Source organism: Wyeomyia smithii, chromosome 3 (genome assembly GCF_029784165.1).
Source record: "Wyeomyia smithii strain HCP4-BCI-WySm-NY-G18 chromosome 3, ASM2978416v1, whole genome shotgun sequence".
NCBI classification, from domain to species: domain Eukaryota; kingdom Metazoa; phylum Arthropoda; class Insecta; order Diptera; family Culicidae; genus Wyeomyia; species Wyeomyia smithii.
In genome coordinates this window covers 236,878,252-237,008,960 of record NC_073696.1, presented here as the reverse complement: position 1 = coordinate 237,008,960, position 130,709 = coordinate 236,878,252, and the positions used below count along the sequence as shown (strand labels likewise).

General features: G+C 38.3%; 2 protein-coding genes across 2 annotated transcripts; one reads left to right on the top strand and one right to left on the bottom strand.

The window, feature by feature from the left end:
- Nucleotides 1–31,649: 31,649 nt before the first annotated feature.
- On the bottom strand, nucleotides 31,650–111,093 carry LOC129732010 (uncharacterized). Its single transcript, XM_055692459.1, has 8 exons — nucleotides 111,008–111,093; nucleotides 110,546–110,662; nucleotides 109,713–110,220; nucleotides 109,353–109,636; nucleotides 109,170–109,299; nucleotides 108,924–109,106; nucleotides 108,720–108,791; nucleotides 31,650–31,826 (listed from the first exon to the last, which is right to left on the bottom strand). The coding sequence occupies exons 3-8, from the start codon at nucleotides 110,124–110,126 to the stop codon at nucleotides 31,791–31,793; spliced, it is 1,119 nt and encodes a 372-aa protein (XP_055548434.1). The 5' UTR covers nucleotides 110,127–110,220; nucleotides 110,546–110,662; nucleotides 111,008–111,093; the 3' UTR covers nucleotides 31,650–31,790.
- LOC129732011 (putative gustatory receptor 28a) lies at nucleotides 69,191–72,221 on the top strand. The gene is made up of 7 exons (XM_055692460.1): nucleotides 69,191–69,577; nucleotides 69,632–69,876; nucleotides 69,938–70,079; nucleotides 70,137–70,316; nucleotides 70,373–70,441; nucleotides 71,314–71,400; nucleotides 72,162–72,221. Exons 1-7 carry the CDS (start codon nucleotides 69,191–69,193, stop codon nucleotides 72,219–72,221), a joined length of 1,170 nt encoding a protein of 389 aa, XP_055548435.1.
- Nucleotides 111,094–130,709: the final 19,616 nt, after the last annotated feature.

The window sequence follows — 130,709 nt, the reverse complement described above, 5'->3', positions numbered from 1 at the left end:
TGACTGCCTTCCATAGCTGAATTTTTCAAATTTCTAAAGTGGAAAACGCAAAAAATAATCACAACGGATTCGAAAAACATATAAAAAGTATCCGTTATATTGTGTTCCCAAAAAGAGTGATGGACTTTTTAGACTATTTCATGACATATCAATAGTTGTTGTTGTGCTCCTTTCAGTGGCTGAAAACATGAATTGAAATAGGTTATTATAAAAACACTGCCGCGCTGGCATAGACGTCTCGCTCTTTTCTACGACTATTCATCGCGTAAGATCATCTAAACAAATCATCCACACGTTCACGCATTTATCACAACCACGAACGTTGTCGGCAAAAAGTGGAAAAATTGGAGTACCGTGATGCGACGATTCACAGTTTGAGCGAAACCGAAACGACCTTACACGGCATTAGACTATTTTACGAGACGTTTCAGAACTTAATTCCTGAATAATATTTTCACAGAAAACATGGAACAGCAAACACCGTATATCCTACTCTAGCAGTTCGTAAAATGGTAAAATGGAATTGCCTAACACGCACGCGATAATATGAGTGAAAAATCACCTTTCCTCTAACTATCCCTTATACTATTTGCAAAGATCGAGGGTTTTTTTTTCAATTTTTTCCTTCATTTGACTAAAAAGCTAGTGTTCTGAATCCAATTGATTTCCTTCGAATAATCCAGTTGTTGAAAGTTTATTCATATCTCACCTTATGTACTCTATTAACACATAATATGTAATGCCACATTAAAGAAAAATAAATTAAATTAAATAAATTAAATTAAATTAAAAATGAGTGAAAAATATGCAGATCGCAACTTTTCTATTCGCTAACAGACGGCGCTGCGAGCGTACTTTATTCGTCGGTGTTTTTTGTGCGTCTCGAATAACCGACTCGAAAACAAACAACATATTTTCAAAATAAAATGTTACTTAGCTTGCTTAGAATGTCCTGGTGACTCCATTTTCCACTGTTCTGGTAACCAGCAGAGCTTAATTTGTAGAATTCACTGAATATACTAATATTATTTGGGGGAAAACAGCTTGAATTAGCTAAATTTCACGTAGAGATAAAACACGCACAACACTAAGCGGGCCTTGTTGCCAGTTCTCCCGAAGAAAAATCATGTGTCCTTTAGTCGAAAAAAAAAAAAAACAAACACCACTTGTATATTACGGCTTAATTTCTTTTTTTTTTCCTGTATGGACTTCCTCACTGCGACCAGAATCGTTGATCTATTGTGAGAATAGAGGCTTATCGTCTCATGCGATGAGTTAGAGTGTATCGTTTGGTTTGATTTTCATCTCAGTTTTAAAATATGTAGTTTGAATATTCCATTTACACATCGGTCGGTTTTAAACCGAAATTTTGTCAATTAAAAATTTCTGTTTTCTTTTTGCAGGATATTGTAGACTTTTTGTGCCAAAATTCGTCATTCGATTATTCTGTTTATCAATGTTACGCTTTAGATGAATATTATGGTTTTAGATTGTTGTCTTACGGTGACTTCGAAACCATCCATATAGTTCGTGAATCTACCAAATTCCAAATTGACTTGGTGGATTTACTACAATAACATCCTACTAGCACTGAAAACACGCAGAGTTTCTCGATCTTTAGCAGAAGTAATTATCATTTGTTATCGTTTGCTTCTGGTATTTCAAAATTTTGATTTTCATATTACAAAACCTTGGCATTTACAATCTTGTCATGTGATCAAAGCTCGAGTTACTCAATTAGCAGTTTGTTTTTTTAAATATTGCCTCTTCCCTCAATTTCACCAAATTCTGAAATATTGAGTAATTCTGGAGTACGTTGTGATAAGGTCATATGTCCAAACGTAAACAAAACGAGTGAATGTTATATCTCTTGTACTTCACGAAAACTACACAGTACCAAAAAATGAAATTTACAACTAATACAAATGAAAGTACATAACGATTTCTAGCACATAAAGTGAAAAACATATACAATTTGACACCGTTAATAATGTACAATACAGAATCGTTTAAAGCCATGTAAATTTGTACGTTAATTGATATAAACTTAAAGCTTCAAATATAAATATGCATGCAAATTCACAATATATTCATTTACTTTGCATGTGAATATAATGCCACACGGAATATTACGTGGTTTCCAATGCTCCATTTATGTGCATTTAAAGTAATGTAAATGTTTTTTACTGTGTAATTATCTCTAACTCGTTCTGTTTACATTCAGACAAATGATCTTATCACAAAGTACTCCAGAGTTATCAAAGGAGATCATTCGGAAAAACTTTCCTGATTACCTTAGTGTGAGTCTCTTCTCATTGTTATAACCGACGCGGACGCTCTGTCTAAGGTGGGTGCAAGGTGGGTCAGAGTACATTTGTCAACTGGTAGGCCTCGTGGGACAAAGGAGAACAGGAGAGGTTCTACACACACAGCATCATCCATAAGGTTTCCACCAAACCTAGGTTTAATGTAGGACAAGATTTCATTCGCGTGATGTCTCTTAGAAACCGTGGCGCCAGAACTCTACTGACTAGAACCTTTTGTGTTTTCGGCTAAATATGATCATCAACTAAGCAATGCCGTGAATGGCAAATACCAGTCAAATTGACCTGCAGATTTTAGACATCTAGTACTTAGGTTATAAGGAACTGTCACGTCACATTATTAAGAGCGCAGTATAACATACTGAATCCAGTGCTGTGTCTAAGATAAAAGAACAACAAAGTTTTCCCTCTATGCAACTAATCAGCATAGTGATCATCTCGTAAATTGCCGCCTTACGGAATCACAATTAATACTTGCTAAATAATGAACTTAATAAACTATCACCGGGCCGTGGAGTGCTAACAAATATCAAGGAGGAAACAGATAAAGTATTACTATTCATTACAATGCAATAGACACTAATAGCAGCGATTTATGACACCGTTGCCATTTGACGAAGTCACAAAGTAAACATCAGCCGGTGTGACACCTACCTAATCGGCTCCATAGTTCAGTGCAGCAAAAGCCGACGATTTATGCAGTTGGCTGGTGCTACCCGAGGCGTAGGACGGTTCGCTTGTTTTCCGATGCAAATTTGGGTTCGCCTCGACCGGACTCATGCCCTATTTTCCCTACCAGTCGCTACCGAGGTAACATATTTATATGACAATCGATATAATTTGCAAATTGCAAAACGGTAGTAAGTCGGAAGCGGCGCTGTTAATAGATGAATTTATCATCGAAATAAGTAAATTAGCGTCACTTGGCTTGGCTCTGTACAGATTCGGTATGTTAACGACGGTGGTGGCGGACGGCGGCGGCGGGTCGTTAATCGGCGGTCGAAGTGATCCCTACTGGAATGATAATAATTACCACTGACATCGGCAGCAGCTTTTTATCAGGCAATAAGTATAACCATAAAAAAAAAACAGATTCTTTGATGTCTGCGTCGATTGGGTGAGGCGCCACCGAACGTCATGAAGGGCGGTAACGCTTGGGTTGTAAGACCAGGTCATTCCGTGCTTGTGCTACACGCAATAAAAATCTTCGACATACTCGGCTCAGTTGAGTCGCCGTACCGTAACTGGGTGAGGGACGGGTGTGCATCCGACGTAAGAAGGCTGTGTACAAGGTAACAAGATAAGAAAGCATGTTGCTGGCGGTACAGTGCGGCACCTATTTTAATACCTGAGCACCAGGATGGGGCATCGGCATTCGAGTAATGACAGTTCAGTACGCACTTTAGCGCCTTCCCTAAGAAAACCTGTCTGAAGTCAAAATACTGAGCCAGGTCTGGAATTTTGTATGTCCGAGCAAAACTTTGTTACTAATGTTTTAACTGCTATTTACACAACACTGGCGTCGCCATGCACGGCTTGTACTCGAACGAGTAAACATATAAATCAAAACAAATTAGTTATTTTATGGGGGTTTGATTTAACTGCTACGACAGATGTGAGTTAACTTTATTGCTTATGTCGCATATAATTATAATTAAGTTAAAAAGTAAACAAAGGGGCCACCATCAATATGTCGAAGTTCCAAAGTTTCGGCTTTTTCAGTTACCATTCTCTTTTTGTCAACTGAGCGAGAGCATTGTCTCGGTGGAAGAGCACTCCTTTCGCCATATGCGGCCGTTTCACTTTGACTTCAATGTATAATCAATCCAATAAATAAATAGTTTGGAAAAATACTGCGAGTAAAAAAAAAAACACCGGCCTAAATTTGCTGCGTTTTTAAGGCATTTAGTACGACTCTCACCAAGTAAAAATCACTTTGCCGACTAAAGATTGAACTCTGGAGTGCAGTGGAAAAACGGGGAACTCCAAAGATTTTTAATTTGTAACGCCATCTTTGAGTCAGTCGAAAGACTTTTTAGCCCATCTAGTAAACGTGCAATTAACATATTTTTTCAACAGCATCCAACACTGTAATCTGAGCCCTTTTAAGGAAATGCTGTCTGGTAATGCGTAGCCCATAAGCAGCCCGCTGGACTGAGCGCAAAAATAATTAACCAAAGGAAAAAAACAGAAACAACCCCGTGGTACAGTGCACAACGGCAAGCCTCATTATTATGTTGGATGCATTTCACACATCGCCATCGTACACTCCAATAACAACAATAATGATAATAAAAATAATAATATCCACCTCAGCAGAGCAGCCAATTTGTGGCCGGCAGTTCTGCTGTCCCCCGTCTGCGGTGGGTTGGGTGGCGCCTGATTCTTTGTATTTCGCGCAGGTCGCACCGCTTGCTGGCGCCAGTCGGTAGCAGCGCGAGTGTCCATTAAACAACTGCACAACACGATGATGATAGTGAATGGAACAGTCACTCCGAGAATGGCGCTCGAAGTTCGTACCTAAATTGACTAATTGAAAATTGGCCCAAGCATGCACGGCTGACCTGCCCATGTTGGATGACCCCTATTCCGACTACTTCAGCGTGTTGTCTAGCGAAACGAACAATTAATCACGATCGGAATGGGTGACGAAAAAAAATCCACACTATTGGCAAAGTGAGGTCCAAGTGCTTGAAGTATTGTAGTTACTCTAGTGTTTGATGTTCGGACAGCACTTTAGTGGTCGTGAATGAACAATCATCGATCGTTTCTGAGCTCTTGCATTAGTCATAAAGTCAACCCGCTCTATCGCTAAGCCAGTGGTGTGCTGGAGAATCTGCTAGTAGAACTAGTTCGTAAATACGGCCTATTTTTGTCCGTCAACTTCGGCAACAGTCAGAACCACTGTATTTTGGACGGAAAAACGGAGACAAACCCACACACCACTTACGAGGCACAACAGCTCCGAAGTGGCCAGGCAAGCGCATGCATACGAATGTTTGCTTGCCGGATGGGGCGTGCTGCTTTGTTTTTGGTCAGTCAGTGGTCACCAGACCACAACCTCTTCAAAATGTCGGCTGGGGATGGGAGCCGGGCCGTGTTGTTGGTTTCCATGTCGAAAGCAGACCCACTGTTTGTGTGTGGTCGAGGTGTTCGAACGGTGCGTAGGAACGTAGGAATCGATTGTTTGTTTTGTCCAAAAACGTTTCGTTTCGACACCCGCGGGTGATGATGGTGATTTCGAGATGTTAGATTGGTGACTAATGCGGTCCACTTGTTTATTTATCCAACGTGGTTATCGGCTGGAGTCTTTGGAGACGATTGTCTGCCAACCAATGGGCTGCGCTCAAAAGGTATTCGATTTTAAGAGGTAATAATAAGATGAAGTTGAATAAATTAAACTTTAATGAACCGTTACAGTAAATTAATTGAACTAGCAAACTTTATTATTACTAGGTCTAGTTGTGCAGTTTTTTTTATTCTCGCTTATTTTCCGTCAGTCTAGTTCCGCTACTGTTGTGGCCAATCACCGACGCCCAGGGAGGCGACTCCACACCCAGGACCCTAACTCACGACCCGTTTATTAACGGACCGGCGGCTTTACTTCCTCATGCGATGGAAGGCGTGATCCCAGAGATTTTTCGCCTCAGAAAATCTCCCGGTGTCGGCTAGGATTGAATCTAGACCAGTTGGGTTGGTTGTGAGTGGATCACGCCACCTCACAACCATCGACACCTATGTCGGCGGTGGGTTTCGAACCCAGGCGTCGAGCGTGGTTGGCGGAGACGTTACCAACCACACTAGGTCCCCGCTCTAGTTGTGCAGTTATCAGTGAAATTTTCACTATATCGAATATGTTAAGTTATAGACTCGTGATATTTTCAAATATTTTAGAAATCTGTCTTGTAGCTCAAAACCCCTAATTGAACAGTAGTACCAGGAAAAAAAACTGCACCCAGAATATAGGGTAGGGAACATATTCTAAGCAGCTTTAGGAACCGCCTGTGTATTCAGACGAAATACTCGAAATGTGTTGGGTGAAATTCAAACCGAAGTATATCAATCTGTTTTCTATCTTATTCTCTGTCAGAACTTGTTTTCAGATTGTAAAACTAAGTTAGCAAACTTTAACAATCATCAATTAAAGTTACCAATCGAGGGACACTATTCCAATCACCCCGAACCAATTTTTAGCAGTTTCCATCTGTTTTGCAGGCGTTTTTTTGTAGCGCCCGAAGTGGCTCCTGAATGGCTGCAATATAGGTCGATTTGTTTCGAATGGTGATTTCTGTGTGATTTCTTTGCGATTAACGGTATTTCTTATGTTCATAAGACAGCTAGACAATCAAAGTTTTCGTTTCCATCATTAAAATTGTCAATATTGATCAAAATCCAGGAGTTTAAGGCCTACTTTTTCGGTTAACCTTTTTGACGTAGAACTATGTCTCACGGCAGCTTTAAATATGTACCCCTATTTAAAGCCCGAAAAGCGTCACGAAATTGTCCACTTTTGAAATGCTTATATAAAACTCAGTCCGTTTACAATTCTTACAGAAATTTATTGTAAAATTAGCTATGCGTCCATCGAAATGCGGTAAATTGTGATAATGTGACGCTAACTATTGTACTATTGAAAAGTGTATGAGTGTATTTGTATGTATCGACCAATCAGAGCTGAAAACAAGGTCGAATATGAAGCGAAATTGCCAGTGTCAGGGTAAATCGAACTAAACAACCAATTTCCACCCCTTTCTTTCCCTGCACTGTTTAAGCGGTTCATTGTTGTTGTTGTTGTTTTTCTTGCTCGAGCGCACAACGACACATTCCCCTGAATTATAACTCTCACGTATGAATGCTAGCATGCAGAATTTTATTCTTCATTGTATAACCGTTTGAGGATGAGGCATGAGGATGGTTCAGTCTTACTGGAAACTGGCTCGTTCGGCACTGCAGTAAGCGGCACATCACAGCTGAGCTGGTGACGATTGCAAAAATATTCTGCATGTGGTTTGTACCTACATAATTCAGGTAACATATGTCCAACCCAAGGGAAAAAGAGCGTTCCCTCCGCCTGGACTGAAGTAACTATCGGGGTATAACTCTTCTACTTCATCGGGGCACCCTGTTAAATCGACTGAGGCCGTTGCAGAAAACCTTTGTTGGCAAATACCAATGTGGTTTTAGAAGAGGGAAGCTACAACATGAATCAAATGTTTACCTTGAGACAACAATAAACAATATCGCACGCTTAGCCTTGGGGCTAATAGCGGTCTCGATTAACTAAATTAGTTGAGAGAATTCGTTATCGATATTGTTTTTGGCACATTTTGCTTGTGTAGGATAAGTACAACGATACACCGTGCCCCAGTGCTGAGTCGAGAAAATTTCCAGCTCGAAAAGTTCCTTGACTCGATCGGGAATCGAACCCGACCACAACCGTGTGGGAGAGCTAGCCGACCGACATCGCTAACCACAGAGCCACGGGGACCACACCACACCTTGAGACAAATCCACGATAAATTGCGAAAATGCAACTTGCAGACTCACCATTTGGGTCATTCCATACGAAGTGTCCACGGAAAAGAATAAACTTGGACACGACCATCACGGATTTGGCTCAAAGCTGGGGGAAACATTCATCTAGGTTCACTATGAAAAAATCCCAATTTTGGTGTCGTTTGGAATACCCCCCGCTCTGTGGGACCCCCCTCTTTGTGACAAAGTCAGGCAATTTTTGTTCAAAATTCCGTTTTTCTTTTTCTTACAATTCATAGATGTAGGACGTCCGCAAAATACTGATAGATGATTTTTAAAGGAAATAAACCAAGGAATCCAAAAAAAGCGGGGGCCTAGTGTGGTTGGTAACGTCTCCGCCAACCACGCTCGACGCCTGGGTTCGAATCCCACCGCCGACATAGGTGTCGATGGTTGTGAGGTGGCGTGATCCACTCACAACCAACCCAACTGGTCTAGATTCAATCCTAGCCGACACCGGGAGATTTTCTGAGGCGAAAAATCTCTGGGATCACGCCTTCCATCGCATGAGGAAGTAAAGCCGCCGGTCCGTTAATAACCGGGTCGTGAGTTAGGGTCCTGGGTGTGGAGTCGCCTCCCTGGGCGTCGGTGATTGGCCACAACAGTGGCGGAACTAGACCGACGGAAAACAAGCGAGAAAAAAAAAGGAATCCAAAAAAATATAATTTTTGACTGGAAGTGTTGCCAGCAAGCATGGTTAAAATCGTATCAGAGAATTATCATGAGAGAATCCTATTGGATTCTGATCACGCATAATACGCGGTGTTTTTGTCGTCTCTCGAGAAGAGAACTTGTGTGACAAATAAACTGCCGAAAGAATACTCCGTGAACTTTATAGCCTGTTAACTGTATGCGAGTTTATCGTCGCTTGTTCATACGCTTTCTCGATTCTCTCATCGGTTTCAATCGGTAATTCATTATCGTCTCCCGATCCGATCGAGCCAAGGAACGAAAATCTTTAGTTTGAATCACCTTGTGAGTGAGAGTGTCCCGATAATCGTAAAATTGTATCGCAAACCAAAAACTCAGAGAAAGAAAAAACTGCAAGCGTTAGACCAACTAAATGGCAGCACAAAACAGGGATACCAGATTTACAGAATTGTCTGTGAAATGCAGATTTTCACAGTCCGTGGCCGATTTTGTTTTTTCAAATGGCAAATATGTGTTGTTACTTTTTGCATACCTTGCAAACTTTTTTCGGATCTATTTATATTTGCGGAATTTTTCCAAAATGTGCTTGTTTAAAGAAAACTCCAATATCGGCCAACATACATCAGCGAACAAACCTTCGATGCAAATAAAACCGACGAACAAAGGAACATTGAGTTGACAATAACAACAGCAAGTAACATTTTGTTAAACGAAGAAAAACCTATTTTACTGTCAACACTTGCGACTCAGGAAGTAAGGGGGATAGTTGTTCAAGCGATCGCTTCTCTTTTCCGAAAATTATCGTCTCGCGATTCTTCTCTTTTGTTTCGACACTTGGATTCTATCAGCGAAGAGTGAATCATCGGTTTATAGAGCTATTGGAAATTCCATCTCTGAGAGAGAATGAATTATCTCAGCGACTCTCTGAATTGGTTCACTCGGACTGGCATATCGTACGATAAATGTTAGAACCGACTGAGCCAATCTCGAGATATAACATTTTTATGAAAATAGTTGTAAATTTCGTAATTAATTTATTTTATAGTTTATAGCCGTAAGACACCCGAAAAATAGTGATGAGTGAATTTTGAAGAAAATAAACCAAGGAATCCCGAAAAAATATTATTTTTGACCGGAAGTGTTGCCAGATAGATTATTTTTCTATTTTAAAACTAAATTTGCATATTTCGGCAAATGTAGCTGAGTTTATTTTTAAATTTGAAGGTTTCATCGTGTTTCTCGGAAAATTTTACATAAGAAACACTTATCACCCCGTGGTAATATGAGCCAATCTTGAGATATAGCATTTTTACAAAAATGGTTTTAAATTTCGTAACTAGTTTTTCGTAAAAATGCTAACCTGATTCCTTGGTTTATTTTCTTCAAAATTCACTCATCACTATTTTTCGGATGTCTTACAGCTATGAACTATAAAATAAATTAATTACGAAATTTACAACTATTTTCGTAAAAATGTTATATCTCAAGATTGGCTCATATTACCTCGGGATGATAGTTGTTTCTTACGTGAAATTTTCCAAGGAACACGATGAAATTATCAAATTTAAAATAAAAATGGCTGCATTTGCCGAAAAATGAAAATTTTGTTTTCAAATACAAAAATAATCTATCTGGCAACACTTCCAGTCAAAAATTATATATTTTTGGATTCCTTGGTTTATTTCCTTTAAAAATCATCTATCGGTATTTTGCGGACGTCCTACATCTATGAATTGTAAGAAAAAGAAAAACGGAATTTTGAACAAAAATTGCCTGACTTTGTCACAATGAGAGGGGTCCCACAGAGCGGGGGGTATTCCAATCGACACCAAAATTGGGATTTTTTCATAGTGAATTTAGATGAATAATTCCCCCAGCTTTGAGCCAAATCCGTGATGGTCGTGTCCAAGTGGCATGTACACTTCGTATGGAATTACCCATTTGTTTATAGACTTCAGGGCAGCGTGCGACTCAGTTAAGAGAAATGAGTTATGGCAGATAATGCGCGAGAATGATTTTCCAGCAAAACTAATTAGACTGATTCGTGCCACCTGCGATGGTTCCAGCGTCAGGGTAGTCGGTGAGATATAGGATGCTTTCGTGAAGTTAGATGTTTTGAAGCAGGGTGACAGGCTGCCAAACTTATTGTTAAGCATTACATTGGTACAGTGGGCTGGCGTGCAGAGGAGCGGCACCATCATGACGAAGTATCATCACATGCTCCTTGATTTGCCAACTTTGCCGAAACGAAGTACATGGTGGCTGGTTAAAGCGCCGTAGTCCGTCGGATGCTGGTGATGGTGATAAATGGAGAATCATTTGAAGTAGTCGACGAATTCATTTACCCGCATACATTGGTAACGTGCGGCAATGAGGTTAGCCGTCAGTTAAAGAGGCGAATACCGCCCGTAAACAGGGCCTTCTACGGCTTGCGTTACCAGCTGATTCACTGAGGTCCCGCAGCCTGCAAACCCATACAAAACTATCACTCTATAAAACTGGATTTTTCCGGTGGCCCTCCATGGCCATGAAGCAAGAACATTGAAAGCAGTTGATCGACGAGCTTTTGGTGCTTCTAAGCGTAGAATCTTGCGGTCAATCCTACAAACAGTGTGCAGCGCAGTTCGTCCCCTTCTTCGAATTCTTTCATTCTACCACCTACACCGCACCGCCTAGTTGTTGCGTAAGTTCTATTCGTAGGCATTTTAGACAAACACACGGGGTTTTCCATCGTCACAACGCTATTTTCTTCAGTTGAATTTGCAGATTACAATGCAAATCCATGTGGCAAGAAGGCAAAGTCAAGTAAAAACAAAGTCCCGTTCACCTCGTGCTGGGCTTCAATTCCCGGTAGGTCGAATTCAGCGTTTGCTGCGTAATGGTTTCTATTGCCCTGGGAGGTGTTTTTCCGAAACTCGAAGCTGTTCTACTCTCGAAGAAAACGGGAAAGAAGGCGTAACTTTATTAATTTTCAACTTTGTAAAAACTAAAACCAACCGTCCTTTTAAGGACGACCACATATTTATAATTGAAGTAGTAAAATGAGATTTCGTTTTGTCAACCTTTCGCCTTCAGTTGGAACTATATTACAACAACCTCTAACATTATTTTTGGATGGACTCAAGTTAGTTAAGCAACGCTTCTTTTCACGGTTACCAATCTTTTTTTAAAAAACTGTTATTTATTGCGCACCTAATATTCAAACATGATATTTAAAAACACATTTTCGATTAACAACGATTTGTTGAACCGTGTTTAATTGCAATTAATAATTGAATATTCGGGAAGGAGAAGACAAAATAAGATTTCAATATTTCGATTGTGACCAGACTTATAATGTATATTAAAAAAAAAAGGAAAAACGGTTTATCATAATATTGAAATGGAAAAAGTACAAAAGTGTTTTAGATGAAAAAAGTATAAAAGGAAAAACATATGAAATGTTGTTAAAATCCATTTTATTCCTATGATTTGTAAACTGCTTGAACAGGATTTTAATCCAGGAGAAGGAAACTGGCAACAAGGCCGATTGTTTGTGCGCATTTTTATCTCCACTTAATTTCTTCATTACAAGTGTGTTTTGCGCGAAAATAAATGGTGAAATCAACTAAAATTACTACTGTTGGTGTTCCATATAACAGAACTATCGGAATATGCAGCCTTAGGAGGATTTCGTGCAAGATAAGTGATATTATTTATTCAGAATTTTTTTGTTTGAGTTGTTTGCGTTGGCATACTATATGCTCAACTGCAATTGTTTTTTGACATGTAGGCGGCGTTGTATTGTTTTGCTTTGATCGTCGACGTGGAGAGGAAAATTCATTCAGATCTGTGTCGTATGTATTTTTGGTTGAGGGTAGAAGAAAAATAAACTAATTATTTATTAAAATGTTTGTGAATAAACAGAGGATGTATTGTTCATACGAATGCGTCACTTAGCACATATTTTTAGAGTTTCGGGCTTATGTTTCGGAGAACATTGGACTTTGTTCGCGTAGGTCTTATTTGACAATGTTCAACTAAGAGGTGAAGCCCCTTTAGGCTGGCCGACTAAAAACTGATTTGCTACTAATGAAAGTTACGTCAAACCGGTGGATAAAAAATAAGCGTATAACTAAACTATTAAGAGCCTAAACTCTACGTATTTATTCCACAAAAACATAACCACAAAACATAAAACAGTAAAATTGCTATATAAATAATTTAAAAATTCAACTGATAACATACAAATTAAACTAAAAAGTCGGTAAATCACAATAGCTTCAGCTCTTCGTAGCTTTTAAAATTCATACCTATAAAAAAATCAATTATCGACCCGCAACATCTAACAGATGTATCCTAGGGTCTCCCTTTTTTACTAAAATTTCCAATCTCACGTAACAGTTATGAGGGCTCGTAGAGCTCTCTGCGGTTCTCTTAAGTAAATGTTGAACTAACATTCCTTTTCCGTTCCCCAACAGTTGCAAGGCCGTGGTCAGAGCGGTAACAATTCTCTGGAGATCCTCTGGAGATTAGATCCCAAATTTCATGTTGCTGCTCACGAACGAGGGTAATTTGTTCTCGTAAACAGAGTATTGTTGCTGACACCACCTACGAAGTTGTGCAGCTGTTTATGTTATGCTATGCTATGCATTTTAATCCACAGACCTCTTGTTGTCAGAGATGCGAGATGTTTTAAAAAATGCGATGTAGAGTAGAGTAGAGTAGAGTAGAGTAGAGTAGAGTAGAGTAGAGTAGAGTAGAGTAGAGTAGAGTAGAGTAGAGTAGAGTAGAGTAGAGTAGAGTAGAGTAGAGTAGAGTAGAGTAGAGTAGAGCAGAGTAGAGTAGAGTAGAGTAGAGTAGAGTAGAGTAGAGTAGAGTAGAGTAGAGTAGAGTAGAGTAGAGTAGAGTAGAGTAGAGTAGAGTAGAGTAGAGTAGAGTAGAGTAGAGTAGAGTAGAGTAGAGTAGAGTAGAGTAGAGTAGAGTAGAGTAGAGTAGAGTAGAGTAGAGTAGAGTAGAGTAGAGTAGAGTAGAGTAGAGTAGAGTAGAGTAGAGTAGAGTAGAGTAGAGTAGAGTAGAGTAGAGTAGAGTAGAGTAGAGTAGAGTAGAGTAGAGTAGAGTAGAGTAGAGTAGAGTAGAGTAGAGTAGAGTAGAGTAGAGTAGAGTAGAGTAGAGTAGAGTAGAGTAGAGTAGAGTAGAGTAGAGTAGAGTAGAGTAGAGTAGAGTAGAGTAGAGTAGAGTAGAGTAGAGTAGAGTAGAGTAGAGTAGAGTAGAGTAGAGTAGAGTAGAGTAGAGTAGAGTAGAGTAGAGTAGAGTAGAGTAGAGTAGAGTAGAGTAGAGTAGAGTAGAGTAGAGTAGAGTAGAGTAGAGTAGAGTAGAGTAGAGTAGAGTAGAGTAGAGTAGAGTAGAGTAGAGTAGAGTAGAGTAGAGTAGAGTAGAGTAGAGTAGAGTAGAGTAGAGTAGAGTAGAGTAGAGTAGAGTAGAGTAGAGTAGAGTAGAGTAGAGTAGAGTAGAGTAGAGTAGAGTAGAGTAGAGTAGAGTAGAGTAGAGTAGAGTAGAGTAGAGTAGAGTAGAGTAGAGTAGAGTAGAGTAGAGTAGAGTAGAGTAGAGTAGAGTAGAGTAGAGTAGAGTAGAGTAGAGTAGAGTAGAGTAGAGTAGAGTAGAGTAGAGTAGAGTAGAGTAGAGTAGAGTAGAGTAGAGTAGAGTAGAGTAGAGTAGAGTAGAGTAGAGTAGAGTAGAGTAGAGTAGAGTAGAGTAGAGTAGAGTAGAGTAGAGTAGAGTAGAGTAGAGTAGAGTAGAGTAGAGTAGAGTAGAGTAGAGTAGAGTAGAGTAGAGTAGAGTAGAGTAGAGTAGAGTAGAGTAGAGTAGAGTAGAGTAGAGTAGAGTAGAGTAGAGTAGAGTAGAGTAGAGTAGAGTAGAGTAGAGTAGAGTAGAGTAGAGTAGAGTAGAGTAGAGTAGAGTAGAGTAGAGTAGAGTAGAGTAGAGTAGAGTAGAGTAGAGTAGAGTAGAGTAGAGTAGAGTAGAGTAGAGTAGAGTAGAGTAGAGTAGAGTAGAGTAGAGTAGAGTAGAGTAGAGTAGAGTAGAGTAGAGTAGAGTAGAGTAGAGTAGAGTAGAGTAGAGTAGAGTAGAGTAGAGTAGAGTAGAGTAGAGTAGAGTAGAGTAGAGTAGAGTAGAGTAGAGTAGAGTAGAGTAGAGTAGAGTAGAGTAGAGTAGAGTAGAGTAGAGTAGAGTAGAGTAGAGTAGAGTAGAGTAGAGTAGAGTAGAGTAGAGTAGAGTAGAGTAGAGTAGAGTAGAGTAGAGTAGAGTAGAGTAGAGTAGAGTAGAGTAGAGTAGAGTAGAGTAGAGTAGAGTAGAGTAGAGTAGAGTAGAGTAGAGTAGAGTAGAGTAGAGTAGAGTAGAGTAGAGTAGAGTAGAGTAGAGTAGAGTAGAGTAGAGTAGAGTAGAGTAGAGTAGAGTAGAGTAGAGTAGAGTAGAGTAGAGTAGAGTAGAGTAGAGTAGAGTAGAGTAGAGTAGAGTAGAGTAGAGTAGAGTAGAGTAGAGTAGAGTAGAGTAGAGTAGAGTAGAGTAGAGTAGAGTAGAGTAGAGTAGAGTAGAGTAGAGTAGAGTAGAGTAGAGTAGAGTAGAGTAGAGTAGAGTAGAGTAGAGTAGAGTAGAGTAGAGTAGAGTAGAGTAGAGTAGAGTAGAGTAGAGTAGAGTAGAGTAGAGTAGAGTAGAGTAGAGTAGAGTAGAGTAGAGTAGAGTAGAGTAGAGTAGAGTAGAGTAGAGTAGAGTAGAGTAGAGTAGAGTAGAGTAGAGTAGAGTAGAGTAGAGTAGAGTAGAGTAGAGTAGAGTAGAGTAGAGTAGAGTAGAGTAGAGTAGAGTAGAGTAGAGTAGAGTAGAGTAGAGTAGAGTAGAGTAGAGTAGAGTAGAGTAGAGTAGAGTAGAGTAGAGTAGAGTAGAGTAGAGTAGAGTAGAGTAGAGTAGAGTAGAGTAGAGTAGAGTAGAGTAGAGTAGAGTAGAGTAGAGTAGAGTAGAGTAGAGTAGAGTAGAGTAGAGTAGAGTAGAGTAGAGTAGAGTAGAGTAGAGTAGAGTAGAGTAGAGTAGAGTAGAGTAGAGTAGAGTAGAGTAGAGTAGAGTAGAGTAGAGTAGAGTAGAGTAGAGTAGAGTAGAGTAGAGTAGAGTAGAGTAGAGTAGAGTAGAGTAGAGTAGAGTAGAGTAGAGTAGAGTAGAGTAGAGTAGAGTAGAGTAGAGTAGAGTAGAGTAGAGTAGAGTAGAGTAGAGTAGAGTAGAGTAGAGTAGAGTAGAGTAGAGTAGAGTAGAGTAGAGTAGAGTAGAGTAGAGTAGAGTAGAGTAGAGTAGAGTAGAGTAGAGTAGAGTAGAGTAGAGTAGAGTAGAGTAGAGTAGAGTAGAGTAGAGTAGAGTAGAGTAGAGTAGAGTAGAGTAGAGTAGAGTAGAGTAGAGTAGAGTAGAGTAGAGTAGAGTAGAGTAGAGTAGAGTAGAGTAGAGTAGAGTAGAGTAGAGTAGAGTAGAGTAGAGTAAAGTAGAGTAGAGTAGAGTAAAGTAGAGTAGAGTAGAGTAGAGTAGAGTAGAGTAGAGTAGAGTAGAGTAGAGTAGAGTAGAGTAGAGTAGAGTAGAGTAGAGTAGAGTAAAGTAGAGTAGAGTAGAGTAGAGTAGAGTAGAGTAGAGTAGAGTAGAGTAGAGTAGAGTAAAGTAGAGTAGAGTAGAGTAGAGTAGAGTAGAGTAGAGTAGAGTAGAGTAGAGTAGAGTAGAGTAGAGTAAAGTAGAGTAGAGTAGAGTAGAGTAGAGTAGAGTAGAGTAGAGTAGAGTAGAGTAGAGTAGAGTAGAGTAGAGTAGAGTAGAGTAGAGTAGAGTAGAACGAAGGAATAATATCAGAAATGTCTCGAGCGAAGTCAATCGAAACGGGACAGTATTGCGTTACGCATCGCATATCCAAAATATTTCGAATAAATTATAATTATTCATCATTCATTGAGCGATCAGCCTGCGCATTTACATCGGAAAAAAATAAAAGAAAACAAACACATAGCACTCGAAAATCGAACTCACTCACTAAGCATCCCACTGCTCGCCCGGACCTCATCCAGTAATTTTCCGTGACAGCCAATCTGGCACCGGCGAATCCCCCGCGGGAACACTTGAACTCACACTACCGTTCGAGTTGGACCGATAGCTCAGCTTGTTGCTAATTTTGCGATACAGACCCGATCGACCGGTTTAAGCCTACATAAATAACGCGGAAGAAGCCGCAACGCAAAAAAATACTCCCAAGATCTGACCACTCAAAACCCACTTGACGATTCGCTTCGAACCATAACGAAAACAACGGCAACAAATCAACACATTTGCATTTGCAATCGTCCTGTCTGTCATTTTCTTGCCCATGCTGTGTTTACACTAATTCATGTGTCACCGCTGCTTTGCTCAGCACGCTGTCTGCCAAACGTGGAACGACAGTACCGACATTTCAGCGACCACTGGCCAAACACTGGTGACTAATTAGTCGAACGAAAAACCACTAAGTAGCACTCCGTAGAAGCGCAAACAGAAGCCCGGCGTGCGGCAGCAGAAGTAAACAAACAGTCACAAACCGAAACTAAATCCTACGCCGAGGTTTGCGCATTCACTCGGAACAACCGGCCCGGAGACGTGCGAAGTCGGGTGGGAAAGTGGACGCAAGTGGACGTTGCAAATTTTAACACTCACTTGGTCGAACCGGCCGGGAGCATGACTAAGGCCAGTCAACATTAGCCCCGAAAGTGCGATCTCTACCGGTGACCCTTTCTTTGACTTACACCTTCCTGGAAGTTTGGAAGTTTGAGCACGGCTGACTTAGGAGAGACGAGCGTTGAGAATCGCAGCATATGGCAGGCACGTGAAGAATCCCTCGCTCACTATCTTTCTCTTTTTGCGGTTACACAATGGTCGGAAAATTGAAATTTCCGGCCAAAATTCATTTTTTTGTGCCAAATTGTTGGTTTTCCACTACAGATGATTATGACATATAAGAAAAGTTTTGTACTGACAAGGGGCTGTATATAAACCACGTAAACTGAGGCAAATGTCTTGTGTTTTCGAATAAACGTAAATAACTTCTTAGTGGAACGAGATAAGCGATAACTGTTTTCAGCAAAGATGCACATAGTAGTAAAACGCTTCTTATGGCTTTGAGAGTTAGTTCGCGATTTGTCCGCAGAGATGGCGCACGAATCTAACTTTTGATAGGAACATCCAACAGATATGGTTTCTTAGCAAAGTTGTAAAGCTATTCAAATCAAACAAAACGACTGAAGACGAAACGATTTAGCAAATCTCGATTGTAGAGCCACCAAATGTTGATACAGTTTCCTATGGTCTTGTTTGTGAAATACTGTTTTAAAACGGTGCTTGATCAATTCAATGCAATCATTCATAACATTTTTTGTTCTAGGTTGTATGAACAAACTCACTGAATTGATCTTATTAACTTCCTCGTAAGACATTGCTCGCTTCTTCGTAAAACAATTGGATAAAACTTCAGAACTATAAAGCACACATAAAACTTTGTTTCCTCCACATACACAAGCAATCAGACCGACTCAAAGGTATGAACAAGAATCAGTCAGCCATAAAAGACATATGAGCCACATGATTCAAGAGCATAACAATATGTGTGAGATTGCGGGTTTACGCGTGGGAGTAGTTGTGAGATTGACGGTTAACTCAATGGAGTTTTGTGTATGAAAAACCTGACTGCAATGTTGGAAAGTTCGACCATGAGAACCTCCATTTGTTTATGCTGTATGCCGACAGCATCCGGTACACAGCTTCTACTTCGGCTGTAACTGACGAGTAAATGCCCAAATGTAAGCTCGAACCAATTTTTTAACGCTGGCAGTGATATTTGTGTTTGGTGAGAGAAGTTTGCGTGTGGTGTTTCATGGCCGTGTTTTCATAAAAGAAACACTGGGAATCATTTTTGGGATAATAATTCATTTTTTATTCGGTTCACTATGGTTTCATATGAATAATCGCTAAGTCTCTTAGCGATGTTGTAATGGGTTAACAAAGTAAATTTCAGAAAAAAAACTTTGGGTTGATAAAAAAACATCGTTTGAAAATAATAAAGATACACGCGAAAATCAATTAATTGCTAATATTAACCATTTTTGTTTTCAAACAAAATGAAAAAAATATTTTTTTTTACTAAAGTGTGTACAACTGAATAATCATACTAATTTTGAGTTTTTCCAGTATATTCTTGAACCTAATTGCTATGACATACGTTGATAAGTCTCCATTAAACTCCAAAACATTACATAAAAATGAAAAATTTTAAATTATCATTTTCTACAAAAACGCAAATTTTACTCAAACTTTTAACATACGTTTTAAACAACGTATATTCTAATAAACCAAATAATCTAATAATTTCACGTTTCTTTAGTGTGTTTTAATCAAATTGCTATAATTTATGAAAAACTTTGTTAATAAATCACCCAAAAATTCAAAAATTAAAAATAAATGGAAAATTTTTATTCATCTTTTTCTACCAAAACGCAAATTTTCCGCAAACTTTTAACACATATTCTTGAAGGGCACAAGTAGGGCTCTCAGACACACTATCAGGTGCTGTGCTTACACGTGCTTACATTTAATGTTTTTGATGGTCAAAATTAGGAAAATTACGCATATTTTCAATGTGGACTGCTACTGACTTTGTAGGGTTGAAATTCATTACCCATCCTGTTTTAGGAAACTAATTTAATAAGCTTTCAATCATATGTGAACATACCATGATAGCTTTAGTAGGTTTTTATATATTCCAAAATATTCAGAAAAACTATTTTTCTCCGTTTCTGAAATAGTTAAAAATGCCTTCAAACATTTTTCAATATGAACCGTTTTTTGTATCAAGATTCCATTCAAAAATTATGAAAATATAGATAAAATACTACAAAATCATGTGCTCCAAACATCTTGAATATGAATTTCGCATTTTGGTAATTTTGGCCACTCTTTTATATAGGGACCGTCTTATGTGGGTTATCAAGAAAACTCACTAACTGTAGTATGCAGTTAAAGTCAGCGGTGCAGTTAATCGTCGTGGCTCGGTTTTGCTATCTTAAATAGGGTAATTACAAGTGCTGTTTACAGCTTTTGTTCATCATACCCGAAATAAAATACGCGGTGTTGTAGTAAGTAGAAGTTAATTGAATTTTAAGTCACGAAATGTTGCAATGCTGACACAACATTTTAAACTTTATACCAGCGCTTGTTATTAGAGATTTAAAAAAATATCAGGACGCTAGAAGCTATGAAGCAATGTTTAAGGGGTTATATACATTTTTGGTCGAGAAAAATGAGGGAAGTTTGAATTTATTTTTAGGTGCATAGCACCATTTTAATTGCATCAAAGTGGTATTTTTCTGAAAGTACAGTTTATCAACAACAACAAAATTTGTTTGATTTTGAGATATACCAATTATTACTGGAGTAATGGCCGTTTCCCCGAAACGCTTTTTTTTCGCAGAGGCTTTCGGTGATCCTGATAGAGACTCAGCGGGTCAACTGAATTCAAAAAACTCATATTATTTCATTAGTTTAGAAGTGTCCCGTGTCCTTGAATGATCGCTTTTTTGAGTATTTTGTTTTCAGTGCAAACGGGAACGTTTTTCCCAAAAAATGCACGTTTTGAGCACTAAAAATTGCATTAATTTTTTTTTTGCGGGAAAATGTAACTGTATGCTTCAAAAAGCGATCGTTCAAGGACTGGCGAATTTAATAACGAAAATTCAAAAAAAAAAAAAGATGAAGGAAATCGGTTCAGTAGTTTTCCCGCAATCAGGATCACGGCAAAGTCATTTTTCGAAAAACACTGTTCCGTGATAATCGCGTTTAAAATTTCAAGTTTAGTTTATGCGGCCGTAGTGAGGCGTGTTGCAAATCGCTCTAACGTTCGCCCTATTGCTCTGATCTTTATGAAAATTTGTGAATATGTTCTGAAGATGTTGTAGTTCAAGATAATGTAATAAAAAAAATTTCGATTTTTTGAAAACTAAAAAGGTATATAACCCCTTAACAGAACGTAGACTATAATAATTTCGTAAAATTATTTATAATTTCGTAAAATTCAAGAAATATATAAATTTAAAATATTCGGAATATACCGGAACCGATAGACAGTGACGCAATAAAACTGTTAGTATGAATTAATAAGATTGTTCTGAAAACTACAAATTTTATTCGGGCAACTTCATTTTCTCCTAAACGAAAAAACCTTTCCACAGCAATCAGTATTTGAAGTACCTAATGAGCCGCATGTTTTGCCTGCTGCTCCTTGTTAGAATAAAAATAGATTCGAGAGATTACAATTTGATTTTACCCAGTTCTAAAATAGAAAGGTACGAAGTGGATGGAACAACAATTTAAAACTATTTTAAGACATCCAGCACAATGTCACATAATGGATTGAACCGTTTGAGCTATGTTCGGTAGAAACAATGAATTAAATTCGTCCTCCCTGGTTCGGTCACAGGAGGAATAAATAAGCAATCATGAATTTGGCGGAGCTAGACGCAGAGTCGGTTGATCGTAACAACAACAACAACGACTGGCGAGTTAGTGGCTAAACGAAGAAGTCGGCGGAACGGGGGAGGGGGTTGATTTGTAGTGGTTTTAAAAATTCATTCATTCAACCGCCTTCTCCGGTCCGAACCGCCTCCATAGTGTTTTACATACGATGCTTGTTGCGCGAGACGTTCGGCACGGAGTCAACAGCAGCGCGACTGGCCGGGATGGGATTGAGCTATTTCATTCATAAGCGGACGCGCACTTTTACGGCAATCCGACACACAGACCGGGGTTGCGCGATCTCGGTTACGTTTCGCGCACCCGGCAGATCGAGGAATCGATAGGCGACGCGACGACGGCGCATATCACTTTGTTTCGTTTACATTGATTAGCAATAACACACCCGTCGTCCCGGCCTCCCTTCCAATGGATTCCGGTTGGACCTCATGATGATGATGGTGAGAGTGGCTTTTGGTCACGATACGCTATAATAGCGCCGAATCGAATCGTGCTGAATCGAATCTCGCCGCATGCAAAATGTGCGTGGGATGAAATGCCTTTCGTCGCAAGGAGCCGAAGCCGTCAATTCCGCCGCTGCTGATGTTGCTTTTAATGCTCCGGGAAAATAAACAAACTGCCGCAGCGCAGCAGCATTTGCCGTTGTGTTTCCTTGGCGTCCCATGAAGTGTATGTTGGCTGATCGTTTTACAAGGATTAAGCACTCTTCTCTGCTCGGTGTATATTTTGCAACAAAGTCCGCAACTGGCTGCTGATTGAGGAAAGAAGATTGAGTACGACAGACGCTAAATAAACCGTTGCTCGTTAGATTAAATGCTACTACAAGGGGGTACTTTTTTATGTAAACATTATTTTGTTTTCGTGTTCGACGCATGTTACACGAGAAACAGTTATCCTGATAACGAGGAATATTTGAGCTTTTGGCTAATTGTGCTGTAGCTGCAGGGAGAAAGCTGAATTATAAGCGCGATGCAATTATTTCCTTAAAGAAATGAAAAAAATAGAAAAGGAAGAACGAGCCTGTTGTGAAACCACATGAGGCTCATCTGAAAATTACAAAGCAAAGCAAATTTATGCAGGGGTCTGGCAATTTAGGCAATGTATTAATGAACATTCCAGTAATCCAATGAACAACTTTTTCATTTTGACTTTAAATAAATTATTAGTAACAGGATATTATCATCAAACTCCATTCCGAGTTTTTAATCTGGACAATAGTCTGTGATACGTAATTATCGTCAAATAGACGATTTTAATTCCCAAACTTTTCGTGGCACCTATCAATTTTTATTTTTCCAAACTTAACATTATATATAATGTCAAAATAGCGCAATATTGTATTAGTATTGAGAGCCCAGAAAAATCTAATTAATCCATTTTATCCATTTAATCCATTCCATTAATCCAAAGATTAATCCAAAGTATGAGTATGACTTCAAATTAATCCAAAGTTTTTAAAGATCAGAAAAAATAACAAGAAAATGATCCCAGATAAAGTTTAGAACAGAAAAAAACTGCTAAGGTTAAACAAGGTAAATATTTTGATTCATCACAAATTTAACTTAGAAAGGCCAGAAAAGGTGAAGAAGACGAATAATCCCAAATCGAGATGAAAAAAGTGATAAAACGCCCTTAAAGATCAGAAATAAAATGGTTTAAACTTTAGCTCAGAATGGCAAAAAACACTCCAGAGGCCAGAAATGACCAGCAACAAAAAATGATCTCAAGTTGGGCCCAGATTAGCGAAAAGGCTTTTAGCCTTTAAATACCAAAATTAAAACCAATTCCAATTTGAAATGACAGAATTACGTTCTCGTGAGCCTGAAGCAGATTGCGTTCAGAACAACGAAAAGGTGCTTGTAAAGTACAAAAAACAAATAATCAAAATTTAATTTGAATTGACTAAAATATTTACTTGTAGACCTGTAGAGCCTGGCAAGGACAACGAAATAAATTACAAACTACGTGTTTAAAAGCCAGCAAAAGGCCTTGTCTGGCTCGATGATTAAAAAAATATATTCAAAACAAAGAATAAACGCGTATGTAGGTTCGAATTGATCAAATAGGAATTGATTTTGAAATAATCTCATGACGCACGCAAAAGTTCAAGCCTTAATCAGCTAATGTGTCCCTTGATTCGTACAACATTCGCTCTTATTTTGCACAGAAAATTTGTAAAATAAATAACGCAGCAGTTGTTCAATAAATACATTGATATAGATCGAAATAAGAATATATATCATATATACACAAGAATCGTGATGTTTCGGTGAATTTCGGTTTCGGTGGAACGTTCGAAAACCCGTTGTTTATTTTTTTGATTTATTTTTGGTGCGTTTCAATGGCTTGTGCACCGCTTGCCCATCCCCAAACATCGCCAGCAAACGGAACGGCCAATAGCGAGCCTTGATGTTACATATTTTATTAACGCTGGTAGAGGTAACATGGAACTGGATGCATATGAATAAAACCAGAGGCATAGTTAAATGCAAAACATTCTGAAAAAATCTAATGTGCTCTTATTTGTTTTTGATTCGATGATGTTTTTTATGAAAGTGATTTGATCAGTTAATATTTTCATTAATCTGGTACAAAATCATTAGTTTTCATTGCTGGGTGCACTGCTTCAACGATAGCAGCATTCAGTTCAGTTCTTAACTGCCTGTAATCGTATAATTGTAACATTCTACATTCTATGGATTTCGAGCTATTTATTGGGAAATGCTTGAAATAGTATGTATTTTTTACATCTGAAAAAATATACTTATGCTTGTTTGAAAAAATACCAAGTTGTTTTGTCACATAGCGTAAATAACCGAATAATTGTCACACTACTCAACTTTTTCAACTTTTTTGTCAAAAAAGCTTCCATCCGAATCCACATCTGGATCCATTGAAACTCGGAGGTTATTATGGTCCGGTAGCCAACCACCGGTGATCCGTTTCTTATGTTCAGCTCATGCTTGTTGAAAACAAGAAAAACTTCATTTCCCTTGTGATATACTCCAAAAGTACCTTGAAAGTGACGGCAAAAAAGTATTATAGCAAAAATTTCAACTAATTTGACTCTAAAAGTAATGTTCAATGTATACATAATGTAAAGTAGTGCTTTTTTCATAATACTAAGTTTATTTGAGGTGTCTATTTGAAAGTATATATTGGGAACAATGCGTTTAAGGTCAAAATATTAAAGGGGTAATAATTAAAGATTATAACGGAATACATTGAAAATACTCTAGAGTATTAAGTGTGTTATGCTCAACATACATTGGTTATCCAGCTTTGGATCTTAATCAAAACTTGCGCTAATTTCGTACGATATTGAGGTGGTTGCACCATCCAACTTTTGCGTGTAGAGCCTTAAAGTATTTAAAAGAGAAAAAAAACATTCCTATAAGCCAACGAGGAAACAATCATATATGTATTGCATCTAAAAGACGTTTCTGAAGACTAGAAAAAGCTCCAAAACAATATCCTAAATTGAGTCTAGTGTGACGAAAAAAAATATTCAGAACCAAAAAAATATTAAAGTAAATCGAAACTTAGTTTAAAAAAGCGAAAATACGTTTCTATAAACTGGAAAGCCAAAGGTCAAAGGAGACCAAAATGAGAAAATCTTTCTAAGTTAGGTGCGGCAAAAAAACCCACAGATTTCCAGCAAGTCGTTGTAGGTTCGAGACTCGGTTCGAAAGAGACTGTTAGTGTCAGTAGGGTCGTAGCGTTGGCCGTGCAATTGTCCGTCCTGTACACTAAACAATTTGTTACGAAGTCTGTGTATAAATAAAAAAAGGTCGAGTTCCAAATCGGAATTTAGCACCAAGGCTTTGCTTTGCTGTTAGAGACCTTAAGAGCCAGTTCGCGAGAGCCGCAACTGCCTTTCAGAGGGACGTTGTTTTGATGTTCTCCGATTGAGCTGAAATTTTAGCGTTTGTTTGTCTATTCAAGGTAGAAAGTTTTGCAAAATTTAAATTTTTTTCATTGAGGTTAAGTGAGGTAAAACGGCTCTTAAAAATGTTATGTCCAAAAACGTCCAAATACTAAAAAGTGCAATAGCTCCTGCTAGAATTGATGAATTTTTCAAAAAATGTGTGGTATTATTATAAACTAAGTGGACTTCAAAACGCATTGTCACAATATATGGCAAAGAGGTAACATGAGGAAAAAAAGGCTTTTTTTTTTAAAAATGTCCATTCTCAGGGTCATCCTACGCTTTTCAACATCGCTAGAAAAAATATCTGAATTTGGCATTTTGTAGAGCAACTCAAGAGCTTTAATGTCATGTATAAGCCAAGTGTGCCAAATGGGGTAAAACGGCCCTAGAAGGTTTTCTTCAAAAAACCGTTAAAATCACTAAAATTACTATAGTTCCTGCTAAACTTATTAGATTTTACTGAATACTTGGATTATCACTGTACTTTACCAGAACTACCTACTTTTGCAGAAGATACGCAATTTGGGGTAAAACGTCTCTTGAAAATTTTTTTTCGAAAAGGCCGTCAAAATCCCCAGTACTGCAAGAACCCGGGTAAGATATTATGGATTTACTGAAAATTTAGATAATTACTTTAAGTTAATACGAACTTCGGAGCAAGATGACAAAAGTGACAAATAGATTTACATAACGAAAAAAAAAAATTCTTTTTGGAAAATACTTGGCGATTTTCGGGGTACTATTTTCTCTACGAAAAAGATCCAGAACCCGAAGTTAGCATTTTATAAAACAACTGAAGAGCTTTTAACTGGCATAATATCCAGATGCATCATTTGGAAACTGACTGAAAAGAACTAAAGTTTTTCTTGACTTTTCACTAAGTTCAAGAAAACATCAAAATAGGTAAAAGATATTAGCTGGAAATCAGAAAATTTACGGATAATATTGAATCGCCGTTTTCTCAACATGTTGTTTTTCATTATGGGACAGTTATCCGGGTACCGGCAGTTAAGTCCGTATTCAACTAGAGTGATAATTCAAATTTTCAATAAATCTATCAAGCCCAACCCGAGTTCTTGCAATTTTGATGATTTTGACGGCATTTTTCGAAAAAAAAAACTTCAAGGAACGTTTTACCCCAAATTGCGTATCTTCTGGTAAAGTAGGTAGTTCAGGTAAGGTACAGTGATAATCCAAATATTCAGTAAAATCTAATAAGTTTTGCAGAAACTATAGTGATTTTAATGATTTTGACGGTATTTGAAAAAAACCTTCTAGGGCCGTTTTACCCCATTTGGCACACTTGGCTTATACATGACATTGAAGCTCTTGAGTTACCCTACAAAACGCCATATTCAGATATTTTTCCTAGCGATGTTGAAAAGAGTAGGATGACCCTGAAAATTGACAATTTTTTAAAGAAAAATGCGTTTTTTTCCTCATGTTACCTCTTTGCCATATATTTTGACAATGCGTTTTGAAGTACTCTTAGTGTAGTATAATACCACACATTTTTAGAAATATTCATCAAGTCTAGCAGTAGTTATTGCACTTTTTAGTATTTGGATGTTTTTGGACATATTATTTTCAAGGGCTGTTTTACCCCACTTGACCTCAATGAAAAAATGGAATTTTGCAAAACTTCCTAATTCCTTCCTAATAAATTTCAACCCAATCGGAGAACATCAAAACAACATGCGGTTGCGTCTCTCGCGAATTGGCTCTTAAAGTTTAGAGGGATTATTTTTCTTTTTTGCTTAACAAGTTTGTTTCATTTGTAAAGTTAGAAATTAAAATATATCTAACAATATTGAAATGTAAAAAAAAAGATTCTGAATAGATCTTAGAAAATGGACAAAAAATTCACAAGTACTCGCCGGCTCTTACTCTTCTATAAATTTATGTTTTTAGGAACTTACTCGTTGGTTCATTGTTCGCGTAAATGTGCCCTTCACACTTTAATCGATTTTTACCGCTTTGCAATGAAATATACTGATGACTAGCATATTACAAAATCGTTCAACATTTTATCTATCCAACAACGTATTGGTTATTGTAATCCATCATGTGGTTATGCTGTTATTATCATTTGCCAGTTTCATTTCCAATTTTACAGAATGCATACCAGCATAGAAAACAAAAACGTAGTCCCACGTCAAAATTTATTTTGGGAAGGTATTGATAACTACAAATATTTTTAGAGCAAAAACGCTTTGTTTGATCGGTGTGATGTCTTTGGTAAAGGTTTAGATAATATTTTTTTTTTCCGTTCCGGCTCAAACTCAATACACTCCCCCCACAATTATGGATCTCCTACAATTACGGATCACTTTTGTGTGTCATGTTATTCAACTCAGTTAAATTACGGGTCGATTCGAAAGCATGTAACATTTTTGCAGTAAAATATGCCATATTTGCTAGCTTTGAACCCAGAAAACATCGTTCTTATTCCTAGATTGTTGTGTTTTTAATTACCGTGAAATATTGTCTTCCAGAATCTATCAAAATATTTGTCGTTTTTCTCAATCAGCGTAAGTAGAACGCTCATCATTCATAAGGCTTATATGTGATACAATCGCTAATTCTCGTGCAAAATATAACTCATACACAAAGATCAAGGTAAGTTCTTCACGATTCATCAAAATGTTGATGGTTGATAACGATTTTTATGTATAAATTAGTTATTTAAGGATCACTCCGATTCAAATGTGATTTTTACCAATTAAAACACCCTCTCAACTTCTATTGAGCTCTAAACGGATGCTAAACAGTGCTGAGCCTTTGAAAAATATTATTTCCAAGGCACGAGGGACAGGAAAGCTACGTAAAGCGGGAAACTGTTATGATGTACCGTATACATATGGTTCATTGCTACCTTCGGGAGCTACATACCTGGACTCTCGATCTAACTGCAACCTCAGAAGCAACATAAAATGTGGCCAGGCCATGCGGGATCTTTTATACGATTTGAAATATGTTATTTCTTCAAATAACATAATTTAAATAAGGTTTATTGAATGAATTCGTTGCCAAAAGCTGTTTTTTGTTATGCTGATCCATAATATGATGCGAATTGTCTCATAATTAGAACCGCTCTCAAAAGTGATCCATAATTGTCTATCTGGTGAGTTATGAAATGAATATATTTTCTGAGAAATATGCACAAAACATGGAAAGAAATACTTAATGAAGTGAAAGATTACACATTTCTGTGACTGAAAACATTTATAGATTACTTATAAACAATAAAATTGGTCAGAAATGATTTTTCGAATTCGTACACATTCTTAAATGATCCATAATCGTGGGGGGACTGTACTAATGAGTGAGTGATTTTTTTTAGTAGTAAGTTATAAACTATAGTCGACAATAGCTGCAGCTGCAGGTTTGTACAGCGTGCTCGTCTTTGGAGTCCAAAAGAAGGTCAATATTCACAGTTTTTTTGTAAATATTTTTTTGCCCTTGAAAATTTAGCGATTAGCGTTTCGTAAACCAAATTATCCGTAGCGAAAATCAGTAAAATTACTATCTGCCAAACGGAAAGGCCAACTTCTGCGAAACATTGTCTAACTATCTCGATCCCAAATTTCGATTTTTGAAATATTTTTTACTATACATATATATGAAAGTTCAAGTCAGTTGAAAATTGAAACAATCACATAGAGGCACAAAATTTGGGCAGTACCCCTATGCCTGTCTCTGACTATACTTGCATGCAAGATTCTAGCACATTTTTTTTTTCTTCGTCTATAATTTATTCGACACGGCACATATACAATTTAATGTTTAACGGCGCCAATTATATCTGGTAGCTTACTTTCTAAAGTATCTTAATAACTAAAAGCAAATTTTTTATCCTCGCTGCCGACTACGAGCTGAAACTAAATCTAACTTAAAGCTAGAATGTTTTGCATGAAAAGCACTGATTTGTTGTTTGATGGTTTTCCATCGCCATAGGTAAGCAGCATATTGAATATGTTCCGCTGCTGGGCCATTCTAGCACATTGAAATAGTTCGCTTTCCAAGCAAACGAAAAGGAGTCACATTACAGTTAGTTCAAACTGTTTGTATCTCCTGCACCAGAAAAACAAAAACAATTTATTGTGGAGCAGCAAAGACACAGGACTGTACATTAATTATACTGATCATGGGGGGGGGGGGAGGTATTTCACTGAGAGAAACGAATTCTACGCAATGTTGCATAGAATTCTTCGCCCCATAGATCTTGCATGAAATAAAGCTTTCTAGCGCGACTATTCGCTCGAGTGTACTCGAAAGCTAAGCAGTATATGTAGTCAAATGGTGCATTCGGGGACATGGGTAAAGAGAATCGAAAGTTAAATGCTTCTCTTAGTAGTAGAATTTAATTTGATTTTATTCAACTGAGACACTCAACAACAGGTTATCCATCTTAATGTTTCGTTTGAAGTCACGAAAATAAAAATCGAAATTGGAAAATATTTCTCGTTGATCAAATTTTTACATATTTTTGCCTTTCTCCTAGAAAGGAATAGCAATCACTTGCAAAACCGGAAGTATAAAAGTGCTCCAAAGGGCCGAATGGCATATATCACTCGACTCAGCTCGACGAGCTGAGCATTTTCTGTATGTGTGTGTGTGTGTGTGTGTGTGTGTGTGTGTGTGTGTGTGTGTGTGTGTGAAGGTGTATGTGCAGATTTTTATTCTCACTCACTTTTCTCAGAGATGGCTGGACCGTTTTTTAATGAAATCAATTGCAAATGAAAGGTCTTTTTGTCCCATAAGACCCTATCAAATTTCATTGTAATCGGATTTTTAGTTTAGAGGTTATGTTTCAAAATGTAAAAATCATGAAACATCATTATCTCGAAAACTACACAACCGATTTGAACAAAATTGATTTCAAATGAACGGGCTACCTGAAAAACCTTTAACTTTTGAATTTCATAAATATTGTACTTGTGGTTCAAAAGTTACGATAAGAAACGTGTTTTGAAGACTACTTAATCTCACTCATGTTTCTCAGAGATGGCTGAACCGATTTTCATAAAATCAGTGTCAAATGGAAGGTTTAGTTGCCCCATAAGACCCTATTGATTTGTTTTGCAATCGGACTATTACTTTGGCTGTTATGTTTAAAAATGTGAAATCCAGCTATGAAAAGGAACATATTCCAAAGACTACTTGAACTCACTCACTTTTCTCAGAGATGGCTGACCCGAATTCCACAAAATTAGTGTCAATTCATAAGTCTAGCTGCCTCGTAACACCCTATTGAATTTTACTGTAATCGGACTGTAACTTCGTCTGTAAAGTACCAAAATGTGAAAATCACGAAACTTCATTATCTCAAAAACTACACAACCGATTTGATCAATATTATTATCAGATGAGCGGGCTATTTAAAGGATAACTGATGAATTATGATTGAGCACGTGGTTTCAAAGTTTGGCTGCCCTATACGTTCCCATTTCATTTGATTATTATTGAACTTAAGCCACCGTTATGTATTAAATTGTTAATGAAACAATGAAAGTCTATTATTTCACATGACTTATTTGAACATAACTAGTGTCATACGAACGAGTCATCTCTCAAACTTACGAATAACAAACTTTATAACAATTTGATATGTGGCTCAAAAGTTATGGAAAGAAAAGAAACTCAAAGACTATTTAAAACTATACCTGCTTCGATTGATATATTTATGTGGCCTCAACATAATTTAAATGTGGTTTTGTACTATTTGAACGTTCCAAAGTCATTGATTCCTTGCGATGTGTTCAAAGTCTGCAAATGCACGACGAATCGGTCATAGGATATGTTCAAAGTCAAAAGACAAATCGTTTGGTTTATCGGTTTTATTGGTTTTATCGAAATGACTACATCCTCGACTTTTGGCTTCTGTACATCGCCCTAATTCTGAATATATTATATATATTGTGTGGTATTCGGTCATTTTCAGCAAATTTTCTGGCATCAATCTAACACCGGAAATACCCATATTGGGAGGTATTCAGTTATTTTGGTTGTTTTCCAGAAACTAACAGTGGTCGTCTTTAAATTCAAAATGGTGTCAAGGGTCAATGTTTGGTTTCTATGCATCATCTCGATTACGGAAATATCCATGTTGAGTATTATTTGGTCATTTTCGACTGTTTCCTAGAAGTTGCCATTTAGCGATTCAAAATGGCGCCTGATGTCAATTGTTAGCTCATTGCATCATTCTGGTTCCAGAGATACTCATATTGGATGGTATTTGTTTATTTTAGGCTATTTTTTAAAACCGGAAGTCGCCATCTTGGATTTCAAAATGGTATTTAATATAATTTCTGGCCTCTGAGCGTCATTCTGGTAGAAAAAACACCCATATTGGGTGTAATTTGATCATTTTCGATTTCAGCTGCTGTGTATCATTCTAGATCCGGAGATACTCATGTTAGACGGAAATCGGCCATTTTTGGTTGTTTCCCAGAAACCACAAGCTGCCATCCTACAATTCATAATGGTGTCTAAAGTCGATTTGTGGCTCCAGTGCATCATTACTACTCCGAAAATACTCATATTGGGTGGTATTTGGTCGTTTGCCGCTGGTTTTCCGTAGCCGGAAGTCGCCATATTAGAATTCAAAATGGTATCTGTGGTCGAATTCAGCTCCTGTGTATCTTTCTTGTGGTCCCCGTGGCTCTGTGGTTAGCGATGTCGAGGATCTTTTTGAGGTGGAAATTTTCTCGACTCAGCACTGGGGCACGGTGTATCGTTGCACTTATCCTACACATGCAAAATGTGCCAAAAACAATATCCAAAATGTTGCCTGAGGTCGATTATGGAACATATTTGTTGCCACTAAAAACATTCACCTGCCAAATATGGTTCCATTTAGTTGATTAGTTCGCGAGATGTGCAGAAATTTGTGCAGAAACATGTGCTTCCATAAGAGGGAGGGGCGTCGAACCATTATGGACATATTTAATACCCTTTAAAACATCCACATGCCAAATTCGGTTTCATTTGCTTGGTTTGTTCTTGAGTTGTGCAGAAATGTATGTTTCATTTGTATTGGACCCCTCCTTTACAGAAGAGGGAGGGGTCTCAACTATCATAGGAACTTTTATCGGGACCAAAAACCCCTACATACAAATTTTCACGTCGATCGGTTCGGTAGTTTTCGAGCCTATATGGACCAAACAGACAGACAGACCGGACTACATTTTTATATGTATAGATTACAACATCAATATTTTAGAACCTAAAGAGTGACATACATTTATTGGATTGAAGCGTTCATGTTCTATTTTTACAAATAAATGTTTGAATGAGAAAGGCCGGATCTGACCGCTAGGTGGATTAATTTAGGTTTTTTTGATAATGCACACTTCATATATTTAAAACCAATTCAACGAGAGCTTAAAGCAAAGTAAGTATTAATCCATTGTAAACAATAATGATACTGGAAGCGTTGATCCAGATAAGGCAAGAGCGGAAACTGGAAAGAAAGAAAAAATAATAGCAATTAGGAAAGGTTAATCACTCATTCAGCTCTCATCGTACTCTGCTCATTTTCTTAATATTTTGCTTCACAGGAGTCATAGCCATTCTTTAACAGCCAAAAGCGTGATTTGACAAGACTTCCTGGAATGTACATTTCAGCTGCACGTCTCCTTAAACGGACGGATCCATTCGGTCGGAAGCGAAGGTTTACATGGTTTAAGATTACCGTTTCTGCAATTGCCATTCAACCGTCCCACCGTTACAGCATGACAAGTAGCAAGAGCCCGAATGCATTCATCATTCCGTGCTGGCAGTCAGGTTGGGATAATTTGGATGCACCTTTCAATTAGCATTAATAATAAACATGCCGTCCCGTGGGGACCTGAAAATGGTGCACTCTGCATTTGGCTGGCAGTGCAGCTAACAAGATGCACTACGGTATGCTATTGCGATTTCACTCGTCCACACACAACTCCCCGTTCCCGATGGCGGCTGCTGCTTTACATAATCCGCGAAGCATCCACCAGTAGACAGCTGGGCGTCGTCGGTGGGCGAACAAATGCTGAGTTCCGGCTCTGGGCGCGATAAGAAATACGAGGTGGGTGGTTGAAATTTGGTATTCGACGCTAGGAGCTTATGCTCCAAAATGGAAACGGATAAAAGCTGCCATGATTTCACCGGAAGACAGCAGGTATACAGCAAATACCTTGGTGAATATGTTCCCTGGAACGACTGGGATAATTTTAGATAGCAACTGTTACAATTTCGTGCTCAAATTGGCAGTCAACTGTGCAGCTTCATTGTAAAGTAATATCTGACAAATGATGATTATTTCTAGGAGTCCTGGCTATCAGATAAAATAAGATTTGTCAACCACGTGTTAGTGACATCAAGCCCTTAAATTTCCTTAGCTGTTTGTATTAGTGACCGCAATCAGAATGCGTTTGAAATGTGAATGTGACAAATTGAACTGCAATCGCTATCTCGATCCGAAATTACCCAAATTTCGTGTATGTACTTGTTTTGTACTCCAGATAGACGGGATAGTCGTCTCGTCCCCAATTTCCAAGAACAGCTGATTTCCAAATGCGGTCGGCAGGACGACGGCAAAATTTTCAAATAATCTGATTAGGACCGAACCGTACCGTTTTTCCATCGCAGGTTGGCAGACGCAATGGCGAACGGTTCGGGTTTAGTCGCGACGCTTACATCCTGCCCCGAAATTGTCCGCGCACCATTCGTACGGAGTCAATTAACGTGCTTTCTCGTTGGCGGTTTATGACCCCATTATCGTTGTGCAGCACTGCGGGTGATCCGATTCTGGCTAGTTATCTTTTTCCCCGGTAATCCCATTATAATAATTGAGTTGAAATAAGTGCTTCCGGTGCTGTTTGATGCGTCGTTCGACTGTAATCCAGCATCAGATATCGGGATTGGATTGGTAGTACATGACCGTATGGCGATTTTGTAACACGCAGGGCACGCGTGTTTTGGGAGATGGCTGGGATGCTTCGAGCCATAAAAGATATGTTAAACTGCTGCCGCCCATAATAACATGTTTTACATCGTTGAAAGAGTTAGGACTCTGTAGAGTTTTACGCAAAAAATGACAATAACGTAACGATGTTTTATCAAATCCAAGCTGCGAACCCACTTCAGCAAATAAGGTCATTTCTCTAATCATACAGAAGTCCTTAGTCAAACAGACAATAATAAAAAATATGATGATACTTATAATGGTATCTTACTCTTAGAGCTTCCAACATCAAGTTTACTGTTCCCTGGTAATCTGGCCCCAAATAAAAACTTTCTTCGTCCTGATTCCATTTAATCATCGATGAGGCAGGAAAAATTGACATCACAAGGATTGGCATGACATCCCGTGGGGTTTGATCCTTTTTCAATTTACGGTTCACGGCTGCCGTTCCACGTTATAGCGCCGCACCTCCCAGGCCACCCTTCCCGCAACTTTGTTCAAATCCAGCCAATGAAACGAATTCGGCTCGCGATCTGTGTAAGACGGCAGCCACGTTAAGCTTCTTTCGCCGGTCACTGCTGGAAGACGATGTCGTTATTTTACCTGAATCCTGATGAGTGCAAACGTCGGTCGGCGCGACGGTGAATCGACCCGAACAAACGATATGCTAATGGAATTAGGTGCAACTTCGACTGAACTGAGCTGAGGTTTACACAAGCAGGGAGCTTTGACTTTTAAATACAAAGTGTCTAATTTAATTATCGGTTCATCGGAATTATAATTTACGGGAAGATTGGGAGAAAGGGGTATAACAATATCGCACGCAAGCTTGGGGGGCTTATGCGGTCTCGATCAACTAGATTAGTTGAGAGAATTCGTTATCGATATTGTTTTTGGCACATTTTGCATGTGTAGGATAAGTACAACGATACACCGTGCCCCAGTGCTGAGTCGAGAAAATTTCCAGCTCGAAAAGATCCTCGACCTGATCGGGAATCGAACCCGATGTCACAACCGTGTGGGAGAGCTAGCCGACCGACATCGCTAACCACAGAACCACGGGGTATGTTGTGGCGGAAATGAAATAGACTTCACATGAAATTCATACATACATGGAAAACCGAAATCCAAAATCGTTTAGAGGCTTTGCAACCAACAACCGTGTAACAGCTCCTGAATGCTGCAGAAGTCGGAAATTGATTGGTTAGCACCCAGATTGACAAGCAGGAGCTTCCAGAGCAGAAAGATGCTATCGCTTGTGGATCTTTTTAAAGTTAGAGTGCCTGGGTCTAACCGCACCTGTCCCTATGGACAGAATTTGGCCATCTGTTAAATTGGTTCCGGCTGCTCCCGTGTCAGATGTCGACATCAACATGGATCTGAGCTATACTGTGTTTCACTTCACATAATTGAAATTCGCCCGAACGTTTGAGGAACAAGATGTCAATCGGACGGACTGGAAGAACAAATTGCCACGAACATGTGTTCGATACGGTCGGCTGGGGCTGTCGCTAGGCAGAAAACTATACCTGAGCCTGTGTTCTGTTGTTTAATTAAACCTTTGCCCTTCCGAAGGAAGGATTTTGTACTTTCATGAAATATCAATTCCCTTCGTGGTCTGCCGATGAAGCCAGTTTTGAAGTGACATATTTCTTTTCTCCTTATTTCTGACAACGGCTCCGTTGCTCCGTTTGCTGTTGATACGAAGTTTGACCGTAACGGCAAAAAAATCACAGGGATTCGACGAATCTGCTACACAATGGCAAAGCCTATAAGCGATGAAAGCGTTACCGAGTGGAGAAAGCTTCGCCTTTACGCATCGGTTTATGTTTGGGTGATGAATATTTAACATGGACAGACGACACTTAATAATGCTGCATTAATTATGATCAGACCAGTGTGTGACTCCAGGGGAAAGCGATCCTTTGGTGTGAAAATGGCTTTTGACCACAGCAGGACAGGTCTGGTCGTAAATTTTACTCAGCAATCGGGTATGGAGATGGTAATTAAGCACGTGATGCATGGTTTATGACGTTAACGTAAAAATTAAAATTTCAAATCAAAACAGGAAACGAAATGATGTCCAATTCCATGTACTTATTGGATGGGCTTCGTTCTTACAGTAATATATTGGAAAAAAACCAAGAATCCACCCAAATACGTAAAATTGTAATTTGATTATGCAAACTAATTTTTACTATTGAAAATTGTCTAGCATTGTAGTAACACAGATTTCAAACAATCATAGCATGCATACGATTAATTTATGTATTCTTTAGCACGATCGATAGGAAATTAAACCTTCTTTGGGGTATATAAGAGTCTGTTTTCGGCTTAGACAAAAAATGCACCAAAATATCTGAGTACAACATTCGATTCGTTATGCCGTCCAGGATGTTTTCTGTACATCCCAAGTTTTATATTTCATGACATTTAAAATTGGTGGAAAGATTTATTTAAAATCTCACAGTAATCAGCATAGGTCCAAACTCGAAAAATCGTGATCGTTTTAGATTTGACTGTGAAACGTTGATTTTATGACTCAATGTCTTCAGCAAGTTTGATTCATAGAACAAGCTCATCCCCATAACAATTAGATGCAAAAATACTTTTTCTTATTTTCAATATACACCGTATTTTCTTTTTGAACGGCTTTTTTACACGGATTTTTTCACACTTTTTTCCAAGGTTTCTCGAATCAACACGGTTCTTTTAAACACGCTCGCTTTTACATGGGAAGCATCCTCGAAAAAAATAATTGCACTCGATTTTGTTTTTTGCACGGTCACGAAACTCTTTTTACACGCCTTTTTTTTGCACGGTTTCTCGAAATAACTCGCTTATTTTACACGGATCCAGCAACAGGCTCCGGGACTTTCAGTTGCCAAATATGAACAGTGCCAAAAACGGAATATTTTTTCTGGAAAACAACATTTAAATATTGGACATTACATTCACCCTGCAGTGTCTTTAATCTTGTCTTACGAGTAAGAATGCAAATAATCACTAAAGGCGCAACAAAGGATTAGTCCCATATCTTTGTTTCTTTTTGTTCTATTGCTGAGTCATTCGGTATTATGGCGTTAATAGTTCAATTAGGTTTGGGAAGAGGTAGCTTTGTGAAAAAAGTTTTGTCATTTAATAATTACTTGAAAACATTCTCAGCGCCTTTCACCTTCATCCTTGCTTAGTAGTGTCTTCGGAACCATTCTTTTATTAATGACCAGCATTATTGCAAATTGTCAAAAAAATTGGAAAGTTTACTATACTAAAATTAAAGATAAAACTAACTTTTTAATGTTAAGAGATAGAGCATCGGTTCTCAACCTGGGGTACGCGTACCCCTGGAGGTACTCGAAAGCTTTCAGGGGGTACGTGAAAGAAAAACCAGTTATGGCGGACAAAGCAATTTTTTTATAATACTTCATTTGTTGTTCAATTTTGCTCCTAAAAAAATGACTGTAGCAATCAAACAAACCATAGTTCATTTTGAAAACTGAACTAAACTAACGGGTGACAACTAAAAATTTGGATTTTTTTTCTACAGCTGTCAAAAAGGAGGAAGAAATTAAAGAAAAACTGATTTAATTCTTATGAAGATACATTCACTATTAGCTAACAAAAAATATTGAACATTTGAGAAAGGTCCGTTATCGACCTCCCGATGAAATTTTCTTTTCCTGCCGAAACAAGAGCGTTGTACGACTTTCAAGTCCGCTTTTCGAAGGCATCTCTTGATTTTACCGATCAAATGTTCACAATTCGTTGATTTCCAGTTATTTTTGCACTCAAAATCCCAAGGAAATCTTCGATTGAAGGACACTGGGGTGGATTTGTTGGGTTGCGTATTTGGGGTACAAATGGAGTCGAGTGGTTGCTTAGAAACGTTTGTGTTTTTGACGTACTGTGATGATTTTTTTTCTGGCTGAATCACATATTCAATTCATTTGTATGATGTTTCAAAAGAAATGGAATCATAATGTTGTTCAAACATTCGTTCTGGTATAAATTTTAATTGATAGCCAAACCACTAGGCTTGAACCATGACTTGACAAAAAGGGAAAATTCCTTTTCTGTTCACTACGCAGGCTGGTCTTCAGCTTTCTCTCTGGCGGATTATAGTTGAGGTTTGCAGAAAACCATAAACAAAAAAAAACCGGAAGATTTTCGCTTTCAAAATGGTTTACTCACCGCTTGTCAAAATTGTTTTGCAGTTCATACCGAAACGTACAATGCACTTGCGGAATGCTCCTTGTTTGGACGCCATTTTGAACCGAATTGAGCATGTATAAACAAAACACAAAAAGCTGACATAAAGAGGAAAGGTAGAGCTTTCATATACATATTTTCATTTCTCTCTAAGTGTTGTTGTGGAGTAAAAGAGCCCCAAAAAAATTCCAGATTTTTAGTCACCCGTTACCACTACTCTCTCCACTATGCGAAAGCATTCCAAGCCAGGGGGTACAATCGATATGAAAAATATCGTCAAGGGGTACGCGGACAAAAAAAGATTGAGAACCGCTGAGATAGAGGAATAGCTTATACAGAAAAGTTGTTGGAAATTCTAAAATATGAAACTTTGTTGAGCAAATGAAAATCCTATCTTTTTCCGGTACAAAGTTATAATGTATAATATATGGAACTTACTTAAAAGTGAGTTTTTTGTACTTAACTTTTGTTAGTTGCATTTTACACGAAAGTGTTGTTCGGAGGAATTGTTAGGGCACCCAAAACACACATTTTTGCCAAAGACCATATATCTCCAAGACTTTTCCTTACAAAGTAATTTTTAGCATATTTTTTCGATAACTTTATGAACGTATATGTTGAAAAGGGGCAAGTGGAATCATGATGTCAATACTTTTCCTTGAAGTTAAGCTGAAGTACTATAAACTCCTTTAGGTTTCATTTGTCCCAATCCACCCATATTAGAGTACGGCGAGCATATGTCACAGTAGGTTAAATTATCGAAAAATTAAGTTAAATGTGCTATAACTTTTTAAGGAAAAGTCCTGGAGTTATATGGCCTTCAACAAAAACGTGTGTTTTGTGTGCCCAAATGCTTCTTTAGAACAACGTTTTCTTGTAAAATGTAACCAACAAAGGATAAGTACAAAAAACTAACTTTTAATTGACTTTTATAGAAAATACTTTGTAATTCTGCACTTAATGAATATAGAAATTTTGTTTGTTCAGCAAAGTTTCATATTTTAGCACTTCTAAAACTTTGCTGAATAAGCCATTTCACTATCTCTTATCTCAAAAAAGTTAGTATTATTGATATATAAAAACCTACTGTGATACCTATATGCTCGCCGTACTTTAATTTGGGTGGATTGGGACAAATAAAGCCTAAAGGAGTTTATAGTACTTCAGCTTACCTTTAAAGAAAAGTATTGACATCATGATTCCACTTGCCCCTTTTCAACCTATACGTTCTTGAAGTGCATGCAACTAACAAAAGTTAAGTACAAAAAAACAAATTTTTAAGTATGTTTCATGTAATATACTTTATAATTTTGTACCGAAATAAGATAAGATTTTCATTTGTTCATCAAAGTTTCATATTTTTGAATTTACAACAACTTTTCTGTGTAAACCATTCCTCTATCTCTTAGCACTAAAAAGTTTTTTTTTAACTTTCAGTATAGTAAACTTTTCGAAATTTTTGACAATTTACGATTATGCGGGTCATCCATACAAACAGTTGTTCCGAAAATGCTATTAGGCTAGAATGAAGGCGAGGGGCGTTATGGAATTAAGTTCCACTTTTTACCTTGTTGGACCACTGTTTTTGACGTAGGACTACGTCTAACCGCACTATATCGAGATGCATTCCGCGAAAACTAAAACCAAGATGTAACGTCGAAATGAAAGATTTCCAACGGTTATACTGATGTAACCACATGATGGATCACAATAATCAATATGTCGTTGGATTGATAAAATGATGGACAATTTTGTGATTCTTCAATTTTCATTATCACTTCATTGTTAAACAGTGAAAATTTAATTAAAGTTTCAAGGTCGAATTTTCACCAACAATGTACCAATCATATGCGAGCACGCCTGGCACAGACTTCATGAATAGACACCAACTACCTGTTGTGATATCCTGTATAGCAGCGGCAAAAAAATTTGACAGAATCTCCCCGTCCCAATAGGTCAACTAATGTTAGCTTCCATGAGCCTAGACTATTTTGATGTCTTGAAGGTGAAGCTTTTTCGGAAAGTTCGTAATCACCTCCACTATCAGACAGTATTACTGTTCTGCTGTTAATAAATATGTTAATATTAATAAAACTGATGTCTTGAAGGAGAATATGAGCGCTGGTTACTCGTCGTCTATCAGTACAGAAAAACTCGATATTCATTGTTGTGCAGTCAAGCCAAGTGAAAACTACACTGCCGCTGTTGACGCACAGTGGGGCGTGGAACACAATCGAATTGCCGTCTTCTTCTTCTTCTTGTTTCGTATAGCAGCAAATATCAGAATTCAATATGATTTTTCGGGTGCCGCAAAATACGCTGCGCCGCCGGGGACAACAAAATGCGTTGTTTATTTTTGAGCTCTACACTCTGCTTTTTTCAGATTTATTAAAATAACTGAATATAGGGTATTAAAAAGACAATAACAAACCAAAATGCTCCGTACAGATCATTGAATAGGTAGTTAAACGAGCTGTACTGATGATTATATTTCACTAGCTGCATGTATTTAGTCCAATATGACAATACTAGTTGCATCCCGCGGTGGCGGTGTAGAAGAAAACCAAATTCACTCATCTTGATATTAGAGTTCCGACATTAGTATTTGTATTTTTCAATTGAAAATTTTTTGAATTAGCATTTGCAATAAAATATTACTTTCCATAACCTTGCTTGTAATTAAACAACGCTATGCAAACATTAATTGCTGAGGCTAATGTTGTGCATCACTCTAGCCCAGTTAATTTCCGAAGATAACAGACATATAACTTCCAAATATGGTATATTCGTTGTTCTTTGGTATCTTAAAACTGATTAAATTTTATCTGATTGATTCTGTATACTGAAAAAATGTTTAAATTGACCTGAATTGATTGTTAACATGTTCCTAAAATTCTATGTCAATTTCGAATTGTCTGTGAAAATACATTTTCTACTAAAACTGTAATTCGTTATCGATATTTTTTCCACGAGCTTGCAACTGCAGAAAAAAAATTAATGTGACATCTTTGCCGCTTTGTGATCGGTGAGTGAGCCAACTTCAACAAGACAAATAGATATAGAAGGAAGTTTAATTTCTACTAAATCGTACTCAATTAAATATTTTATAGAAGGTTGCCTTTTCGCGTATTAAAGAAAATACGCTGTATTAGAATGAAAGGGATTCATCAATGGTCCAGAAACCAAATTTAGGGGGAATTTGGGTCTAGAGCTCTATAGCAATATTTTAGAGAAACACTTTTTTCTACAGAGTTGTTACATATGATAAAGCGCTTATTGAAAAAGTATCAAAAATTGGGGTGACCAAAATTTTCGATGCTATCAAGTATCTAACGTTATTATTTTTGTAGATAGAAAACCTTGTGCTACAATTTTATTTCTTCAATAATTTTAAGTAACTTTTTAAAAAAACTTTTTCTCTAAAACATTGATATAGAGTTCTAGACCCAAATTTCCCCTAAATTTGGTTTCTGGACCATTGTGAATGTTAAAGAGAATTTTTTTCTTCTAAGATAGAGTGCTGCCAAGAAATAATCAAAATACAGACCCCGTTCGATTTTGGCAATACGCCAGAATTTTTTCTGTTGCCAAAATCGAACCATGCCAATAATAAACGGTTCTTTTTTCATGACTTTTTTGACTTTTTAAATGGTCAAAGGCGACCTCAACAGTAGAAATGGCCACCAATGAACTAGTTTTAGTTCCAAGTCTTTTGAGATGTCACTTGATATATGGGCTGACGACCTAGATACTTGATATCACCACCCGAACCAAAATACCTTCTTTTTGGAAGATGTTGAGCTCTAATTGGTTAAAATAAATCAAGCAAACTACAAAAGTAAAACGAGCTCAAATCAAACATAGCTTCAAAATAAAATTATAAAATTATTGTAGTCCTACGTCAACTATGCGGTCGTATCTTGGATACCACCCTCCTACTATTTTTTTTACGAAATTAACAATATTTCATAAAATTCGCCCCGCAGCTAGTAATAATAGTTTGTTATGAAATTTTGAGACAAGCTAGTTGATTATTTCCATCCTAAAAAATATTATTCACTAAATAATATGTGAAAACAAACAATTTTTGTATTTTTGTTAAGATTCGCTCAATTTCGAATAAAATGCATAAGATTTCGTTAAATGCACAAGTGAACAGTTAATGAAGGGTGCTGCCAAAACCCTTAAACACATCAATGTTGTTGGTTTTGGAGTCCTTCAATTCATTCGAAATTGCGGAAATTTTTTTGTTGTAACAAATATTTTGTAGCTTTTTCACTAAGAAATGTTACGAAGAACAGTATTTTACTTTCTTTGTTTTGTTTTACATTTTGTTGAGGGTATAATGTTTCTAAAGTTTGAAATTTTTGTCTGAGATAAACTTTTTTCAAATCACTTCTTTTTAAAGTCCATTTCTCAGTGTACGTTTAAATTTAATTCATTTTATGCTTTAAATGAAAGTTCAAGCAATTCTATAGAAGTCATCCATTGATAACTATTCTCAATCTCTCGTCTCGCCTGCTGCTCAGGCTTGTCATTACACCTCAGAGGAGAATATCCTTCACTGAAAAAATAACTACTCTCACACTGATGGGCGAAGCGACGCACTTGCTAGAAGAGAGTAGCGAACCGTTTGTATATAAGTTGCTTGCAAAAAAACATCGCGATGGAATTTAAAATATCTCTCCAGAGAGAGAATAACAATGTTGTGATCTTTTTTACACAAAAGAATAATGCGCTCAATAACCACACAACAGAGCTCACGGTAGTGCTTTTGCTGTGTGTCTCTCAACAGAAACCACAACAACAATATCTGCTGAGTCGAGAAAATTTCCAGCTCGAAAAGATTTTCGACTTTATCGGGAATCGAACCCGATATCACGAGCGAGTGGAAGAGCTAGCCGATCGGCATTGCTAACCACAGAACCACGGGGATCTGTGGTGTCTCTTAAGTAATTATCAAATGAGGGAGATATCCAGGTAGGAAAGTAGATTGCGTTGTTTGCTTTGTATTTCGAAACTTAAAAAAAAACCAACCGTCAGTTATAATTTATTTATGTTGCAATTTATCTTTACTTAAAAACTGATCTTTTGCGTAACGTGGTTTATGAATAAAATAAAACGCTAAAATTCATATAGTGCTTTTTCGATACTAGAAATGAATCATTACAAGCGGAAGTTAAGCTTAGAAGGTAGAAGGTGGTATTAGGCATACGGAATGACAACTGCAATTCTTAGGCCTTACGCAGTGGTTCCACCATAGGCCAAAAACCCTTTTCCAATTATTCATACTAGAAACTGAGTATTAGGGTGTCCCAAAAAAAAATCGATGTTGAAAAAGTCAAGGTCTTCAGCCCTAAATTGAAAGATTATGTTATTTATAGCATTTTTGTAGAACATAGTTACTTGTAGTAGTAATTACTAGAGTTACAGCTTTGTTAGATGGAAGAGAAGGGACGCTGTAAATACAGTACAACTCTCGTAACTACTACCACAAGTAACTAATCGGACATCGTCCAGCTGATGGCAAAATCGTAGCCCGAAACCGGTCGACGGAAAAAGTAAATTTACTCCTTTTTATGTTTTGTAAGAATAATAAGTGTTATGTCCTGTCTCGCGTCGCGGTTCGTAATGTTCTAAAAAAATGCTAGAAATAACATAATCTTTCAATTTAGGGCTGAGCACCTCGATTTTTTCAACATCGATTTTTGCCTTTCTCCTAGAAAGGTATAGCAATCACTTGCAAAACCGAAAGTATAAAAGTGCTCCAAAGGGCCGAATGGCATATATCACTCGACTCAGCTCAACGAGCTGAGCATTTTCTGTATGTGTGTGTGTATGTGTATGTGTGTGTGTATGTGCAGATTTTTATTCTCACTCACTTTTCTCAGAGATGGTTGGACCGATTTTCATGAAATTATTTGCAAATGAAAGGTCTTGTTGCCCCATAAGACCCTATTGAATTTCATTGTAATCGGATTTTTAGTTTATAGGTTATGTTTCAAAATGTGAAAATAATGAAACATCAATAACTCAGAAACTGCACAATCGATTTGAGCAAAATTGGTTTCAAAAGAACGGGCTACCTAGAAAACCTTTAAGTTTTGAATTTAATAAAGATTGAACTTGTGGTTCAAAAGTTATGAAAAGAAACGTGTTCTGGAGACTGTTTAATCTCACTCATGTTTCTCAGAGATGGCTGTACCGATTTTCATAAAATTAGTGTCAAATGGAAGGTCTAATTGCCCCATAAGACCCTATTGATTTGTTTTGCAGTCGAACTATTACTTTGCCTGTTATGTTTAAAAATGTGAAATCCAGCTATGCAAAGGAACACATTCCGAAGACTACTTGGACTCACTCACTTTTCTCAGAGATGGCCGACCCGATTTCCACAGAATTAGTGTCAAATGAATGGTCTAGCTGCCTCAGAAGACCCTATTGAATTTTACTGTAATCGAACTGTAACTTCATTTGCAATGTGCCGACTTGTGAAAATCACGAAACTTCATTATCTCAGAAACTACACAACCGATTTGATTATTATTATCAGATGAGCGGGCTAGTTGAGGGTTAACTGATGAATTATGATTAAACACGTGGTTCCAATGTTTGGCTGCCCTACACGTTCCCATTTCATTTGATAATAATCGAACTTAAACAACCGTTATGTATTAAATTGTTAATAAAACAACGAAAGTCTTTTATCTCAAAGATTACATGACTTATTTGAACATAACTAGTGTCATACGAATGAGTCATCTCTCAAACTTACAAATAACAAACTTCATAACAATTTGATATGTGGCTCAAAAGTTATGGAAAGAAGAGAAATTCAAAGACTATTTAAAACTATACCTGCTTTGATCGATATATGTGGCCTCAACAAAATTTAAATGTGGTATCGTACTATTTGAACGTTCCAAGTTCATCGATTCCTTGCGGTTTGTTTGGAGTCTGCAAATGCACGACGAATCGGCCATAGGATATGATCAAAGCCAAATAACGAATCGTTTGAAATGATTGGTTTTATCGAAATGACAACATCCTCATCTTTTGGCTTCTGTACATCGCCTTAATTCTGAATATGTTCATATTGGGTGGTATTCTGTCATTATCAGCAGACTTTCTGGCATCAATCTGACACCGGAAGTACCCATATTGGAAGATGTTTTTGGTTGTTTTCAAGAAACTAAAAGTGGTCGTCTTCAATTTCAAAATAGTGTCCAGAGTCAATGTTTGGTTTCTATGCATCATCACGTTTACGGAAATATCCATATTGAGTATTATTCGGTCATTTCCGACTGTTGCCTATAAGTTGCCATTTAGCAATTCAAAATGGTGCCTGAGGTCAATTGTTAGCTCCTTGCATCATTCTGGTTCCAGAGATACTCATATTGGATAGTATTCGTTTATTTAAGGCTGTTTTTTAAAACCGGAAGTCGCCATCTTGGATTTTAAAATGGTATTTAGGATACTGGTTAAAGAAAAACTCATATTGGGTGATATTTGGTCACTTTGGACTGTTTTTCAGAAACCGAAAGTCGTCATTTTGGACTTTTAAATTGCCTGTGAAATCAATTTCTGTCATATGGGCGTTATTCTGGTTCCGAAAACATTCATATTGATATATGTATTTGGTCATTTTCGGCTGTTTGCCAGACACCGGAAGTCACCATCTTAAAATTCAAGATTGTGTCTGTGATCAATTTTTAGCTTCTGTGCATCTTTCTGGTTCCGGAGATACTCATATTTAATGGGAATCGTCCATTTCAGGCTGTTTTCCAGAAACCGGAAGTTGCCATCTTACAATTCAAAATGTTGTCTGAAGTCGATTTGTGTTGATTTCCGGAAATACCCATATTGGGTGGTATTTGGTCATTTGCCGCTGTTTTTCCGACACCGGAAGTCGCCATTTTGGATTTCATAATGGCATTTGGAGACAATTTCTGGATTTTGAACGGCATACTGGTTAAAGAAAAACTCATATTGGGTGGTATTTGGTCATTTTCTGCTGTTTTCAGAAACCGGAAGTCGCCATCTTAAAATTTAAAATGCTATCTGTGGTCGATTTTAGCTCCTGTGTATTATTCTAGATCCGGATATTATTATATTGGGTGGAAATCGGCCATTTTCGGCTGTTTTCCAGAAACCGGAAGTTGCCATCTTACAATCCAAAATGTTGTCTGAGGTCGATTATGGAACATATTTGTTACCGCTAACAACATTCACCTGCCAATATGGTTCCATTTAGTTGATTAGTTCACGAGATGTGCAAAAATTTGTAAAGAAACATGTACTTCCAGAAGAGGGAGGGGCGTCAAACCATTATGGACATATTTGTTACCTCTAAAAACATTCACATACCAAATTAGGTTGTATTTTCTTGATTGGTTCTTGAGCTGTGCGAAATTTGTGTTTCATTTCCATGGGATCCCTCCCTTATAGAAGAGAGAGTCGGGTTTCAAACCATTATGAACATATTTGTTACCACTAAAACATGTTCCTGCCAAATTTTGTTCCATTTGGTTGATTAATTCTCGAGATGTGCACAAATTTGTGTTTCATCCAACTATTATGGACATATTAGTTACCCCTTAAAACATCCACATGCCAAATTCGGTTTCATTTGCTTGGTTTGTTCTTGAGTGCAGAAATTTATGTTTCATTTGTATGGGACCCCTCCCTTCCAGAAGAGGGAGGGGTCTCAAACTATCATAGGAACCTTTATCGGCACCAAAAACCCCTACATACAAATTTTCACAATCCAGAGAAGTGACGGCAATTATACAAGCTGTGTCATTTGTATAAACATCTGCACAGAGTAATGATTAGTGAAAAATTTCATCACATACCTCATAAAAAACCGTGTAAAACGAAAGACAATATAATACTTTTAAAACTCCTAAATCTTTCCGCATGCAAAACTATTACACAGAAACGGAAGCAAGTTCCTTCAAACTGATACCGGCAGCTGTAATTAATGTCCCCGCCAGAGAATAAGAAACTTGGTTCCAACTAACCGGGCTACAAATTACTTATTCAGTGCGAGGCAAAACATACCGCTCAGCAGCAAATGCCACTCCAAGTGAGCCTGAAAGCCACAACCATGTCGTCTGTAAAAACAAAAGTAATTTCATACACCACTGAGGACATTATCGTCAAGCTTGGTAAAATACTGCCGCCTGGAGTTTTTCCACCTCCACTGCCCTCCACGTGTAATATTCGGTTCGGTTGTTGGCAGAAGTCACCCAACGCTTCCCGACCGGTAGTAACAACAACCGGTATCGACGGATTCTGGAGGAGCCAAAAGAGGCCACCCCATGTGCGGGTACCCAAACCATCAGAAACCATATCAGATTTTGGAAACGCTCAACAAACTTTAGCCAACTGTTCCAGCCCCTCGATACAGATGCACGTTTATCATCCAACCCAAGCATACATGCTAGCAGCATCGGAAAGATCTTCTAACAAGTCGACAGAGCCCTGACTTTCTTCCACCCTCAACTCATTCGCTGATTCACATATGAAAGGTTGTATAGTTTGTTTTCCGACGAACGGATAGTGTATGCACGTGTGTGTGTGTTTATATATTGTTTTTAAGAAACGAGTTGCGATGAGGGGATTGCAGACGGACGTGAACTGGCAATAATTTTACTAAAATATAACGAACGTTTACGGTTCAGTGGCTTTCTGGGTGATAAAATTGCTTTTGAGACTTCGTAAGATAATGGATAATGGAACCGAAGAAATTGATACTGATTCGTACGAGCAGCTGATTGGATTCCGAGTAAACTGAATACGACGGCGGATGTTGTAAGAAGATAATTTGTTGCTATCATCCGGGCTGTTGTGACTTTTAGTGTCTGGGTAAGTAAATACTTTTCGCTTGATGTAGTGTACGAAGTTAATGCTTGGAATTGGGTTCATTAATTATTAAAATACCAAATAACTTACAGAGCTACAAGCTCTTTGAATTAAATCATCCAATATTGCTTTTAAAATAAAATCGCTTACAATGTATATCTTCACCAAAACTATTTCAACATGGAATCTGACACTGGCGCTGTTTTTCTAGCAAAAACAAAGTTTCAGAACAGAACTTTACCGGGCGTCGTCAGCAGCGGAGTCCTCCTTCTCCGTGAAGAACGTGAGCAAAGACTAGACTTAATGAAATAAGCAAATTAATGCCATTGTTTGCAAGGTTATTGACTACGACCGACTGACTGTCTTTGTAGCTCCCTCTAAGTGCGAGTGCTTAAGACAAAAGCGAGTTCCTACGGCGAATATCACTCCCGGATAGCTGTGTTGGCGCCATGAGCCCTGGCCTATCTTCTAGGGCACAGAAATATCATTCTGTTTCAATTGCTTTTTGGTGCGCTTTCCCTTTCCCGCAGTTGACATCCTTTCTCCTGTTCACGATGTGTGCTACAAGGTCTCGTAGAGAAGAGAACCGTCACTCCGGTAACATCTTGTTGTATTCCTTCAGCTGCCCAGTACCGATTTTATTCAAATACTTCTGGCTACCAAGGTAGCAAAACTTTTCCAAGCGAAGTGAACACATTTGGCACAAGAGCGACGAATCGTAGACAGAGCAGAGAAGACCTCTGCTGGCATTCATGATTTCCGAAAGGATAAAATCCAGAGTTTCATTACCTTAATCCCACTTGTGAACAAACACACTCGACTAATTGCTGTTCAATATATTATGTTTGCGGAAGAGTCTCTTCGGTCCTTTCGGGATTCTTTAACTCTCTTGGAGTATCATAATGCCTGGTACCGCAGTGCAAGTGCTCCAGTATCTCCTCGAAGGTCGTACCACTTTGAGGAAGCAAACGTCCAGAATGGGAAATTATTACGGCTATCTTTTGTCAATGCTCCTGGTAAATAGGTGGCCGGGTTGCGAACCAATGCGCTTAGACACAAACACATATAACACAACTCTGGCATCCTGTAGAGCAGTTGCTTGTATAATCTGGGTCATTTAAGTCTGCTGCGTTTGACTAGTAATTTATTCATCCAATGGGAAACTTTGTGTTAGTGTAGCTTTAAGCGAATATTCATCAACGATAAATGCACATCGTGGAGCTTCTCGAACAGGTTGAAAGTTTAACACCATAGAAGTTAAAAATATAAAACTAGTAAAGTTAACCGAAATCTGTGTTCGAATAATGTTCATAGACAAGAAATGTGATTACTCATACAATAAATATTTTCATCAAACACTCCAGTTCCCCTATATCTAATTGAATTGAAAAATCGTCCAGCTATTGTTTATTTACCTAATTAGTACAGTTTTACAAAATACCCAACCAAACCTTGAAATCGTTCCGCCCTATTCAATTATTTCAAAGCACAAGTTCATACAAAAGTTTTTCCATCTTGTGTCGAACGCACCAGACTTACATGTTATCCAACGACATCTCTGCAAAGAGAGACAGACAGAAAGAGAAACTCCCAAACGCGCAGAGTTTTGTGTCTGAAACACGTAAACAATTCTATTCAAAACATCAAAAGTTTTCAATTAATGGCAATTTTATCGATGTTGAGCTTAAAAATATAAACCAGCAGATGCGGGTTGCACCCGGGCCTAGGCCACACCATCTTTTCAGTGGGCATACAAGTACAGACCGAACTACGGCACGAAACCGGCAGGAGAGTGACGAGATTAAATTGGAAGAAAATGTCTATTAAAAAGTTTTCCCGGAAAAGCACCTGCCAGTTTAGCGTGAAAGCTTTCGTCGCTTGGGTCAACCTGCAGGCACCCGCAGTAGGCACTCGGTGCAAAATGTTTTGGTGATTTTCTGAACTGAGCATAATTAAAAATTTAGAAGTGACTTTCTTCGAAATTAGACAGCCTTTTGAAGTGGCAGGTGTTTAAATTGCGGACACGAAATACGTCCAGTTATCAGTTTCAAATTAGAATTAATTTTGCCGGAGCTGCTAAATAATTCAGTTACCGTTCACGATTGAATCATTTGGAGTGCGTGCTAATAGTGCACGATTATCATTTCGGTGTAGTTCACACCAGAGAGCAACTGGGTGATTCCACTAACTAAACGAATGAATTGGTTTTACCGAGCGCGGTGCTTATTGCACCGGATAAACAAAACTCGGAATGAGACGTGACAGACTGGTGAAACGGGATAGAATTGAATATTCATAATAGCTGTTTGCTGTACGATTGATTTTGTTAAAAAAATAAATAGATACAATAAAAATCAAATGTGATTATCATTTTTTTATAAAAAGACACGATGGAGCCGCATGGTTTCTTGTTAGGTGTTAGCATATGTGTGTCTCTATTAGTCTAGTGATCTGCATTGAATCAAACAGTTAGGTGCGGGTTTCGCATCGGGCCGTGCAATCGAAGGTCAGAACGTCTCTCAATGCACTTTTTCGTACAGAATCTGGGAATACTAATTCAAAGCAGAAAAGACACGTAAGGTGTTTGTTACTTGCACATTTTGTTACTATCGAACATAATGATACGATGGATCCCAGAGTTTTGCGGAAGGAATTCATTAACCTACAAATGAAAATTTTCGTTTTTCAAGATCATCACGGATGTCAAAAATTCATAACTCATAACACGTGCATCGTACAATCAAAGTTAGTATGAGCATTTGATGTAAAATTAGCGACTTAAGAAAAAAAATTGGAAAAATAGGGTAATCGCTACTATATTCATCTCATCACGCCTTTTTGATCAATTTATCGTCAAATTTTACCATATTTTAAACGTAAAACTTTCAACCACTTGACAAAATCGAGATGCAAATAGATTTACTTTCAAAAGTTTGTAGAAATTTGATGGTAAATTGGACAAATGAGAGAAATAGGATGAATATAGGTGCAGCTAGATGTTGAAATGAATGATGGAGCAAAAAAAAATAGTAAAATAAAGTAAAATTTACAGAATAGATTTTTGACCTCGAATAATGCTCGAAACACATACACACACAACATTGACAATGCAATAAAAAATTCAAAGCACTCTGTGGGTTTGTAGCAGAACCAACTGTGACCCAAGACCCAGCAGGATGATACACTGGTTATATCGAAATATTATTAAATCAAGACTTATCTATGTCTTGCTAGTCTGCTGGTCAGAAACAAGTGCTACGGGCGCTCAGATAAAGCTAAGCAAACTACAAAGGCTAGCTTGTGTATCAATATGCGGAGCTATGTGCAATTGTTCATTTCTTTCCTCTTCATCAAACGGAGCAGCTGGAGGCGTTAAAGAGTGCCTAAGGCTGAACCGGCAAAAAAAATCCTTAATAGAAAATCTAACAGGATATATTATAATACTGCAAGATTTTAAAACTAACTATAAGTGGCCAGAGAATAAGCCACATTTCGACACTCCGAATCAAATCATTGAGACCGAACTTTGGCAAATTCAACGGGCTTTATTATCTTTTACCACGACGCTTCTGAAATAAATAAAGGCAGCGGGGCTGATATCACCGGGCCAGAAAAAATGTGTATATTTCTATGGGACACTGGTCAACAGTTTTCTAAACTGTAATATATTAACGAGGAATTACCGACATGGAAATAGCCGTATTTTCTTCGACAGTCAGACAGCACTCAAAGCGCTCAAAGCACATATTTGTAAGCCTAGACTAGTGCGCATTCTTTAACTCTGGCAGTGAGCACAAAACAACAGATTATTTTATGCTGCAAAAAAAAAACAGATTCTATTACACTATACTTGGACACTGCGGAATTAAGGGCAATGATAAAGCCAGTTAACTAGTAAGACAAAGTTCTTCTGAATTTGTTATAGGTTTAGAACCTTTCTGTGACGTCTCAACTGAGGGCTTCAAGAATGGAACTCTATGAGTGGGAGAGAATGGTCATAAGAGAAAAAAATCGGAATGCTGTAGCTGGCTTACGGCAATAAGAAAAAAAAAAACAAATTGCGGAATTACGTTTCTGCGATTTGAGAACGAAACCTCGGAACACCTAATTTCTAAGTCCTTCCGACGTATGGAACGAAAGCACATCTCAGATACAATGCTTCATTCGATGTTTGGTGCCACACTGTAATTTATGTGCAAATCAAATTGGATATCAACTCAATAGTAGTTATGCGCCAAATTAAATGCATTTAGAGTAAGGCGGAGTTCGTAGAACTAACACCCTCTAGATCCCGAAACTAAGATAGTTGCAGAAATGAACGTTGTGGATTTATCCTTTTCAATTCGTAGTGTGAGGGAATGTCCATGGTCCATACAAAATTTTTAGAAGTTATGTGGGCAGTCGTCCACGGAGGAGGAGGGGAGTGGGGCTATCAAAATCGTTAAAAATCTGTCCACGTGGAATATGGATGGCCAAAACCTAGCATAAGTTCTACTCGTTAAATGTCAAGCAATTTCCAATCTGATATCTTGAATCGTTCTGGTCTCCAAGTCCAAGTAGTTTTGTTTAGTTTGCTGTTTGTCGAACTCGCTCAGGTTGTTCTGATTCGAACTTGTATGAAGTGGAAGCGATAATATGAAAGTGTTTCATCCATTCATTTACTATAAATTATTGTTCATATCCCTTTAACGTCTCAGAGTTTGGAAATTTACTATTAGATAAAATTACAGGAAATACTAGTTTTACAATTTCGTCTACTATTTGTTTTGATGAAATATTTTTTTTCTTGGTGTGAACTCTTCACAGCGACCGAAGACATTTGCTCTATTGTGATATTGACCAGGTGGTTTTCTGTACTCCGCACTTCATGTTATTGGCAGTATCACTATTGAAGTGAATATGCTTTTTTTCATTTAACTATATTCGTGCTTGTGAGTGAGAGTTTACCCTTTCGTTTCAAGCTTACTGCTTTACTATACCGAGCCTCTTTCTCTCCTACCAATATCGTCAAATTACAATTCCCTGGAGTGAGACTATACCTAACGTTCCTCTCTGGCCAGGTAAATTCTAAGAGGGACTTATTATGTCAAGAGGAAAAAGTCTAATCGAAATCTCGATTCCCTTTCCAATATCGCCCATTACAATTCCATGGAGAGGATAAATACAGGATGTTAGGTAACTCACTTAAAATCCTTTGAGGGGTGATAGAGGACCCTATTTGATAAAAAAAATACTTCTAGCTCATTTTTATTGATTTCTTTGGAAAGCTGAGAAAATTTTGTAACCATTAGTGTCTTAAAAACGTTCAACTAGAGAAAATAAGAAGCACTTAGAAAGGAACAAACATGAAATCAAATGTTTTTTGAGAACTAAACTGCAATTTTCTCTCTGAAATGTGTGATAAACATGGATTTTGTTGTTAACGTGATTAAACATTGAAATCCACTCTACAAGTTGTTCTTTGATATCGAGTATCTAGCTCTATTAGTTTAGCTGCTATTTTACTTCATATGGTATGGTTCATCAGTTATAAATTCTTGAGATCAGAATTTATTCATAGTTTTTTGCGAAATTATGAGATCTGAAAAAATTTCTCTCTCTTGTGGATTCATGAACATACCTGATTTCTTTTAATTCTGAGATAATTCAATCCAAGCATGCAAACTCAAAAAGGGCCTCTTCGTATCAAATGTTAGAGAGTTGTTCAAGCCAGTTTGAAAACAAAAGTATTTAGCGAGTTACGACTATGCAAAAGTGATGATCGTTTTTATGAAATTTTATCTTAAAGAGAACATGGGAATGACACGGGGTTGTTTTTAAGAAATAAATAGAAAATTGATCAGATTCTACTTTACTTTGCTATGAAAAAGTTCTGAGTTTAAAATATTTGCAATCGAAGTTGAGTCAGATTTTTTTCGCGGAGGATACGTATCTCGTAAAACAACCGCGATAATCTGAAAATTCGCGGGAAAAAACCGCCGTAATTAAAAAATCCGCATTATTCAAAAAATTTTCATAGAGTAAGCGAACAAGAAAGGATTCAGAATTTAAAAAAAAGAGACGCTCTACGACCAGTATTTAAAAATGTCCTCTTTCATAGTCATTCCGGATTCTCCAGCGAACGGAAGTTTTTGACGTGGGACTATCCACATGATGGATAACAATAACCAATATGTTGGTGTATAGACAAAATGTTGACAAATGTTGTGTATAGACTAATGGCAAACAATTTTGTAATACGCTAGTTTTCATTATTTTTTTATTGCAAAGCAGTAAAAATAGATAAAAAGTGTCAAGGACAAATTTACGCGTACAATTAACCAATCACATGCGAGCATTCGTAGCACAGACGACATTAATAGACACCAACCGTTCCCTGTGATATTCTCTGGATCAATATAAAAAAAATTACAGGGTCTCCTCGTCCCAATAGGTCAATTCATGTTTGCTTCCATGAACCTAGACTAATTCGACGTCTCGAAGGTAAAGGTTTTTCGAAAAGCTTAAAACAACCTCTTTTCTTGAACAACTTCTAAACCTGCTGTTGGAGCGTAATAGAAACTGATGTCTTGAAAGAAAAAATGTGGAGCAGAGCGCCGCTAGTTTCTTGTCGTCTATCATCGCAGCGGGCACGACTTCTATTCGCGTGCAACCAAAACTGCAATGCTGCTACTGATGGTGGTTGAAAGTATATTTCATGAATATGATTACCATAAAAACCATAAGTAAATAAAACTCAACAAGAATTGAATATTTTTTCAACGGTTATAAGTTATTTTTATTGATTTTTTATCTTCGATATTCTCTAAATAATCGTATCCGACATAATACCGAACGAGTGAGTTCCATAAAACACTTATTTATAGGAGAGTAAGAGCCATGCTTGTGAATTTTTTGTCCATTTACTTGGATTTATTAAGAATTTTTTTTTACATTTTAACATTGCTAGATAGGGTATCGAGCGTCTTCGTCAGTGGTTTTCTTCGGCAGTTTTTTGCAGCAATCTTATGCAAAAGGGGGCCGAAGAAAACCACTGACGAAGACGTTCGATACCCTATGTCTTTTATTTTTAACTTTACAAATAAAATTACATACTTATATTAGCTGTTTTCGCAATACAGTGAATGTAATTGTTGGCAAATGAAACAAGCTTGTGGAGCAAAAAAAAAAATTAATCTTTTTAAACTTTAACTTTATTGTAATTGTTAACTGTCGTTTGCACAAAAAAAAAAGACACTAAAGGCTGAGAATTAAATTACGTAAATCACTGAATTTATTCTGTCTGTAATAACAGTAATTACAGTGTTTAGTCCCACGTCACCATTTCATACAACCCTAGGGCTGTATACCTTGTGGTATTTTACTAAGTCTTTTACTCAATAAACAGTTTGACGTTTTTGGTTCCCAAACGGCATAATTTGAAAACCCGCCTAAAGATTTCCAAATTAACGCGGTATCGCGTAAAAAACGCGTTGGTATGAAAACGCGCGTAAAAAACGCGTTAATTCGAACATCCGCGTAAACCTAATACGGAAAAAACGGTGTAAGAAAACAGACTGTATTTCACAATTGATTAATTGTAATTGATTTATAACACTGGCTAACACAGGTTTGGTACCCTTTACCGCCTCGAAAGTGCGTCGAAAGGCCGCAGAGTAATTGTTCACCGGGTTGTTCGCTTCTACGTTTCCTCACGGGAAAACTTTATTGAAGTCTCTGATGACTATGCGCAATTCCGACTTGGCTAAGAAAATCTGTATTTTTTCATTTTTCTATGATGAAATAATATATGTTGACATAGGAAGTTGTAGGAAAATAATAATTGTTTGTAAAAAATATACAAAAAAACAATTTTCAACAAAAAATATACAAAATGGTGCAAGAAACACCAAAATTTTAAACAAAACAAAGTTGAATTTTCACTTCTTATGTTTTTCTGGCATTGCTTGAAGTTATTGTTAAGTTTATGGTAGAAAGTCCTACAAAAAAAAAAAAAAAAAAACAGGACATTTATCATTATTTTTATTATTTAGGAAATGTTGACTTTAGGGCTGAACGCAATCTTTTTTCATCCAACTTTCACTATTATTGAGTGAATTGTTGACAGTGTATTTTTACGAATTTAGAAAGCGAATTACTTGCAAAAAAAAAAAAAATTTCCATGAATAGTAGAAAATTTTCTAAACTACTTTTAGAAATATCTAGTATGCAGTAAATGAATTTACTATAATCAACCACATTTTATTCAATAAAATTGAGTTGTTTGCTTTAGATTTATTTATTTATTTATTTATTTGGTTTATTCACCAACAGGCGAGCAAGTGCCCCAGTGTAACTTAAAGCTAACAATGGAAAAAATATCTTAAGAGAGTCAATACATATAACGAAACGGGAATACAACAATATGACATTACAACTAGTCAGATCTTAAAAAATATAAACGATATCGCCGACGAAGAAGCGTTCGAGATAAATTTAAGTCGAATAGAGCGGATACTCTATTAAATAATCTTTGGAGACCAACTATTGCGCCAAAAATGCTGTAGTTAGTTCGTTGAGCAGGTAATCGCAGCATCGAGTTGTTTCGCAGAGCACGAGATTGCACGTTTATATTCACTTGTTCCAAAAGAGCGGGGCAGTCTATGCGGCCTTGCAAAAGGTCTGTGGTAAACAACGCCCTGGCCGTGTCTCTAAGGACAGACAAAGGCTCCAAACGTATTAGTAAGCAGCGACTTTCATAGCTTGGTAGGCGGAAACGATCCGTCCATGGCAGTTTACGAAGAGCAAATCTCAAAAAGCGCCGTTGAACTGATTCTATTCTTTCCGCGCCATTGTTGTAATGAGGGGTCCAGACAACCGAGCAGTACTCTAATATAGAGCGAGATATTGCGCAATACAACGATTTGAGGCAGTAAATATCTGTAAATTCCTTAGCGGTCCTGAAGATGAATCCCAGAACTCTAGAGGCTTTGTCGATGGTAAACGAAATGTGAGGCTTGAATGTTAGCTGGGAATCCATAATAAACCCCAAGTCTTTAACTTGGTTTACGCGCTCGATTTCAGTTCCTAGCAAAGCGTATTTGTAATGTAAGGTCTGTTTTTTCCTCGAAAATGATATAATCGAGCATTTAGATGGATTAACGTCCATACGGTTCTGATGGCACCAATCGGCAAAAATATCTAGCTGACGTTGAAGGAAGTGGCAGTCTTCAATTGTGTGAACTTCAAGATAGAGTTTGAGATCATTCGCGTAAGACAACCGTGGTCCTTTAATAACTGGGTTCACGTCATTAAAATAGAGCAGGAAGATAAGTGGTCCTAGGTGACTTCCCTGCGGTATTCCAGACGTAGCGTCAAAATAAGAGGATTGGCAATCCCCAATAGCAACGGTTAGACGGCGACCGGTAAGGTACGATTGGAACCGTAGTAACAGATTCCCATTGATTCCAAGATTGTCAAGTTTTGCGACGGCTATGCGATGGTTCAGTTTATCGAAGGCAGCTGTCAAGTCGGGGAAAATAACATCCGTCTGAGCACGTTTCACCATACTGTCACTGATGTACGAAGTGAGACAAAGCAAATTAGTAGCGGTGGAGCGACCGGCTGTGAATCCATGTTGATCAGTGCTTATGAAAGCTTTACAGTGAGCGAGCAAAGGCTCCATGATGACAAGTTCGAACAGTTTTGCGACAGCACAGAGTGAGGTGATGCCACGATAATTGCTCACATCGTGTTTGTTTCCCTTCTTGTGTACTGGAAACATGTAAGCCAATTTCCAGCAGGACGGGAAAATACCGAAAGTGACAGATAGCTGGAAGACATGCTGAAGCGGAGAAATCAGGTTAGCAATCTGCGTTTTCAGAAACTTCGACGGAATCCCGTCAGGACCCGGGCTTAGGGATGATTTAAGTTTGCTGCAGGCTCTGGAAATCATTGTCGCGTCTAAATGAATGGTGCTCAAAGCTTGACCGGATCGTGGGGTATGCACGTTCAACGTGATGATCGCTTAGTGTCTCATCAGTGAACACACTGGCGAATTTCTTTGAGAAAAGCTGACAGATGTCTAGCGAGGTGGTTGCCTCCTTACCGTTAAATGTCATAGAGGATGGTATTCCTCCTTCATGTCGCTGTTGATTGACGAACTTCCAAAACTGCTTGGGATGAGACTTGAGCTTCCTCTGTAGATCTTGTTGATAACGAAGAAAGCATCGTTTCGCAACACTTTTGTATGTGTGGTTGATTCTCACATAATGGCGTTTTAGGGACAGTGAACGGTGCTTAGTGAATTTCTTCAAGGCAGCTCTCTTCTCAGATTTCAGCTGTCGAAGTTCTCTCGTTAGCCACGGCTGTCGGGGCGCAGGATGTTGGATCTTCTTTGGAACGTATCGGTCGATGGCATAGGCCAATACGTTGGAGAGAGTTTGAGCGGCGTTTTCGGCATTGACGAAGTCTAGAATAGAGTTCCAGTCGAGCTCGGAGAAAAACTCGGCGATACTCTGATGGTCGGCATTGCGGAAGTCGTAAAATACGGATGCAGTGTCAAGATCACGTTTCAGATCGGCATTAATGGTTACCAATAAAGGTGGGTGGTGGGGGACTATTTTTACTAATGGAGCCGGGGCTTCGCACAAATATGGGGCCGTATCCTGGGCGCTCACAAAGCAGAGGTCTAAGATGCGGTAGTTCTGGTTAGTAATATGGTTGATTTGGGTGAGTGTGGCTGAGCTATAACAATCCAAAAGTAAAGCTGCGTTTGGATGGATACTCGAGTGATCCAGGTCCGGAAAGAAAAACCCGTCTCGATATTCTCTCCATGAAATCCGAGGAAGATTAAAATCGCCGAACACCATTACTTCGTCTGTTGCTTTTGCGGTTTCCAGTACTGAGAAGACTGAACGGCAATGGGCAACAATCAATTCACGCTCGTGGACTCGATCCGGAGGTATGTATAAAGCGCAGAGAAATAGCTTACGATCACCCAATTTGATCGCTGTCCAAACCTGTTCCAGGCTCAAAGAGGCGTCATCCTCTAATGTTCTAGCTTGAAATTTAGAATTGACAGCCACGAGAACGCCCCCACCAGTAGATTTACAACTATTTTCGGCGTTCCTATCACATCGGAAAACCTCGTAGTTATTTCCGAACACCTGACGAGAAAGTGTGCGCGAATCCAGCCAAGTCTCCGTAAGAACTATGATATCATAGCAAAGATCCGAGACAGCAACGCGGAAATCATCGACAACGCTGTTCATACCGCCGATGTTCTGGTAGTACACGTTGACCTCCTGGTGGCGGGTAGAGAGCAGGCAGCTTGTTGATCGTATTGTTGATGTGCAGCTCGAAGTGCTGGGAGTGCAGCTAGAATGCGAAGCGGTATCAGGCATCGAGTGGGATGAATCAAAGTTAAACTCACCTGCTGAAGTCGGTTGGAAGACCCCCAATCCACGTCTGCCGTCAGGACCGAGACGACTGTGATGAGCGCTGGCTGCAATAGGCGCGACTGGGGCAGAGGAACCGGGGGCTTCCATATTGCTTTCCACAGTGCGTCCCGGTTGCAGCAGCATTCCAAGATTAGAGGGCTCGGTTTCAGCGCTGTAATTTAAAATAACATCGGAAAGCAAAAAGCAATCGAAACACGCTTGCGTCGAATACTTGCCAGAGATAACAGACTGGAAGACCCCCTCTATTCCTCTGAGTTCGGTACCGGGACGGCTCTGTTGGCAGGAACTTTGATGAAAAACGGAGAGATTGTCAATTCTTGGAGATGGTAGAACCGAAACAGAATCAGAGGGGACTTCCATTGAACCTTGTTGCGTGCATCCCGGTATATCCAAGTAAGTTGTTACCTGGACATCGAAGATGGTGGATCGGTTCCTGTGGCATCTGCGGGTTGGGTAGGCGAATTCAGTGGTTCCTTCGGAGTAATCTGTTGTTGTCTCATTCGGTAGAGCGGTTGTGAGGGAGTGTTCCGAGTTCAGCACAGATCCGTCATGGGCGTTGCTGGAGACGAAACTTGGGATAGCAAGAGCGGTGTCTTTGTTTTTTTGGTTTTCAGCGGTGCGCGAAATTTTGGTGCTTAAAAATCCTCGAATTCACGAAAGAGAGTACCCTCCGGCCATGTTTCTGGATCTAGTGCCTTGGCCTTTAGGGAAGGATCAACTCCAATTTTAAAGGACACGAAGGGTGCTAATGTCCTTGTCCTTCGGGACGAGTTTAACAACGACAGGGTCGTCGTCAGTCTCGAGATAGGCCTTCGCTATAGTTAACATAGATTCCGAAGAGAAATCAGGCCGAATCCTAGATATATACAGCCAGAATTTATCTTCGATGTTATTGGTAGCGGGTGCTACAACAAAGCTGTTCAGGGTCCGCTTACTACCAACAGTGCAGTTGTCCGTGGATCGTGGGGCCGCATCTGATTCACGGGGTCGCTTGAAAGCCCTATGTTGATCTACTGCAGGCCAACGATTGCGTAGTGACGGTGAGAATGGGGTAGTCGGTTTGGTATGTAGTTGTTTGATTTCGCCACGTAGTTCAGTAATCGCGTTGGTTAGCGAGTTCAGCTGTGGCAGTGGACTAGCATTGGATGACAGCATGCGAAAATGAGAATTCTCGAACAACTCGGCACAATTGTCACACATCCAGAAGAGGTTCTTTTTGTGCGAAGTGAAGTACCCTAGCAGCGCGCGTGACACGCCAGCACATGTACTCATGTGGAATGTCGCTCCGCAATAACCACGACAGGTAACAAAATCAATGCCCGAAATAGCATCGGAACACTTTGCACACGTTTTAGCCATAGTAATATATAAAGTTCCAACACCCACCACTAGTAGCACTTTATCGGTGAAGTGGACAGTCTGGGAATAAATTATCTTCGCAATACGTTGTGATGAGTGACTCAATCGGAGGGTTTGAGGATATGCTTATTGTATATTTGACGAAAAGATGGCGCTGCTGAAAAAAAAATCGAGCAGGACAACAGTGCGAGAAAGCAAGCTGATTGCAAACACAAAAACACTGCACTTAGCACGTCGAAAGTTTCACTAAATAAAGCACTTTGCAGCGATTATTCTCACAAAACTTCACTTGCCCGGTACAAAAATGAGAACAAATAAAAGTTCGATCCTAAGGCCCCTCCTTGCAGCGATTGTATCCTTCGATGCCTATTTCAACTGCGTATATGAAGGATTCTATCTCTGTCTTACAGTGGAATTGTAGAAGTATTTTACCAAAAATTGATTCGTTTAAAGTTTTGATAAATAAAAACAAATGCGATGCATTTTCCCTTTGTGAAACTTGGCTTACTTCAAATATTGATCTCAACTTCCATGATTTTTATATTATTCGCCTTGATCGAGATTTATGGAGGAGTACTTTTAGGGATTAAAAAGTGCTATTCTTTCTATCGTATTAACCTCCCCTCGGTTCCAGGCATCGAAGTTGTCGCATGTCAAATGACAATACAAGGTAAAGAGCTTTGTATTGCCTCAATATATATTCCTCCCAGAGCACAGGTTGGGCAACGGCTGCTCTTTGATTTAATAGAACTTCTTCCCTCGCCACGTTTGATTTTGGGAGACTTCAACTCTCATGGTGTGGCTTGGGGTTCCCCCTACAATGCTAACCGCTCCTCTTTAATCTATAACCTTTGCGATGACTTCGACATGACTATTTTAAACAACGGTGAAATGACACGTATCCCGAAACCTCCAGCGCGCCCAAGCGCTTTGGATCTATCCTTATGTTCGACGTCGCTACGGTTGGATTGCACATGGAAGGTAATCCTCGATCCTCACGGTAGCGCCCATTTGCCCATTCTTATTTCAATTACTAGCGGGTCAACTCGCATGCGACCAGTTGACATTCCGTATGACCTCACACGGAATGCCGATTGGAAGTTATACGAGGAAATGATTTCAAAAGCGGTCGATTCGATTCAACATCATCCACCACTTGAAGAATACAACCTCCTCGCGGGCTTGATTCTCGACGCCGCGTTGCAAGCCCAAACGAAGAAATATCCTGGCGTAACGATTTAAGAACGGCCTCCCACTCCGTGGTGGGACCAAGAGTGCTCCGATGTCTACACGCAAAGATCCGACGCGTTTTTGGCCTACCAGAAGGGAGGTATACCTGGCGACTATTTACGGTATTCGGAGCTTGATACCAAGCTTAAAAGCTTGGCTAAAGCAAAGAAACGCGGATATTAGCGTCGGTTCGTGAACGAGACGTCGAGGGAGACATCGATGAGCACTCTTTGGAACACAGCCCGAAGAATGCGGAATCGCATAACGGCCAACGAAAGCGAGGAGTCTTCAAGTAGGTGGATATTTGATTTTGCCAGGAAAGTATGTCCGGACTCTGTTCCTGAGCAAAACATTGTTCGCGATGCGTCTCCGAGGCACGACGCAAAAGAATCACCTTTTACGATGGCAGAATTTTCAGTTGCCCTCCTGTCCTGTAACAATAACGCGCCTGGGTTAGATAGAATCAAATTCAACTTGTTGAAGAATCTACCCGGCAATGCCAAGAGGCGCTTGTTGAACTTGTTCAATAAGTTCCTGGAGCAAAACATTGTACCGCAGGATTGGAGGCAAGTGAAGGTGATCGCCATCCAAAAACCGGGGAAACCAACTGATCACAACTCTTATAGGCCGATTGCAATGCTATCCTGTATCCGGAAATTGATGGAAAAAATGATACTCCGTCGTTTAGACCATTGGGTCGAATCAAATGGTCTACTATCAGATACTCAGTTTGGCTTCCGCTGAGCCAAAGGGACGAATAATTGTCTTGCGTTGCTTTCAACAGATATTCAGCTGGCGTATGCTCGCAAAGAACAAATGGCGTCTGCGTTCTTGGACATTAAGGGGGCTTTTGATTCCGTTTCTATTGACATTCTTTAGGGTAAACTTCACCAACAAGGATTTTCTCCAATTTTAAACAATTTTTTGCACAATTTGTTGTCCGAAAAGCACATGCATTTTACGCACGGCGATTTGGCAACTTTTCGCATTAGCTACATGGGTCTTCCCCAGGGCTCATGTTTAAGACCCCTTCTTTACAACTTTTATGTAAATGACATCGACGAATGTCTGGCAAATTCATGCACGATAAGACAACTTGCAGACGACAGTGTAATCTCTGTTACAGGAGCCAAAGCTGCCGATTTGCAAGGACCATTACAAGATACCTTGGACAATTTGTCTGCTTGGGCTTTACAGCTAGGTATCGAATTTTCTCCGGAGAAGACTGAGATAGTAGTTTTTTCTAGGAAGCATGAGTCTGCTCAGCTTCAAACACAATAAATGGGTAAAACGATTTCTCAGGTTTTGGTACACAAATATCTTGGTGTCTGGTTTGACTCTAAAGGCACCTGGGGTTGTCACGTGAGGTATCTGATGAAAAAATGTCAACAAAGAGTGAATTTCCTCCGTACAATAACCGGACAATGGTAGGGAGCCCACCCAGGAGACCTTATAAGGCTTTACCAAACAACGATACTGTCTGTTATTGAGTACGGGTGTTTCTGCTTCCGCTCCGCAGCAAACACACATTTAATCAAACTGGAGCGAATACAATATCGTTGTTTGCGTATCGCCTTGGGTTGCATGCAATCGACCCATACGATGAGTTTGGAGATCTTAGCTGGAGTACTACCATTGAAAAACCGCTTCTGGAGCCTGTCTTCTCGTATTCTAATCAAATGTGAGGTCTTGAACCGTCCCGTGATTGAAAACTTTGAAAGGTTAATCGAACTTAATTCTCAAACCCGTTTTATGACATTGTATTTCAATCACATGTCACAAAATATTAACCCTTCTCCGAATATTCCAAATCGTGTCATTTTATTAAATACTTCTGATTCTACTGTGTTTTTCGATACATCCATGATAGAAGAAACTCGTGGAATTCCGGATCATTTACGCGTGCAGCAGATCCCTTAAATTTTTCCAATAAATATCGAAACATCAACTGCGACAATATGTACTACACTGACGGATCACTTCTTGATGGGTCCACTGGCTTCGGTATCTTTAATAACAATTTAACCGTCTCCCATAAGCTCGATAATCCTGCTTCTGTTTACGTCGCAGAATTAGCTGCAATTCAGTACACCCTAGGGATTATCGAAAAAATGCCCACGGACCATTATTTCATCTTTACGGACAGTCTCAGTTCCATTGAGGCTCTCCGATCGATGAAAGATGTTAAGCACTCTCCGTATTTCCTGGGGAAAATACGGGAACATCTGAGTGCCTTATCCGAAAAATCTACTCAGATTACTATAGCGTGGGTCCCTTCTCACTGCTCGATACCGGGTAATGAGAAAGCGGACTTTTTGGCTAAGGTGGGCGCAACAAACGGTGATATTTATGGAAGACCAATTGCCTTTAATGAATTTTTCGCATTTGTACGTCAGAATACGATCATCAGTTGGCAAAATTCTTGGACCAAGGGGGAGCTGGGGAGGTGGTTACATTCCATAATTCCCAAGGTATCGACGAACCCGTGGTTCAAGGGGTTGGATGTAGGTCGGGATTTCATTTGCGTGATGTCCCGGCTTATGTCCAATCACAATAGATTTGACGCGCATCTCCGTCGTGTTGGGCTCGGGGAGAGTGGTATCTGTGCCTGTGGTGAAGGTTATCACGACATAGAGCACGTTGTTTGGTCATGCCCTGTACACCGTGACGCCAGGTCTAGATTAATAGCTTCCCTGCAGGCCGAAGGTAGGCAGCCGGCTGTTCCTGTTCGTGATGTCTTGGCGAGCCGTGACCTATCCTACATGTCCCTTATATACGTTTTCCTGAAATCCATCCACGCCCCAGTTTAGTCCTATCCCCTTCCGCCTACATCCAACCAAACGACAAGAACACGTTAAGACCCCGGATCCGGAAACAGCAATCAGACCCGCACGATACTCTCAAGGCCCGATGGAAACAACCCAATATGCCAGTCCGTAATATCTTGGCCCAGCAGCGGATCAAATTTAATATGCTGCTTACCTATGGCAATAAAAACCATCAAACAGCAAACCTGTGCTTTTAATGCAAAATATTCTAGCTCTAAGTTAGATTTAGTTTCAGCTCGTAGTCGGCAGCGAGGATAAAAAATTTGCTTTTAGTTATTAAGATACTTTAGAAAGTAAGCTACCAGATATAATTGGCGCCGTTAAACATTGAATTGTATTTGTGCCGTGTCAAATAAACTATAGATGAAGAAAAAAAAAAGAGTTCGATCGGTGTACAATAGCCGAAAAGTGTGAAAGCACTACAGAAAAACGGGATAAATAAATCGTCGTAAACAAACTCGACTGAACAAACAAGCTAGTGATGCCAGCTTTACCACTAGAATATGATTCTATCTACAATATTTCAAAACGATTATTGAGCGTTGCCACCATGCCAAATGATCTGAAAAAAAACGCAAAAATATATTTATCAAATCTCTTTGATGTCTACCCGCAAAATGTATTCTCGTTACTTTAGAAACAGTACCGTCAGCCGGGGTGAGATTGTGCCACTGGTAGTGAGATTTAGCCATCCAACCCGTTTCTTGTCGGCCATCTCTTCCGGGTCAGAAGACTAGTCTTTCTTGGTTAAGTATCCGGGGAAACTTTTTCAAAAAAGATTGGTCTTGTGATAGCCACGGGATGGCTGACAAACAATGGGTTTGTATGGCACAATCTCTCCCCGGCTTACGGTAATCAAAAGTTCTCCTTTTGGTAACAAATTTGTCACTCCAGTGAGGTAACAACACATAGTGTCATATGCTGCTAGGCATCATGTCTTTCTCCGTCATACAGTAAGCAAATGTTGATGATTCCAAAGACTTCATATGCGTCCTAAAACCACATCACGATTTCTAAAGGAGCCATCTACATACCACGTGGACAGCCTTCATGGCTAATGTCCACGGTCCATACATTTTTTTAAGAATTTATATGGGCAGTTGTCCATGGAGGGGGAGGGCGGGTCAAAATCCTTAAAAATCTGTCCACGTGGTATGTGGATGGTGAGAAAAACACAAATATTTACTATCTTACAAGCGGATGTTGAAAACACACACTCACCGCTTCATGGAAACTCATTTACCTGTATGACGATACAAAATTTGTGCCTATCTAGATTACCCACATTCTCTTTTCACACGGTATTACACGTTTCATTTCCAAGTAAACAGTAGAGAAAGGTGAGATGCAGCTTATGTGTGAATAAAGGAAACAAAAATGAGCAATGTATAAATGTAGCTAGTGAAGTCTCACTAACACATGCATCGCGGCTCTTGGAACATACAACCCTTGCAGAAACACATACAAGCATGTAACCGTCACGTCATATATTTTGTTACTTTTTAGTATTACTGTGTCTAAAACCGAAGCAAAAAAGAAAAGAAAGAAGGTACGGTCCTCATATTTGTTTTTGTAGTACCAGCAAAATATTGCTACAATAGAATTTACGAAGGATTTTGCGTAACTATTTTACTGGAGAGCAACTCCACAAAAAAAAACGGTAGCAAACCAATATGCGTTTTACTTTTAATAAAGGAACTAAATATACTCTCCCAGGTTTACTATACAGTCCTACGTTCAGGTAATTTGCAAGCTATTTTTGGTAGAGCATAATTTTGTTTAAGTTTGTACATTTCTATAGCAAATTTTATTACCAGCATCAGGCACAACTTATTGCAGCACATGGATAAAAAATAGGTATTATTGTTTGATTTTTCTCTGCAATATAAAAAAAAACAAAAGCTTCCAAAAACGATCAATGATCCATTCTTGGCCACATACCAAAGCAATTCTATAATTCATAATCCTGATATTGGCCATATGTAAACAAATCCATGGTAACGTATTAACATTGATGCAAAACATGAAAAGTACGAAGTTTTTCGGGCTGTCATAAGATATCGCATGAGATTCGTGAAAACACAAAACTACAGCACCGCTATTTGATGTAATATATCCGTTCTCTATTTGTTCAGATTATTTACAAAATTCTAACTTCGGTTGTATCTACTGAAACTAACGCTTCGGACTTTTAACTATAGTTGGTAAATAATACAAATAAGTTTCTATGTCAAAAAATCAAAGAGCGGAAGCTTATTAATCAAGATAAATGACAGAAGAAAGATTAATATAGATCAGTGATGTGATGTCATTGTTATTTAATATCCTACTCAATTCAAATAAAATTCTATCTCGAAGTACTTTGCACTGCTAGCTATGTGTGAATATAATATTATTATTTAGTTTGATTAATAAATATACTGGCCTTTTAGTTAGTTGAATAACGAGGATTTGCTGATCAAATATATCTACATGGTAATGTCAAATTAAACAATAAATTCGTGTTCGTGAATTCAACTTTTTCGCGAATTGGTCAAAATAGGAGCCGTGAGTGGCCAATTAAGAAATGATATGGCCAAAATAAGAGACTAGAGAAGTTTTTTGGTTGGAAAATATATAAACAAAATAACATAATTTTACTATTTAAACTCAATGTTAGTGAAAAATATAGGCGAGTTCATCCGATTTCCTCGTTGAACTGATTCAATTACATATTTTTCGAAGGTAGCAGGCCAATTACCTCTCATCAATAACATACTATGGCCAAAATAGTATAATAATAATAATTTTGTCTTTCCGAAAAAATACACACTCTGAAAAAATAGGTTTTTTTGTGGAAAGAAGTTAAAATAAAATTAAAAATTAATTATCTAAAAGAGCTCATTTTTTTCAATTTTTTTTTCTCGAGGTGCATATTTTTGAAAGGATAAAATTGTCTAAAATTTTGCCGAAGTCACTATGCCAATCATTCAAACCGTTCTTGTTGTAAATTTTTAATTTTTTACTATGAGGAATTAAAAATATTTTTACAGCCAAAACGGTTTGTTTGATTGGCATAGTGTCTTTGAAAAAGTTGTAGATAATAATTTTGTTCTTTCATAAAATACCATGTGAAACAAAAATTTAAAAACTTTTTCAAAGTATTATAACTTATTCCCCCTGATTTCTCCATGATCGGACCGGTTGCATTGTTTAGGTAATCTTTTGTAGTTTTTATATAAAATAAAATTAGAGTTTGAAAAAATGAGCTTTTTTAGATAAATTATTTTAATTTTTTTTCACAAAATTAATATATTTCTTTAAAGTGTATATCTATTTTCAGAAAGACAAAATTACTTTGCCGAAGACGTTATACCGATCAACCCAACAGTTTCAGCCATAAAAAAACTGGTAATCATGAATATCTTTTCAAAATAGCATTTTTCAATAGCTGTTCAAAAATGAGTCGTGTTCCAAGAAATTAAATAAATAGCACAAAATGGCTTCTTTTGCCTATAGAAACGTCTATGCAAAGTTTCAGTCAAATAAAAAATGGTCGATTAAATTGGTTGCCCGTTGTTTTGTGGAATTGCTCACATGCTAAACATAAACAAAGAGAACCTTTGTAGAGAAGCACTGAGTAGTCGGGCCAAATAGGGTTCAGCAAAAATTGTATTTTGCCGAAAATTCGTCTAGCCGAATAATGAGAAAATGATTATCTAGTATTCGGTCGAAGGCAGAATTATACTATTCGGTACTTCTTTCGTTTTGTTTAAAGCTAAAATTTATCTAATATACATCCCTCTCATAAGTCGTATGTGTTCAAAGTGCATGCACAATTTGCTTTCTCTAGTGCGACGGAATTGGGTTATTTGAAAGTGAACAAATGTGTATATTTAGATACGGTTTAACGGTTGAAATTGAACCAGATTTTTTTGAATCCCGGATGCAATCCTCGGATAGTTACCCGTTCCAGGACATTTCATGACTGATCCGATTTTTCAGATTCCACCCAGTTCGATTCAATTACTACTTTAGATGTTGAAATTATTTTGCAAGCTCTACCCATTCAAATGATATTCGGAGCAGAGCTCCTAAAACCGAGCGCAGAGCAATCAACTGATGCGGATTGCGTTTTTTCTCTCTTTAATTATGAACTGATCCATTTTTCATTGACATCTTCACCAAATTACCTGCCATTAATCAGAATCGTGCGACCTTCGGGGATATCATCATTCATCATTCATATGAAATATTCATGGTCTCTTGTGACGGGGAGAGTATAAAACTCTCCCCTTGCCGTTCATTAAACGAAATCGGCAGCACAGCGGACAGTTCCGACAATGGGTTCCCTGTTGAAAATGATTCCGCTGATCTGGAAATTTCCCAAGAGTAACATTTTCGAGTGTATGGTTTTGCATTATTTTTTTCTAAAGTTCAATGGTTACGCTTGCTTTACCATCGTGGGAGAGATGGAAACGGGGGAAATTCGAACCAGCATCTTCGACCGGTTTGTGTTTCTGTTTCATACGACGCTGGCATGCGGCTTGCTGATGGCTAGCCTGATGTTCGTCTCGCCGGCTTCCAACATGTCCCCGCTGATGATCGTCGGTGGTAAGCTGATTTGGTTCACCTGCTACATTGCGACCTTGTTCGGAATAGTGTGGAACTTCCTGCATCGGAGCAAAGTTTGGTCGCTTTACACGAGCGTTTATAACGTGGATAAGTTGGTAATTGAGTTTAGTCACTAATTTTTAATAGAAAGTTAATCATTTTTTATCTAGTTACTATCACTTGGTGCGAAAATGTATTACACTGAGACCTACATTGTTATAATTGTGTTCTCCGCGATTGCAATGGGCTTCTTGAGTATACTTGATTACGTGCAGTTTAGGGATGGGAAAGCCAGCATAGTAGACTTCCTAACTATGAGCTACTCAAATCTCAGTCTCACGATGCTCTTAACAATATTTTGCATCGCAGGATGCCTGATTTTGTTTCGTCTTTGGACACTCAATAGATTGCTGGAGTTAGTTGGTTTTATATTAACTTAATCAAAAGAATATACTTACAAAATATTTTTTATACAGAGACAACCTCATTCAAACGGGAAATCCAAAAATACTCCCAGTTTTGGAAAAGGACTCCGTTCGGACGATTCAAAAGTACATGCAGATCTACGATCAATTGTGTGATCTGACGGATACCGTTAATTTTTGCTACAGTGGACAGGTCAATCGTGTTTCAACTAACAATTTTGGGAAATAATTATTTGCTTTGTTCGGGCAGGTCATGATCGCCGTGGCTGGATCATTTGTGTTTCTGCTGTTCTTCCTGTTCGGAGTTGTGCTTTTTGTTAAGCGTAACGATCCCATTTTAGACTTTCCTGCTACGACAGTTATGTGGAGCTTGTTTTACTTTGTCAACGTCATTTTGGTGGTACTTATGGGTAGCTTTCTAAGTCGGACGGTATGAGTGTGAATGTTGTGCTGTGGATTTCGTTTATTATCAATTGTTCATTCCAGGGTAAAATCACCGGCAATTTAATCGACCAAGCCATTATTTCGTCAAAGAATGCAGAAGGAACAGAGATGGTAATGATGCGAAAAATGTTGGAACGTCAGTTGTTCCTAAAAACCTTAACATGCCAAGTGTGGTTCTATTGGCTTGATTAGTTCTCTAGTTATGCAGCAAGTTGTGTTCAATTTGTATGGGAGCCCTCCCTTCAAAAGAGGGAGGTGTCTCAAACTATCATAAAAATCTTCTCAGGTCAGACCCTCTACAAACAAATTTTCACGCCAATCGGCTCAAACAATTCCAAGTCCATATGTGTCAGACAGACAGATAGATCGAATTCCATTTTGATATGTATAGATCTCATATTTGAGTTCATCTATGCAACCGTGAAAAAAATTCTGTTTTGCATGCCCTCTCAGGGTTTTTAATAGACATTTGGAAGTAAATTATTTGATTTGAATGAAATACCATTCTACTTTTCTACTGATTAAAATTTTCACTATTCTAACTTGTTATTGTTGTAATCACTGTTACTACTTATGAGATGTTAACTTGCTAATTAATCGCATAGCAACGAACTTTTGTTCACGATCGCTCCCGTCAGTTCCACATTTAATTTATTCGTTCCGTAAATGTTCCAATCTGTATCGATAGTGGCACCCGTTCTTGTGCTTCCGCTTTCAGCTGTCACTGTGCACGGCATCGAATGAAACAATTACTCTGCTAACTGTTTCGAATCAATTTAGCTTCAACAGAGGAATTACCATATTTTTTCACTCTTTTTTTACGCTCTCATTCATTCTCGATGGCCTATACTGTTGTTCGCTCCACATCCGAACCAAACCTGTCGAACTCAACTGAACGTGGACAACGGAATGATCCTCGACGATCCGAACAAAAAACCAACTCGATCCGTCTCTACAACCGCTTCCGGTTGACCCACACTCAGCTGCATCTATTTTTGATGCAACTCGGTCATAGATCACCAGAATTAACATGCGGATTGTTTCCGTTCGATTGGACACTCGTTTACTCGGTGAGTAGCAAGCAGTATTCTGTGTGTATGTGGGTGTGTGTTTGCTTTATATGGATGCTTAACAATAATGCTTGCGCGTTCATCCATTGCACTGGGGCAGAAGTGTTGGAGGGCGATTTGTTTTCGTTGGGTGCACATTGAAACGCGATTGTTGTTAGCACGCTTTCAGCGTCAAACTGTTAAATTGCTGTTCAGCAGTTTGTGATTTGTATTTTAATTTCTCTACGACGACTGAAACCGTTGGGGGATTAGGAAAGCTTTTCAGTTAGAACTGGAAATTTAAAGCCTGAAAAACGATAAACGATTTATCGAAGATTGCCGTCAGCGGGAGCTTCAATTCAATTTCCATCGGCGTTGTTTCACAGTATTTAATTAAAAGTTTAATCCAATCGTGTTTGTTTGTTGTTGACTTGGTGGTGGTCCAATTTCAATGCCAAACATACGCAACGGACAAATTGATTCTCACGATGGGTATGGGTCGAAAAATATCGATAGATCTGGGTAGTTATAAATCAGTACAAAAACACCCAGCAATGAATTACAGGACAGGTAAATTTCATGTTCGTATTAATTTAAATCAAATTAAAACCTTTCAATCGCTGTGGAAGTGGCTCAAATTTTTTTATAACTTTATTGCGGCACAGAATTCACGGCCTTGGTGTGAAAGTTTTCGAATCACTCTACACATTTGTGCATTTCTGTGTTTAATCAATACAACAAGTCAATGGTGAATATTTCCGATTCAATCTTTTATTTCGCAGATGGTAGCCTCTTCAACAACCTATTTGCTCATATTGATTCAGTTCGAAAATTCGCGCTGATTATATTTGCAACAATTGCGGATTGCTGTTAAAAAAACACGGGTTTCATTTTGCGTTCAATTTTCACGATCAACACAAAGGATAAATTTATTTGCTCGAATGCTGACAATGAAATGTTCGATAATTGTTAAACAGAAAATAGAATAAATGTAAATTATTACAGTTTTATCACTTATGTGAGAATTGTAAGGATCTGACAGTGCAAATATTATTTATTGGAAAGAAGACAACGATCACAGGTCCAAACATTTATATTTAACAGAAATGATTTTTTATGATCATAGGTTTTCAGAAATCTCCAAAATCATTGCCATTCATTAAAAAGAAATTTCTGTCATTTAGTTTCAACCTGAATAAAACAAGAGGTGAAAATTAATTTCAACCACCCTATAATTAACAGCTCCGGTTATTCCCTAAATATCAACGCATGCTAGCTACTATACGTAAGCATTTCCGCTATTGCCTAAAGGGCGGAGAGACTTGCAGAAATCCAGCGATTTGTGCTTTCTCCATCGAACAGGGTGGCAATGGGTTCTGTTTACCACCGAAAGAAGTTAATTTATGGTCAAAACTTTTCCAATTAATTTTCACGGAATTGATGAACTCTGACGGCGGGTTAGTAGCATGATTGAAAGAGACAAAAGCCTTTGCAAAGCGTGTAACGATTACGACGACAAAACCACTGACGGGTAGAATGGAAACTTGAGTTTAGTGCCTTAGTAAAGATTTGAGGGGAGCGGATGCAGCAGTTCGGGGACGCGGAATCATGGGGCTGTTGAAGTACAATAAATTGAGGAAAGATTCATCACTCAATTCTAGATAAGGAGTGTTAAAGTTTACTGTAGAATCGATTTCGAAGTTACACTACATTTTCGATCCTTTTTACTTTATTATTCTATCACTTCCAGAGAATTGAAAAGTGAAGATAATTGAAAATCTAGCGCAATATATATTACATGAAATTATAAATATTATCAAATTTGAAAGTTGATGACAAATTTACAAGAATGCTGGTGAAAAATAATTGGAAAAGTATGAAAAATACTACAAGGTTGTATGAAATGGTGACGTAGGACTGAATGTATAAATTATATGCGGCGATAAACTGTTCATAGGCAACACTACCGTTTATATTTGATGGTCGTTATTGTAAAACTAACGATGCATGAATACATGAAAATTTCACACTAGTAGTAGTTGCGAAAATTCTCATAACTCTTATCTTCAAGCATCTATAGTTCTGAAAAGAAACGATTCCATAATCTTCAGTTGGAAATTCGTGCTACAGTACGCTGATGATCGCACCATCGCACAGTGGGGCGACTCCATACAAAGGCTGGCCAAGCAAAAAAAGTGTCGATAAATGCGACAAAAACTTTGTATTTACATAATTTTGGGGCGCTGAACACGAATTTGGCATCCATTTTTTGTTTGGGGCCGTCCATAAAGCACGAAAGCCAATTTTAATAGTTTTTTGGCCCTTTTTTCCTTTTTTATAGAATTATATGATCTTTGACCACAAGTAGTGCCACCGGGCGTCCTTCTCATTGGAAAAAAAAAAACGTAATTTATGGACGACCCCTCGAACTAAACAAATTTTGCCTAAATATATATATTTTTTAAATAAACTAAAACTACATAAGTAATACAAACTAATTACAAATTGAAAAAATCATCAACAGCATCATAATCTTTCGCCGTGATCGCTTAAATCTCGTGTTGAATTGTTTCGAGAAAATTTGAAGTTCATTATACTTATCGGCAGGAAAAATGTTTTTCGCTGCAATTTTCATTTCTTCTAGTAATTTTCGATGTTTCATTGTTTCATATATATGTTATCTTAATAATCCGGTTTCTATGGTTGAAAGAGGACATTTATATACATGTATAACACCATGAATTGACAACTTACTAGACATTGAATTAGGTGGTGCCGCTGAAGTTGAAGGCTCCATAATAAAATTCAACGAATTTATGAATTTAAAAACTAAGACACTGGAATGACACAACGTTCTAAATGAATACGAAAAGATGCGGAGGGCGACGACTGTTCTTTGTATTTTTCTCATAAAGCAAAATGTGTGCTTTACTTTTGTATGCAAAGGAGTGCGAAGCAAAAGCAATCTTCAAACGGGCTATTGTTGGCCGGAGTTTGATAGCATGAATTTTCTGCTAATATTTGACACTTCAATCAGTTTAACGAATTTCATGATCATACATTGGAAAGGGCTGGATGTTTTTAGTATTGTTTTAAATTTGCAGAAAGTGATAAAGTTTGAGATAATTGAAATTTCAGATTTGTTAATGTTTTCTTGTTTAACACTTATTTTATAACTTTTCATTGATAAATTTTGTGATTTTTGCCCAAATTTATATGTTATCCTTACGGATTGAGTACGATATCATAAATTTTCATTAATGGGGTATCATGGTTATGATTAAAATTAATCCTGGATTAAATTTCAACTTCAAAAATAAAAACTAAAAAAATCTGCTATCACTTTTTTCACTAAAGTGACAATTTGCGCAGTTTTGCGCAGTAGCGGACAGTATGCATTTGAAAGCTTACATTTTTACCTAAATTTTGAATGTAGTCACAACCGTGGCAAACTGCGGCAACTAAACTTTTAAGCTACTTTTCTACAAAAAATCACGTTTTTCTTAATTTTTTCTAGTGTCAGGCCTACCATGACCAAATTTTACAATATCGAATGAAAAGGGTTTGTTTTGCACAATATTAACAACAACTTTTCCTTTGACGTCAAAAAAATCCAAGCTATCATTGAAGCTACAGAGCGTTTCAAAGTAATGTACTTTTTTTCAAGAAAAAGACAAAAACCGTCAGTTCGCCAAGCTTTGAAAAGTCATAAAAAATTCAGATTTTATGATATTGCGTCTAAATTTTGGATTCAGACACTTGAATGTTATAGCAATAAAGGAAAAATATTATGAAACAGCTAACGAAAAATTTTTTTTGGCTGATGGCCAGCGATTCCCCACTGTGCATCGGTAGCATTGGATATTTTGCTTGACCGCCCATAATAAAGTTTGCTCTCCGATGTGCCCTCCAGTAGCTGTGCCAGCTAAATATTCTGCAGCGTACGATGGTAACTGTTGACATGCTAGTCATTCTCCTCAGTATGTGAAAGGAGAGGAGAAAAAATTCACCGCGCACTTCCCTTCCAGTATGTGCCTGCGTGTAGCAAATGCTTTCACCACACTGCTTCTTCCTCCACTCCAAAGTGTCTCAACCAGCTTACAGAGAGACAAACACTTTTCTAGCTCACCCCACATCTGATAGAAACAAGAGGGGTGAATCACTCTACAGAAAAAACGCAGAAGTACACAACAGTGTCCACTGGCGTGGCGAGTAGTCCGGAAGGTGAAAAAAACCTACCGGGCAAAAATGTAGTCCTCGTGTAGCTACACTGCGAAAACGAATTCCACCAGAGTAAATTCGACCGGCACGAGCAACGCAGTTTATTTTTTTTCTCCCAATCTCTTTTTCTCCTCTGCCATGCTCAAGAAACCAACTGTGAAACGCACCGCAGATAGCTCTGCAGTGTAATTATTGTGCGTGATGTCCACACGCCTGAGAAAATACACCATAGTTCATTGTCTCGCAAGAGAGAGATTTCAGATTTCACCGCAGTGCGTTCAGGTAGCTCAGCAGATAAAAATCGTTTGTCGCTCTCTTCTAGCATGAGCATTGATTTGCTCTTTAGTGTGACGGGCGTTGTTTTCGCAGTGCAAGATGTTCTCCTGTATCTAGAGGTTTACTGAGGAGTAAAGACAAGCATGACTGTTGCTGCCGTATGCAAAAAAAAAGTAACATGTTCTGCAGTGTCTGGAAGATGACTCGTATGCAGCTCTCGTTTCTCAATGTCGCGTACCTGTAACAGCTATACTCCACTCGCTATTGTGTGACAAAGTAGACTGAAACTGAATTTTCTACACGCAGGCTTTTGTATCGAGTTCAGCGTAGATTTTTGCCATTAGGGCGTGGCCACGCAGCTTAGAGAAAGACAAAGAAACCAAAACACCTTCGATGCTACTGAGTGATTTTCATATGCATCAAAAAAAAGTTTTTGCTTCCCCTATGCGAAAATCACTCTGGTTCTTAGATTAACTAATTTTGGTTACTAATATTTGACTGATAACGGTGTTCGAGTGGGCACAAACAAACAATTAAACCGGAAAACCACTCAATTTAGCATAGGCAACACTACCGTTTATCTTTGGTGTGCCCTTGTCGTTATTGTGAAAATGATTATTAAGACCATTTCACACTAGTAGTAGTTGTGAAAATTCTCATAACTCTTATCTTCAAGCATTTATAGTTCTAAAAAGAACCGATTCCATAATCTTTAGCTCGAAATGTGTGCTACAGACCGCTGATGATCGCACCAACGGTAGCTCTGAATATTTTTCTTGGCCGCGCATAAAAATTGCTCTCCGCTGTATCCTCCAGTAGCTGCGCCAGCAAAATATCCTGCAGCGTACGATGGTAACTGTTGCTGCCGTATCAAAATAAAGGTAACATGTTCCGCAGTGCCCGGAAGCTGACTCGTATGCAATTCTCGTTTCTCAATGTCGCGTACCTCTAACAGCTATACTCAACTCGCTGAATTTTCCACACGCAGTCTTTAGTATCGGGTTCAGAGTAGATTTTTGCCATTAGGGCGTGGCCACGCAGCTAAGAGAAAGACAAAGAAACCAAAACACTTCGTTGATTCAAAATATGAAGGCAGTGGAATTTATTCCGTCCATGTTATGGTTATCCATGCTCGGGAAGCAAGCCAATAGCGAGGGAAATGTATGGGAAAGCTTGACCTTGGAACTTTTCACCTTTTTTCACCATGAAGCAGTAAAGCAACAATGTTAAACATTGTATCAAACAATTGTTACACATTTTATCGTTCCACCGACACATAAATGACTAAGATGCATTAAGTCGTTCGCTTGCTATAATCGTTTGATATCTGACGCAACATTTGCCAGTTTCATTTTCAATTTCACAAAAAGTAATCTAATATAGAAAACAAAGACGTAGTCCTACGTCAAAAAACAACACAAAATAATTAGTCAAATGAAATCAAATAATAATTGTAATAGTAATAGTATTAGTAATAGTAATAGTAATAGTAATAGTAATAGTAATAGTAATAGTAATAGTAATAGTAATAGTAATAGTAATAGTAATAGTAATAGTAATAGTAATAGTAATAGTAATAGTAATAGTAATAGTAATAGTAATAGTAATAGTAATAGTAATAGTAATAGTAATAGTAATAGTAATAGTAATAGTAATAGTAATAGTAATAGTAATAGTAATAGTAATAGTAATAGTAATAGTAATAGTAATAGTAATAGTAATAGTAATAGTAATAGTAATAGTAATAGTAATAGTAATAGTAATAGTAATAGTAATAGTAATAGTAATAGTAATAGTAATAGTAATAGTAATAGTAATAGTAATAGTAATAGTAATAGTAATAGTAATAGTAATAGTAATAGTAATAGTAATAGTAATAGTAATAGTAATAGTAATAGTAATAGTAATAGTAATAGTAATAGTTATAGTAATAGTAATAGTAATAGTAATAGTAATAGTAATAGTAATAGTAATAGTAATAGTAATAGTAATAGTAATAGTAATAGTAATAGTAATAGTAATAGTAATAGTAATAGTAATAGTAATAGTAATAGTAAAAGTAATAGTAATAGTAATAGTAATAGTAATATGTACTAATAGTAATAGTAATAGTAATAGTAATAGTAATAGTAATAGTAATAGTAATAGTAATAGTAATAGTAATAGTAATAGTAATAGTAATAGTAATAGTAATAGTAATAGTAATAGTAATAGTAATAGTAATAGTAATAGTAATAGTAATAGTAATAGTAATAGTAATAGTAATAGTAATAGTAATAGTAATAGTAATAGTAATAGTAATAGTAATAGTAATAGTAATAGTAATAGTAATAGTAATAGTAATAGTAATAGTAATAGTAATAGTAATAGTAATAGTAATAGTAATAGTAATAGTAATAGTAATAGTAATAGTAATAGTAATAGTAATAACAATAAATATGAGAAAACAAGACAAGAATAATTCAAATAAATAATTGGAACCTATGGGTTGAAAAAAAAATCAAAAAGGAAAAGGAACCCGGAAGTGATGAAAAATAACAAAACAGATGCAAAAAAAAAACAGAATAAAAAAAAAGAACCATAGAAACAACAAATAAAAAAGTGGTAAACAGAAGCTGAAATGAAGCCAAATTTAAGTGTAGAAAAGAAAAGATCTCAAAGTGTGACAAATTGAAAACAGAAAAAGACAGAAGAACGATGAGAAATCAACGATGGAGCATAAAAATGGTCCGAAATAATGAATCCTTTAAATGCAATCTTATAGTCATTGGAAAAAGAAAGAGATAAAATTGGAACGAAAAAATGTAAAAGTGATACGAAAAAAGAGGAAAATGCTTGACATAATAAAAAGACGCAAAAGTGACATGAAAAAGGAGTAAAAGCTCAAAAAAATAAAAATCAAAGCAAAAACAAAAACAAACAAAAGTGGTATGAGGTAAGACATGAATTGTAGTAGGAGAGTGATATAAACAAGATAAAGCTGAACCAAAACTATGGTAAACATAATCTAGACCATAAACAACTAATAAACAAGGTACAACTAAGGATGAATAATGAGGAAAGCTGGCACAAAAATGAGTTGAAAAAAATGGAAGTAGTAATGACATTTAAAAATGCGCTGATACAAAATAATAAAAGTCAAAAGATGACAGAAGAAAAAAAACTATCAACCAACAAAAGAAAGCCAAATGAAGGTAGAAAGTCGCAAAGACTTAAAAACTAACAGACTAACAAAGCCCAAAAGTTGAAGTTAAAATACTTCCACAAATTGATAAAAAAATTAAATATATGAATCAGATAGTGTTGAAAATATAATTGAAAGAGCGTAAAATATTGAAAATAAATTGCTGGACAGCAAAGTAAAAGCAAAACGATATGAAATGTAACAGAAATAAAAATATTCAGGTGGCAAATAATGAACAAAAAGAGGCAAAATTGGCAAAAAAAAAAGGGCAAAAAAGATACAGATAGTAAACAGGACATATAAAAAAATTTGAGTATAAGAGAAATATTCCTTTCAGTCTATAAATAACGCTTGCACAGCAATGTGTGTAGTTAGGGATGAGCAATAGAATAAGTCGGCAGTGGAATGTGATACGATATAGATTGTGGAACAGTACCACCGCCCCCCGTAGTTTAATTGGTCAAAACATCATGCCGGAGACAGGGAGATTGCGGGTTCAAGTCCCGTCGGGATGCAGTATATTTTTCCAAATCTGTATCATATTTCCAGTTCGCTTATTTTTCGCTCTCTTTACTTCACATACTGTCTGCTTAATGAACTTGCGTGTTAACGGGAAAAAGCCGTTGTTAAAAATAGAAATTTAGTTCGAAAAAGAGAAACTACACCGAAAAATATTTCAGGTAGAATTGCTTTCAGAATAAGAACACAAATATACAAGAGTGTTGTTGAAAATTAAGTAAGAAATAAAAACTGTTAACAACAAATATAACATGAAAGAAGTATAGCATATAAAAATCCTAAAAATAAAATAAGAATAAGAGCCAAAATATTGAGGCAAAATTGACATATACAACCAAAACTAGAAACACACCTAAAAACAAACGTGGAAAAGTAAATAATTTATAATAATATCTGCAAAATTACAAAAAGGAGAGCAAAAATGCGTTGTGTTCATAACAAAATTAGGCAAAAAACTACAAAATAACATGAGAGATAATTACACAACCGAGAGATATTTTTATACCATAGTATTTGGATACAATATATAGTTGAAAAGATTCAAAAGAAACCAGAACCAAAAAGAAAAACGGATGGGGAGGAGAAAAATCACATTACTAAACCAATAAAGAAGAAACGAGAAAAAAAGAGATACACTGGGGTCTTTTTTTACGCGGGTTATTTTTATGCGGTTATTTTATACACGACTTTTTTACACTAACGCGGATTATTTTTACGCGGTTTTTTGAAATAACGCGGATTATTTTTACACGATTTGATAGATTATTTTTACGCGGTAGTAAATAAGTTTAGTGTAAGTAAATCCAATAAAGTAAAAATCAATCATATGGTTCATGACAATAAGATATTCTGTTTAATTAATCTAAATAATGCATATTTTTAATGTATTTGCTGTTATTATCATAAAATAGGCAATTTCCGTTGATTCGGTAAGAAGAAACAAAAATACATTAATAATTGTGCAACGATACGAGTCAGGGCCGTTGCGATTTACTTCCTTTTAAGAAACGAAAGCTTAAACATGTAGCAAAATTATTATAAAAAAGTTATTGTCATGTTCTTCAATGAATTTTCATTTTAGAATCACTTAAACTTATTTTGAGTGTTTCGTTACCATTTTTATATCATTTTTCATGTTTATATATACTTACGTGCCATTATTTTTAATCGGATCTTATTATTGAATGGAGTTTTTTTACGCGATTTTTTAAAATTACGTGGTTTTTTTATACGCGGATTTTTCAAACGTGGTACAACCAACCGCGTAAAAAAAGACCCCAGTGTATAACTTGAGTTAAAATGCGAAAAAAAAACAAGAGGTATATACTGTCTAGTAAAAGACAGATAGAGAAAAGCAAGAATCAACTAAAAAAATCACTAAGCAGAACGATTCAGCAAAAGAATGGTAGCAGGAAAGTGATGAAAATAGGATAAAATTGAATCTGAACTATGGTGAACGCACAGAAAAATTTAGAGCATGATCACCTTAAAAACAAAGTTATCTCAAAAACGAAAGCGGAAAATTTCAGTCATTAGCCTCTTCCAACTCTTTTTCTTTTATTGATTGAAAAGAAGCGATGATTTTGGATTGCCCTTTAGCGATGACGGGGGATGATTCTAACCCTTCTATTAAGCTCCACACACTGCAAGCAAACAAACAAGACATAACAATTACATTCGCACGCTTCCAGCACACTCATATCTATTAGCAATGACCAAATGGCTGAAATCGAACGCAACGCGAACGATCCGGACAAAATATGTAATAAGTTTAGCAATGTTGTGCAGTGCTGTGGTCCACCGGTTGGTTCGTCTGTTGTCGAATGCTGTGATCCAGTGAGTTGTCTGCTCAGCCTTGCTGTGCTAAAATTTCTACCGACTCTGCCAGCTACGGGTCGTGCCAGTTTCAAATAAGAGTTAACCGTCCTCTTGTTGCAGTAATCTTGCTGCAGTAGCCTTGTATGTTAGCTTTTATACGTGATTACTGAGAGTTAATCTTCCGGTAGGTGTGTCTTCGTGGACTAGGGCGAGTAAAAGAACGACAACAATAAGGGGACATACAGTTTTTTTAGTCTTAACGGTGCACAGTGGGACGAAATCAAAAATAGTAGGACATTGGTGTTTGTGACGAAACTCTAGGTTTTAGCGTTTCGATGACTTCTAGAAAGTTTCTCAGTTTTATGAGTACTTCATTTGGATGGTAAAATTTTTTGTTTAAGGGGTGTGTACGCCGAAATAAAAAAATTAACTTTTTTATTTCTTGATAAACTAGGTAACGTTCTTCCGACACATTGTAGAACTAGCTATTTCGAGCAAGTTTGTAGAGCATTGAAAAATTCTATCTCTTAACCTAACAAATTTATAAGGTATAGAAGTAAAGCACCCCCTTAAAATGTGTTTTTGCGTAATAACGCTCTTAGCTTAATTTTGCCGTTGTTCAAGTGTTCTACAAACTTCAAACTAAGAATAATTGTCACATTTTTTTGCTCTGAACATATTTCATAACATTTTCACTTCGCACTCGCGAATCCGACTTAAAGCAGACGTCAAACAACTCGGATTTCCTAAAGTTACACATTTCAACACTACGCTTAAATTTTCAAGCACCTGTCAAATCACCAAACGTCCATGGCTTACTTATTTACGGGCACCGATTGTCCGATTTAAAAAAAAGTTGATTAAAAAATAATCAAATTCCAAAAAAGTTGCAACTTAATTTCCGAAAAATTACTATTAATCCCCTTCGATTCCAGTACGATATATATACACAATTGGAGGGAATAAGTATCCGAATAAAATGAAACTGAAAGTAGCTGCCAATAACTGCCTTTCCGCAAGATATGTTCTCTTGAAAATTGTGTCAAAAAATTGCAAAAACAGACATAACTCCTCCAAATTAAGAGATAGCGATACACTTTCTTTTAAAAAAAATGTGACAATTATTCTTAGTTTGAAGTTTGTAGAACACTTGAACAACGGCAGAATTAAGATAAGAGCGTTATCACGCAAAAACACATTTTAAGGGGGTGCTTTACTTCTATACCTTATAAATTTGTTAGGTTAAGAGATAGAATTTTCTAATACTCTACAAACTTGCTCGAAATAGCTAGTTCTACAATGTGTCGGAAGAAAGTTACCTAGTTTATCAAGAAATGAAAAAGTTAATTTTTTTTTATTTCGGCGTACACCCCCCTTAAACGAAAAATTTTACCATCCAAATAAAGAACTCATAAAACTGAGAAACTTTCTAGAAGACATCGAAACGCTAAAATCATGAGTTTCGTCACAAACACCAATGTCCTACTATTTTTGATTTCGTCCCACTGTGCGGTGGATCAAAACGCAACTATGTTTTATATCCGACGTTTCGGTCATTAGATTAGGCCTTTCTCAGTGATTTACGTCGACTGTGTTGGAGAAAAAGGCTTTTTTCAAAGGGGGTTTTGTTAGTAGCTTAAATATTTATTATAAATAATAGAAAAAATGAGTTTATGTGGCCAATCACAACTTCTCAACACTGGTAGAAATTTGTAATTTAAATTATAAAGAGAGCTTATCGTAGCAATTGTGGATTGTAATGATTTTTGTCGAAGGAGAAAAAGGCTTTGTTTCAGCTCAGATTGGTCGAAACATATGTTCAACAAGACACTACATATTTATATAGTACCATAGCTAGCATTGCAAAGTCACATTCTTCCGCATTTCGGTGGACGCATAGTTAATTTTCTATCGATTGCTGTAAACATGAAGCACGTCAGTTCTAAATTGACTGAGTTATAAGCTTTTGAAAGTGGACAATTTTCATGACACTCTGGGTGTCTCAATGTTTCGATCTTTTCCAATTCATACCCTTATATATGTTGCCGTGAAACGCAATTCTACGTCAAACAATTCAAAATTGTATTGAAAATAAAACAGAAAAGCGTGAAAAAATTGACACTAAGTAGAAGGACAGCAAAACCAAAGCAAAGAGATGTAGAATACGAACAGCAAAAGAAAATAAAACCCTGTAGTGGCAAATACTAAACAAAAAAAGAAAAAATGGCAAACAGACCGGAAATAGATATAGAAAATAGCCAACATATACAAAAATGTGAGTATAAGATATTTCTCATATCATTACATTACCGGAAATACAGTCATGGAGAAAAAAATAAATACATTTGCAGTGTTGGATGATTTTTAGTATTTGCGCAGTGATTTCAACTATTGTATGATGTTATGTTACGTCATTAAGATCTGCAGACACTCTTTTTGAAAGAAGAACGGAGAAATAACTGGAGAAATTTGTTTGTCGGTGATTCCGAAAAATTTTTGCGTGAGTTAGTTTTTTCAAAGTGGCGACAAAAATAAATACACTATTGAAATATATATACAAAACAATCCAAATTAGCTTTTTTTCTCTACATATTGTTAGCAAAGTGTTTTTCTACGTTACAAAACTCACGTTCAAAATTTTGTGGCCTGTTTTTTGTTTTGTAAAGCCATATTCAATCTTCGTGGAATGTTTACCCCCAGGTTTTCACGAGTAGGAGCTGAACTAGCATTTCACGCTGCCTGTCCGACGTTCCATAAGTCTGTTTTATTCTTTGGATGATGCTTTGCAACCTAGACTTTCCCAATCTTCCACAGAATTTCTAAAGGATTTAAATTAAAAGTCTGCGCTGGTCAAACTAATAGTTTTATATTTTCGTTTGAAAATCATCTTCGTGTTTTAAATACTGTATGTTTAGGATCGTTATACTGCATAGAGATCCAGCAAAGTGGCATGTTTTCTTCGGCGTATGGAAGCAAAATCGACCACCTAGGTACACAGGAAACGTAATTCTACCTCAAAAGCGACACATTTCGGCAAGAACTGAATTTTCTAAGAAGTTTTTAGACTAGAGTGCAACTAAATGGCACATCGTGTTTTGGTCGGATGAGTCGAAATTTACCCTTTTTTTTTGTTTCAAACGGTCAGCAGCTGATGAGAAGAAGCGAGCCGACGACTAACCGATAATACGTGCCCCGAAAGCAATCCGTTAAAGTTATTGATTTATAAGTGAAATGAGAGGCCAAACTTGCTAAAATGTGTACAGTTGTGATCTGTGATGCTTTGTTTAGGTGAGAGAAGTGGAGGTTTTGTGAAAAACACAGTGTTCTATGCGTGGAAGTTATAATTTATCCACGAAATCAAATTGAAAATTGTTAGGCCAGTTAGGTTGCGTGAGTGTGAGTGCCTATTTCGTGCGTCGCGCTAACAAGCGGTTCATTATTAACGTGCGATAATGGAGTGCATATGGTGGTGTGAACGAAGAGAACGGCACTTCCTGGAGAGCGGAGAGAATAGCATTGCGCTGTGCTAGTCGGCGTTTGTTTCGCTGGCATAGGCATAACCAAACTAAAACAGATGAGTATATGTTTTTTGTATCAAACATTTCATGAATGTAAGGCTATATGTGTAGTGGTTTTTAGCGGGCTTTGGACTTTGGCAGAAGCGTCAATGTGTGATCTGTTGGGTGCACGAGGTGGTAGCTTTTCGGCTGCGAGTAGGGTTTTTTTTTGTTTGCGCGATGAGTCTTGAAATGTTTTACTTATTTTCTCCCACAAGTAAAAGCAATGAGAATCGTCAGGTGAGGTAGGTTAACTTATCAACGGGCTCGATACGACATACACGATTCGTCTTTGGATTTTTTTTTTCCTAATTGGTCCGCGTTCGAATATGGTTTACATCATGTGATGATCCACCGGATACCACGTAGTTGCCAGTTTGAGGAACGACGTAGCGTGCCGTTTTGATTGTGGCCGTTTTGAATGTTTAACTGTTACAGTTTCGATTGTCCAAATAGAAAACAGAGTGCAATTAAGATGTTTTTCTGGAGACTTTTTTCGTGTGGTTTTGTGTAATAGTGTTGTTTATTAGAATTTATGGTAGAATAGATTAATTAAGTTGTATTTACTGATGTGTCGTGTGCCATGAGTTTTATTAGCAAACATGTTCTCACCTCGAGAGCAATGGTGTGGTTTATGGAAGCTGGGAGTATGGTGCAGTGATAATACATGAAATCTTATGCTTCACTTTTCCGATTTTTCTAGCTTTTGGGCTGTTTATGTTTTGTATACAATGTTCCAAACATGACTAGGTCGGCATTTTGTTAACAAACTTAAGACCATATATTGGTCAATATGGAAATTTGCATTTTTAAATTATTAAGGCTTTGCATGCATGAAACTTATCCAATTTTTTTTTATTTAATAGGCAATCGGCGTGAAAAGTCGTGTCCACGAGTTTCTGCGTCGGTAGGAGGGAATAGAGCGGTCGTGCATAGTGCTCCGATGTAAACTGCGTTTCCGGCTCTGGAGCATTTTACTTATATGAACGTTTTTAGAATATAGTGATTTCGAGGGCTATACCCAGATACTTGTTCATGTCTCACTGTGACTGTTTAACCGAAGATTTCGTCCGGTCGATAAATATCGCGATTAACGAAAACACAATGTATACCCTCTAAAGAATCGCGTCGGCCGACGTGCAGTCGTTTCTTCGAAAGTACTCGGGATTGACAAATAGCTGATGGCTACGAGTAGCAAAGGCTGCATCGCGGACCGTTTGGCAAGAAATATACTCATGGTTCGTTTTCGTAATGAGCGCGCATCATTGTTATATTCTGTTTTTCAGGTGTGTTTTTCGCGGGATCGTATCGTTTTTTTTAGAGCAGACAAAGTGTATACGAGAAACGTCGTTGGTCGATTTGTTAGGTAGAAATGTCCGGTTGAACGAACCCCTAGACTCCGCGTCGATACATTCATGAGGTCGAGTTATCTAAAGATAGATTAACAACGCGCCCTTGATTTCGGTGTAAAGAGGAAAAGAGGATCACCTTACGAGGAGATACCATATCATTTGAAGTTGTCCCAATTTGATCAAAGGTCTAGTATTCTCGCGTACGATTTATTGTTGCGGTGTTACATTGTCAAACTGAATAAGTTCGAATCGCATTATGAATATCGTGGCGGATATAATGAACTTGTTCGCGCGATACTTGTTCTAAAGAACCCGACACTCGAAACCAGCGCATCGTTTACCAGAACGAACCCTGCTGTGTACCTTGCCCTTTCTCCAACACCCCAGTGATTTCTCGCGGAAGTGCAGAGGTGTTCTCGGCTTCCAATAAGCGAGTATCACGTCAACATTTTCCTATACAAATTCCTTCTTTGACCTGCATTCGGATGCGGCCGGCGCTGGTATTGCCTAATACAAAGATTAAGGTCACCAGTTTTTACACATTGAGGATGCATGTTGGTCCCAAGCATCATCTGTTGGTTCTCTGTGTAATTACAGCTGATCTGGCAATAACGGAGTAGCAACCGCGGGCGGTCAATCATGCTCATGCTCATGCTCATGCAAACGGTCAGCAGCTGATGAGAAGACCGGTGAATACTGCCTTCAAAGCACAATTAACCACGAGAGTAGTAAAATTTGGAAGTGATAACAAAACGGTGTAATACTATTTTCTGATGCTGGTATGGAACCCATTGATTTTATAACATAGATTATGAATACTAATGACTGTGTAGATATTTTACGTAGCGCAATGCTTCCGTATGCCAGAAAAAATATTCTTCTTCGTTGGAGAGTAACGATCCTAAACATACAGCATTTAAAACACGAAGATGATTTTTAAACGAAAATATAAAATTATTAGCTTGACCAGCACAGACTTTTAATTTAAATCCTTTAGAAATTCTATGGAAGATTGGGAAAGTCTAGGTTGCAAAGCATCATCCAAAGAATAAAACAGACCTATAGAACGTCGTACAGGCAGCGTGAAATGCTAGTTCAGCTTCAACTCGTGAAAACCTGGTGGTTAACATACCCGGAAGATTGAATATGGCTTTGCAAAACAAATGACAAGTCACAAAATTTTTAAAGTGAGTTTTGTAACGTTAAAGGTCACTTTGCTAACGTTATGTAGAGAAATAAAGCTAATTTTGATTGTATTGTATATATATTTCAATAGTGTATTTATTTTTGTCGCCACTTTAAAAACACTAACTCACGCAAAAATTTTCGGAATCACCGACAAAGAAATTTCTCCAGTCATTTCTCCGTGCCTCTTCTAAAAAGAGTGTCTGCGGATCATAATGACGTAGCATAACATCATACAACAATTAAAATCAATGCGCGAATACGAGAAATTATCCAACACTGCAAGTGTATTTATTATTTTATCCATGACTGTATTTTCGGTAGAGTCACTTTCAGAAGGAGACGACAAATTTACAGAAGTGTTGTTGAAAAGCGAAAGGAGTAAGACAGTAAGAGTCAAAACTGAAAACATAATTAAAATAAGTACGAAAACACAAAAGAGATAAACCGGAAGCAAAATATAACTGACAACAAATTAAAGATAGAAACGAACTGACAACTAAATAGTAAAAGATAAAAAGAGAGAAACGGGATCCAAGAATAAATCTTGATTAAATTCAAGTAAAAAAGTAAAAGTAAAAGTTATGGAAAAACCGAAGAATGCAAAGAAGGTAATAGTAAACCATAAAGAGTAAAACAGATTGAAAAAGAAACTAAGCCTTGGCTAATTATACCAAATACAGAAAATTAAAACAGGTGAAGTTGGAGTCCAGAAAACAGAAATAAGTATGATTAATTTTTAATAAATTTGTTTAGCTTGAAATAAAAACAGCAAAAGTTCAAATAAAAGGGTGAAAATGGGGAGCCAATTCAAACATTATAACAAAAAAGGCAAAATGAGACTATAAAAAAAAGAAAAAGTTTGATACTGACTACTTAAGAAAAATGACTAAGAGATAAAAAAACGGATTTGATTTAAAATCGAGCTCAAATTTTTATGAAGTTTTAAAAGGAAACGATTTCAAAAACGAGGAATGCGGATAAGGCAATGTTAATATATTAACAGTTGAACAAATTGAAAATGAGCCAAAACTTGGCTAAAACTAATAAATTAAAAAAAAAACACCTCAGTGTCCGCCTGAAGGAAAATGGCAAAATGTGAACGAAAATGAGGCAAAGCTGATAAGAAAAAGAGGAAAAATTACGAAGAAGAATTGGATAAGTCAAGATCACATTTGAAGGAAAAGTGTAGGCAGAAAGAGATAAAACTATAAAGGAACAACAAAGAACAGAATTTGAAGTTAACCGTCCCTCTGTTTATTATAAACAGACTTCGCGGTCAACTGGTAGTGTACAGGACACGATTGCGAGGGTAGCACCTTAGCCAGGATTCAAACATACGTCGACTTGCTTATTAGACCAGCATCGTACCCCGGTGGTAGTTAAGAAAATAAGAAAAACAGTGCCAAAGTTAACTGACAAAAAAGCAACGCAGGGCTTAAAAGAAAAATTTGGGACACATAAAAAAGTTGGAGACAAAAGAAGATTACTACATATTTGAGAGTATAACGAGATAGTTCCCACAATATATCACTGCCACATCCTTGAGATGTTTCCAAGCGCGCGCGGCCTGCTCAAGGTAAAAACTTTTCGTGTGGGATGTAATTTTGTCCGTCCACCTTTGGCACCGGGAGAAGTGGTCCCTTACGCGGGGGAAGGCTAACCCGAGAGGACCCATTAACAGCTTGTACAAGTTCATAATGAGTGCGAAGAGTTTCCGGCCGCACGCCAGGTGAATCACAATCAAGCGCAGTGAAGGAATTCTCCCTTAACCGGGAGCCTTTTACCTTGCACCAATGGCACCGTATATGTGACCGGGCGTTACTGGGCGAATATGTGCTGCTACTGCTATCAGGACCTGCGGCAGGAAACTCAGCCAACTACTTCGTATAATGATTATAAAAGCGAGAAGCTCTACTAATGATATATATTGTCGATGACGGTGTAATTAGGTATGATGTACGGCTGCTGCCTCCGGCAATTGCTCTCGGGAAGTTTTGTGTCACGTTCCGATGCTAAGCACGGAGGAGCGGTTGGTAACCCCTATTTCCGAAAGTGTTACACTGCTACCTGGTTTGCTGGTGATAAAGAATGCACGTAAACTTCCGCTCGAAAGCTCGCTACCCCCCACCCGTTCATTCGCATCCATTCCGGTTTGCCCTATTACCGTATTCAGGAAAAATATTCCACCCGATACGTGCGGTGAAAACTATCTTCCTGCGGGTTGCAGTTGCAGGTGCATAGTTCTGCTGCAATCTGCGGCACCTGCCGGAAGTGTTGCGCTCTGGGTTGTAGGTGTGAAAAAGTTGCGCCAATTTGTTACCACCTGGTACGGTGCACCGGAGGAGATGTGATTCGGTTTTTCCCCTCCTCCCAAGCTTCATTGTAAGAGTGATGGTTTTCCACACTGGTCCGGACGGGGCAGCAATCGACAAACTTTGGTGCAAGATAGATTTCGCTGTTTAAGCGGGATATGGGAATTCAAGGTACTAAACGTTTAACAACATAATCAGTGATATTGGAATCTCGGTTGAAAAAGACGTTAAGAGTCAGTTGGATTGTAGCGTTAGCTTCGCAAATGTGCTGTACAGAGATGGGAGCGCGTAGAGTCACATCGATTCAGATCTTTTTCGTTTTTTCGTCGTTCACAAAGAGTACGGAAATGAGCGGTCCCATTATGCTACCTTGGGGTACTCCAGATAGTATGGGAAAACAGTAAGAATGGCTTCCTAGGACATAACCGGAGGCTGATCGACCCGTCAGATACGATAATAGCCAATTGGTTATCGGGTAGGCCAAGTCGTTACTTGTTTCGGAAAAAATCGATGTATATTGCATCTATTTACTGACAATGATTGCGCAATAGCGAATTTCCGTTTACGCTGAAGTGCTCCCACCCCCGTCTTGGTGATGGAAAGAATAGAATGGACCTGCTTCTCAGGAAGCCGACCGTTTACACCCTCCGTGTACTTCACCAATCAGTCTTCGGCAGTAGGACCAATCTTTGTCGCTTCCATCTCTCCTGGAAAAGGCAGTCGTCCAGGCACCTCTGCATGATCGCCCCGAACAGCCCGCAGGCTACTTTTATAGCCGTCCTGATTGCCAGATTTGGGATTTCATCCAGTCCCGGTGCCTTACTCACTATTAAGGAGTTGGCGATCATTCGTAACCGTTGCATCATTCTCAACCTCGACACGGCTGTCGTCACTCACGGGTTGGGTGTCAGGTTGGTTGACCAACCATCCGTGGTTTATATCTGAGATACTGCAGCATCGGACGTGAGACTAGACCGCCGGAGGTCATGGACTTGGTTCATGGTGTGTAAAAAGGTTCCTCAATGATTGCTCTGAAGGCGCCAACACGCCTCTAATCTTGACCATTAAGATCCTGCAGGTGTTACCCCAAGGATACGTACAGTCTCAAAGTTGGCCAGGTCTAGATTGAGTATTGCCTAAGCTGCCAATAAGATCTGACACCTCTGTTTCATACAGTGACTTGCCGTTTCAACAGCCTAAGTGTTGAAGTCACCGACATCACCAACGGTGTTAGGCTCGTCAGCTCCATGGTTACGAGATCCTTCATCTGAACAAAACTTTCAATGGACCAACGCAGCGGAGCTTAGTAACTTGGCAATCGCGTATTCTTCGTTTGAGGTTGACACAACCTCCCGAACAGGAAACTTGTTCGTCGTCCATATGCCCGCCATATTGGCGACCATAGTTACCGTTTCCTGGAGGGATATGGTAAGGGTCCGATACGATGGCACTGTCCGATAACGACTCTGAGGCTGCTTGGTGTAGTGGCTGCTGGGCCGCGTAGCAATGGTGCAGGTTCAGTTGTGTCACCCTTACGCCCGTGCCTTTCTGACCTTTGCCTCGTGTGCCTCGTGCTCTCTTCTGGCTTCATCGATGGTGTTCCGAAGCAGGATGAGGCTCTGCATTAGGTCACCGGCGAATATGTCTCGTCTGTGCGCCAAGAGCTCGATTATGGCCTCGATTTGTTCGCACAGCGCAGCCAGTCTTGGCTCTTGCACTTTTCGACGGCTTTAACCAGCGACCGTCGGCCGTTATATCTGGTGAGGAGATAGCCACCTTCGGGTTTTGCTGCATCCTTCTCGGTTTCTTTATGCGGAGAACGCTGGATTCCTCCACGCACAAAGGGGTTTGATAAACCCTTCACGCTCGTCATCGGTTATTTATTGTAGCTCATTTAAAAAAGTTCATAGAGCTCAACAAAAGAGCTACATACGTAGGCCTAGTAACGAGATTCTATCAGAGCAGATATTATTTAAAAAAATATTGGCCGGGTGTAAAATGATATCTGCCGCTTTTGTAATAAGAAAAGCGAGATCATCGGCTCGTAATCGGATCGTATCTCGGAACATCTGACAGTGGCTGTTGACACCTCAAAGAAATTTGGCTTTCAAATACCGGAAAGGTGATTGGCTTCATAAACCATATTGGATCACATCGGTGTAGGTGCCTGATCACTTCACGACAATTGTATTTGCGAGGGGGCACGTATAGTAAACAGGGACGTTTTACAAAAGTTCCGGACAACGGACAACGTGATTCTGATCCCCTAAGAAAAAAAACATGGTGGTCTATGTTGAAGCAGTGAGGTCATGGCTAGGGTAAACCGCCATAGCGCTGAATGAGTATTGGAAGGCCTGCATCGGGTACCAGCCAAAAGACATGGTACCTCAATGAAAACCTGCTCATATCCATTTTCTATTCTACCAGTTGCCAAAATTGGGACCTTACCAGCAGCTCTGCCGAAAATCTATGAAACTACCCATAAAATTTTGCATTATTAAATATTAGGTCATTCAAAGAAGATCTCGATTGTCATTCTTCCACAATTACATCTACGCACTCACACAAGAGTAAACGTTTCGTTTACTGAAACCAAACACGCACTGCACTCGAAACATCAAATTCACTTGATGTTTATGAGAAACAACACTGCAGTGCTTCCCTTAATTGTTCACCGTGTGAAGTATATATGAAATAATTTAATATAATGCAATAACATATTTACACCCCTTTGTGTGTTCATTGAAAAGGGTAATGAGGAAGGTAGAGCAACGCATTAATTGTCAGAAAGTCCGAATGTTCGCCTCTGGTAAGTTCCCAAATGTACAAAGTTGTACCAAAAAAATTCTCTAGCAAAATTCCAACATTTCTCTCGGTAAGCTCACCAGCACGTAGCACGAAGATTCCCATCTTGCGAAAATATTTACAGGTAAGTGTTGTGGCCCAATTTCAGCGAAATAAGGTTCGAGAACGCTCGACAGTGTTGGGTTACGTCGGTAAAGGATTTGACCAAATGTGCAAGGATTTCAGAACACTATCAGGTATCAGTAGGTCGGCTAAAAAAGTCATGGTTTACAACGGCACGTACCCCACACATGTGAAGAATTTGTGCCTAACCGCAGGAACCTTCTTATCAGAATTTACCTAGCAAAAAGGAAGGAAGGAAATGAAGGGGGTATGATTGAAAGTAGAAGAAGGGGTGAAGGGGGATCCCTGAGGATAAGGTGAGTGCAAAAGTTACAGTTGACAGCAACAGAGAGGAGCTACTTTCCTCAGGGTGATGTAAATTTCAAAACCTTAATATGTTTCTTTTAATCGGTACATCACGATCTGTAAACTGTGTTAGAGAGAAAAACAAATTATTGCATACCTCCCAGCTGGTCTCGAGGTACGATGCTGATCTAACAAGCCAGTTGTCATAGGTTCGTGTCTAGACTCGGAAGTGACTGTTAGTGTCAGTAGGATCGTAGCGCTAGCTCCGCAATTGTCCTGTACACTAAACACTCGGCTGCGAAGTCTGTGAATAAATAAACAGAAGGTCAAGTTCCGAATCGGAATGTAGCACCAAGGCTTTGCTTTTTTTTAGAATCTCTCCCGTAGGGTCTCAACCTCAAATGTCTAAATGAATGTCTAAATGTCGGGAGAGATTCTGCATATGTGCAAATGCAGGGGGCTGGAATAATCTTGAGCAAGTGAAGTCTTGCTCAAACACGCATTATCGCTCTTGGATGTATGTTTCCTTGCCTATACAAGCGGGTAGTGGTTATTTATTTTGTTACATTTAGTTTGTTATTTTTTCCTAATGCTATATATTTTTTGATACAAAACGTTGCTCAAGCGCATGAAGATTTCTCCAACAATTTTTAGGGTAATCATTATAAATTGGCTCTTAAATTGTACAAATATTATATGCCATTCAATTTATAATATTTAAAAATTGCCAGCAAGTTAAACAGTTTAGAAAATTATTGACAGCATATTAAAATCAACTTCAACAGCCCTGAATTTAATTTGATAGGAATAGCTCGGAAACAAAGTTCAAAAGCTTCGCATGATAACCCATTTTTAACGCTAGACGATTATGGTAGTAAATTTCGAAAGACCAGAATTCCACCACATAACGTGCGAATGTAACAGCAAAAACTGTCCGTTTTATTCCGCTTCAGCTTCAACGTTTCGCACCCGGTGCTAATGGAGCAGGAAATTAATAAAATGGAAAACTTTTCCTCACAGTTGCTAGGTGCTTCCACGGCCCCGGAATCTATCTTATTTACAGTGTAGAAGAAATGGGTGGAAGAACGAGTAAAAAAACTATTCCCCAAATGCTGAATCGGTTCTGTTTGTACAACTGCATCGGGTTAGTGTGATATTATTACTATTATTTCAAGAAAGCGTGCGGCACCAACTTATACGGTTCTAGTTTATTTTAATAGCATTAGGACGAATTTTCTCTACGTGGTTGTTTCACAGAATGGTTTCGTTTGCCGGTGCTGCTGACTGTGTCGCTGCAAATGCATCGATAACGAATTTCGGCACATCCAGCTCGAATTGCACCATGATCATTACATACGTGGCTGTTGCTGAAAATATCTTTAAAACAAACATAATTAGTTGGACGCCAGTTTTCGCTACCCGAACTGCAGAGTGCTTTCCAATTGGTTGACTGGAACGGTGGTGTTATATTTAATTTTACTAAACAACATAGCTTTTTTAAAAGTTATCTACAATGGGATACAATGCGTTGTACATCGCTTCCTGCGAGTAACAAGTTTCGCATGGTTTTCTACACTATATACGCAATTGGTGTAATAGAGCCGGAACGAAAAACTCCCAATATTACCGTAGCGAGAATGTTTTGGAACAATTTTTCTAGCCAGTAAAGTTTCATTGCTCTGGAACCGAACCGTCCGAACACTGCATACCAGCAAGGCCATCATTGCAGATTTGTTATTGTACTAATATCCTGGTTGGGGCAGCGCTTACAAGCGGGCTGAAACTGGCACTAGAATCGTTTTGATTGTGATAGCCCCCATTGTAGCGGACCGTTATGGGAGCCTCTTAAAAACACATGTTTCCATTTGGACAAACATCGTATGGTCTGGCTGGGTTTTGGAAATTGAGACGGGATAGAGAAAGTGAATGGTGGACAGGGGAGTGGCAGGATAAGCCGGATCAGCCGAGAATTACGAAACAGTCCAATTGGCCGTGCTATTTGTTCTGTTATAGTGACACTTTAGCCCGGGCAGAAGTAAAATTTTGCATAATACGTACACATCCCCAGTGGGAGCAAGGTGTCTAAGGAGGACTTCTTCTGATTTATCTTGGCAGTGGATGAAAACATGACAGTAATACCATGTCACACACACGATTCACTCCTCCCACTATCGCAATCCCATTTGTAGGTACGTGTAATATGCCACATCAACCGTCGGAAGGCGAATTCGAGTCAAGGCGGCGGGGGTACTTACCGAAAAGCAAAGCGTCCAATCGAAAGAAAACATTCCGCTGCCAACGGTTGGCGTGTGCTGTTGGAGCTGTCGGGAAAATAGTCGAAGCTGTCGATCGGTTCCGCCAGCACCCCAGCCCGGTAGGTGGTCGAAGAGCAGCCGTAAAAGTAATCGCCGTATCGGTGAATGATGTTTGCGGTTCCGAGTGGGATGCAGTGAGAAATTCGGTTGCGGTTGTGTTGTATCGCCAACGTCAATCGGGCGGAAATGGCCGGGAAAAGGAAAATCGAAAGACTTACTATTAATTGAAAACCGAGGGATTTCGGTCGATGATGATATCATTCGCCCGTTGATTGTTGGTAATGCCAGCTAGCACACACTCTGGGGTGGGAGCTGCGGATATATTTCACATCGAGCGGTATTTATTTGTGTCGTGTCCTGGAATTGATTATTTCGGTTTCTGGCGTGGCGGGTTAATGTCACAGGCTAAGACGAACGGCGAATCATCGTGGCTTCGTCTCGATTATGATTGGATTGAGACTGGATCATTGAGGAATGAAATGGATTTCGATAGGCACCGGATATTGAGTCGGGCTCAAATTTCATTTCTTTATTAATGCGTTGGAATATGGATCGAATGAATGTTTGTGTATAAATTACTTCAATTCAGTACTGTAGTGGATTAATAGTTTCTGTATAAGTATCTGTTTTAGTTTTCGTATCAGGAATAGATAAAACACAGAAAGTATGTAAAAATATTATATTATATTTTTCTCAAATTCGAACCAAGTTAAATTGAAATTTATTATGAAGAGTCTAAAATTTGCTTTAACTAATTTTCAATTTAGAAGAGTAAACTCTTGTAGTTTTCTATGTAATCTATGCATGGGGAACACGATAAGATTTTAACTCACTTATCTCTAGGTGTAATCATTTCTGAGACGTTTAAAGCTACATTTCATTTTCTTTATTTTTTACATACGCTTTTTGTACCTATATTGAATTTTTTAGGAGTAAATTTATATTTGTTTAAATATTAAACAGTGCGTCAGGGAACTGAAGTTGCAATAATCAAAAGGTTTGAACCTGCAAAATACTTTGTAACTTACAAAAATTTTCATACATGTGAACATTTCACAAAATTGAATAATTGAAACTCTTGTAAAACTAGTTGTTTATTTGGTGCCATTAATTTGTGAAAAAATCGAAAAAACCAACTAACGAGAACATTATAACAGAGCAGATAAAATTTCTTCTTGTTTTTCATAAAATTAGACAAAATTTCTTCTTGTTTTTTATAAAATCATAAATTTTTGCTCCAGGATGCGGTTCAAGGTCATCATTGGATTAATAATCCAGCAGCATTTCACTAATTTTTCTTTATTATGGTGAAAAAGGCACTTTGACAAACTCGAATTTCAATAGCTGTAAGTGGATTAGTTTCCAAATTAACGAATTTGAATTAATTTGAATTTGAATGAAATGCCAATTTTAAACTAAAAGAATATTATTCACATCCGTTGGAGGGCCCCCCGAATATTCATAACTAATGGTTCTGTGCTAAGGCAGACCGCGTGACCGCGTTGATTACACTAAACTCAGTAATTTTACACGGCATTTTTATCACGCCTTTTTTGTACGGTTTCTCGAAATAACCATATTGGAATGTAAAATGGTGTTTTGAGAGGATTTTCAGTCTCTAGTTATAAAAATACACATGGGTGTGGGTGGTATGTTTATGCTCTGATTGATCGGAATCTGTGTTCAAAAGCACATTTTTGCCTTTCTCTTAGAAAGGTATAGCAATCACTGGAAAAACTGAAGGTATAAAAGTGGTCCCAATGGCCGAATGTCATATACTACTCAACTCAGTTCAACGAATCGAGCATTTTCTGCATATATGCATGCATAGGTGTATATGTTTGTGTGTGGGTGTGTACGTGTGTATGTGCACCTTTCTTTCGCACTCACTTTTCTCAGAGATGGTCTGACCGATTCTTTCGATCTTGGTGTCAAATAAAGGGTCTATTTGCCGCTTAGGTTGCTATTGAATTTCATTGTAATCAAACTTTTAGTTTTGGTGCTGCGTCAGAATGTGAAAATCGCTCTGATATCTCAGAAGCTATGAACATATTTGAATTCAAATAAATGAATTAATTTTGAACAGCATTGTCTTGACTGACAAGTTTCAGTATAATGCACTGCACTATTGGGTTGTGATGAACATCACTCTACCACTCATCTGCAACGGATTTTTATCACAGATACAGATAATATCATTTGGCTCCGCGATGAATGTTGATATTCATGTTGTAAGTGGCTCCGCCTTTTTTTTCAAGTTACATCTTTCTCTCAGTTCACGAGACACATACATATATTCCATTACAAAAATTTACGAGAAATGAATATTATCAAGTCGCTTCGCGATTTATGTTTCATATCTACGTTGTAATTAGCTCGGCCTTGTTTGCAAGTTACATCATTCTCTCAGTTTCGCGCGAGTCGTAAAGTCATTTATTTCGTATTAAGAATGTAAAGAATTTCGTGCCAACTGGACCAGTTGTTAGCAGCACCTTCTCAAAATTCAACGAAACTTTGTGAGTACGTGGGCCTTACTACCCTAGCAACTGCGTATATTATTATTTTTGAAAATTTATTTGTACTAACGTTTGCAACGGGCGATTTTTTTTGTGAGCCGGTATGTCTGAATAATTACATAAGACAGAGAAAAGTTGTCGGGGGCTGACTTCTAGGGAATTGTCTGAACTTCCATATAAAAATGATGAAAAATATGAACTTGCGATTCTACACTGAAAAAAAATATTTGAAAAGTTTGTTAAAATAGCCTTCTCCGATAAATAATATAACTGTCTAAAGTTATTTTGAAAAAATAAAACTGGCCAGTCTGAGGGAAAAAAAGTTTTTCTAACAAACATTTTTTTATGTTCGACGCAGTTTTACGTTTTTTGCATCTGAGACCAAAACCGTTTGGTGAAGACAAGAGTTAGAGAAAAGTTGTCAAGGGATGGTTTTTAGGAAATTGTCTAAATTTTCATCAAAATATTAAAAAAATAATAAATTTGGATATCCTGCACAGAATCATTCAATACATTTTTTTTTTAAATTTAGACAATTTTGTCAAAATAATGCTTCGACAACTCATTAGTGCTCATATTCATTTTTTCCTAAGAATTTTGAGCATCTAAATTGTCTAACTAAAATACTTATTTTGAAAAGAATCTGAGACTGTATTTTAAAAACCAATTTTTGTTTTCAAAATGATTTTTTTACAGTGTAGATTCTCAAATTCCATTTTGTCAATATGCTTAAGGGGTTATATACCTTTTTAGTTTTCAAAAAACCGAAAAATTTTTTATTGTATTATCTTCAAATACAACATCTTGAGCACAATTTCACAAATTTTCATAAAGATCCGAACAATAAGAAGAAAGTTAGAGCGATTTGCAGCGCGCCTCGCCACGGCCGCATAAGCTAAACTTGAAACTTCACACGCGATTATCTCAGAATAGTTATTTCCGAAAAATGACTTTGCCGTGATCCTGATTGCGGGAAAACTAATGAACCGATTTCCTTCATCTTTTTTTTTAATTTTCGTTATTAAATTCGCTTTTTAAAACATACAGTTACATTTTGCCGCAAAAAAATTTTTAATGCAATTTTTAGCGCTCAAAACGTGCATTTTTTTTGGGAAAAACGTTCCTTTTTGCACTGAAAACAAATTACTCATAAAAGCCATCGTTCAAGGACCCGACACACTTCTAAACTAATGAAATAATATGAGTTTTTTGATTTCGGTTGACCCGCTGAGTCTCTATTAGGATCATCGCAAGCCTCTGCAAAAAAAATAGCGTTTCGGGGAAACGGCCATCACTCCAGTAATAATTGGTGTATCTCAAAATCAAACGTATTTTTTGTTGTTGATAAACTGTACTTCCAGAAAAATACCCCTCTGATGCAATGAAAATGGAGCTATGCATTTAAAAATAGATTCAAACTTCCCTCATTTTTCTCGACCAAAAAGGTATATAACCCCTTCATGTACGAAAAATCAATGTCGCTTTTCGTGTTGGCAACCAGCGGAATCGGATCGATGGAACACTCTCAGTCACGCAACAATATAACACGCCATATCGTGTTGCTTCCTGAATTCGGCTAGTAAGGAAAACAATAAAATTCTTTTTGTTTCGGATGGAAACAGATAGCAGGAGTGCTGTACTCTCAGACAGGCAACAGTGTATCTTTTTGATGTAAAAAAATTTGTTTTGAGATCGAAATGCTGCTGTCAAGTCGAACTCGTCTTTATTAAGATGTTTTAAATATTTTGAATGGAGTGTCATACATTCTCTAAAACGAATCCAGCATTTCCAGCAGAACAGGTCAATTTTTGATTGAAATTGGATTAGTTTTATATATATACCGTTGTGAATGCACAGTATTATTGAATTGTGAACATCACGCTTATCATGACCACCACGTATATAGTTAAAGAGTTTGATGAATAAAAAGTTTCGTAGTCCTACGTGAAGCCTACGTGTGTGCGTATAGATGGTAATTCTTATACTTATTCTTATTTTGCAACATCACATGGTAAAGGCCCTTGTGACGCAATTAGTAGAACATTGAAAAAAAAAATAGAAACAAGAGTTTTTATAACTCTAGATTAGTAATTCAATTGGGTAGCAAAATAAATCGATCACGAGTAAGATCAGGATGCAAAGGTTTTGATAGTATATATGATAATCAATCCGAAATCTCATTCCAGGAACCCAAAAATATCATCCTTCTTTAGCAATATCTTAGTTTAGCTTAAAGTGACTGCACGTAGTAGTACGGAGAAGTCAACATCGACTCCGTGATTGATTAGAATGAGTAAAATTGCATTAGCTGTTAGTTAGCTGAACGGAGCTGGAATTTTTTTACCGACTATCTTCATTGCATAAGTTTTAGGGGCTCAATACTTGCAGGGTCAATAATGGTGATAAACCAAAAACTCTTGACGTTTTGAAACACCTTTGCTGAAATCCACAACTTTCACAGCGATTAGATTCGCGAGATAATTAAAGCTCAAAATACTCCAAACTTCATGCACACTAGTACCACGTAGCGACTGAATTCAAAATCAAAATTTGTACCAACTAATAGCTCTCAAGCGTTGAGAATCGAAATAGGTTAACTTGAAAATACTCAAAATTGCGTGCACACTAGCGCCGCGATGTGGCTGAGTCTCAAGCTATACTGTCCGCTGATCACAAAACCCTGATCTCTTGAACAACTTTGCTAAAGATCACATATCTCTAGGTAATCGCAACCGGTGGTGTAGTTCCATAAACCTGGATATTTCAAGTGATTTTGAAGTTGGTCAGCAACAGTAAGGCTGTTGGGGTCACGCACAAATGTGTGTGGTTTACTTGAAAGAAATACAAAAGTTATTGAGGTACACCAGGACAAGCTGAAACGCGGGGTAAGATAAGATTTTTTAGGTAAGTATAGCGTAAGTATAGCGCATAGTGACTTCAATATTTTGGTTTTGATAGTTGAAAGATGCGTTCAATGCATCTTTCAACTATCAAAATCAAGATATTGGAGTCACTATGCGATTGCCGTGCGTTTATTTATTTTCCGATCTTCTTTAATTCAGTGCAAGCGTTTTTACAAGACAGTTTTCTTTCATAAATTATTGTAGCAAAACTGATTGTAACTTGAACATTTTGTGTTGATTAAGTGTAATAATTTAAAAAAATTCGTACGGTCTCTGTGTCGGCAAGAACTTTCAACATTTCAGCTTGCCTTTTACACTTTCGCCTCTGGGGAAAGTTTAAACGATGATTCGATTTGACTGTTTTTACATCGGGACCGGTTATTATCATCTAGAATTCATTTTGGTCCGAATTCGCGTTAAAAAACTTTTGCGATATATATATTTAAAAACAGCAGGAAGCAATTAATAACCGCACACCCGCCGAGATTTATGTGGCACTACGTAAAAAGACATTTTCCTCACATGTGTCGTTTTTGCAAGGATAGTTTACTACCGATATGAATTTTTGGCTGCAGTTTTAGACGTGCTACTCGTTGACAATTTCTTCGTCCAGAAATTTTGTTTAGTAGGCAGTAATACCACTGGTGTTGCTATAAGCAAGTGTTCACTTTAATTGGCAAATTCAAAAACCGTCATCAATAACACTGGTGGTGGCACAAAAGCGTAAAGTTTCAAAAAAGGGTGGAGATTGCTCAGCATTCTTCATCGAAGAGGCTCCTTTGTTTGTCTGTGGCTTTGGCAAATGATGCACAGTTAACCTTCATTGAACCCTTGTGTGGAAAACCACAGGAATGAATATTGTTTTGATTTTTTTTCGAAAACTTCTCGATCAATTTTGATGAAACTTTTTGGCAATTCCTAAACCATCAATCTTACACAAAATACATTTTCTCCAAGGGAAAAATATTTTTGGTTGATGAGATATTTAAAAACTTACGTTGTTTACCCTGGTGTGTGGATTTCCACACATACAACATTCGAATTTATTTTGGTCAAGAAACAACTTAATTTTGCCCCAAACATATTTTTTCATTGAGTGCTTTCATACCTAAAGCTATAGGTACCAATTAATCCTGTTTCAAAAATCGAATAAGGTGTGTATGTGTGCGGAAGTATGTGTATGTGTGTTATATTCATTCTTACGACCAATTTATCTCGATTTTCTCAGCAATGGCGGAACCGATTCGATTGTTCTTAGTCGCGTTTGAAAGAGCTTAAAGTGTAGTTAGTTGATGGAAAATATCGTTTTGATCCGAAGGTTCATTCAAAAATGACGTAACAAAAGATGATCAATTTACTTGGGAACTGATAAACTAATTGATTTTTTTTCAACGGTTTGACTGATTTTAGAAATGTATAAAAGTGCATTCTTCTAATTCGCATCAAAACCAATTCAATCAAAAGGCTACGTGGGACATGTGTCAAAGTATGTGTTTATTTGTTTCATCCCAGTGTGAGTATTTCCACTCATATGGGTTACGAATACGCTAATGCTAAAAGTACCTATTTAGTGTTTGCACAGCCTGGTTGAGCAGTGTTCAACATTTACACAGTTTTATGTCTACTGCGAGACAAGTGTACTCGCACTTTTAGGTATATTGAAATAAATTTAGAATGGATCTCCCGAGATGGCTAACAAGCCAGTCGTCGTGGGTTCGAGTCTCGGCTCGGGAGAAACTGTTAGTGTTAGTAGGATCGTAGCGCTAGCCCCGCTATTGTCCTTTACACTAAACATTTGACTGCGAAGTCTGTGTATAATGAACGAATCGGAATGTAGCCCCAAGGCTTTGCTTACTTTGCTTAGCATAGATTTCAGAATATTCTTACGAACATTCCTAGCACCAAATTGCTTCATTTGGTCAAACCGATGTTAGGATTTTTTTTTGTTCAATTGCTAACACAGCATGTTTAATTGGTCTCATATCATGTAAACACGTTTTGTTTTGTACAGACTTCCTGAAATCTCGCTCGCACAAAGAAGAGACAGTGTGCTTTGCGCTACAAGTCTCGTTTCTCATTCAGTCGCTTCGTGCTGTGTGCAGCGTGCGAGCGAGAAAACTTACCATTCGTACGAGCCATGTCTCGTCGCATGGGAATTTTTATTGCGACGTACACGAAGATATCTCGTCTCTCAACTTAACGAGTGCGGTGCATGAGCGTCGCGTACTTGAGACAGCTTGCGTGCAAATTCTCGTGAGCTCGTCTCGCGAGCTTGCCTCGCATGTTGCTTTGCGCTAATGTTGCGAGAAGGAAATTGATTTTGCGCAGAAGGAAACAGGCAGGGGATTTTATGTTTTTTTCATTTACGGTGTTATAGCAGCATGCATCAAAACACCGTTAGAATTATCAATGATATAACCTAGTTCATTTATTTATCAATTCAAAATTCTATGATTAATTCATCCGACTTTTGTTAACATGAATTAAGAACGTTTTGTTACTATACTTATTATGCTAACGGTACGAAAATGCACCGGATGCAGAGTGTTACGTTGGTTAACAGAAGTGTTCCTTTCGTCGGTTTAGATGTCATTGACTATCTTATGATAGAACTTTGTTTTGTAGTTCTAAGGATAAAAAATGTGGTTTGAAATTACAACATAAGTTTTTCGGGAGTTAAAAATAGTAAAACCATTGAAATTGTTTATATTTTCTAGTACATGTTGATGTTTGATAGAATTTTCGAATTGAGTACACTAAAGTCGCTTTTTATGCGGGGGATACATGCCGCGTAAAAAACCGCGTAAATTCCAGAATCCGCGTAAAAAAACCCGCGTAAATTCTGCAATCCGAGTGAAGAGGAACCGAAATCCGCAAGAAAAAAAATACCGCGTAAATTCCGGAATCCACGTAAAAAACCGCGTAAAAGCGACCTTAGTGTATAGATATTGCAAATCAGGTTCTGAAGGTTCGTGATAATCTGATCGTAGTAATATAGTTTTGTGAATTCTTCAAGGGTCTGACGGCATATATCGTATGTAGGTACGGTAGGAAGCCTATACACCAGAGTAGTGAAACTGTATATTAGAGAAATGACAAAGCACTCACCGTTGAGGAAACTGTACACATCAAAACGGGCGAGCTGTATAATTTTGCATTGCCGTTATCCGTTTTGATGTTGACAATTGCCTTAACGGTGAGTGTCTCTCTGGTGTAGGCAGCCTATACACCAGAGAGACGCAGAGACACTCACCGTTAAGGCAACTGTCAACATCAAAACGGATAACGGCAATGCAAAATTATACAGCTCGCCCGTTTTGATGTTGACAGTTTCCTCAACGGTGAGTGCTTTGTCATTTCTCTAATATACAGTTTCACTAAGGTACAGTACGGGCGTCTCGCTCAGTTCGTAAAGCGATAAGACAACGTGTGGTGCGCCGCAGTCTCTTACCGAAGAAAAAAAAAAAGAAAAGAAACCTCTCGTCGTTTCAGCGCGTGTACAGGAAGTCTGTGTACACGAGAAAGTCTCACGAGCTGTAGCGCACGAGCTGTATCAAGTATGTACAGTACGGGCGTCTCGCTCAGTTCGTAGTGCGATGAAACATCGCCTTGCGCATCGCAATCCGAACCGAAAGAGAAGCGAAAGAGCAACCTGCAAATTGCATGTGACGTGTCTCGTCTCGTCGCACATGCATGGAAATTCTACGAGCGAGAGAAAGATTTCTCTCGTCGCTTGAAATAAAAGCGCGTGCTCGGGAAGTCTGGTTTTGTAACTTTTGCATGAACCATCGGATCAAACAAATGTCCGAAGATGACCTAATGGCCTCCAACTTCAAGCCCTTCCAATTGCAGCCAAAAAAATCAAATCAATACATCCATTACTGAGATAATCCAATGTATTTTTCAAGATTGTTTTTGTACACTACGCATAATATCATTCAATTAGTTACCTCCAAGATACAGCAATGTACTAGGCGTTTCCACAAGTTTTGTTTTGTTTTTTTTTTTCAACGTACCTTTGGAAATTATCATTTAATTTTGAGTATATTTTTGAATATAAATCTACCCTCCAAATCCTAACAAACGCATCTAGCACCAAAAGGACTCAAATCAGTCAAACCGCTGAAAGAAAAAATCGGTTAGTTTATCAGTTACTATACAAGCTGACCATATTTTGTTACGTCATTTCTGAATGAACCTTCGGATCAAAACGATATTTTTCGTCAAATAACTAGACTATTATCTCTTTCAAACGCGACTAAGAACAATCGAATCGGTTCAGCCGATGCTGAGAAAATCGAGATATTATGGTCGTAAGAATGAAAATATACACACATACACATACTTCCGCACACATACATACCTCATTCGATTTTTGAAACAGGATTATTTGGTACCTAGAGCTTCAGGTATGTATGCATTCAATAAAAAAATATAAGTTTGGGGCAAAATTAAGTTGTTTCTTGTCCAAAACAAATCAGAATGTTGTATGTGTGGAAAACCACACTCCAGGGTTAACAACGTAAGCTTTTTTAGGATGCAATGAAGGTTACGTAACTCAGCTCAACGTAATAGAAATTCAAAGTTACAGTAACATAAACAAGCAACACGTCGAAATTCATTTCGTGTAGAAATCATATCAGTTCATCCCAGCACGAATTCTTCCGAAACAATCAGTAAAAAGTTATTTACTGATTCACATCGACTTGTACCTATAGGAACTATGGATAATGGTACAAAGATTGACGCAATGTACACCGACATTAAGGCTGCATTTGACACATTGAATCAGGACATACTCTTTGCTGAATTATCTCGACTAGTGTCAAATAGGATGTGCAATTGGCTTCGTTTATATCTCAACATTTCTGTTCATGAAAATTGGTCCAAATGAATCAGCATTTTTTCCACATTGTTCTGGCGTGCCTCAAGGAAGCAATTTATGACTTCTGTTTTTTTTTCCTTTCGATGCCACACAGGCTCGCTTTCGATGCCACACAGGCGACATTTATCATCATCAAGTTTGCCTATCTTCTTGAGATGATACTTACTCGGACAGTGCCCTGTAATAAGACCTGTGAATGTCCTCGAGTCTTTCTTATTTAATCTGAGCAGCACGAGGCTCTTCTCGCGATTTGGCTCTATGAATCTTTTCGATTGTCGTAATCCGCTTATGACATCCCAATTTGCTTTGTTGGTCGCTTTTTCCCATTCACCGAGTTCAGCTTTCAGAGCGCTCGGGGAGACCCCACAGAAAGGTTCTGGGCCAACAAAGTTAGTAGATGACCCTTGTCTGGCTAGTAAGTCGGCCTTCTCGTTTCCTTCGATTCCCCAATGACCAGGAACCCAGTATAAGTTCACCTGGTTTTTCATAGCTAACTTTCGGAGCGACAGGATGCATTCCCACACTAGTTTAGAGTAGCAGAAAGGAGAATTCAGGGCTTTAAGTGCTGTCTGACAATCACAGAAAATGCATATATTTGCGTGTCGATAATTTCTTTCCAGACACGCAATCGTGCATTCTATTATCGCGTATATTTCCGCCTGGAATACTGTTGGCCAGTGTCCCATGGGAAAAAAATTAATAATTCCTGGTCCTGTGAATCCCGCACCCGCAAAACCATTTATTTTAGAACCGTCTGTGTAGAAGCAAAGTGAACCATCCCGAGTTGTGGGTCCACCTTGTTGCCAACTTTCTCGTTCTATCTCTACTGTTCTGTAAGGAATTTCGAAATTTGGTTTCCTCTCCAGCCAATCCCCCTTACTTTTTATTAGATTGTTTATTTGAAAATCTTTCAGTATTTTCAGGTGTCCTGTTAGATCTCCTTCTTTTAGGTTGCACTGTCGAGCACTTTTTTCCGCTTCTAGTTGAACCACCTGATGAAGTGGAAGAAGGTGAAGTATTGCATCTAGGGCTTTTGATGGAGTGCTTCTCATAGCTCCACAAATCGATGCACAGACCAATCTTTGGATTTTACCTAGCTTAGCTTGAGTGGATGTTTTAGTGGTTTTGGGCCACCAAACTAACGAGGCGTAGGTTATTCTGGGTATGGTTATTGTTTAATATATCCAGTGTATCATGCTGGGTTTGAGACCCCAGCTTTTTCCAATGGCTCTGCTGCATACCCATAGGGCGTTTGTAGCCTTGCTAATTGTTTGTTCTATTTGAGTGTTCCAGTTTAGTTTCTGGTCAAGTATGATTCCCAAATATTTGATCTCAGTGGAAAGCATTATATCGGTGTCTTCCAATCGCAATTTAGGAATAATGTATTTTCTTTTTCGAGTGAAAGGAACAATAGTTGTTTTGGATGGATTTACACTCAACCCTTCTCGTCTACACCATTGAGCTGTGAGATTAAGTGCAGTTTGCATTCTATCAGAAATAACGCAATCGTGCTTCCCCCTAACTAAAATCACTACGTCGTCTGCAAAACCTATCACTTCGAAGCCGTTTTCCGACAGGCTCCGAAGAAGATCGTCTACGATTAATGACCATAACAGGGGAGATAATATCCCTCCTTGAGGGCATCCTTTCTTAGTTTTTCTTGTTAGGGACGTCCCACCGAGTTTAGCTGTTATTTCACGAGTTATTAGCATGGCATGAATCCACTTTATTGTGTTGGTGTGCCTTTCCATTGCCATTTTCATTGAGTTGTGAGACGCATTATCAAATGCTCCTTCAATATCAAGAAAGGCTGCCAGGGAAATTTCCTTGGCATGGATGGATTTTTCGATTTTTCCCACTAACATATGTAGCGCGTCAGTAGTTGATACGTTGTTTTGGTAAGCAAGTTGATATTTGCTTAATGGATTGGATTTCATATATACTGTTTCAGGACTTTTGTTATTTACACTCTCCTTAACCCTCCTACAAAATAGATGGAAACTGCTTAAAATAGGTTCGGGGTGATTGGAATAGTTTCCCTCGATTGGTAACTTCAATTGAATATTGTTAAAGTTTGCTAACTTAGTTTTACAATCAGAAAACAAGTTCTGACACAGAAAAAAATAGAGAACAGATTGGTATACTACTGTTTGAGTTTCACCCAACACATTCCGAGTATATCGTCTGAATACACAGGCGGTTCTCAAAGCTGCTTAGAATATGTTCCCTACCCTAGATCGTTTTGAATATTTCGTATACTTCGCTCCGTGGAAACTTTCCGCAGACGTAAACAAGCCGAAGATTTCAATGATTCCACATGTTTGCGAGCCTCATTTTGTTCTGTATTGAGACCAATCCTGGATTATGCAGCTGTTGTGTGGTGTCCCTATGAAGCGGGTTGGAGTTTGGATAAATTTGTTAGGCATGCTGGTCATAAAATGAAAGTGCAGCTGTTTTCTGAAGGTGAAAAACCCTATTGTAATGTGTATAAGGAAACATATTTATCTTACAGTTAACAATGTTGTAGTAAAATTTTTATTTTTTATTGCGGTAAAGAATATCATTTTTGGATCTATAACTACATCAGTGCATAGTTTATGAAAAACTAAAACACAAATAAATTCAAAAATTATTTTTCTACCATATTCTGAAAAGTTTGAAGATTTTATAGTCGATACTTGAGTAAAGATCGAAGTTTTTGAGATACAATTTTGAAAATGAGAGCATTACGGCTTTTTGAAAAATAACGCCCAGGTCAAACTGCTTTTAATTTTTGTAAAAAAACTCATGATTTGAATTTTGTGTCATTTATTTGAAATTTGTATATTACATTGCTGGCGGATTTCAAAAATGTCAAAAACATCAACAAATGACAGAAATTTGAAATATGTCATATTTATCAAAAATTACAAATTTAACAATTGAAAGGATCAATAGCAATATTTCTTATCGTAAGATGGAAGTTTCAACCCAATTTAGGATTTCCATGCGGAATAGTGACACGAATAATAGTTCCCTTGTTTGTAATTCAAATTGAACATTGGTAAATTATTCAGCGTGGTTTGAAAACATTCTGCTCACCTGCTCAATGGCGTTCACTGACAGTGGAGTTTCATTAATAGTTCGGTGCACCAAAACAGCCATCCGAGTTCCCTAGCATCATCGTGGTGTCATCGAAAAGTCATAAGGGTTGAATAGATGCAAATACCCATTGCATTAAAAATGCTTTTGAATATTTAACTAGTTTTCACAGGCAGTAAGTCCATTCAAAGTAGCAAAACTTACCTCGGTACGAACATCACTACCCAGTTTCATAATTGGAATAATATGCAATGAGAAGAGACAGTCCGATACGCAATAGAATAATGTTACGAAAAGAACGTTGATCGATGGACGGGACATAAGCGCTCCGATCGCAAACATACTGAAGATGTTAAACAACATGTACGTGAAGCAAGCGAATACTACCTACCGGAAAACATATTTTTTTACCTTTATTTACTCTTCAGAAGAAAAAAGTTTCCTACATACCAGAGAGCTGAATGTGTTGCAGAAAAGTTCCACGGCATCTGTAAGTGCGTCATGACAAACCGCGACACACTTTAAGTATCTGTGCACTACCTCATCGTTGAGCGATTCAGTTTGCTGATTAAAATGGGTACTAAGTATTTGAAAAGTTAGAAATGTGATTTTCTATCGAAATTTCGAACTCACCATACGAATTCATTAAGTTTTCTGTATCGGGATCGGAACGCCAATAAACCTCCGATGAATGTCACCAGAGAGCAAACCTGAACCGAAAATAAAGCATCAGCGTACCAAACTGCCATTGGATTGTAAAACTTGAGCCACAGATCTGATATGTGATCCATGAAAAGCTTCGTCAGTACCCATTGAGTTACAAAAGTGATTGTTGTACAAATTATTGATCCGAGAATCAGCAGAACCGAGCCCAGATGCTGCTGGCGATGATTTACTCCGGCGGACAAATGTTCCAACTGTGTATAGGTGTGTGTGTTTGTAGAAAATGGTCAATCAGAAGAAAGATGCAAATGCAGCTTACAGCAATCTTACCAAATCGTCCGTGAATTCGAGCAAGCGCAACGTTCGCATAATTTTGGCCTTGGAGAAGGCCACCAAGAGCTGAACCGAGCAGAGGACCGCCGCCTGGACAAAGTACAGAGTGATAGTGAAGCAAATCATAATCTTCGACACTGGCATCTCTAGTGTGGCGTAGATCCAGTCGGTAAAGTACATGTGTCCGATGTAGAGCTGCCATCCGATGAGGAAAAGCACGTCACCCGGGTGCATCACGAGGTCAACTAGCAGTGGCCGAGGCTCCCCCAATGCCGGCGTGGTTGGTGGCGTTTCGGAACGCAGCACCAGCGTAAATGGCATGAAGCCAAACCATTTCATGCAACGACATAACGGTTGGATAGTTTGGGATACGTTCTCGATATTATACCAATATTTCAATAAAAATGTCATTTTAAATCAAATCTGTTTTGTGTTTTTGTGTGTGCACTTGCAGTTTGCGGTTAAATCGTTTTGTATTTTGGTCGAATAGTTGATAGCGGAATGGCTGTAAAAAAATGAGAGAATAAAATAAACATATTTATTTGCGGATTGTTTGTGGTATCGCGTTGTTTTCCAATTGTTGGTTGCTCACTTCGGCGTGAACATAAAATTCTATTTTGATTCAACAACTATGATGACAGGGTTATAGAGATTTTTATTTGAATAAAGGTTAAGCAAACACCAGATGCATCGATCCGGATTTATTTTTCCTTATATTAAACACAAACTCCGTAGCCAATTGTTAACATTTTTCGACTTGACAATTTACATTTCATAATAACAAACTCGAGAAATTCCTGTATACTACACAAAACCAAATAATTACATACCTAATGACTCAACGTTCACTTCACAAAAGTTAATAATTGTAATGCCACTAAGCATAAAAATTTTTTACCTCAAATTCCACATTGGCGCAATTAGAGTTGACTAATTAAGGGTATTTCCTAGGTAAACATTTGATAAAGAATACTAATGATTAAACGATGATAATCACTGAAGAATATCAAAATATTTAACAATTGTTCCTCTTTTGCCACAAATTTTAATTAGCAATTCTGTCACTTTAATTCCAATTTGCTGATGTGAATTTGGTGTTATGTTCCTATACTTGTGTTAGGATGATTCACATAGTAGCAAAAGGTAGCATTCCCATTAATCGTGATTCTATTTTGCCAATTAAGATCAACTTGAAACACTCCATACGATTGGTTCCACACGAATGTTGAAGACTGTGACCTGAAGCTATCTACACAAGCGCTCCCACACAAACAAACAAACACGACACTCACCGGACGTCCGGTCCGGTCCACTCAACAGCTATTCGCACAGCTGCCGGGGTTTTTTTTATTCTCGGTGGCGATACTTTCCACACTTTTAAACCGAATTGAAATTTCCGCTCATCGATCGACAACTTTTCGCGTACCTTCTCGCGTACTGACCGAAGACTGGCCCCGATGACACTGACCGACCGACCAACCGACCGAAGGGATTTGGGTACGCACTTTTTCCGGCCAACCCGCGTCTGTTTGTTTTTCCGCTCCTCCGCGAATGACCGAAGGCCAGTTTACTCAAGGAGCGGCACGCACGGGTGGAACAGAATCACAACTATGGACTGCTGTATCACATTTGTTTCGGATATCATCTTGGTTGGTTTTTGTTTATTCTTGATTCGTGTCGAGTTTTTTTTCGAAAGTGACACAGAAGCAATGTTTAGTTATAAAAACAAGAGACGGAAGTCTCCAACACAACTTTGAACGATATGCTTCCACGTTCTGTGAGGTGAAAATGGCGTTATTTAATTTTTACCTTGGGTTGTAGTTGTTGGGTCTGTTGAGCTATGGGTAGTGTGAAAATTAACAGGTAATAATGTAAACTACTGGGGTCGAGGCATAAGAGGGAACAAGGAAGTGTAAATAGGAATTTATAAATCATTCATCGAACATTGATTAACGGCAGATTTATGGAGAATTAATTTTGTTTGCCTTCATTTCAATCAATTTTCACGCTTTGACAAGGAAATCGAAAATTATGCTAAATGTGTTTTAGCGTATCGGTCTTCCATGTGGCAGTTTAAATATATCATTTTAAAATAGACATCGCAAATAGTGCGGCACATCGACTCATTTCATGGCAACAGTTTGTTGCTGTTCTATCCGAGTATCTTTTTTATATCTATATATTTGTGCATTAATGTTAAATGGAATTTCACCTAATTTTAACTGCTAATACCAGTTTAGTTAAATAATTTTTACTGCTAAAGTATTTTAAGCGTCCAGTTTATATTTTATAATCTTAAAAAAATCTTACTATTAAAATAACACTCCTAAAAATTAGTCTCAATAATTGTAACAATTTGACTTGGATGGCGAGTCTCGTAGTTTACTTCAAAATTTAACCTTTGAAGGAGGAGCCTTGCATTTCTACATCCTGGACGTCCGCAGGCTTGACGTAGGACTGTTAAAGCCACTCGTTGTTATTCATCGATGTCTTCAGCTAAACATATACACGGGGTTCTTGATAAGGATCGTTTTTAGTGTTTATGTGGGCGAAAATAGTAATGGCTGCTTCCAAAAGTGATCGTCATTCAATATATACCTACAATTGGGTGTTGCGATGAGAATTCTAACTACTACACAGACAATCCTAAGTGAGATTTCTCACGATATCCTTAACTAGGTGATGGAATCGTGAGAGGAATCGTTTCTGAGAAACGGACATAATTTCTTCGAATCTCATACAGATTAACTTATCATTGATTCCTTAAGCAATCAATTGTAGGAATCGTTAAGCTTTATTTTAAAAAATCTTTCGGATTCGCATACACGCATCTGTAAACGATCCGGTTTTTACTGGAAAAAGGCTATGTGATTTATGAAAAATGACAATTATTGTGGTTCTATAGGTTGCGATTTATGTTATATGTTATATTCAAAGATGCCATCTGACAATTTTTGTCTTAACCCTCTCCCGCTTACAAGGTTTATCATTAAAATTTATAGCTTCACGAGAAAATTCAAGCTGAGCACTTTGTAGACTAACTAAAATTACTGTCAACTGTAGTATTCTGAAGAAAATGCCCCGTGATGCTCTGAGGCAGCATATAAAAGATTATGGAACAATCGTAAGCACAACAAACTATCTTATGTCAAAATTTTTATATAATAAAACGTTATTTTTTGTGGAGTAAGTAGTTTAAAACCGTTATGTGCTCGACAAAAAAGGCTCTTTACGCGTCCAACGGAGTTCTCGGGTACTCACAAATTAAAATTCTTATATCGTTTGCAGTTTTCGTCTCATTTCGATTGTTTTAGCACCTTAAGATTCAGAAGCTCATTTTTTTTTCAAATAAGCGTTAGGGGTGTCCCGTAAGAATTTTATTATTTCCGAAAATCCGGTTTTCCGGGTTTATATTCCCGGAATTTCCCGGAAATAAAGCAGGGATATAAACTTTATCATTTCTGTCTTAATGTGGCGAGTCAGTTTGTGGTTGAAAACCTCCTTATTAAGGAAAAAATCTACAAATTGCTAACTTGAATGAGCAGGTTTACATTGTGTAATTGAGTTTCAGGGTAACAATTTTTTACGCAGGTTCAGCTGGTTTTACTCTAACTGAGTAAGAGCTTCGTACATTTACTTTATATTTACATCGAGCTTGTATTCAAATACCCAGCCGTAAAAATACTCATCTCAATTGACGAGTAATGGAAGATATACAGTAGGGCGCCAGAGAGATGTATGAAAAAAGGTCATTCGAATATCGTTTAGCGGTAGGGTTCAAAAGTCCCCATGCAAAATTTCAACTGCATGAAACGTCGAGATCTGGTGTACCTTATCGGAAAAAAAATTTTTTTTGGATGATTTTTTTCGAGAAGACGAAACTCTTGAATAGGGCTCCAGAGTTTCGTCTTCTCGAAAAACGAAGTTCAAATAAATCCAGCTTCAAGAGTCGCCGACCGATGTCAACCAACGATACTGAGAGAATCTATTGGCGAAGAAATACTGAGAGAATGGAGCGATTCAACCGTCAGCCCAAATTCTAAATTTTACGATAGGCTTTGTTTGATCAGTGTTTACTATCAGACCAGGTGAAGTGTGGAATGCCTAGTTCAAAGTCCGTTCAGACTACAATTTTTATAGTCTGATTTTATTTCGGTTCGAACCGGAACAGAGTTGTTCGGGCCAGGTAACGGTCTGGGTTATGCTTCCGAGATGTGGAAAAGTCTGGCCAAAATATGTTGAACTGAACATGAAAATGAATCACAAGATCATATTGCAGGAAGTTAGGATACTGGCTCACCAAAAGATTGAAGAACTTATCCTTTTTGGCATATTTGCTCGACCAAAAAATTGACTGATACCGTTAACATTAAAAAAACTGGTGACTATTCAACAATGCTTATAGCTAATATTTCAGATTTTTCTTTTAGATTTTTTCACCTAGTATCAATCATATGCATGAGAAAATTGCGTGGTGGGGCAATACAAACGCGTGGGGGGGCTAAGCCCACCCTAGCCCCCCTGATACCTACGGGCCTGCGGTACTCATAGGGGGGCAATTCTAAAAATAAATACCAGTTACTTGTTGGCTCTTGAAATGACATCTTCGTAGTGTGCCCGAAATGTAAGCTGACTATCCAAAATTACGCCAATATCTTCATTTTGGCTTACCCGCTGAAAAGCTTGCCCAGACAACCTGTATGGAAAGCTAATTGATTGAAGCTTTCTGCTGAAGGTTTATTTGTTCATTTGTTTATTTCTAAGTGCATCATCTGACATAAAGTCTTAATGAAAAAGGATAATCATTAAAAGTAACTAGAATTAGTTAACCTACGTTTAAAAATATGACTAGGCACACCAAAATCAAAAAGATGCTCGACACTCGTGAATGTTCTAACACAAAAAGCAACAGGTTCATAATAACCATAGTTCGTGCGATGGAATTGGTTCAAAAGCATCGAAGAGGGCCTCAGCATACGTTGAGATGCACGGAAATTCATCAATGACAGCAACTTCGGGGAGTCCAGTTCAGCGTTTAGAATCTTGGCAATGCATACAGCCTGTTGTACTTTGCGGCGGTGCTCTAGAGTGTCTAGTCCAAGCAGGCGGCAACGATCCGGGTAGGGTGGCAGATTCGTAGGATAACGCCAAGGTAGTTCTTTCAGGGCCAATCGGATGAAACGTCTCTGTATACGCTCGAGACACAGGTTCCATGAAAGCTGGTGCGGACTTCAAACCACACTTACGTTTTCTAGTAGGGGTCGTACAAGTGAGCAGTATAAAGCTTTCAGACAATGGGGATCCTTGAAGTCACGTCCAATTTTTGCGATGAATCCTAATTGCCGACTTGCTTTCGAAACAATTGCAGCACGGTGACTATCGAAGGTCAGCTTTCTGTCAAGTATAACTCCAAGGTCGTTGACGTAATCTACTCTGCGCAGCACTTCTCCGTCGACAGCATAATCAAAAAGTATTGGCCGTTCAATGCGGTGAAAGGTTATCACTTCACATTTAGCAGTAATTAGAATTAGCGAGTTTAGTTTACACCACGTCACAAAGGTATTTAAAAGTGATTGTAGACGATAACAATCCTCGATGGTGCGAATCGTCAAGTAAACTTTTAAATCATCGGCGTAAACTAATCTTCAACCAATCCCAAGTGCATCAGCAACGTCATTGAAGAAAATAATGAAAAGAAGCGGTCCTAGGTTACTACCCTGTGGTACGCCAGACTTGTTCGTGAACGCAGACGATACACCTGATCCAAGCTTTACTTGCAAAGTTCTATTGCACAGGAATGATTCAAGCCATTTAACGAACCGTGATGAAGCACCAAGACGGGAAATTTTGTTCAGCAGTATTCGAAGATCAATTCGGTCGAAGGCAGCTTTGAGGTCAGTGTAAATAACATCAACCTGTGCGTTTCGTTCGAGTTCAGAAATGCAATTCGACGTGAAATCCATCAGATTTGTTGTTACAGATCGCCCAGGAACAAAACCATGCTGGTCCGAAAAAATGTAGTTGCGTGTGCAATTCAATACAATAGAGCTTACAATGATGTCGAACAATTTAGACGCAGCTGACAGATTAGTTATTCCACGGTAGTTTTTGACATTTCGTCGATCACCACTTTTGAAAACCGGAAACATATAGGAGTGCTTCCATACCTCAGGAAACTTCCCTTAAGCCAAAGATTGGGTGAAAATTGTGCAAAGTGGAGCAGCCAGAATATAAATACAACGGCACAAAAGAACGGCCGGTATTCCGTCGGGACCAACAATATACGAACATTTAAGTTTCTTGCGGCGGTAGTAATCATGTCATGCGTGACTTCAAAAATGTCATGATCAGCAAGGTCGGCTGGCACATTAGCCGCAGCACGCCGAGCATCGTCATTTGAGGCACAATCCGTGGCAAATACTGAGGAGAAAAACGCAAAAAGCTCACAAAAGTCAGATTCCGAGCAGGATACCATTTCCTCCAAATAGACGTCCGAAGGAGTTGAGCGACTTTAACGTTTTGAATTAACGAAATTCCAAAATTTTTTCGGATTTCTGCGCAAGTCTGTTTGAACTCCCAGAACATATGATTTGTAAAGACTAGAGTTCAACCGCCGATATTCTTCACTTGAGCGTTTAAAAATTTGTTTAGATTCGTAAGACCGCAAACGGCGAAGCCTGCGCAGGCATGCGTTACGTTTACGCTTTAAAACTCTTAAGCTGTGATTACTCCAAGCTGGAGTGGAAGGCTGTTTCACAAATGGTAAATTTTCTCTAAGCCATGAACCAACAACTGAGCAGAAGTTTGCTGCCATCAAGTCCACATTATTACTGTTCAACAGTGCTGGCCAGTCAATGTTTGAAATAAAAGCATTAAAAGCTTCATTATCGATTCTTCTGTAGTTTAATTCCCGCCTCACGGGTGTGTCACTAGAACAGCCAATCGCATTACACAAGTTAGTAGTAGAAACTTTCAGGGGTGGATGGTGTACATCAACGGGTAGCATCGGGGCAACACTCTCATCAACGGAGATTTCGCAACCAGAGGTGTAAAATACCAAATCAAGCACGCGTCCAAGGTGATTCCGAGTTAAATTTCCTTGGTTCAAGTTTAAATAATCCATACCGTCAATAAGAGTAGGACTTGCGTTCGATAGTTGCGTGGATTCATTCTGCTTAATGACACCATTGTAGTTGTCCCATACAATACGCGGTTGGTTATAATCCCCACATACCATCATGATGCTATCGACTGTGCTGCTCGCATAAAAATCTCGTTGGGAAGCGATGTGTGCATCAACAATGGTACTGTCGTTACTCTTATCAGGGGGAATATATATAACACATAGCAAAAATTTCAATCCATTGATAGTGGCTCTTACGCATACCTGTTCCAAACATCTTCCGTGTATAGACTCAAAGACTACGCTAGCATGATGCCGTGCGACAGCAATCAGAACACCGCCGAAAGAACGTTTGTTGCTGTTGAGTGGACTTCGATCGCATCGAAAAACGTTGAAAGCGTTGCCGAATAACTGTGGTGAAAGAATACTATCGTCCAATCCCGTCTCGGTCAGCATAATTACATCGAAGCTGCAGTCGGTGGTCGCCAGAAAGATGTCGTCAATTTTCGTCCTCAATCCGCGTACGTTCTGGTAGTATATACTAACGATGGACGCATCACGGACAGTTTTCTGAAAAGACGAGCCATACAGCACAGGCGGCGCAAAAGAATTAACGGAATACTCGCCTCTGGCGGGAGCCCGTGAGCTCCCACCGACAATGAAAGATCGCAAAAGAATGGGTTCGGTTACAGCACACGATGCGGCAGACTGTGATCTGCTACCAAGAATTAGTTTTTTGGACGATCGACAAACTGCAGAAGTAATAGACTGCACAGAAAGATCGCTGATGTCGACAGTGTTAGTGCCGCGATCAGAAGCAATTTCCACTGGCAAGCGATCAGCACGACGACGCTTGGGGTTTCGTACAGACCAGACTGATGTGGCTGATAAATTTGTTGGGGTGCTAGTAGAACCATCAATATTCAGCGGTTTATGCGGCATGCTATCAATTTTCTTACTCAACCCCTCAACTACCTCGGCAAGTTTTTGCACTTGACCGGGTAAGTCAATAAGCTGTTGTGAATGCGGGGGAGATTGTTTTGCTATCATGTCAGCCACATAAGCACCGATCGATTGACCGTTCAGTTCATCTCTACAGTGCGGGCAAATAAACATTATTTTACCTTGCGAAAAAAGGTCTTTACAAACTCTGCTGTTGAATCCACAGCACTGTTGATTAATGCGGTAGCGAGCATAAAAAAATCCACAACGGATCGGTTCGAGATCATTCACTTCAAGTCTGCACTCGCCGCATAATTTCTTCTCCATGATGAATAAACGCCTTTTGATAGGCAAGCAGAACACTAACTATAAATGCTCTGCTACACGATGCCAAACAATAACAATGTCAATGCCAGCACACAGTCCGATCCACTTGAGTATTGAAAAAGGTCGATTATCACAAAAAGTAACTGTTCTTCACACTTCTAGTGACCACTATTAGCTCAATATTGGTTTCGAAGCACAGAAGTAACTCGAGAGCACGGGTTTCCGATGAATCAACGGAATTTGAACGCAGGTAGTAAAACTGAATATACAATAGCACAAACAGAGTTGCCAGTTGAGGGTAATTACATGACATTTTTCTACACACAGGGTAAAAAGATTACGGTTGCTCCAATCACTGAAAGCATCAAGAAACTTCTCTAGTTCCAAACAGTCTCCAAGACAGGCTGTAATCCGAAAGATTTTTACATCGTCTGCGAAAAGGAGTCGTGTATCTCGCGGTAAAATTGTAGCATTGTCGTTAATAAACAGTGAGAATAAAAGTGGACCCAGATTGCTTCCTTGCGGCACTCCAGAAGACGTTGTAAATGGCTCGAAATGTGACGACCCAAGACTGACACATATAACTCTGCCGGTCAGGTACAAACGAAACCATCTCACGAGCATGGCGGAGAGCCCCAGTTTATCTAGCTATCGTAGAAGGATGTCGTGATTAACACGATCGAACGCAACCTCGAAGTCCGTGTACACAGCATCCACTTGCATTCCCGCGTCCATTGAGTTTTTGCACGATGAAAACAGCATTGTTCTGACGACTATTTTGAAAACTTTGGAACAAGCACATAATGATGTAATTCCTCGGTAATTAGCTATGTTGCACTTGTCATCTTTTTTGTGTATCGGTGTGAGAAATGAATTTTTCCAACAAGTAGGAAACAATCCTTGTTGTAGAGAAAGATTATACATCTTTACAAGAGGCGCCACCAGTTCGTTCGAGCAGTTTTTCAACAAAGATGGCGGGATCCCGTCTGGCCCAGGACAAGTGGTATGTTTCAGCTTTCGAACTGCACTTAACACGTGCGCTTCTATCACTTCTGTCACAATCGAAATTAAAAAAAAAAAAAAATATGTTGTACAACTTTGATGTTGCAACAGAGATGATGTTATTATTAACTTTAGGAGCAAAGCTTTCCATACGAACCGTGAAAAAAGAATCCCCAGGGCTGCTCTGTCCATGGGACCAGGATTCTTGAATGGGAATCGTGTGATGAGAAACGGTTGGGTTCGAATGCTTTCACTTTGAAGGATTCTCAGAATTGAAAACGCCCGGACGAACACATAAGTTTCGCATAGATTCTAGGGCTTCCCTCGATGAGAAACCCTAAAAAAAGAATCCTCAAGACTGCCCAGTTCTCTCTCTCCTGGAAATCAGGTTTTCCGGGGATATTTTCCGAAACTGAAGATTTTTATGAGTATTTAAACAGAATCCTACCAGGTTGTGTTCTGAAAAAGATAGCCGCCATTTTTAATGAAAAATTGCATCTCGAATCATTATCCAATCTCAGGGCGTCATCCCCATCAATCGCCAGTGGAAGTTAAGTGTTGTATTGTTCCGGGAGTTAAGTGTTGTATTATAATTTTTTAAAGTTAATTATTTATAGATCGAAGCTGGTGGATTCGTTAGAATCTATTGGTTTGATGGGGAATGCGAAGCAGCGGTGAATGAGAAGAACCGGAACCTGGGCGATATACTTGAACAAGTCAAAGAGGAGCTCGCGCAGCTGCTCCATGCCAGTGATACGCGGAATTCTACGAGAAGGTGAACCAGTCCCGCAGAGGCTGTTAGCAGCAAGTCGACATGCGCAACGGCGCAGATGGGAACCTTCGCGCGGATGCTATCGAGGTGGTCTATAATGGGAAGCAGCACATCGATGGTCGCCTAAACGGCGATACAGCAAACAGAAATGGCACAGGAACTGACCTACGAGCACCAGCAGCAGATGACCGAGTACCAGCTCCCGATGTTCGTGAAGATCGTTGTTACCGAAGAACGACAAAGTCGCCGGGAAAGACGAACTGCTGACTAATGCGCTGCACAGGATCATTACCAGGGATTAGGATCAAGAAAGGCTACAATGCCGCCTACAAAATACTCTCGCGATCTTCACGGGCCAAGCGGGTTTTATGGTGCCACAAAGGATCAGATCTTTTAAATCTGACAGAACTTACAGAAATGTCGTGATGAGATTTGTTTTCTTTGAAGTCGCCGTTAGTTATGATCTCGAAGAAATCGCACTATCGCGTGACATATAGCCTGAAAATGTATTCTCCCTGAATGCGAGGATAATAGCACAAAAAGCTTTACGAGAGTCGTTGAACCTAGCTCGGAGCTGGAGTTCCGAGGTTTCTCTATTTAGGTTACAGAAGCGACAGGCATCATCTTGCAACTTACCTATCTGCTTTAAGTAATATTCGCTTGAGCAGTGAGTCACAAGGCCACTGAAGGTACAAAAATCTTTTTTGGAGATATTGAGTAGTTTTTGAGTTACTGCCATTACTTTACTTCCATTATGAGGGCACATTCTGAGATCCCACAAAATTGTTCTGGTCCTAAGAATGGTTGCGTTGATCCATTTCTCGCCAACAGACCAGCTCTTTCATTCCCTTCAATACCACAATGTCCAGGTACCCACAATAGGATCACTTCAATATTTATAGCTGCCTGTTGTAGTAATTGAATACTATTCCAAACCAATTTTGAAGTACAGGAAGCGGATTTCAGTGCTTTTAGAGCAGCTTGACTATCCGAAAAAATACATATCTAGAGAAACATTTCAAAAGGCTGCTTTGATCGGTCACTTTCATTCAACCACCACAACTTATTGAACACCTTTTATTGCACGTTATCTGCACTACTTGATAGCAGAGGGATCACTCTGAACAGAAACCACTCTTGAAAAAGTTACTAAAGCTTAACCATTATCAAAATAAAAAGGCGCTTCGGAAAAACGATGAAGGCAGATAGGATCTTTTGAAATGTTTATCTAGATATATTTGTCTATAGTTGCGTCGTAAACAAACTATAGCGCATTCAATTATTGCTTTGATTGTTGCTCAACATTTGACAACTCACAACAATTCTGCTTTTCAAATGTCTGCAATTAAATTTTTTTTATTGCAAACTTTTTATATCTGATGACGAATTTGCTTGCGCCAACCTTCTTTGTCACTGAAGGAAATGAGAAAAAATGTCTAACAAACGTATTAGACACTAATTTGTCTACGGCTTTCGGCAAGAATAATCATAAAATCACCCTGACTAAATGAAAAAAAAAACCGTTTCGATGATTCGCTTTAAAAATGGCTCGAATCTTATTAAATATTTAACCAATCGTAGGCTCAGTGTGTACATTGCCAAAAGTTAGGCTGCTCCATTTACGGCAACTTCAGGTACACCTCAGAGCAGCCACCTAGGACCTCTAATCTTTCTGCTCTATTTTAATGACGTCAATCATGCTCTCGATGGACCGAGGTTATCGTCGCGCGGAAGTTGCTGGCGTGGTCACTCCTCGCGTTGAACACGTGAAGGACCTTGGAATAATTCTTGGCTCTAAGCTAACGTTTAAGCAGCATATCAACTTTACAGTACAGCTTCGAAGAACTTTGGCTTCACTGCTTAAAAAACCTATCCTGTCGCTTGTCCGCTCAAGTTTAGAATTTTGCTCAGTAGTGTAGAACTCAGTGTACTTAATGCAGCTGAAAGGATTGGAATTGTTCAACACGGATTTCTTCTTTACCCCCTTCAACAGTCACCTTAGCATGATCCATTAAGACTATCAAATTACAAAAATAGATGTTAACCTATTTGTCTTGGTATAGGATTTTTTGATGGGTGAATTATTTACTTATATTTATTCAGATTTCATTTAGTGTGTTCTGCCACTGTCGGTGACATATCAACACTATTACATATATTTTGATTTTTTTTTTAAATATTGTGATTGCTTTCTCAGTTAGGTGAATATAATTGAAGGAAAATTGTCAACCTACTTGTCAAGCAAAAAAATGATTTTAAAATAAAACCTTAACCTAACCTTATACCTATCTTACTGACTATAAAGAGGACGTTCCAATATCATTTTCAGATATTTATATTTACCTATGACGAGTGTCGTGTGACGGCTGCTATAAAAGGCTGTAGGAAAAATAAGCGTAAGGAGTAGAATACAGACTAAACGGATTAGACTGGCCATCAATGCATCGAAGACGAAGTACATGAAAGGAACTGGTTCGCGAGAAAACAGTGCTAACCTCCCAGCTCGAGCTCAAGTTTGTTAGTGAGGAAACCGAGGTGGTCGATGAGTTCGTGTACCCGGGTTCACTGGTAACTGCCAACAACGATACCAGCAGAGAAATTCATCGGTGCATTATGACAGGAAATCGGGAATATTTTGGTCTCCGGAAGACGCTTCGATCGAGAAGAATTCGTCGCCGTACCAAGTTAACCATCAACAAGACGCTGATCAGACCAGGTAGTCTTCTACGGACATGAGACATGGACTTAGGGGAAATCAGCAGAAGGTGTAGCGTACCATCTTCGGTGGACTGCAGATGGAGATCGGAGGGTGGAGAAGGCGGATGAACCACGAACTGCAGGAGCTGCTTGGGGAGCCATCCACCGTCCACACCGCTAAGATTGGTAGGTTGCGGTGGGCTGGGCATGTTGTAAGGATGTTGGACGACAGCCCGGTAAAGATGGTTCTTGAAACCAATCCGTCAGGGACGAAACGGAGAGGTGCACAGCGGGCAAGGTGAATCGATCAGGTGGAAGACGACCTGCGGACCCTACGCAGACTACAGAGCTGGCGAACTGCAGCCATGGACCGAGTGGAATGGAGACGACTCTTACGTACAGCAAAGGCCACACCAAGGTTTGGGACTGTTTGGTAAGGTGAGTCAATTCGATTAGTATTTCTCTAGTAATTTGTGATTCGTATCGATAACAATGTAACAACTGTGATCCTGATTTTATTGGTATCTATTAACTGGTTTGTGAACTTTGGGTGAAATTTAGAGTGTTTTCATTGCAAATAATGTAGAAAAAGATTGCGATTGAACTTTTGTGATGGAGCGAAATTCAAGGTATCGAACTAAAACATAAGAAGTGAAGTCCGATTAATTTTTCTAGAAATATAAAGTTATGTAACTAGGTTCTGGTGATAAAAACTGTTGGTTCTTATTTGTTACTAGTCGAACATCGCATTAGCCTCTTTTTCAAATATTTTGTATGTTGGGGTTAATCCCCAACTAACTCCTTGCGCCTTTAAAAACGTATTGCTCCTTTATTATATTTGCTCTGGTTTGATTTACTGTTCAGTTGCAGTTTGGGCAACAAAAAACAACATAGTACGATTCGGTTCTATATTTGAGCATGACTAGCATAAAATTACTGAATGAATTGCAGCACAAGACGGCAGCTATATTCTAATCTGGACTGTAAGCATAGTCATAGAACTGAAACGATATTTAAATTCTGCTATCTATTTTACGTGACATGCTTTCAAGTGAGTGGAAATATGAGCTTGCCTTCTGTACAGAATGGCCACACAAACCATGTGTGAAGATAGGTTCGATAGGTTATCTCCCCTGACTTATACTGTGCGATGCGTATACCTCGACCCAAAACCTTTGAAGTATGAATGAGTCATCCACAATCAAGAGCAACAGGTGCCAGAACCGTCAACCAAGTTGGACGTGTTTGTTGTTAGCTCCTATCCACGCGCGAATTTAAATCAAATTATTGTTTTTCGCTTAGTTTTCATTTTGCTTGTTGTGTTTTTGTGTCGGTAAAAATGAATCAAATTTGCGAAGTCTGCGCGAAAGACTCCGGTGCCGAAGTGTTCTGGTCGTGTGTTGGAGGGTGTAATCGAAAATTCCATGCCTCCTGTGTGGGAGTATCGTGCCCCCCCGAAGTAGTTGCTAAAAGCAGAAGTTCTCTGCGTATCGTTAAAAAAGACAAACAAGACAAACAAGATAAACCAGCCGTAGATCCAACTGCATTTCTGCTACCGTGCTGCGATTCCTGCCAACTTTTAGTAACGGCATCGTTTGAATTGAACACGTTGACCAAACAGCAGAACAGCAGTGTGGCTGGTGTTATGCCTACACTTAAAAATCACCTGACGCAGCTCGTTAACATTGCTTTTTCGGAATTCAAAAACGAACTTCGGAACGAATTAACGGAATCGCTGACCAGCATAAATAACGAACTTTCTCAGTTAGGACAGCTGTTTGTAGAAACAGCAACCAGCTGTACAATACAAACCAATCCGTTAGAGATAAACATTGTAGATGAGCTTAAAACTCTGTCATCCTGCATCGAAGAACTAAGATCTAAGTCAGCGAGTGTTGCCACTCCCCCAATAGCTTCACCTGTTTCACTTCCAAGTTTGGCAACAGAACTTAATTTGGATAATGCCAATAATTCAGGTTGGCGGTTTCTAGGTTCAAAAAAAGTTTGGAAAGCGGATTGGACAGATTATGATGAACGTAAAAGGCGTCGTTTGGTACAGTTGAAGAATGCAGATGCAGCCAGAAGAAGGAGGAATCGACGACAACAGGCTTACAACAACAATACTAACAACAACAACCGCAATGGTAACAATTACAACAACCGCAACAATAACAACCACCTGAACAACAATGCCAATTACAATCGCAACAATAACATCTACAACCACCGCAGCAATAACAACCACCAGAACCGCAACAATAACAACTACAATCACAACAATAACATCTACAACAACCGCAGCAACAACAACCACCAGAACCGCAACAATAATAACTTCAATCGCAATAATAACATCTACAACAACCGCAACATTAACAACTCCAACAACAACAATAACAGCATCAATAATAACAACAATCAAATCCCGAATCGTTACCTCAATCTTAACAGGAATCTTAACAACAGCTACTACAACCAACTACCACCAGACCGTGTGCTTCTTGCTGCAGCGAAGGATAAATTTTCTCGACCCCCACCTAATCTCCAGCATATCTCTTTTCAACGAGGCGAAATACTTAATCCGTACCCAGCGAATAATGAGTCACAATCATCTTTCATGCCTACCGTTTCAACGAGCCCGCTCAACTTAACGACTCCCGCGACCTCTTCAGCTGTATCGTGTCCTTACCATTTTGCTGGCAGCCACAACTATAACAATAACAATAATTTCAGATCAGCAAGTTTCCCGTGTGATGGATGTTATTGTAAGCATTCGTGTTCTCAAAATCAGTGACGCTCAGAGAAAGAAAAAACAACGCCAGTAGTCAATGAAGTTTTGATTTATGCTCAGAATTTCAACAGGATGCGCAGTGCACTCAAAATTAATCACATTAATAACAGAATAAGTGGATGTTCATACTCAATCATCTTAGCAACGGAAACGAACTGGAACGAAGATATTAAAAGTGAAGAAGTTTTCAACAGTTCCTTTAATGTGTTCAGGAGCGATCGTGATTTATCACTATCTGATAAGAAATCAGGTGGAGGAGTGCTTGTGGCTGTTGGGGTTCAGCATGATTCTGAGCAAATCATAACCCAGAAACATGCCGAATTTGAAGATGTCTGGGTTAAAGTTCTGTTGAAGGGTGAAATCCATATTTTCGTATCTGTTTACTTTCCACCCCACTTTGCCAAAAAGCAATCATATGAAAAATTTTTAAGGACGGTAGAATTAGTGAATGATGAGTCCCACACTAACTCAAAAATTCATATATATGGAGATTTCAATCAAAATGATGCTGATTTTATTGTAAACGATGATAATGAATCGCTTTTACTTCCTGTAGTAGGAGAAAACGAAACTCTGCAATTTATTTTTGACGGTTTTAGTCAACTTGGATTAAATCAGGTAAACTCAATCCGGAATGAGCAAAACTGTTTTTTAGACTTTTTATTCACCAATTGCACGGAAGATTTTAGTGTTGACAAAGCAGAATATCCCCTATGGAAAAATGAAAAATTTCATACTGCAATTGAGTACTCGCTAATGATTGATACCGAGAGATCACGACCCTCTGATCATGAGCCTGAATATAAATATGACTTCACTAAAGCAAACTTTGAACTAATCAATCGTAAATTAACTGACATCGACTGGCAATCACTTCTAAAAAATGAAATAGATATGAACAAAGCGGTTGATAATTTTTTATCATCACTGTATAGTGTTCTAGACTCAACTGTACCAAAATCAAAAAAGAAAACGGTTAGCTCAAAAGATCCCATTTGGTTCACCAGAGAAATCAAAAATTTAAAGAATAGGAAACAAAAAGCTCATAAAACTCACAAAAAACTTAAAGACCAAAGAAATTTGGACAAATATTTGAACATTTGTGATGAACTGAATACTAAAATATCTATTGCGTATGAGAATTACAACACAAGGGTGGAAAATAACATTAAATCAGACCCAAAACAGTTTTTTAAATTTGCAAACTATAAAATGAAGTCTAATAACTTCCCATCTCGCATGCAATATGAAGACTTTGCCAGTACTGACTCAAAGCAAATCTGCAACAAGTTTGCGAGTTTTTTTCAAACCGTTTATAAAAATAGCGACGAAGTCAGGGACTTTGAGTATTTCTCGCACTTGCATGAACAAATAAATAACGTATCTATTAAGCAAATAACTGTTCAAGAAATCCTCGCAACACTAAAAGAACTGGACGCTTCAAAAGGACCAGGTCCAGATGGAATTCCACCCTCACTCATGAAAAATCTTGCTTCTGCCTTCGTAAAACCCTTGTTTTGGCTTTTCAACTTATCCCTTACGTCCGGACAGTTTCCATCAGTCTGGAAAAAATCTTTTCTTATACCGATTTTCAAGTCAGGTAAGAGATCTGACATCAAAAATTATCGTGGCATTGCAATAATATCATGTATTCCTAAACTTTTTGAAGCTATCGTAAACCAAAAAATATTTAATCAGGTAAAGAATCGCATAACGTGTAACCAACATGGTTTTTACAAAGGGAGGTCTACGGCTACCAACTTACTTGAATTTGTTGATTTCTCTCTTGCGTCTATGGACAGAGGCAACTTCGTGGAAACTCTATACACGGATTTTAGTAAAGCTTTTGACAGAGTAGATATTTCCATGCTTATGTTCAAATTAAAAAAACTGGGATTTGAGTCAGGCCTACTTAAATGGATTGAATCTTATTTGACGAACAGGACACAAACGGTTAGGTTTAAGGGATACCTTTCTGTACCAGTAAAAGTGACATCTGGAGTTCCACAAGGCTCCCATTTAGGCCCTTTGCTCTTCATTTTATTTGTTAATGACGTTACCCTTGTGTTGAATCGTCTCAAAGTATTGATATATGCCGATGACATGAAACTGTACATGGAAATAAAACACAAATCAGACATCCAACAATTCCAACAAGAGGTTGACATTTTCTACATTTGGTGTAAAAAAAGTCTTCTTGATCTCAACGTAAAAAAATGTAATATCATATCCTACACAAGAAAAAGAAATCCTGAACATGCCAGTTGCACTCTTGCACATCAAGTTGTAGAAAGGTGTTATCAAATTAGAGATTTAGGAGTAATTATGGATTCTAAGTTAACATTCATTGATCACTACAATACGATCATCAATAGAGCCAACAGTATGCTAAGTTTTATAAAAAGGTTCAGTAATCATTTCGTAGACCCGTACACTATAAAAACTCTCTTTGTTACATATGTTAGATCTATTTTAGAATACTGTAGTGTTGTTTGGTCGCCTTATCAAGACGTCCATTCCAATAGAATCGAATCCGTACAAAAACAGTTTTTGTTATATGCACTAAGAAAACTAGGTTGGAATTCATTTCCTCTCCCTTGTTATGAATCGCGTTGCATGCTTATTAATATAGAAACGCTTGAAAAAAGAAGAGAAATTGCTTCGGTAACTCTTGTCAACGATTTAGTTTCACAACGCATAAGTTCGGAAAATTTGCTTGGAAAACTCAACTTTTATGCTCCTACACGCTCATTAAGAACGCGAAAAATTTTCGTATTAAATTCTTATAGAACAGAATATGCCATGGCCGGGCCAGTTAATAGTATGATGAGTCTTTACAATAAATATTGTGAAGTTATTGATTTAACGATGTCACGAAATGCTCTTAGAAAAATATTGAACACTAGAATTACATAACTATATTTGTGATGTTAGCAATAGTTTTTAAGATGTAGTCTACTATGATTGACGAAATAAATAAATAAATAAATAAATCATAATATTATATTGTTTTGATAAAATACCCTAATATAATCCGATTTTTATTATTTTGCTATTATTTAAGCGAAAATTCCGTACAGAAAAACTTGAGAACTTTTCCCTACGAATGCCATTTTTTGAATCCAGCCAATCTGCCAGCACAATCGAGAACTTCAACAGTTCGTATCACATCCAATTTGTGCCACTAACAAACCGCAACTACGAACATGCCAAGAGCGCACACTGTACTACGGCTGTTCAGGGATCTAGATTACTCACCGAGACAGATTTCGATGTCGAGTCGCGTAAAACGAATTGGTCGTACCGTTTCTTTTTCTGTTCGGGCAACAACAGACCGCCGCAACACTGCAACTGATACTGGCTCTGCTGGCCACGGAGTTGTCAGGGCGAATCTAGTTTTCATTTTATCTTTCCGTTTGATGCTACTTGACAGGGATGAAAGTGCAACCAGTGTGAAACCGTATGAGTAAGGAGGGGCTTGCATTATCGTTGCACTTCGAAAAATAATAGTGAGAGGGAAAGCATGAGGCGGTAATAACCAATCGATTATCGATGGTATTTTCAACTCAGTATATCGGGGAGATCGTAACGGATTTATCGTAACACGACCGAATGAAACAAATCTCGACAAACATTTCAAAAGGTCCTATCTGCTTTCATCGTTTTTCCGAAGCGTAATTTCATTTTGGTAATGGCTCAGCTTTAGTAACTCTCCCAAGTGTGGTTTTCGTTCAGAAGGCTAGAGTGATCCCTCTGCTATCAACTTGTGCAAATTACGTGCCGGAAAAGGTGTTTATTAAGTTGTGGTAATTGAATGAAAGTGATCGATCAAAAAATCGGTAAAAGCAGATAGGACCTTTTGAAATGTTTCTCTAGAAATGACGAATTTCAGGGAGACACCTGAAAAGAAAAAGTTTCATCCTTCAACATTGCTACCACCGCCGGTAGCGCCTTCAGTGGGCAACTCGGGCGATTACGGAATGTTCCATTTTTCTCACTTTAACTCCGACAGTTGACAGTTTAACTTTATGACATCACTATGTGTATGTGGGAGCGTTTAGCCAGTGTGCCTTTCAGTGGATTGTATCTACTTATTGCACTTCCCTGCAACACGACGGGTATTTATTATTATTCCAGTCTGTCCTTACAATTTCACAGTAGGTTACATGTATAATACAGACATGTATTCAGTTGACTCAAAAAATTTTACCTGAATATTGTGCTACGATTTAGGTTATAAGCTTATTGAGAGTTTTTGACGGGTGTTTCTCTTAGTTTCCGGAACTTCCGGCTGGGAAATCACATAAGCTTGTCATTTGTTAATCACAACTATCATTTGTTAATCGCGATTAAATGATTCGATGGCTTTAGACAATGAATTGCTTCTACATATTTCAGTATTGTTCAATGCATTGCTTAAATGCCGTAACGACGTCATTTTCAATTTTTTTTTCAATAAGAAAGTGCATTTGGCGAAAAACAAAATAAGTTTTCCGTGCCAAACTGCTAAAAAATAGAGTTTTGGCATCCTTTTCGATCCAATGACCTCTTCAGACTCGCTGACCTCATGGCTCTATTATTTTGCAGTTACAGTAAAAGCATTGAAAGTTCTCTCATTTCTACCCGACTTACAAACTATTCGTCTTGCCTCAGAAACCATTATCGCCTGGCTCGCAAAATATTCATATTTCATCGAATCGCACTTTCGCTGCCGAAATCCGCAGCCGCGCGCTGATGATGGCGACGTGTGTTAACGACGGCACTGGCGATTTTTGCTGGTGGTTGTCCGAGGGGAAATACTGCCGAAAGGTGGCTCATGGATTTTCCATCGTTTTTATTTCGACAACTTTCTGGCTTTGGCACGATTTCTCTCGCGGGTCTGGTGATATAAATTGTTTCGATGAAAGTTAACGGCACGATGTATGAATACGGATTTTCGACTCGGGAGCTCGCGGAACTGGGTGGGTTCGGGAACAAACTCTGATTGCAGTTTCGGCTATGATGGTGAAAGTTTTGCCATATGTCGGTGGGAAATTTATGAAATCGTGCAATTGGCTTTATTTCCCTGCCGTGAAGTTATTTGTGCTGTTTTGTTTTATTCAAATAAATGGATGCAAACTTGATTTCTCCATTTAATATCGGGCAATAAATCAGGCAAAGGATTGGAGACATAACAGTTGTGTAACCGGTTTACAGTGTAGGGATTTTTATTACATTTTTTACTGGATTGCCAAAATCCATTAGCTGAGATTTATAGATAAATTTAAATTCATATAACGAAGCTCAACTTACGGAGTACACCATACAAGCAAATGCAACAGCTTTTTGACCTTGCTTTAT

Bases quoted from the DNA above. Each gene is read 5' to 3' on its own strand.
- LOC129732011 (XM_055692460.1), top strand. From the start codon at position 69,191: ATGGGTTCCCTGTTGAAAATGATTCCGCTGATCTGGAAATTTCCCAAG. The intron at 69,578-69,631 runs GTAATTGAGTTT...TTTTTTATCTAG, and splicing joins TTTATAACGTGGATAAGTTG to TTACTATCACTTGGTGCGAA. The intron at 71,401-72,161 runs GTGAGTAGCAAG...TTTATTTCGCAG, and splicing joins ATTGGACACTCGTTTACTCG to ATGGTAGCCTCTTCAACAAC.
- LOC129732010 (XM_055692459.1), bottom strand. From the start codon at position 110,126: ATGACATTTTTATTGAAATATTGGTATAATATCGAGAACGTATCCCAA. The intron at 109,300-109,352 runs GTGAGTTCGAAA...TCAAATACTTAG, and splicing joins AAACTTAATGAATTCGTATG to TACCCATTTTAATCAGCAAA. The intron at 108,792-108,923 runs GTAAGTTTTGCT...CGATGATGCTAG, and splicing joins GTAGTGATGTTCGTACCGAG to GGAACTCGGATGGCTGTTTT.